Raw genomic sequence first — 123,819 nt, forward strand, 5'->3', positions numbered from 1 at the left:
ATATACCAGCTTTATAATAATATATTAGGTAATTGAATGTTTATTTTTTTAAATAGTATTTCTTTTTTTCCTTATAATATTACTATAATAGTGAAAAACACAAATGAAAGATGCAACTCAGCCGTAGTTAAGTGATTTTATATTTTTATGTATGAAAATAAAACATAGATACAACTAGATAGTATAGATATTCATATACTGCATCTATTAATATTATTTTAATATAATTTTATTGATGTGCTATTCTTTTTCGCGGTAATGAACACATTATTTCACCGTGAATCAATTTTGAATATATTTTAATAAAAATAAAATCGCAATATTTTTACAAAGTACCTACTGCGCTAACCATACAATATTAAGCAGTTCTAGAGTTATGCGAACATCGTCCTCATTTTTATTATTTATGTACATAAATGATATGACGCGTGTGCTGTGCGTGTGTTCAACAAGATTGATCCAGGCGTACGCTATTATTTATTATTTAACGTGTATGTCCGTCGCGGTTATCCGAAAACGGGTCTGTCGGGACCTCTCGAAAAGACAATATTTTAATATTGAATGTCGTGGTTTATTTCCAAGGCGTATGGGTAGTATTTTCAATGTCTCATTCTGTCCGACATTCCTAAGGTCTAGTCGTGACGTATTCATTATTATTATTATATAGTAGACGTTTGGTTTCAACGCCTGCACGCGTTACGACGAATCCTGCAAACGCCGCGACAGCCACGTGAACATCGTTTTTCATAATATTTTAATTTAATGTTTGAAAGCGTTATTTTTTCAAGCATCGTTTTTAAGTGACTCACCGTCAGCCTACTATTTTTTCTTCATATCAACGACAAGTCACGGCTTTGAGATTTTCAATTATATTATATGCTTGTTTTGAGCTTTGGTAAATCCTGAGAGTGGTGCGGATGATGTGGGTCACATGATACATCATTCTAAAAGATATACTTTGGGACGATGACGGAATTCACTTAATCAAAAGTTAGAGTGACTCTCGAGTTATCCGCTTACCCCTGTAATTCTTACTACAAAGTGTGACTTTTTTTTCTACGCGCACTCTTTATATTGATTGATGTACCATGAGGACATTTTTCCCATGTTGTACCGTTTTAGACGTTTTCAGAAATTTACTCTCCCGATCGATCCATAAACGTCAAATTAACCATTGTTTCTACAGAAACTCTAAAAAATAATATTTCCATTATTCATATTTGTTTTTATGCAGAATAAACTAGTACTACATAATATGGGTAGGTACATGCTAGAATTCACGTAAATACTCGAACGTAAGGATTGCGTGAAAAACAAATTGACGCAATCAGATTTTTCCACTCTACGAAAAAAAATGTATATACGCCATATTATACCCTACCAAAATTCTGTTCACATTTTATTATTATATGCTACCAGTGTAATATCCGTTATAAATGTTTGAAGTAGTATAATAACCGAAAAAACTAAGTTACGTGTAATATAATATTATGAGCGATATTATTGTGACATGCGTCTCCAGTTTTGATAACAGTTTCAGTTTCATGCCCTGCTCGTATATTACGTCTAGAACAAATTCGTAAAACGTTCGATGTCTAAATTATAATTAATAATAATAATGTGTTAGATTTCGTTCTGAAATAATAATGATAATTGATAATAATATATAATAATATTATATGAAGTCAGCGGCAGGACGATCGATTTAACCGTAATATTAAATGGAGCTCGAAAGTCTGGACGGTTTTCAATCGGAATTTATTATTTAATTGAATCATGTACCGCGTTACCACCACTCATAGTATATAATAATAATATATTGACGGAGTATTATTATAAGGCCAGGAAACGTTTTAATTCCAAATAATAATTGTTATAATTTGCATGTAAACAAGTAGTTTACCTGTATAAACAATAAACCATAAAACTACCATACACCAGCAATAAGTATTATTGTATTAATAATTGCGCCGATAGTGTAAATAATAATTTAAGCCCGTTTACTGATTGTGTTACAAACAGTATTATTATATTAATATGATGTAAATTAATTGTGCTGTACACACAATATTAAATTAATTATTTGGCGAAAAATCATTAATCCACGCCACAAAATTTCCTCGCTTATTTATTAATATCTCGTGTACATTATATTTTTATAAAGACAGTCGTCTCACTTATTAGCAGCTTATTATAATGTATTATACACAATGATTCACCAAGTCATGTTGCCACTGCTTTTTTTATCATTATTGGTTCGAATTCTGATTTGTAATATTTTCTAGAACACTTATAAAGTTAAAACTATGTTTTCAGATGTGTTGACATTTTAAACTATTTAAGGAGTGTACTGTGGCAATACAAACTTCTTTTAGATTCTGAGCAGAGCGATGAATGTATTGATTTTACAATAATATGTTTTTTTTTTTTGTGTCTGTCATCAAGGTTTGGGGCAGTTAAAGTGCTTCGATTTCCTTCAACAGCAACTTTTCTGGTAGAAAAGTGAAACTAGTTGGTGCATCCTGGGGGTAAGAATTTAAAATTCCCAATAGTATTCAAAAGCGATAGGAAAAACAAACAAAAAATTAAGGAAAAACGGGGAAAATAATTTTTTTTGAAAATGTTACGTCTAAATAAAAATTCGGACGAGTTGTGCCTTAGTTCCTTTATACATGCTAACTATAAAAATCCTGCATAATGGTTTTGCATCAAATAAATAATAGATGAAATATATAGTCTAAAATAATTTTTATAAAGACAACCTCACAGTTATATTCAATTATAAAATGTTAATAGAAACAACATGACCTACCTAATAATTATATTAATTATATAATAACTATCATTTTCTAATCATCATAATTCATATCCCCAGAAAAATGTTTAAACCTTTTACCGCGTATTACTATTTACTAAATCATATTAGTTCCTACCTACATCAAGTTTAATAATTCAGACACAACTATCTCTTAAAAAATTGTACTTTTAATCATCAGTATTTCATGCAAAAGAAAACCCATCTGATCCATAACGTACGAAACAAAATTGTGGTTCTCGTATTTTAAAAAATAGACACAGCAGAACACTCCTTTATAGTGGCATATAAGAAACCCATACTTTTGAAAATATTGTCCAAAAATTAGCATTTTAATAAATTCATTATTAAAGGAACAAAATATGAGCATGCTTGCTGAATCGCTCTGTACACTGCACTGCAGCCTTTGTAACAATTTATGGCGTTAGTTTAAATACGCATAATTACAATGATAAATATCGTGGCGCAGCTCGTTGGAAGTAACGTCGTCGGTAAAACACAAAATATATAATAATATGACCGTGTACATAGAATTTAGCGTTTCTCTTTAAGCATTGCGGTTGTGCACACAGTGCGCATACAAATGAGACGTCAGCTTATGATTATTATAATAATGTTTTATTATTATTTTTATGATTATAATTATTTTTTACATCGAAAATGTTTAATATCAAATCGTCCCGCATCGAGATGAACTAACTGTTCTTAATTCGCACGTAATATTATCGCAGTATTATTACAATAATATCATATACGACTAACGTAAACAATATATTTTGGTACACACCTGCAGGTGTCTACATGCGATTTATGCTTTCGACGACACATTTTGTAAACAATTTTGTCTGTGCGATGTAGCTTCAATTATTATTTTTTCTTATTTTTTGGTAGACAGCGACGAACACGGGATGTGCTGAAAACTTTGGTTCGAACAAATAACACGAGTAAGGATAGAAGCTTCAACAAACTTTAAGTTGTTTGTGTGGACTCAACAGCGATATTTGTTAAATATGGTGAATTTAATTTATCAAACTTTTATCTGAAAGTTCTAATTCAGATAATATTCTCTTAAGAAAATAAATTTCTTATCAACATATTTTACTTTCATACATTTTATATTTTACTCAGAAAATGAAATTTTCATCTAAAATTACAATTTAGTACTGACTTTAGATTGACGTTTTAAATTGTATGTGTTTCTACTCCTCTATACTTGGAAAATACCTATAAATAATTCAAAAAACCGTTCATACCAAGTCGTTTCAAAATCATCAGGCATTTTTAAATAGGTTTCGTTTAAACACTTGTAGGTAAATGTATATAAGCTTAGTAATTTAATAGTCGCATTGCCATCGAGTCGTGTGATACTGTGTGTTAACTTTATAAAATATAATATGCTACGAATTTCTCACCTTTTTAATTTCTTACAAAAGATATTTATTATTATTATTATTATTACATAACATGTGCACAAAATATAATAATTGTTTGTACAATGCATATGGCGAGCTATGATCATGATTGAATATGTGCACAATGTGATTGGTGCTATGAATTGTATGTATTCGTACATACTCAATACCTACAACAAATTCAAAAAATCGTTTACACTAAATTGTTTCAAAATATCAATAATTTTTAAAGGAGTTTCGTTTAATTATTGTACAAATTATATTAACGTTTGTAATGCGGTGTAAAATATAATCATACAATTATTGGAAAGTACTACTATGTATGAGTATATTTCTGTACAAATAAATGAAAGTTATATAAATATTTAATACGCGCATTGCTATCAAGCCGCGCGTGCGTATTAACTCATTATAATCTATTTAACTGATTTCTCACCTTTTCAACTGACTGCAAAAGATTAACAATAATTATTATCAAATAACATATGCACAAAACATAATAATTGTTTGTACACTGCGTACGAGACGAGCTTTCGTCATAATTGAATATAATATTATGTACACAGTGTTCCGTGCTAAACATGGTACCTAGTTATATGCATAGTATTATTAATATTTCACGTGTATCGTCTATGAGTATTATTGTAGTGCTACAGAAGCGGGGTGCACGTAGGTTATGTTATGTTTGCGTTTAAAATTTAATATGGTTTTCGTTTACGCATTACTATAGCAGCAGTATTATATGTACTCTATTATTACAGCGCTAACGTACTATATAAAAGCGGTCGAAAATAAGAGAGCCTGGATTTGATGGTTGTGCGATAAAAACGTCGAAACGACGCACGGCGCGTGTAATCGAATCGCATTAAATCTGCAGACGGAATGGCAACGTATACGCATAGTTTCCTTAGCCCCCCCTCCCCTCCCCCCCAATCCCCCACTCCCGGATTGTTGCGAGAAGCGATTATAAATGTTCTAAAACATACTATTATGCGCGAAAACCTTTATCATTATTGAACAGTCGGTCGGTCGTCTTTGAACTCGCCTCCAATTTTAACCCGAATGAACAAAAAACAAAAAATCAATGCTCTCTAGCTTTGATTCAACTCACACGGTGAAAATTAAACTATATTTTAAAATGTATTCAGTGGATTTGATCTCTCACACATTTTCTCACGCTAATAATGAATTTGAGTTTTGACATTTTTAGTTATGTATAAAAAAACCGTATTTTCAAATAATTACATATTTTTTCATGTCATTTTTATCCCGAGTGTCCTGCGGTGGTACAAATTAATTTTTTTATACGAGAACTAACCTTTTTTTTACCCTACCTAAATACTGTGTGTAGCGAATAAAAAAAAATGCTGATGAATGTATAAATATAAATTCGAAGAAATATTTTCTGAATTATAAACTTTATTAAACTAGGGTAATAATCCAAGGTTGTTATTTTAAAAGAAATGGGGGCTGTGATGGTTCAAAAATTATGCTAATTAATATTAATTAATTAGCATTTTATAATTTTCAAAATGTCCCAAGCACTAAATATTACATTTAGTTTATACTTTGCGTAAAATCATTATTAAGGATCATAATATTTGTCTTTCAGTTATTAGTTATATAACTCAGAAGCTACTAGTTAAAATGTCAATATACCTTATAGGTAGGTATATCAAAAATTAAAAAAAAAAAATCATCTGCTAGCAATACTTTATAGGAAAGAAGGAACGTTCTCTTTTTAAGAATAGAAATTTATACAACCATCAATCATCCTTAATTTGTATAACAATTTAAGTATTTGAAAATATCATGTATTTTGGTCTTAATTGAAAATGTTAAAAGTGTTCAAAATATTCTAAAAATCAAAATTTCGATTATTATTAATAAAAGATAAAGGGGAGGAGCGAAATGAAAATGCCTAAGAAAATTATTGGTGAATAAAGTCATCTCTATGTTATGAGTTATAGTTACGTCTTATGCAAGTCTTGTTAGGGTATAATGTAGTTTTTTACGAATCTCGGGTGCAAGTTAGGAAATGATACAGATCCATAATGTAATGGTTTTTATAGTTGATACAATGTTTATATGCAATTCAATTCAACAAAATACTTAGCTAACAAGTTATGTCAACAATTATTATTTTTATATAGTTATTGTTGGATATTTTAAATTACATCACAGCTGACCTATTGACTACTGAAAATATGAGATAGCTGGTACTTAACTCTAAACACAATGTGATAGTTATGATAAATAGTTATATATAGTTTACCGACTGCCACCGGGTCCTACACGATGACGGTTTGGGAAACCATTTAGGGTCGGAAAATGTTGTACATATGTGCAGGCCACATTCTTTGTAAACATCTTCGAGTTACCATATTATTAGCAAATCGGAAGGAGTAAGTGAGCTTTAGGAGCTAAGGCTTTCAAACAATTTATATTTAATAACAATAACCACCAATATTTTTGATAAATAATACGAATATATATTTATATATGTACCTAGTATGACTTTTATTGTTATGGGCGATTTAAACATCTCAAATTAGACTCTAGTTTATTAAAGTAACTATTTTTAAATTTATACTAGTTTACACAAAGAACAATTAATATTTATTAAATTATTAATTAATACTGAATATTTTATGCAAATATAATATGATTTATAGCTGATAGACGCCCAGTAGCTTACCTGTCAAATATGTTCAGTTTATTGGAAAAAATTTATATTAACTTCGCTTTAAAACTATAAAAATCCAAAACCAAAGCAAAATAAATGTGGATTATTCCAAAAAAAACTTTGTGTGGGGAAAATACGCATGTTTCTCCCTCCCTCGGGTACGCCACTGCAGACGTCCAAGCCCAATAATTGGGAACTGTAGTTTCATACGTATTATGGGCCTAGTAACAAGGTATCTGTTGGTATAAGGAGTTATCCTGCAGTCGGGCCAAACTGTTCCATGCCCTCCAGCTACTACACCATCGCCATACGCAGTGATCCTTTTCTTTCAGCACTGAATGATGACTTATTATTGGACCCACGCTTGTATATTTTATTTGTTTTTTGTTTACCCCGGACGTACCTATATAGGCATATCACATAGACAATTTACATATAACTGATACGTTATATATACATACTGACAAGCGTATCCGATACCGAACGCTTCGGTGCCCCGCCGCGATTATCGCTTATAAGTATATGTATATAGATCGGAGTAGTCGGTATAGATCGGCAATCGATAGATCGATTGTCGAAGGCAAACAGACAGATGTTGTATTGAGAAATCGCCCGCTGCCAGTCCGCTCCGCACAGCCAACCCGCCTGGTCAGGCAGCTCACCCGTCAAACACCGTTGCTGCACAAACGGATTTATCGCGCCCGACATGTAACCGTCGGTCGCACGAACATGGTGCTAATTATCATAGTGAGTACACAGATATACGCGGGTACAACTGGAACAATATTATTGTAATTTAAACACTATATACGAAGTGTAATTCTTTTAACAGTAAAACACGAATGATTGTAAGCATCACGAAGACCATTAATGTTTTTGGAAATATTATTTTTCCATTTAAAATTTGACGTCTTTATAAAACGATCTTTTTGAAAAAAAAAATATGTTTTTACCATTTTTTATCGTTAAGGTTTTCAAAATTTTTTTACATTTCTAATATTTTAATGACAACGTAAGTAGGTTTTTAATTTTAAGTACATACCTGCAAAGCCAAATACTGAATATTTTTCATAGAATATATCAATATTAAAAAAATATTAAACATAAAATTATTTTATAATGACTTCTATACGGTATGCAAAGCAAAAATTTTTTGAGATAATCGGTGCTTCGTGCTTACTGCTGTTAAAAGAATCCCCTATTGTTGTCCCTTGGTTTGTATATAGTATTATGGATACGTACCTACGATATAGTACCTACATATACCTACCGAGGATTTTGAACGATTAAGATTATGATGGTCATAAAATTAATATGCGATTAATAACGGGGATTATCTTACAATAATCTACATCTTGACTGTTTCAATAAATTCATAATTTAAAAAAATAATTAATTAATTATAATTGAACATATTATTACGCATTTATACATCATGATTTTAAAATAACTAATATTTAAATGCCATTTTAACTAAAATCAGTAGACATAAAATCTAAAGTTAAATTGTCATTTGGTTCTTGAGCTTTAATAGTACAATATTTATATTATTATTTTTTAATAAATGTTTATCTATATTAGGTAGATAGGTACTTATACTTGTTTAATAGTTATTAAGATACAAATCAAATAATCAATATATTATTGGAACTTATCATCATAATCATAAGAACATTAAGAACATTATGTTTTATCTTAAATATTCATTAAATATAAATAAAGTTTGAACTCATTGTCAATTTCGTTAAAATCAAAATAAATATATTCCTTTTTTCAATAATGTTTGTTTAAGTAGCAAACTCATTACAAACTTCTTTACCAGATAAAATACGTGTATATAATATTATGTCTAATAGTTTTATTCAAAAAATAAGTGATATTTAGGAAAAGAAAAAATCACTACATAAATAGTGGGGAAATCAATATGAGCAGGTGGTATAAGTATAAATCGGGGTAAATATTATTTTGGTGTCACACTACTTGTATGTCATACTAATATTATATTATATAAGAAACTGATGGGAACTCCTTAATTTTATAAGTATAAGAACCTAATTGAAGACGGTTTGACCGAAAAATGTCTACGATTTGAAAATTCAGGCCACTCTACTATAATTATTATATCATTACAATCATGAAAAATAAACATAAAAATAATAATATTTATTCTTCATGATTGTAAATTGTAATATACATATTATTATATTTTAATTAGGTATTTTAGTATTTTCACTATATTATTTACCAAAAAACTATCGGTACGAATATGGACTTATTCACTTCTACTTACCTGCCTAGTGGCCTAGATTAATCATCAAGTCAACAACTCAATATTACATTATTATAGTGATATGATTTTAATTTTATTAACAATAATTCATGCGTCAGCCACTGTTGTTTAGTTGCAAACCATGTATTATTATGTACTAACTACTAAGTACTTGGAATGTAAGCAAGTGGATATGTATATTATAATAATATAATATAATATAATATTAAACCACACATCACTAACATTACGATATTGTGTTATGTAGCTGCTGTACAATGTTCACTGCCTCGGAACGAATTAATTAAGTACGAAAATAGTTAACACTGTTTGTGCCCTCCGTCGGATTTTTTTCATTTTGCGGTTTTTTCTTGTTTTTATGATCGTTATTAAATCTTCCCGGCGGTATTCCAAGATCCGCTCATCCAAATTGCCACGGGCCAGGATGAGGATAAGCCACGGAACGACGCTGAAAATCGTTGAAATATAACAAATAACAGTAAATAGGTAGTCTGCAGGGAAACACACTGGTGTGTAGGTCCATATGGTCGTATGATGTATCTTTAGAAAACGGCATCACCTAAGTCTGATCATCGGGTGATGGTGGAAGGGAGTTTTTTTGGGGGGGAGGGAGACCACAATGTCATAAGCCCGTGATTATTGACAAAAGATCTGTAAAGTTGTGAATACGTACACATGTCGTACTTACCGAGGTCTATACTCGCGCTTGACTTAAAACTGCAGCTTACCAGTATTGGTTATATCCGTACGTATATAAGTCAAGATGGATGTGTTGGAAAATCTGAATTCGCATCTAGTCAGCCATGTAGATTGTCGACCAGTAGAGATCGGAGCACAATATATTATAAATTGTGCTTAAGTTTGACAAGGTAAATTACACGAAATTTAAATGCATTTATAAACCTATCAAAATTATAAAAAAATAACATTGTCGCCGAACTAATCAATATCCGTCGTTAGGCACGACCTTGACAGTGCACTCGAGTCTGATGAACCCTTCGACGCGGATGTACCCATCGCAGAAGGCCGCCGACCATTATTGTTGTACATTACATAGTCTAATATTGTGTAGAGTATGCATATATATATTATATAGGTATGTAAACTCGAATACAACCTCTGCGGGTAAACTTCCGTGACAAATTCGTTTTTGTTGTATTTTTGTCGATTTTTATTCGCTTGCCCCATTCTCCCACCCCCCTTCTCATCAATGACGAGATGGTCGGGATTTTTTTCCAATTTATATGTACATTGTTTTGTATACATAGTTTCCGGAAATGTCAACGGATTCTCATATTATATATTACCTATAGGTATGTAATAATAGTATGTACTATTATTAATGGTCGGAACTGAAATAATTCAAAACGATATATGTATTATAATATATGCTGTCGGAAACTTGCATCCTTCACGAACTACATAAACTTAACAACGATAATTAACGACAGTTAACTAACAAACAAAAAAACACGACAATCCCACTAGACGTCGTATATTATGTGTGTATTGTTATTATTCGGTCTTAATAGGAAAGTCAAAAACCACTAATGATAATCTGATCGGATACTTTCCAGTTTCCGTTACAAGTCAAAAATACACAAACATTAATCTTAATATATTCTTATGTGGGGAGTTCAAATCTTTTCGTTATTATGGTATTATAATTTAAACGCGCATAATATGTTTTGATTTGCCGAGTAAATCATGTATTATTATTCATTATTGTAATATGCCACCTAAACATAACCCAGCGTTAATGTACCGAGATATTTATGTAAATCGACAGTCCTTGCACGGATACGTATAATATTACATCGAACTGAAAGGGATGAGTTCAATAATATATATTGATTATACGATCAACTATTTGCCCGTTTAACGTACAATTATTTCGAATTCTGTACGTATAGTATGCATTATATTACAATACGATTGAGAGGGGGGGGAGGAAAATCCACGGAACGGAATTCAACTCACATATTATCACCCTTTGTGGCGAGAACCTTTCTGGAATAATTTGACACTGATAATTTGAAAACTATATTATAATTATATTAGTAATAGTTTATAGTAATTACGATCTGCTCCTTTATGAACTCGTGTACAGTATTATTGCATAGTTGTACACAATCTTGTCAATGCGTATCTATAATATTACTTATTAGTAAGTATTAGGACTTACTAATATGCTGTTATTATTTCATAGCATTTGTCTTCAGAATATTGTTCTAGCAAGAACCTCGGAAAATCATCTGTTTTTTGAGTTTCGACGATTTGATAGGTATCTATGTGAATAATGGCTGTGCTGGGCCGTAGCAAAAATAATATGGGCAACACGTGGTTATAGGTTTTTGTAGCCGATTCCATCTCAAAACATTATTATAATGATATGTGAAAATAATTTAAATAGTGATTTTTTTTAGAGGAAATGCGTTTCCTTGACACATTATTTTCGTATTAAACGGTTAGTGTTTGACTGTCTACCGTACCGTGTAATGTAGAATGCGTGTACATGTATATATACACGTGATCAGTCGTCGTAAGGTATTACGCGCGCGCGTTAAAACGCCGTGAAATTATTACCGCTTTTGATAAATTAGGTCGTGTCTTAATAGTATAATATAGTCATGTCGACGGCTGCACGGTTTCGTCGTTTATGATGGGCATCACAAACACTGCAATAGGTATCTATACCCGGAATTACCTGTATAATTATAATACATTGTGTATGTATCGTTATTGGGTGTATTTTAAAATATATAATAAATCCTATAGACAAGCCCAGATTAAGATTTTGAGGCCCCAGGACAGCATGGCCAATTTTTTTAATCTTCAATATAAAATTTCAAAAATGTTTCTATAATTTTTTATATTTATTTTCATAAAACATTAAATATAAGTATTCGATTAAAAATTTATTTCTAGCCTTTTCTAAAGCAAATTTCATAACATATTATATTTCTGTAGTGTCCGTCCGTCCATTAGCTGTTACTAGAACCTATCATAGTTACGATTGTTGATAGATATTGTTGATATTTATTTATTTGTTGTCCGGACTTAATGTATAATATACATTGTATATGAAATTATAATATTTATTGCGTTGTATTAAAATACTTTTAGAAATCAGGAATTTAGCACGCTCGCAGAGTAAGCTTCCTAACTTTTTTGTATCATATATCATTTAAATCTAAAAGTATCAAATGTTCTATGTTTATAATTTAAATTGTTTCTAAAAAACAAATATATTGTATTTATATTATTAATAAGGACCAAAGACGATTTATAGGTATTTTTTTTTTTAAGCACAATATTTAATAAGTCATAATATTATAAATGTATGGTAAAAAATTCGAGGCCTCTAAAAATATTATATCAATTTGTGATATTTTCTACCCTCTCTTATTCTTGCCTTCCCTATAATAGAGCGCTGCAGATTGGGTTAGGATATTACGCTTGCGGAAAAGTAGCTCGGAGAAAACCGATTAAATTTTTTACTGCTTTTGTTATGAAACTTTCGGAAAAGTCGAGTGTTAAATGACAGGTCGTGATGATAGTCATCTCGCGTCCTATTTTAAGAATCGCGGTTTCAATGAATGTCAGAGCACCATTTGTTTTCTTTCTGACCCACCCTCAACATAGCACATTTACGTTTAGCGGAATCAACCCTGTGTTGTAACTTTTAATATTAGAGTAATTCATCTATTTATTTATGTATTTATTAAAGATAAACGGGCTTGGTCCCAGGTTACAATTATGGTGTATTATGTTTACAAAATAGTACAAGATACATATTGTTAATGTGGAACATTAAAACAAGTGTAATAGATAGTAAAAAAACAAAATATAATCAGATAGTTTAGTTATAATAATTCTATAGAAGAAATGACAGATCCTCATTGGCTAACTTCATCATACGTTAATAGGCTCGTTTTTAAAGTAATTTGTAGGGCAATGGGGAATAAAGAAAGTATGTGTATTGTGGGTGAATCCAACAGGAACTTTAAAGTTAATTAGAGGAAGAAGGCCAGGCTAGTCGACAGAGCCTGTAAGAGCTTAATAGAAAAGCAGGATTCAGTGATCGGCGATGGTCAGCTAAAGAGGATAGGTTAAGAAGACGGAGAAGGGGAGTATAATCATGAGGGGTGCAATTTATATTCAAGGCGTGTTTCATAAAGCATAAGAATTTACGTTGAACCCGTTCAAGTTGTAGACAGGCATCAGCTGTTTGAAGATCACATATAACTGAACCATATTGAACGATGGGTCGTATCTGTTATCAAACGTTAAGCTAAGAACATAACCTGTGTCCCTATGTTGGCATTTTCACAATATTTTAGTTTTTACACTATTTATAATACCGTTTTTAAATTGTACAAGCTCATAATGAACATTTAATGTATTAAAATATCATAAAATAGCAAACTGCTGGTCCCTCTCCATTCTACGCCGAAAAGTAGGTGTAAAGCGATAGGTGTAGGTGCAGGGCGAGTTTCATTGAAACAATCTATATAAATTGAAATTGCCAATTTAATGTAATAACGACAAGTCGACTGAACAAAAAACATTCTACCGTCTACCGATTAATTTGATTTTAATAATAATTGCAAATGTTAGCCCTATGCAACCATCACTCTCGACAAGCCGTTCAACGATCGCATATAATTTGGTTAAATTGCATATTTACAATATTTTACCATCATGATATGAAGCGAAATCAAAACGTAACAATAATGTAATAATAAAATTGTTTTACATCTCCTCGTGTATATATATGTATATATGTATCAAAACATCGAGCGCATAAGCACTCGGAGTAATTGTATGATTTTTTTTTTGAAACTCGCGGTGAAGGCGGCCGGGCTGGGTTATCGTTTATTCAAACGCAATTTAAAACAATTTAATATTAATGGAGAAAAATACGTTTGGCTCATGAAATGGTCTTTTCCTTGCTGGCCTCCCGCCTCGGCCGTTCTCGGAAAAGTTAAGCTCCGCCATATAGTACACGCTGCCACCCGCCGGTATGTACCTATACCGCCGTACGTTCACGTATAATATATATTTTTAAACACTCGCCCAACTGCGTAAACCGACCAATAATAACATGTCGTTCTCCCGATTCGAAGTTTCGATACACATGTGTTTCGTAAAAAAATGGTCGTTCGTCGTAACAATAATATTGTGATGAATGCACAGGGTAGACAGAGGTTTCAAGCAGACTCGTCACTCTGTTTTTGTGTATTATAGGTATGCTCAGATTTACACGTGCACCTATTTTCAAACTAGCAAGTTTTTTTAATTGTCAAGTACGGTATTCCTTATAACGGATGTTCATAGTCCTTATAATTTCTACTTGCATAATTATGCGAATCGTTGATTGAATAAATTTGTTTTGAAAACGAAATCAGAACGAGTATACTATACAAAGCTGGACAAGTTAACAATTTATTTTGACTTAGTCAAGTTAAGTCAGTATACAAGAAAGAGTAAAAGTTTAAAGTTAATACACATTTTCTATATAATTCAAGCCTACTTTATTAATTTTATGTCAACTCAAAACTGTATAGTACATATACTGTTTAATGTTTATATAGTACTACATTGAAGTTTTTTGTCACTAAAATAAAAACAATTCTCACCAAACATTGCCGAAATACTTTATGGCATGAAAACGTAATTGATTGAAATGTAACAAAATAAAATAAATTAACTTATTCTTAAGATGAAAATTGCATTCGTTGGTTATAAAACAATTAAGTTAAATTAACGGAAACCCAAAAGTAACTATAACTAGGTACCTAGTTAAGCTAAACAGTTACAATAAAATTAACTTTTTTAACTGCTTAATGCCCGGCCTTGAATTACTATAGAGTTTCCAAGTTATTATTCTATTGTATGTTAATGCTCGCTAATTTATATTTCAAATTATCGTGAACAAAAATCGATTACCCAACAGGCGGTCGAACCGAATCTGTGTGTAACATAATATTATACACGTATTATACATGACGTATCTATATGTACATTGTATATATAGGTAATAATATATATAAAATAACACAATAACGAGATATTCTTATAATATTATGTACGGTACCTGCTACTACGGTGTAAAAACAACGAAAACAAATTAGTTACGCGCGCGAGAGTGTGTTTGGTCATTATTTTGAAGTATTATTTTTTTTTTCAATGTGTATGGATACCGGCCACTGGAAAATGTCCTAAAAAATAAAATATTGTCACGACAACTCGGCATCCTTATATCATGCGCGTGTTCACCGAACCGTTTCGATACACCTTCTAAGCCTATATCTACGGCATATACATTGTGATTACCAAAGCATACTCACCCCCTTTTTCTTCAATACTACATTTATTCAAAATCTAATTTTTGGAATTTTAAAATATATTTAACTTAAGAGTTTTCAACTTCTTGAGATTTTTCGTAGTACTTACTACTTACCTAAGAAAGTTTTCTGTGAAGATACAAACTTATGTTTTTCAAATGAAAACCCCCTTTTTTTATTGTAAATTTCTTAACGGATCATTTTTTTAAAAATGTATTAAAGTATCAGAATCATCATTCTAATGATATATAATTTAACTTTGTACTAAGGATAATATATACACGACAATCGGACAATGTGTTAGTAGGATACCATGGGCGCTATGGTGATTTGAAAATGAAATTGATCAATATTAATCTACTAACGTGAATAATTTGTAAAAACCGTCCAACTATATTTAATATTGTATCCAATATAGTCACATGTAATAAATATTTGTTAAGAACAATTTTTAAGAACCATTAATTATTATTCTTGGTATAAACATTTTAATAACCGGGAAATTGCTTGTTGAATTAATACCTACATCTAAATTAAGAGTATCAATAAAATGATCCACTAAATAATTTATATTAAAAACGGAGAATAAGATAGAGGATTCTCATTTGAAAAACAGAAGGTTGTATGGCTACAATGTTCTCTTTAAGTATTAGGCACATAATGTCTCAAAAATTAAAAAATTTGGTCTTCGTGTGTAGATAGTTAAAAATTCCAAGAACCAGTTGTATTTGCATTGTTAACGGAAAGAGAGGTGAGTATGTTTGGTACACTCTTTAATCATAATAAAATTGGTGCATAGAACAGTTTGATTTTAGCCATAGGTTTATAAAATTTTTAAAATGAATTTTATTTATTTATAAGATTTTGCCTAGATGAAATAATTACCACTATATTATGTACATAGATATGAATATTATCTAATATTATTATATATTGATATAGGGTTCGAATCATAATACTAATACAATCGCTCTGACCATGGCTAAAACGTCGTTACACAAACAAAAACATCAGACTATTATATTATTGTATTTATATTACATACCCACGTGAGCGCGTGCGAACGCATATTACATAAAAACAAAAAAACAGGACGAGTTCCGGTCTGGAGTTACTATTAAATTCGGTTTTATGCGCGATTGGTCGACGGCGTGCACGGGTTTCCGTATAAATGCTCGTGAAATATTGTTGTGCACATTAAGCACAGCAAATACGTTTGGTCGATTTCCTATAAATCAATGATTATAGTATAATATTATTATGTTTACACTGAATATACGGCTCTTTGATAAGCTATAAAAAATTAATAAATTTAGAACTGTAAAAACATGCTACACTTGACATCTAAACTCATCTTAACAATTGTTAATTATTATTTCGTGCAACAACTACTTTAAACACCAAGATTCACCGGTATGTCTAGGTACCAACGTGTATATTGTATATAGAAGTTGTCTCTTTCGTCGAGACAAGACTATCATATTTTCATAGTATCCACCCGGGCCTATTTATCTGTGTAATACAATAATAAGCTCTTAAACGTCGCACTGTGTGAGCAATACATAATTAATAATGGGTAGTTGTAGGTAGTGAAGTACAAAATTTTAATAAGTATGTGTGTTTAATGATTAATGTCACAGACTTTTAAGAGCACAATCCGCGACTGCAGCGTTCAGAGACCAGCGAGTATGACATTTTATAAGAATATTATCCCATTCGGTCGAACTTGTTAACTCGAACTTTTTAAACTCAAAATCGCCGATACCCGATACCTATAACATTTTCCCTGGCCCAATAATTTCCTATCATTGTATTATCCTTGGATAACTCGAACTTTTTGGCCAGTCCCTTCAATTTCGAGTTAAGAAAGTTTGACTGTACAATTATAATACACGCTTAAACACCACACTGCAAGCAATAAGAATCCATTGGTGAAATATTTTGTGTTTTCATTTCACACTTTTACCATCTTAAGGTTCTGTAGATTTACAAAAAATAAATGATTATTTTAATAACTTGTTACACAGCATATTTTTGGTAATACCTACTTAGATTTTCTATTTAGTGGTGATAAAGTAGCTAAGAATATTGAAGTCTTAGATCTAATGCTGAAATCTAATAATGAAAGGTTTCTTAAGTTTCATTTTTAAAAATTAATTTGAAATTAAATTGTGTATGTAGTGTGATAAAATGTAATTTTTCGTTTTGTCGATGATAATATGCATGTGTCTACAATAGTACAATATATTTAAATACATAATACACAAGGTGATTTTTTAAAGGTAAACACTGCTCTTTATCACGAAAAGTGTTTAATTTTTTAAGAATTCCCTTGTTTAGTCGAATTGTAATAAATCGTAGGTAATATCAGAACGGACAGTGTTATTTCACTAGTAATATACAAATAACATAATAATATAATAAATATAATGTTTAATTGTCTATTATTCGATCGATGTTTGTACGCGCATCATCGTTTGTTTGTATTCGTTCAAGTGTGACAGTGACATTATTATATAGATTATAGAAAAAATATTGGAGGACGACTTCGGTCGGGATAATGATAACGATGACGATGACTTTCACTGCTATATTTCTCATTTCCCTTCCGATTTCTGCTCTATTACCTATACTGTATATATTAATCTACATTTGATTAGCGCCGTTAAAATTGATCATCGTTTTTTTTTTTTATGTGTGTGTGCTTTGCTCGTCCTCCAAATTTCTCTGAATCCAGAGTAATTTATTTACAAGAATTTCTGTGTAAAGAGAACAAAACGTGTAATTCTCTCGTACTAAGCATTGGTGTTGAAGTCTCGCCCGTAAAACAATGCAATTTTCGGTAATATTCTTTTCGGCTTGTCTTTGAAACCAAAATTTATACTTCTACATTTCCAAAATTGAAATGTTGTTCCTGTTGGCTATTTGAAATATACTTGAATAGCAATATAGCTCGCTGTTTGGGTTTCAAGAGAATCAGTAGTAAAATTATGTAAATATTTATAATTGTACACATTTATTTCACATTCACCTATAATAACACAATATTGCATAGACGAACAATGAGGATTATAAACTATCGTAAAAAGCATACCTGCATTCTAATATAAATGTTTTAATAATGCAGGTATAACAGAAAATTTAAGGACGACCGCAGAAATATAAATCGGGGAGGGGGAGGGGCAAAGTGAAAAATCTCTGATAATACATCACACATTTTTTTTTTTTACAAGTGATGAAACAATTAATATTAACTATAATATCGATGGGGCATGCCCCCCCCCAGCGGGCGCCCTTGTTGTAGTTTTAATCTATTTATTAATATATTTCTAGCTAACATTAGTTTCAATTTATATTGAATGTTTATCATTGTCAATAATATAGTGTTATGATACGACAGCCTGATATTACAACCTAAAATCGTGAATAGGCATAAATAATGACATAATATTAATATTTAACATTTAAATATAAATATCTTTATTTATAATGTGATAATATTTTTTAATACATTATATGGTTTATTTTTACGATTCTCGATGTCACTTTGTGCTGTACGAGACTTTCATAATATAGTATCATCAAAAATACCACTGCTATAGCAGAAGAGTCCATTTTCAGTCGGGTTTTCAAGTACTACAAATTACAAGGTTATAGCAGTTTTATTATTGAAGTATGCCCTCCTTGGACTCACCACTCAACTATTTATAATTATACCTTTGGCAGACGATAGTACTTATTTATGAACGTCCACCAATGTGATAATATTATAATTATTCACTGTTTATTATTAATATAGGGTATGTGACTGCGATTTAGGAGAACATGTATCAAAAATCCATAGTTACCTATTATATATTATTATAATAATTTCTGTGGCATGCAGTTTTTATACAAAGATAGCCGTATGAATAGTATACTAGTTTAATAGTGTATATTATAAGGGATAGACGGTATAAAAGATTTGGCAACAGGTTTTTGACACACATTAGGCCCCAAAAAAAATGAGCTGAATATCTGTCATATGTCGTATGCAAAAGAAAACATCCCTTACCCTATCAAAAAGTGATTTCCGAATTTCCGAAAAATTGTTTTTTACATACATTCGTTATTTTTTCATATATCTCAAAAAACCCATCACCCCACTATTTTCCTTATTACTATGTTCTTGGATAAAAATTCAATAACGGGGCTGTTGTAACCAAAGGTTCTCCAATACCTATATATTATTATAAATGTTTAGACTTTGGACCATATGGTGTATTATGTATATAGTTATGCAGCCAAGGATTAAATATATTATATTATATATTATTTTAACACTTTTGTTCTTCATGCAAATGGAGGTACATTTAATTCTTTGTAGAACGATCCGAGGTTTAACTGTTATAATTAGTTAAGAATTAATATTTTTACGGTAATATTATATAGGTTTGCATTACAATAAGTCAAGTAAAAAAATATTAATTGATGCAAAGTACAAGTCTTTACATTTAGCATACTCGATTGATTACAATACATGTATTGATAGAACACAACAATGATCTGATTAAATTAATAATTATATTACTTTTTCCGTTTTCATTATAAATCGATTCATAAAGTATAAAAATATTGTACTTCAATTGTAAAAATATTATAATTTTGTCCCTAATTTATGAAAAATATTTTATCACGGCATTGCACATTATATTTTTAACATTTATACCTTCAGTTAAGAATATCGGACGATGAGAATATTAATTAAATTTTAATCGTCGTCGGATTCAGCTTAGGGAGGAATAATTGCAGAATATGTATGGAATCACCTGCAAAGGTTAACGTAGGCGGCGACCAATGGACGTATTTACAATATGTAGGTACGCGTAGAGTTCAAACCCTACAGATCCGTGACCGGAACTTACCATCCGGTCGATCAAGCTAGACAGGTCAAAGTCAAATATTTTATAATATACAAATAATATATTTTATTTGTAAATTATTCGTTTGACATGAAAATTGTTTTACATGGCGCTCATGTTTGCATCGAAACCACGTATAATACGCATATTAAATATTATATATTTCACCGAAATTCGTTGTATTATATATAGTATAAACTATAAATCATACAATAATATTATATTATCGTTATTCGTTGAAAATACGATATTTAAAATTTACATTGCTGGATGGTTTTCAAATGCGTCCATCTCATCAAGACTCGCTTTAAAACGTACACTTCATCCTGAAGTTAAGATAGTTAATTATACATTACCATTTACCACATAATATTTTATGGCATGCTGTCGTGCAGAATATGGTTTGGACGATATTTGTATACGTAATATATTATTGTTTTCATGTTTTTGATAAAATTATACGTGTATATTATTATCGGACAGTCGTCGTCGGTTTTCAGGTGTATTCCTATTTTAACAAAACTTTTTTCATCCACATCAAACCATATTAAGTATATTTCGAATTTCACAGTAATTAATAACATAAAATATGTACCCGTGTAATACAACAAATATTACAAAGCTGACTGTAAAATGGGACGTATGTTATGTCTTATGCGTAGAATGTTATTATTGGAATACTCCGTGTCTCCGTATTAGATGAGCATAAGAGATGACCATAATAATAATATTATTTGGAACACGTCGTAGTATATTTTAATAACATGCGAATTTAGTCCAATTATACAAATTTTTATTGCGTTTGGTATTTGCCTCCACTACAATAACTGTACAATATAACGTCTAGAGAAATACGTCTCATGATTATTATTATACCCTTTGATCGAATTTGTGTTATATAATACATGGTTTTGATTATTAAACGTATATTCTACCTATTTAATTATTAAATGTTTGACAGTATCGACGGCTGGAATTTCGGTCGATTTTAGCAAACGAAACAGTGCATTGAGATTTTAATAATTCAATTTGAGTATATTATGAAGTAAAACAGACGGATACGCAAGATAATAACATAATAATACACAATATTATTGCCCATGTACATCACGATATTATATTGCTCTTGCTCTGGCATTGCCTTCTTCCACTCACCCAGTCACCCGGCCAATAATCATACAGTTCATGTGAACGTGTTCTAGACATTCGCATCGGTGATGACAAATTAGTAGGTGGAAATGTAGAATGTAGATATAATAATGTTATAATATTATGTATCGAATTTATCGTCCCACTCAAATTTCCAGTGAAATCCATTCAATCGCACTCCTCGGTTTGGCTACAGTCCAGTAGGATTCCGGCAGCAGTGGCTCCATACGGCGGTAGCATTATTATATACATGCCTTTGTCGTATACAATTATATTCGTTAGATTAATATCCTAATGTTAGAAATTAATAATGTTATTATAATGTTATATCATTTTATAGCGCAATGTGTATACGTGTGGCATATAATATAATATTTTTTATAATATTATTATTAATAAAATGTTTTTTTGGTTGTAAATATACTACGTACGACTTCTGCAAACACAAATTTCACAGCCTGAGGTAAAGTGGCGTTTTCAAAAGAAATTTTTATGCTGCGAAAAATTCGTGGTTAACCGTGGTTCTGCTCGCCAGTCTCCGAACATGGTTTATGTAACCCTACACTGCATGATATTTTGTATTAAAAAAAAAAAAAAAAATTTTAAGAGAATTTGATGCTGAATTTGGGAAAAATGACTAAAAAAATTTATTTTAATTGTAATTCATCCATTTTTACAATTTAAGGGTTTGTAGCCAATCTGCAACAGTGTGCAATAGTGACATGATTTTTTTTTTTTAAATGTTTGATATGAAAACATTCATTATATTAACATGATGTACTTTATAAACTTATAGTTATTAGTTATTATAGCACAAAATAATTTATAATAATCAATACTATACAAAATAAAATTTATATCCAAGTACTGTTAAAATACAAAATTTATAAAACTACAAAAACAGTATACTATTCTAAAAACTTAAAATAAAATTTCACTTTTCATCAAATTCGTCATCACTTACGTTCCAATCTAGTGGTAACGTAAGGAGTTGTTGGATTTCTTCATCCTTCATTTTTGTTTCCTAGACGCACGCACACTGTATCCAAAAAGCTATAAACAGAAAAATGTAATTTACACAAAAGTAATTATATTTATTGGAATAATTATGGTTTTAATAAATAGTACTTACAATTATGATTTCAAATATATTTTTTTTTGAATCCAAGTCGGGTTTATACAGTTTGATAAAATATGATAAACACATCGGTACTAGACAACTGATAAGATATTGGGTAGTGAAAATAAAACATATGATAAATATTACTGTTACCATGGTTGTTATGATAATATTGATATCACTATACGACTTGGTATATTGACAAATGTCTACAATGCGCATTAATGAAAAAATATGAAATAAAGACAGTTATTTTCAGATAAAATCAGTATGTAACCAAATGGTTACACTATGCAGTGTAGGGTATTATGAACATAGGTAAATCCTAATTGTACCTGTATCTTTCGCTCCTAGTCCACTGTAGCCATCTCTGTAGCATAGTATACCAGCGAAGACTGTCTCCAGACGGATATCGCGGTGTTCATGAATACGGCTTTGTATCGTTTCAACGAAAATAATAGTCTTGTAGCTTCGGGGGATGAAATGAAAACTAAGTCGTAAATATTCGAGTGTTTGGTGTCTGTCGAGAGAAAATTTTAAAAATCCGTATAATTGAATACTCTTAGACATGAGAGGGTGTGAGCGAATATGTACCCTGTCTAATCCGTTTACATTTTAGCCTTTAAGTAGTAGTCTATTACATATTAGACATAACATTCCAAGTTTAATATTATATTAATTGTATGTAAAATGTTATCGTTAGTGATAGGTTAATATTTGTTCACAAACTATTAATATAACTCGAACATTAAGAAGTTTGAGACAAATGTTGAGTCAAAATGTTTGATCAATGTGTTCAAGTAAAACAGCATATCATTAACTTCTATGTGTAGAACTTATTAAACATATTTAAAAATATAACGAGGTCAATAGTTATTATATTTTATTACTAGCTGTATACCTTGACTTCGCCCGGGAAAAAATAAATATAGGTAAAATGTGTTTTGGTACGCATGCGGTGCTATATTGGCCTATCTCGGTTTTACTGTTTTAGTGTACCTCAGTTCACGGGAAAATCGTCATCGGTGCTGTATTTCACTTCGTGAACTAATTCGTCAGAAATGAGCAATACGCCTGTGGCACATAGAATCTTTTCGGACGTGTTTCAAACTACTTTTTAAACTTTCCTGATATATCTAAGGACAAACTCTGAAACTTTCGTCAACATTTATCTGGTAGTTTTTGAGTCTATAAGCTATATTCAAATAGCAAATATAATTAATTAAGTATTAATTATTTTCATTTCAAATCCCGTAGCATCGCATGGCAGTTCGGCTAGTCTATTCAGTTTTTTTTTTGTTTAAATTTTATTTCTGTAACCAATGACAATCCTATATAATATATATAACCAAAAACACGTGAATCATCTTATAGAAATCTATAAGGGTTGAAAAATGAAGTAAAGAACACTTCCCGAACCCCAAAGAATATGTGGGCTTAAATTATTGCCAATTGGATCAGTAGTTCAAAATCTATAAGTCCCATACAAATAGGTACATTAATTTGTTAAAAAAAAAATCTCCTGAAAACCTAAATTCGTGAGTGTTTATTTCCAGTCCTCAATGGACCGATGGAAAGGTCGTAAAATCTAGGTATAAAATGGTATGGAACGGTTGCTGGTTCAGACAGTGAAAAATGATTTACAAAGTAAAAAACATACAAAACAAAAATCGACGAGTCCATCAAATAAAACAAACATTTTTATAATTCTATACATTTATACAGTTACGTTTATAATATAATTATAATATAAATACGAGTAATACATACATAATACATGCATTTTTGCATTAATAATAAATCGTTTCAGTTTTTGGTCGAACCCTCTATAATCTGACGTACCTTCTTAATCGAATAACCCTTATGAGGTCGCGTGTGGGTCGGACCAGCGAGGTCCTACTGCATTTATAATATTGTTATCTTACGACCGCCCTTCTTATAAAGTATGCGCAGGTGTTGTTGATGTGCGCACGCGGCGCCCAACCAAAAATCGTATACTCCAGACCGCCACGCAACGACACCGACATGAAGGTTCAGACAGCGGAGGCGGACGACGACGAGACGACTAAGGCGAATACCACGACCACTGCGGCGCTGGCTACCTTGGCGTCGACAGGCCGCCGGTACGCAGACAGCAGTAAAAGCATGTCGTCCAGGGCCAACAATTACTACGGCGTGCAATATTATGCGCCACCCGTCGTCCATGGCACCGCCGCCGACGCCTTCACTCGCCAACTGCACATGCACTTACAGCAGCAACAGCAGCAGCAGAACCACCACCAGCGGCACGCGCTGCAGCAACCCGCAGCCGTGGCGGCGGCGGCGGCGGCGGCGTACCATCAACGCGGCGGCGACCGTCCGCCGTGGGAACAGACTGCCACAGTGGTACACGCTGACGGCGGACCTATACTGATGAACCCGTTGCAACTGCAGCCGACGGCCTACGACGACCCGTCCACGGTCCGGTATGCGCCCCCCAAACCACACAGGGCTCAGCCCGTGGCCAGGATCGTCAAGTACGGGGAACCGGCGGCGGCCGCGGTGGCGTACCAGCTCCCGTACCTGGCGGCAGAGGCGGACGACCGTGCGCTGTTGGACAACCTGCCGGCGCTCCAGTTCGCGCTCCAGCACGCCACTGGCAAGACGCCGCTGCAGCCACTGGTGTCGACGTCCGGTCACCAGCAGTACGCGGCCCTCCAGCAACCACCCAACCACCATTACCGTCACCACCCGGTCAAACAGACACCAGCTACCGCCATGCATCAGGTCTATCCACCACCACACCATCACCTTCATCGCCATCACCAGAGGCTGCTGCAGCCGTATCCCAGTCACCAAGCCCACCTGCAGCACCGGTACGCACCTTATGGTGCAGCGCAACCGGCCACCCGGTACACTCAAGTACCGTTCCTGTACAACCTGCCGGCACCACCAACCGCTCAGCGACACCTTTTGGCACCCACCGAGTATGATCTGGTGACCCGGTTCAACAGACTGCTCAAGCAGCGAGAGAGAGACGATCGACACCGAGCCCAGGAATCGGTACGGCGCCGGCGACCGGACGACGGTGACGTTAGCGGTGGTGCAGTCGTCGTCGACGATATCGAAGATGGAGAGGAAGAGGAGACAGCCACCCAGCCGGCGGTCAAGGCGAAAAAGGCCAAGAAGAAGAGAAAGAAGAAACCGGCAAAGGCAACCACCCCTGCACCGCCAGCGCCAGTCGAAGAAGAACTCGACGAGGAAGACAGCGACAGACGACCGCCGCCGCCGTCTCGACGACACAAGCAACTCGTGCGGCAGGACGACGAACGGGCCGACGATGAACAGTCCAACACCGAGGAACAGGAATCACAAAACGTGCACACTAGCGAAAAGGTACTAGTCATGTCAAATAATAATTATGAATTATTAGTTATTACATTTTTAATTTATAATTTACTATATTATACTGTCATATAATATACGAGCACTTATATTTTAATATATTTTTAGTAAGGTCCATCCTTTTTCTACCACTGTTCGTATTAAAAAACATTAGCCATCCTCAAACAAAGACTTACAATCAAAACTTTCTATTGAATTTTAAAACAAAACATATTTTTTAACGCATGTATAGATGTTACAGACGCTTGCCTATCGAATAAATTGAACTTTGTAATTATTCCAAAAATTCAAATTATTTTATTCTCCCTTTAAAAAAAAAAAAAATTATAAACCACCATTTAAATAGAGTCTTCCATTAATGTTTACTGTTATTTATCAAGTTTGAACAAACCTCATCACTAAGAAGCAGAGTTGTAGAAAACCACTACTATTTACTTAGTTTCATTTCTTTCGGTTTTTAAAACAAAGACAATAACTCCATATAATACACAGTGATCTGTGACCGTGGTCAAGCATATCACTCACCACGGTATGGCAATATCATATTAATAATAACCGCAAACCGCTAACCAGCCACAGTGTGTACATATACTACACAATATATAATAATATAATATCATAAATGTATTGTTTCAGTTGCCCGAAGGCACTATCGTTCAGGAAACCGAAGACGAACTGCAACAGACGTTGGATGAACCGGTGAGTCATTTTGTTATTTTGTTATTTTTATCGTTATAGTAAGATAAAATAATTTTTTATTATACCTTTGATCGCGTGGTATATAGTCTCTCTTAACCGCACCAGTCTGGTTGTGCTGCACGCTTTTAGTTCACAATTTCTAGATTTCTAAATTATTTATGAGTAACGCTGTAGTAATCTATTATGCGTGTGTATTATGGTCATGATATATTTATTAACATAACTTAGTCGATAATATAAAAATATTTATCATAAAATTATGATTCCCAATATAACAGTGGATCTGATAAGTTTTTTATAGAGGGGGGGGGAGGGAAGTCTTTATATCTCTAACCGGAGACAAATCGTCAGACTGTAAAAACGATTGTAAACATATTTTCCAGATTTTTGTTAGCATTCGTTTTTTTCTAGCCGTTATACGCACTGCATTATTCTCCTTTGAATCTCACTGAAAAATTCGAAAAATGTCACTTTTAAAAACGTTGGGCAATCTGCTGTGTTAAAATTTCAATCTTTTTTGAAGCATAAGCTTTGTAGTTATTTATGTCTATGAAAAAGTGTCAACAGAAAAAAAAACACTTCATAAAACCAAATAACTTTCCTTCGCTTTACTTGAGAGCATTTTATTATATAGGTACAGTATTTTACTTTTTCTTATTTGTCATAGTCGCCGTAATGTGGATAAGAGATTATGTTTCAAACAGCGTATATACGTTGTATACTTTGTTAAAGAGCTGTCAAATATATTTGTTATGAAGGAAATAGAAAATCTTTTTAGTTTTGAATTAGAGCAATGAAGCGAAGACGATATTGATATTAGTCTTACAATGATCGTGTATATTTTTTCTGTCAACGAATTTTCTAAATCGGTATCGCTTAGATTTGAAACTGTAATAATTCTATAGAGACACGAAATAATAATACATTGGCCTATATTATTAATTGTTAAGCATTGATGAACTAGAAAATCTAAAAATCTTCCAGACTCCAAAAAACCTAAAATATAAAGTGCATTACCACACATTTTTTTATAGGTTTTTTTAAAACAATGAATCAAATTGTTTAGAACGAAGAACCAAAAAAAGGTTTGGTCGATTTACCAATTTTTTCTTAACGTTATTATTCGTATGATTTTAATATTAATAATCATCGTAACAAATATGATAATATCATTAAGACAATGTGTGTTATGATATAATTATTAAATAATAAATATTTATTTGCCGTAAGTAAGGTCAGGCAGGGCCCTATTTAGCAATTTGCACACAGAGCCAAAAAAAAAAACTGCCCAATCATACAAAACAAAATGTATTTGTTTTACAAACAATTTTTATAATAAAATAACTTAAACGATAAAAAAAATTACAATTTCAAATTGTCTTCCTGAATTGTGAATGAGAAAATTATTTAACTACCTAGGTATACGAGATGTTTTCAGTTACAGCTACTGAATTTATATTGATAATTTGATATTACCTAAATGTTATAATATACAAATATAATATTAACTGTAGGAAATAGGTTATGTGGAGTTATGAGAGGATTACAAAAATTAAAATTTAAAAAAAAAATTAGCCCTACGGATCAACAATCCTCTGTTCCTATCCTTATGCCCTTAAACACTGCCCCTTGCCTATTGGATGCGGCCCACGAACACAGTGTTTATTGGGAAAATTTACTCCCACGAGTTCCATGCCAAAATCCTAGTTGTATATTATATATTTTATTACGTACACGCACAGACCTGCATACACGGCGTTATTACGGCAAGGACATTATGCGCAAAACGTTAACTCGTACATAACGCTTTTGGCAAACGACACTGGTTTTTTTATAATTTTCTTTCAATTAATATTAATAATAATATTCAATCACAGTATGGTTGGAGGTTGGTCAATGCAGGAGGGGTGGCATTTTCGGACAGACGATTGGCGACGGGAGGATCGAGGTATAGACTGCATTATAATATTTATTCATTTTTTTTTCAAATTTTTTTCTGCTTATGCTGGATGAGAAGGGTAGCAATTAAAAGTATAATACATCTCTCAAATATTTTTGTACACGATATTATTATAAGTATTCAATTTAAAACCGTGTACTTTAAGCAATATACAATATATACACAGCGTGTTTGTAAAATGGCAGTGAATAGATTTTTTTTCCAAGGGTCCCTGAATTATGTCCACCCGCGCATAGCAAATCCCCCCAATGGGCCACTGCTAATTGAGGCTGCCCATTATCGATGGTTTTAGGAGAATCCATTCCCGAAATGAAATTTTAAATCGTTCATTCTAAAACGAATTATTTCTTAATCCCGAGGACTGTGAAAGTCCCATAAAAAATATATATTAATATCAGAGAAGATTTTCGCGGTATAAAATAATGTGATCTTTGTTCACATGTTAAATACATAATAACATTTTCAATTTTGTTTTAACTGTTGAGCAATTTAAATTTAGGTATTCCAAAAACTCCGTAAAAAAATTTTTAAGCCGTTTTACTGTATACCTACCACAGACAGACAGTCACAAAAAATATTATGTAAATATATGTAAAAGAAAGTATAGGTAGGTAGTACATTTTTATTTTTCATCGGTGCATAGTTTTTTAAATATTTTATACGAATATGTATATTTTTAACTATTATTCATACACGTTACATATTATGTTATATACCACCGTAAATATTTCTTTCGCCAGCGATCCGTGTAGCGTAGCGTATACAATATGCATAACAGTTTCCACTGAAGTCCGTTACATTTTTAAACGAAACTTGTACTGTGTTTCGTGGAACACTAAAAGTGATGAATTTTTAAGCAATATATCGGACTTTCACCCTCGTATCACTATAGAATACTGGCGGTATGATATAATATATATTTATAAATACTATATTGGTACTAGGTAGAATTTCATCTGTATAATATTATTATACGAGTATATATATGATATAACGCTCAATAAACATTTGCCCAATTAATGATCTATAAAAATAAACGTAGTAACAATCAACTAAAGTGTCTAATGTGCACACTGCTGCAAAATTAATTAAGTACATATTTATACACTCGCTCCTTCATAATAAATATATAATATTTTTTTGACTATAAATCAAACGTTATTGCGCGATTTGAGTATAATATGATTATGGTACTATTGCTATAGACAAACAGGTGATGTCGTTAAAAACCGGATCACAATATTGTGATGTTATTAATGTATAGCTTAGTATCTAATTGGGTATACATTAATGTTTTAGAAAATAATTGTATTACTTACATAATTTGGAGCCATAATAAAACAAAATTGTTGAAAAAATTATATTTTCTACCATGTTGTATCGCTATAGTTTCTATCTTTTTCTCTTCTTTGATCAAAAATATATAATGGTAATTTCATATTATGTAATATTTTTTTAAGAACTCAAACTTATAAAAACAAAATGTTGAACGAGTATTTAATTAACTACACGTATTTAAACTTTAAAGTGTATACTATGACTATATTATGAGCATAGTGGGGTGGTACAAAAGTGCTCACAATATGTTGGTCTACTACAACTTGGATCTCATCAGAACTTTAAATACTTAAAACTAATTAACTAGCAACTCGTTAAATGTGTTATACATATAAACATTCTCAGGAAAATATTCCGCTTGATTTTTTTTGTTCTTGAAACTCAACAATATCACTCTTTTCTATTGTTGCTTTTGAGTAATATTTTTTACTTTTGATCCCCAAAATTACCAACTAGATACATTTTTTTTACCCAGAAAAATTTCTTAAGTCAATGATATAAAGTTTTTTACTTTCCAAAAGATGATATAACAAACGCCAAAAACAAAGCTCACATACACGCACGCACATCATTGTGTAACCAATATCCATTAATCATCCCCCTCAGATTCTAATGCTAAGTAAATGTAATAAAAATCATTGTACATCATTCGATGTCCCTAGATAACTTAAAAAATGATATTGATTGTCTGCATCATGTATTCTTCTTATAGTAAAATTATGAAATAAAGACAGAGAAGTATTCCATTGACGAGTGTGGTATAAAATACAACCAATTTTACCATATTGTACCATCCAACCACTTCTATATTCCACTGTGTTTCATATAAAAGCATGGTATGATTCGTTTTTTTTCGTGGCGTTTCGTCTGACATCTTTAATAATATTTCAATATAATATGTATTATATTATAGTATAATAAAATAGCTATATACATATTTTTTTCTGATAATAAATTAGTAAATAAAGAGGTGACACAGAAAGTACGTGAAAACTGTGGTTCTATATCTTTGCGACATTGCGTAAAGTGTTATTATACCTGTATATTATTTTAATGATATTTTTCCAAGTATAACTACAGTGCATTGACAGATATATATCCAAACAGACTATAGAGGATGAGGTGTGAGGTATTATATAGATAATAATAGATATTATAATATTATCTGTTTTTTATTTTTGGTTATAACACTTATAAGTTGTTTTTCCCAATCGATTGAAATTCTAATTGTATTAAGTTGTTTAGGTAATATAAGAACTTCAAGTGGAAAACTGATGTTGATGTTAATAGATACTCTCATATTAGTTAATGTAAATTAAAGAAACATAGCATATCTACGAAAATCAAAAATGTATTTTATATAATATTATGTATTCGTATACTAGGTTAGGTTAGGTTAGGTTTCGTATTAATCCTAAATGATCCAAACTTTGATCGAAAACATTATTTCATATCATACATACAAAAACTTTTTGTTACATACCCTAACCAATACTATAATTGCAACCTTCAAGACATTTGTCTGGATATATTTTTTCTAATTTCATTTCATATTTTTTTTCATATTTGTGACGCGGTGGAGCAGTCTCAACTCAGCGAACAGTTTGGTGGTGACTTAACATTCGAAGACGGCGGCGGCGAACGGGTAGAGTTCCAGTTGCACGGCATCGGAGGTCCTGAATCGTACAAATTTGGATTCGACACTGGCAAAGGGTATTTTTCAAACTATTTATTAATTATTTAAGCGATTGTATTTGATCAAAGTTCATGTCACAGACCTTTTTTTCAGCCATCGATTCTAAACGCTTCCCACATAAGTCATAAATATAATGCAATATTATAATATTATAATATATTTCATAATCCTGAGTTAAATTATACCTATATCCTATCTAGTAAGTAGCCTGTGTTTCGCGTGTATTTCGGTTTAATCAGTTAAACGTTTATGACAGAAAACAACAGCTCTTTGCGTTTTTTTCTCGTCTTTTGACCACACATATTATATTACACAGACGTGTTTCGACATTATAATCGTCATAAAGTCGTAATAATATATCTTTTGACAATACTGTTTCTGTGGAAGATTTTATAAGCTTCTAGAAAGTATTTTGGAAACAAGTAATAACACATTTCAATTAAACCATTAACGATTACGACATGTCCACATAATATGGTCTGCTCAGTGCTCAGTCCATATATAATGGTATTTATTACGATGCTGTGGGTGGGTATCTTAATGATGGACTAGTTTATAGTTAATAAATAATTTATGTACTTTTATGAATTTGGTTTGGTGGAGGAAGGCCAACCACATTAACACTAGAAAAATTGGTGGGCGGGTACTTATTTTAAATAATTTTCACGCCACCACTGATAGAAGTAGTAATTATTATAACTATGACGTCCAAAACAGGTCCAACAGACAGTTCAGGTATGAGGAAAGGGACAACGGAGGAAACGTCCACGGCCATTACGGATACCTGGACAACGACGGAAAAATGCAAGTGTACAACTACAGTTCACATCCAGAACTTGGGTATCGCGCACAAAAGGCCGAAACCTTGGAAGTGTGACAACAGTTGTAGACCAATATAATACTGTGATTATTATAATGAAGTATAATAATAATGTAATTGTTAATAAATTGTTTATAAATTAATATTGTAAGTATCATAGTGCGTAAAATACCAATTATATATAGTATTGTGTATGATATAATATTACAGACTAAGTTTGTTGTCCTTGTAATATGTGCCTATCAATAAACGATTCGTGTTGAAACACATGTATTATATATATTAATATATTAAATTATGTGTATAGGTATGGAAAATATGGAATATGTACGCATTATTTACCTACATAATAATAATATTAGAAAAATATTTACTTAGGCAAAAAAAATAAAATGTTATTAATTTATAATGCACTTAATGCACTTAATATGCTTTACAGACTACAACTGCAGTAATTGTTATACCACGTGACGTGACCTGGCCTAACCCGCATATATCGTGGTTACGTATTCCATTTGTTCAGCGAGACTGACAACACGGAAATCGATTAAAAACGGCTCGTGCGATCGCGTCATCTATCTACGGCAGTAGGCTTTCAATTATAAATATACCTGTATAATATACAGCTGCAGGTAGGTGTAGGTTATAAACACCGGGGTCTCCGTAGTCACGGTGAGTTGCGTCAGAACGTTTTGCATCGGTGCGCGATTGAAGATGCATTCGTGAGACGACGGACGCCACCGTTCGATCAGGTCTAAATTTCCGGCTATTTGGTTTTTTACTCTATCGTTTTCGTCGTGGTTTCCAACACAAACTCCTGATTTCCTCTGATTCCTGGAATCCGAAGTCTCCGACCGTTTACATAACGGATTTGCTGTGTGTATAATCTATTATTGTACACGAAAACATAGATTCAGAGGGAGGGAGCGAGTGAGAGTGAGAGTGTGTGGAGACAACGACTGTCGGTTTTTATGAGGATAAATAAATTGTAATAAAGCAAAAATAGAATAAACGAAAATCTAAAAAAATAAGAATAATAACCGTAAATATAAATACGATTTGTAGAGAGGTTGTTACTCCGTTTGGTGGTGCGCATACACTGGCGAAGGGACGATCTGGTTGTGCCGACCAGAAAATGATAGGCGGCTTCCTCAAAAGGTTGTTTTGTACATCCGATTTATCTTCTGCGACAACGACCTTTTTTTCCATACCTTTTCTTCGGCGGTATGTAAGAAAGCCACACGCCCTACGCTGCTCCGTTGCAAACATAGGTACTTGCCAATTTCTTAATCCCTGATCGTTTTATAAAATTAGACTATTTTGTCCGTGACAAAAATTTATTGGGGTCTGGAGATTTCCGATTTCTACGTGTGACAGACTGGTCGTTATTTATTTATTTGTTACATTTTTAAGAATTGTTATAATGATGTGTAAGCATATCATTACAAAATCGTCTTTATTGTAAATGAATTAAAATCAAAAAAAAAAGTAGAATCAACAAATAGGTACAACTGCTGTTATTATATTATATTATATTATACCCCAAAGCATCGTATCGTCGTATCGATGTGTTGTGTATTGTATAAATTAAATGCAGTATACGTACACTATGTATTCCGGTGTGGTATAAGTGTAAAACCAGTTGTACTAACATATTATAATATTAATATGTACCTATATGAATTTATTGTATATATTATACATTATACACAATATATTTACCCAGTAATTTTACGTTATTATCTGCATTAAGTAGATCAATTATGAAGAGGGTACCTTTTATTTTTTTCAAATAATTTTGTCGTACCTACTTCTTATTACTTAACGTCGTTGAGATAATTCTAAAAACAAACATTTAAAACGCTTTAGAAGAGTTTCTTTACTATTTTTTTTCACAATTCATCTATTCAAACACTTCAATCTCTAATGTATTTTATAATTAAACTCGTCTTGATGATAAAAATAAAAACCTTCGTAAAAAAAATCTTGTAATAAGTGTTAGTGTATTGAGTGCAAAATAGCCTGTAATATTATACTATATAATTATCTTATATTATTTTATACCATATATTATATACATACGACATACCTACAATTAATTAAAGACAAAATAACTAGATTGTAAGACTTGGCATATTTTTGTCAGTATAAAAAAGACGAACAATTGAAACGCTGATTCCTCTTTTTATCTTGGTTTTATTGTTGCTCACCAATAGCAATTGTCAAATGTTCTGCCTCACGCTATCTTATTCTGCTGCCTTTGCGACAGTAATAATACCGGTGACTCGACTCGGTAAGTTTTGAGTTTAACCGTCCATCATTGGGTATTCTGGTCGTTCAAAATTGATTCTGTAACCGGAAGTTGGAGGATTGTCGTGATGAGCTTCGAATTCTGTAGTGTTATTGCGGACCGTGTGGAACTCCGAAAACCTGGACCTCTACCTCTACGGTAGTATTTTGGGTTGGAAGAGAATCTATCAACATTTCGATGGATATCAGGTCAAAACTTATTATACTATACCTATACGTTATAGTTTTATTTTATTTTATTATAAGTGCAACGTCATTAATTATAGTACGACATTTTTTTCTGCAGCAAGAAAAATCAAATCCAAACATTTGGTAATAATATATTATTTGAAAACAATATTATTCAATGTGTTTATAGTTTAAAGTAGCGTTTGGGTTACCGTTTTAATTTATCCGCAACGGTTTGTATGATACTGCACCCTAGTGGAACTTGGAAGTCTATAACCAAATGGACGTCCTTGCGATAATAACTGCATCAGTCATATCTACACAAATTATGACAATATTGTACATAATATGGCATGTTCGTGACAAACTACTTGTATATTTTGTCCTCGGGCGTATGTACCTACCTATATCGCGTATATGTAAATAATTTATTATTAATTACTCGTGAAAAAATGTCGACCAAGACGAACGCGCTAGACACCATAATATGTAGGTACACGCGATAGATATGCATATCCTATGAATATCCCATTGTACTTACATCAGCATATCATTATATAATTATAGAAACCTATATACCATATATACACCACGTGCGTGTCCCCCCCCCCCGCCACTTCCACAACACAACGACTACACTATTACTTCCGACCGCATTCGGCGGCGGCATCGGCCCGTTTTATATGCGTTGTAGGTCCTGACCGGAATCTAAAAATGTTTTCAATTTGTTTTCATATCAATCACTAGTACAACACAATAACATTAATCACAATTATTATTTTAAGCGCGACGTGTGTTTCCGACAATGCGTATAAAACCGAAAGACCCACAGTACGACGATATTGTATTCGCAACACATCACCATCGTCACCATGCCATTATTGCTGAACAGCGCAGGAAGCTGCAGTACAACGACTATCGTGACGCTGTAGGTAGCCGTTCTGCTCACCGTCGGTCAAGTCCACGTGAGTATAAGCATTATATATTATCATTATTTATTTCATAAATAATTATATGCACCCCATACCTGTGCAATCGTCTATAATTTCACGTTCTTAGACAAAAATAGTGTTGTCAATTCGGGGGGAGGGGTCGGGGTCCCATCCTGTCCGACATACTTCTAGTTTAAACACTTGTTTAAGAAAATTCAAAATTGAATTTTCAACATTTATAAGTTAATATTGAAACATTTACAAAAATATAACAATAAACAAAAAAATTACTAACCATCAATTAAAAAGTATATGTCATATAAGTAATATCTTTCCCCCCACCCTCCCCAAAAGGATCATATTTTCCGATACCTCGTAAGAATATGAAATGTGTATTACTTCTTTTTCTAATGCATTATAATACAATAATATTATTAATATATATTAATATATTAATATTATGTTATCACAACCATAACACAGAGCCCCGCATAGGCTATTTATAGGTACATCGCTGTGGAGACACTCGAGTCAATTTTTCCAAAATAATTTATACATACAAATGTAATACAACTGAAGTGCTGAATCTCTTTTAGCTACACTTAATTTTTTTTTATCTTCGTATCAAATTACTGCATACTATTCGTATTGACAATAAATATGGTTTTTAATGTCTAAAATCTAAAAAACGAAATATGTAATTATAATAATATTGTTAATTGACTCTATAATTCGTGACTAGGAACAATCGTGAGAGTTTACTTTTTTCATTATTTTTATATTATAGATGTATGTATTACCGGCATATCCGTATAATATGTGCCCACAACACTTTATAAAAATATATATATATTTTGTTGAGTGTTGACTAGGGATATTCTTTTTTTCACCTCGTCCTTTGAACCTTTTATTTTTTACCAATCAACATTTTTCACGACAAATAACGTGCGTGTTATGTAAATTGTTCCACGTCCCATGGCAGTATACCTATATGTCCTATCTATACTGTGACAACAATATTCTTTCCGTGTTATTTTTTTCATTATAAACGCTTTATCCGAACGTGTCGAAAATTGCCTTCCACGCCCCCCTTACCAACCCTGTACAATATACTAGCAGCCAAAAGCCAGTTCTTGCAAAATGCAAACTTTTTCACTAATAAAAACATAGGAACAGAAATTTTATTTATAGGTACACTATCATAATATTGTCATCTTGTAGACTTACGTTAATAATCGTTAATAGCATCGCGTGAGATGCTATCAAGCATTACTTACGGGACTTAACGGTAAATGCGTGCAACTTATGTCTTTCAATAACTCAATTATAATACATAATAATTTTAATATAATATTCGGAAGTAATAGTTTATAGGCGAACTCATTTTTCTCAAATTCCAGATATGTTTTTTTGAAACCATATCCTATGTTTAATACTATAATAACATGTAAAAATGTCTGAAAGAATATATACAAAATAAAATACCTATTATAATGTAGGTATCAAATATTTTGTAATGCTCACGTGTAATTTAAACTGAAATATTTATTCACATATTGTATAATAAGTGCCCTAATAACTAATAATATAGAAGTATATATTAGAAATGTGCTTTGATCTATTTTACACACATATGCAAATATAGCCAATACCCTTTGGTCTTAAATATATTTTTAGTATCAATGTATAACTATAGCTTATTTATTTCTATAATTATCTACACAACGAGTTGCCATATCAATATAATATAGTAATAACTAATATTACTTAAGAACTTATAATGTACATACTATTTTTGAACTGATGCACTTATGCTTGTACGTAATTTAATCAAAACACTGTCCAGCCGACCATCGGCAGTTTTACATTTTAATGAACATTGGGATTTTTGCTTTATAAAAAACTACAAAAATAAGTAGTTACCTTTTGTTTTTAACACGCTGTTTAACACTATTTTACGTTTTTACGAATTTGATTCAACTCGTAAGACGTTAGGAAGTGATTGTGAATTAAGGCTTAGCTTTGATATAATATATATATATGCAGTATAATGAGATATCCGTGGTGGACCCAAGAGGTGTTAGCAATATGGAAAAAATACCTTCGTTTGTGCTTATTATATAAAATCTTTTTAAATAATATATTAAATTGTTATTTGTGATGTTAGCCAAATTTTAATCCCCCCCCCCCCCCCCCCCCCCCNAACTGCATTAACTAATTTCTGGATCCTCCGCTAATGTGTATAATAGTCTTGTTGATACCACCGCGGTATTGACACTTCAAGTCCGCGTGCGCAGTCGTGATGAAAACCAATCATAATAATATTCCACACAATAATGTCGTGTAGAACCTTAAGTGCAGGACGGCAGACCACTCGAGACGCCATGGGGAGTTTTTCGATATCGCTGAACAGTGCAACAACACGACTTCGGGCGACCGACCGGCGTCGGCGGTGGACGGAGATTATTCTACTTACGCGTCCGGCGGCAGCGGCGACAACGACGGTCGGTGGAACGGAGACGGTCGCCGAAACAACAATAACAATCGCGAGTTCAGCGTGAACCGACAGGACTTCAGCGGTAACCGTGGTAGCGGCGGCGGCAGTTACGACCGCGACCAGTCGTCGTGCGGCGAAGCCCGACCGCAACAATATTCGGTGAGTGTCAAAATAATATTATTTTATTATTTTCATATTATTTTCTTTTTTTACGACATAGTCGTGACTATTTAGAAAGACTTCTTACTGCGCTTAGGTGCTACAGTACTCGCGTGGTTTGTAGTATGCGCATTTTCCACACGTCCGAAAAATTAATGTGACGGAACGTACCTATACTCATTTAAATGGTTTCTCCGGCCGACGACGACGGCGTAGTGGACGGTACCTATATAATTACGAGTCAAATTCCGCTTTTCTTACAAACCAACGACTTGACGTCATAATATTGTAATAGCTAGTACCGTGTGTACCAATAATATATGAAATTACGACGTGCAGCTATGTGATTTGCGGTTTTATATTTAAAAATGTAATTTTAAAAACTCGTGTATTTCTACAACAGGCCTAAAAAGAGCTAACAGTAAAAAAAATATATAAGTCCCTCAACTATGTAAACACTACCTATCTCGTGCATTTTTGGTCATAGTAAGGCTATAATGTTCAGCCCAAAAGGGGAATTTTGTTTGAAAATATATTTTTATGACTCAACTTAAAAACTTTAAATGTGACTATACGGGACTATATTATATAGGACAGTACAAATATAAAATAAACACGATACAATAATATTATGCATATGAGAACAAATGAAAAAAATAATTTTTAAAAAATTTGAAATATTTATCATAATTTCTTATAACAATCAATCATAAGTTTTTTTTAAGTTTTGAAGATTTACTTTATTCTCTAACCTAACCTATAGATTGATCGGGCACTATATTTTACTATGTTTTCAGTTAATTTAGAAAGGCGTAACAGTGCAACTCCTAAATTTGTTATTTTCGTCTTATATATGAATTTCATCTTTATCTTTGATATATTTCCATTTGTAAGTGCAAAATTGTTCTATGAGTGTATAAAAAATATTATGATTTAAGAATTTCAATAGCTCGATTAAAATTTTTAAAAAAACCCGACGCACAAGCACACATAATGTTGTTAGTTTGTTACATTTCTGATAAATTATGAATCTTTTAGACTATGATTTTAAAAGTAACAAAGCTTAACAGGAACTGCTGAACATTAGAGTGCTATGTTAACTGTAAGATGAAGACAGCAAATGAGTGTTCAGTCCTAAAATTTGCATGATTTATATGATGAATTATTATATACACTATACAGAGTAATTCACCGAGCATGATCACCCCTTTTTTCTTCAATAATGCAGTTATTCAAAATCTGATGTTTGGAATTTTTAAATACACCCATTAAGACCATTAAAATCACATTAAAATTCTTGAAATTGTTTGTACTAATTAAAGAGTGTCTTGTGGTGAAATAAACTTCCATTTCCATAATCCCCTTTTTTACTGTAAATTATTTAGTGGTTAATATTATTCTAAATATTTTGAAGTAGGGACCTATCAAAATCAATATTCGAAAATTAGTTTTTGAGCTATTGAACTTTGTGAATATACTAAGGATAATACTACATAGTAAATATATGATATGCTTGGAATATATGCCGACCATGTTGATCTGAACATTATAATAATTAATAGGTATTCATCTATCAACATTTATAATTTGTAAAAATGATCCATGTATGATAAATAATAATCCAATATTAGATAATAATAAAAATAATAATAATATTAAATACCTGGCCAGTGGCCACGTTGACTTCATCAGTTATATATTCCCATCATATCATTATAATGCTTATGATGTCATATAGGTAGGTGCACTCGGTACAGTATTTCAGACGACAGCGATAATCCACGAACGTTGCGCAGTTGAGGCGTGGAACGGAAATTCGACACTATATACCTATTTATATATAAATGTATATATTATATGCATTAAAATACTATCATTTTATCTATGCATCGCATCATATACCTACTTACGAATTATGACTCGAAATCGGAAAATATATACATATTATTTCATATCGTATCATATAAAGTATATTTTCGTTGTTTACTCTTGCCCGGGTATTATAGGGTAACACGGGCAGTCGATCGAAAAACCACCGGCAAGGGAGTTACTCGAGTGTCGATTACGACTCGGGACAATCCAATTCCAACTATAACAGACAGTCGCTGCCGACGAGACGGTACCGCAGGGATGACAGCAATGATAAGAGGAAACGTCAGAAGGCGGCGGTGACGGGCAGCAATAACAGGCTTTTGGGGAACAATCGTTTCAGAAACGTGACTAAAGCCGGAGGAAACCAGCCGGGCAAAGGGACGTATCTCGACAAAATGGACGCCGTAAGAGTGCATAGCATAATAATATCATTAATACAACAGCTGAATCATTGTGTCCTAGGATGAAAAGAGGTTGTGGTTTATTTTATAGACTCGAAGTATTGTAGTCGAAATAATCGATAAGAGTTTTAAATCAGATGCGTCTCCAAATAATAAAATATATTATTGTCGAACGTCACTGAGTTTTAATGAAATATCATAACCGTAATAGTAATAATAATGGCAGATATATTGATATACTTTCAAATTATTTTATTGATCGCTACTCCACTTCACAAAATATCATATTATTATTCATTGTCGTCTATCGATACGTCATGATAATCAACACTTTCCCTAACGATGATATTACGATTACATGACTGATTCGAATTTTGCGTATGCTTCTTAGACATTTTTTAAACACTGCACAGTATCTCTACTCGTTTTTCGCATGTAAAAACTTAACATGATATTTCACTGTGTCATAAACTTTATTCATCTATTTGATATCTCTGAAACATGATTCTGTGTTGTCACTGTCTTACAAATGTACAACATACCGAATTTGAGTTAATGCATTGGTAAATACCCATAATTAATAACTGTTTTTTTTGTAAACCGAAGGTTGGTTTACAACTCTAATTCTCCACTCTGGTCGTTTGATCTCTTTTTCTTTAAGTTCTTTAAAGGTTTTGACTATTACATCACATTTAATTTGTCCAATATAAGAGCTTCGTGGATATCTGTATATACGTACTAATATATGTTAGATGTTTTTAATTATTATTATACTTACTATACTCAGTGTCATACGTTTTTGAAATTCAACCTTACGATATTTTTAAAATACTTACTTACCTATATAATATTATTTACTATACATATTATTTTTGTTTTAAACAATTGTAGCTGTTTTAACAAACGGATTTGTTACTGAGATAGTGGACCCCACTAAACATGTTTATGTGGTCATTATGATTAGGACTATTATATGTTATCCTCATACGCTAACAGAGATATTAATTGGTTCAGTACACTCAATTTTAAATTTATATATACCGTATATATTACATAATAATACGTAATAAATAATAATAAAGTAACAATATAATTAATTATAATACAGTATTCCGTAGATATGTTCTAACTTAAGTTGTGTATACTGTATATTCAAGCATCGACTATTATAATATAATAGCAGGAAATGTTTAGATCATGTGTGGATAGTGTTAGACGATTTTTTTCGTCAATCCAACCTGCAGAGAAGTACATTTGAGACGCACGGGTATTCATGGATTCTTATATGTATAATATATCTATGTGTGTATGTATTTTATATGTAGGTATGTATATACGCCAAATGTTATGCATCACTTCAGTTCCTTTCAGTTTGTCAAAAACCTCTTTTTTTCAACGCTCACTACCCTACTCAGCACAATATTTATAAGTTTCGTATATTCGAGCATTTGACATATTAATAGCGAACGGAATAACGGATACATTACAGCCCTTATTCTGTCATACATATTATGTATTATATTTATATGTGCTTATACATATAATATAGTGAAATATAAAACAATATACCTACCTACTGCTATAACTATATAGATAAATATATAGTATGATATAGTCACCCCGATTTGTACATAAATATTATAATAGGTAGGCATATTGCCTGATTTGTCTAGAATATGCTGAGTTAAGCAAAATCAAGTTAAATTTGAGATAATCTATGTGTTTTTAACGATAATATTTGGTTAGGTCCTAATAATTTTGTCCACATATACTTATTGAAAACAATACAATTTGAATTTGAATTTACAGTGCACAATACATTGCGTGTTCAATCAACTGGAAATGGTTAGTAATTTTTATTTTCAAAACAATTTGGTTAAATATCAAAAAGATTGTTTTTTAAAAATAATTTCAAAAAATTACCAACTATAGGTGTATGTACCTATAATGATATAGGCAGTGCTCGACTTGGAGTGGACGCAAGGGGACGGAATACCCCAACTAATTTTTCAGAAATGTTAACGTACCCCTACTATTATTCTTAAGGAGAACGCATGGGACGCATTTATCAAAATGCTAGAGATACCATCATAATTTGTCTTATCTATGAATTATTTCATAACCACGGATCTATAAATTAGTTAATATAAACTTATTATTACTAAACTATTTATTTATTTACTTTTATTATCATTTCGAGTTTAACATTATTTATAAATATAATATTATATTATTTACAATAGTTAGTAATTAGCCATTATATTTTTTTTTTATATATTAATCATTTATAAATATTTTTGATATGATTTAAATATGTGTATTAAAAAGGGTGTGGGGGAGAGCCCCTTCGACTCATAACGTTTATCAAGGGATGGGATGCTCTTTTTTAAAGTAAACAAAGCCCCCCCCCCACTTTAATTTTTCCAAGTCAAGCACTGCAGGATATAGCCATTATAGGTATACCTATATTGAATGTAAGATTGAAATTTTAAATCAATATTCTAATCTTATTTTAATCGTTCAATATTCATACTAAATAAAAAAAGTATTGTGATTTATTTCGTGTGGAAATCAAACGATTAATTTTATATTTATGACCGACAAAGCGTACCTATTATAAAAGAAAGTTTGTTGCTTTTAACACTCGAACGATTACAGTCCGTTATACTATCTACACTTATTATACAATACAGTAATTTAGAAATTATATTTATACTTGCCGGACAGCTGAACTCGAACTCTCGTCCGGACAAACATTCAATAGTGAATATCATGACAAATCAAATAAAAGACGTCGAACTGAAGGAATTCATACAGGATTCAATCGACGAATGCTTCGACACCCTCGAACTGGGTGAGTCTCTTATAACTTTGGAAACAGTTGTGGAATATAATATTATTAACATAAATTAATTCGTCGTCACCATTGATTTCATTACACAGACTCGCATAATAACAAATGCGAATTTTCAAAAAACTTCGCAGTGTGCATGGAGAATAAAGCTCAAAGGGTAAATATTTTAAAACGATTACGGTTTATATATAGTTTAAAATTTAAATATAGTTCATCCGGTATTCTTTATATATATATATACGACATGCCTACTTTATTTTATGTCACTGTAGAATTGCGACGATTGGGATGAAAACTTGTCAGCGAACAAAATCAACTCTGCTGGCGTGCAAGACGGAACTAACCAGCAAGACAAAAGAAAAGGATATTAAAAAAGTTTCTACGTAGAATAAATATTAATTCGATTGATTAAGTTATTTCAACTATTTATTAAACGTTTAAAAGTCGACATTATTCTGTATTGTTTTGTATATAATATTATATGTCATAGCAAAACGAATTTCCTCCAAAGCCGAACGATTGGCGGGCTGCATAGTCGCGACTCTCCCACTTTCCGAAAGCCTCACTAGCCGGTGCAGGGTGAGTAGCGTACTTTATATGCAAATAATGCGCATAATGAAATATTTTCAAGTAATACCTTATCATATTCGTAATTTTTATCAAAAACTATATTATACGTGTGCATACACAATCATAATATTCCTTACACATGACTTAAATGTAACTATAATGTGTAAGTTCACGATAATATTCATATGTTATACGCTACGCAAATGTATTACATTTTCACTCGGTAAAGGTAAATGTACAACTGTACCACCTATTGTGCGGTTAAGCCTATAGTTGTTATTGTACTGTCAAAACTTACATAATCGGATAAAAAGTTATTCCCGAGTACCTACCAGTTACAAGATTTATAAAGATATTAATGTATAAATTAAGTTAGTAATACAATTATAGAAAATATAATAATCGATAGTGGCATATTATGATATCGGTACAAATGGATTTAATGGTTCAAACATCCTCCAAAATGTTTTCAAACAATATTTTCATCTACCTGCAGCTATGTAAAATACAGTTTTACAATTTTGAATATTTTTAAAACATTATTTTTTATAAACTACTTGACTATATCGATGTTGGCGCATTCCACACAATTACATATAACCATATAGGTAATTATTTATAATAATCCTCATACAGTGTATCTGTGTATATCCACATCCTTGCCGTATGCGTCGGTGTTATGCATTATTTCATTATTTATTTCGCAGTTTTCGTTGCGTTTTGAGTTTGATGGTTTAATATTTCTTGGAACAAATTAAAATAATATAATACACGTGTAGCGTTTATACTGCAAGTCTATATAGTCATTACTCTGTACCATATACCCACGAAACAGCTAGATTTAACTATTTAAGTATTAAAACAGTATTTCAGTACCATATTAGTTAGTAAAATGCATGTATTAAGATCGTTAAACTCAAGCTATAATTAAAAATTGAGGTATGAATATTCTAAATGATTCAATAATTTCGGGTGATATTTAAATATCATATTTGATATTATATGGCCGGAGGAAATGTATTTTAGGTTTCCCAATAATTTTTTTTTCATATTTATTTTCCGTTGACCGTTGTGTGGAGATAATATAATACATTATTAATAATAATAATAAATTAGTCCTTATACACCCAAAATAATACCAATAATACTAAAATAAATTGCACATTCGCACTCTTACACCTATATAATATGACGTATAAATATATATTATGTATACTTTTGAAGTAAATGGTAAAATCTGTATTATCTGCATTTACATAGTATTTATTATATGTATATAATATATACTTATTACTTAATGATATTATGTATATAGCCGTATAGGTGCAATGAAGAGATATTAGTTACTAAATACTTCAAATTATGTGTTACTGCTATAGTGCCATCTATATTTAGTTTCTACCTTATTATAAGTCCTCTATGGCACCTATACATTATTCGATGTAAAGTCTAAGCCCGGTGAGGTCAATTTCGGTGTGGAGTCGCCTTATTCGTTTTTGATGATATTAATCACATTAATTAGATCCGGCCCGGTAATACTTTTTACAGCCTGACACGATCTGGCCCTGTAGTATTTTTAGAAAGCCCGGCCCAATAAAATTTTTTAGAAAACCGGCACGATCCAACAATATTTTTAGAGCTTCTTCATAATAAAGGTAGCAAGTTAATTTCATCATATATCATATTTTGTACATGTCTATAATTCATATTCGATAGCATAATATTATATTTTTTTTTTATTTATAATTTTGGTCCTGCTAGAATTTCCTAATTTTTCATATAAACCTGGCCCGGCCAGTAACTTATGTCTAAAAAGTGGTCCGGCCCCATAACTTTTATAATAATAGAGGTCCGGCCCAGCCTTGCATTTTATAGAATGTAGTCCGGCCCAAAGCCCGTCCGGGCCGGGCCAACTTTGGGCCGGTCTGTGTAAACCCGGCCAGTGTAGGTTTTTAAATTACTTAGATGTTATAATGTATTATGGTGATATGTGTATTTGATGCACATAAAGTTGGAAATTGGAGAATATTTTCACACAATATAATCTTTATTCTTTAGAGGGTAGGTAGATATACGCTATCTCCCGATCATTGAGCATTAAGTAGGTACCTTCCTAGATAGGTAGTACCTATGAAAGTAGTTGTTAACTAGCTAGTCATCATGATCATGATTCATGAGTACAAGAAATTTTCCCTTTACGTTTACGTGTATATGCACCTGCACCCCCTGCGATTTCATGTGCCATCATGGGGAGGCCCCTTTTTCGGACAGTAGTTTATCAAACATTATTACCTACAACTTTGTGAAAAAATAATGAAATAAAACAATTGGCAATAAACTGTTTTAACATATTACATTAATCGAATAAAAATGAATATAGTCTTATAATACATATATAATTATTATTATTATGATAGTAAAATATCCATTCACCAATACATCGAAAGTTAAGATTTTCTAATACAATAGTTGAATAAAAATTAATATAATCTTATAAAACCTATTTAATAATAATTTTGATAAAAATATATACACATAAGTACCTAACTGATCTTTCATAATGCTTATAATATAATATATTATTATTTATTATATATTAGAAAAGATGGAAACGATAAGGTATAACATATTGCCATATTGGTATTACTCTATACTACAATACCATACTATACTCGGGGCTGGACAGTATCTTAGATACAATTGTATCTTGTATCGGGCATTTAAATACTTCATTGACTTGTATCTAGTATCTTTTTATGATTAAGATACATTCAAAAAATATGTTTCATATTTCATTTATATAACAATTTTCCTAATTTCTCAATAAGTAATAATATGTTAGATAGTAATACATTAGATTTAAGTAACTTTGGTGTCTGGCGATAATATTATATCAGCGATAAGACTTAGTTGATCATCGGTCGCCGACTGATGACTGTCAGTTCATATTCTCTGTCTTGTGTGTATTATGCATCTGTGCAGTGTTTGTGTAGACTGACAAAGTGACGAAAAAATTATATTTTGTGCATTGTTTTAATGTTATTTTATATTTATATTTGTAAATATTAATTTAATATCTAAATCTATATAATACAAGCCTAACCTCTTCAGCAGCTGTTGAACGACTATTTTCTTTTGCTGAGCGTATTCATTCTCCATGCAGATGTAGTATGTCAGATGATACTTTCAAAAAATTAGTGTCTTTAAAAGTTAACTAAGAATTTATTACAAAACATGGGATATAAATAATATAATTAAATATTTATATAAATCACCTACATTTAAACATTTAATAAATAATAAGTAAACATTGCTAGTTTATAATCATATTTATTTTTTTATAACGTTTTCTTATTGTGTACGTAATTTTTTTTATAGACTGAAAATCTTTTAACCTAATATTTCGTTTGTCTATTATTAATATTATTATTTTAAGCGTTTATAATGTTATTTGAAATTGTATTGTTAATGATCAATTCATACTGTATTATTATACATTTATAACCTATAATATAATATAAATTATATATGATAAAATTGTATCCAAGGTAAATTAAGAAATTAATAAAAATAAATAAGTATATTAAATATCTTATATCTTACAGGTATCTCAGATACATGTATCTTGTATCTAGTATCTTTAAAAATATTATAGTATCTTGTATCTTGTATTTAGATACTTTTTTTGAGGTATCTTGCCCAGCCCTGACTATACTGAATTGCCTGTACAGTCTATAGGACACATCACTAACCGATACTATATAGTATAGTATAGTGATACTGATTCGGTAAAAAACGACAAAGTTATAAGTTATAATAACTAATAAGTAATATAGTATTATTATATTATTATTTTTTATATTATGGTACCTACATAATACTAGGTAACAACAATATTACAGACCGAGTGCCTTATCGAACTCATACCAAATAACTGTCGTAGATGGGATATATATAAACTAAAATATACGTAAAATCCTACAACCTATTGAGTATTGGGTATAATAAAAGTTTAAAATGTATGACTTTGCTAGCGGTGGGTGGAGATAACTGCTTATAGATATAAACTGCAACTTCCACACATTTTGTGTCAATCCAAAGCATCAGTTACATTTCGACGTGAATTCGTGTTACAATACCGACATTTTTTGTAAAAATGGAAGTTATCAAGTCCAACAAAGGTGGGAACAAAATTTGTTAGAGAGGATATACATATATTATGAAACATCAAGGACGTAAAAGATTAACCTGGAGATGTACAAAAAAAAGTTCATTGAAATGTTGCGGAACAATGCACACACACTTAGAGATTGGACATCCTCAAATCGGAAAAGTCAATAGTAATATAGCTGATAAATACGAGGTGAGTAATTTTTTTTAATTCTACTCAAATATAATATAAAATGTGATTAGAAATACATATTTTAAGTACAAATCTAAGTCTATAATATAAAAATCTGGGAACTCGCTCTACTGCGTAGTATTTAGTACTTCCCTCCTTAGCCAAAAGGCAGTAGGTGGCAATGTGATAGTTTTGAGAAAAATGACTTTTTTTTCTAACAACATTCTTAAAAGTTTCAATTATATATTTGCTTTAACTGTTTTAAAACCTATCCTGATTCAAATTCGCATAGTTGGCGCAAAGTTACAATCGCTAGACCTAATATCACCTAGACCTCTTAGCTGCAAGCTGCCGTATCAATTGTTGAAGCACTAAAAAAATCTTTAACTGACTTAAGAACTGATGAAGATAACTATTCAACATTATTTGACAAAGTTTTGGACATTTGTAGTTTACAAAAAATAGAGATACCAAATGTTAAATGAAGAATAGTGTCTAATCATATTGACAACAACCATACTCAACATTTTAGCTCTGATAAAAAACTGAAATGAAATGTTTTGTGTAGGTACTACACAATTTTAGATGACCTTTTAAACGGATTAAAATAACGTTTTAGTCAGGAAACACTTTTACTATAATAAGTACAATTGAACGTTTATTACAATTTAACCAACATAAACATGACTTAACTTTACTTTCCGATAGGCTTAAATGACAGTGAACTTCAAGCAGAACTCTGCAGGTTGTTAAAACTGTTACAAGAATTCAAAATTAGTAAAACTAGCAAGAATATTTGTCAGTAGTTGAATAATCTGCCTACTAATAATTTATGTAATAGTTTTCAAAATACTAACTCTTTTTGTAACAATGCCAGCTAAAAGTTGCTCTTATGAGAGATCTTTTTCAAAATTAAGTCTGGTAAAAACAAAGCTGAGAAGTTGTATGACGCAAGATCGATTGGAGTCAATGATGTTAGTATTTGTTGAACAGGAATTGGCATCTGAATTAGATCCAGAAGACATAATTGTAGAGTTCAAACATCTTAATAATATACAACGACCACTAGAACTTTAATTATTTTAAAATGTTGTAACTAACATATTATATTATACAATATTATATTTATTATTTATATTTTATACATTTTTTTTTCTTTTTTTTCTTTAGTTTTATTACACAATCTGTAAATATATTATTTTTACAATAAGCGTAAGTGTTGTAATAGATTAATAAAAAGGGACTGATGACTTGAGCGAAGAATCCATCCAGTGATGGGACTTCTTGATATTTTATACATGATTTGATTTTAATTGTTTACCTACAGACATCCATTACCTATACGCAATCTGAAATAGGGTCATAGAGATATTTTTTTTTCATATTAGTTATAAAATGACAAATTTTAAAATCACAAAAATTGTTCAAAAAGGGGTAGGCTAAGAGGCTTTAGTCAAGTTGCATCCTCTGCGACCTGCGTCAAAGGTCTAGACACGCCTATGTGTATAAGTATACTTTTAATGTATTTAGTGCTCATCAATTTAGAAAAAGTTGGCGATGTCGTTAGAAAGATTCGTGTAGGTAATGCGAGAATTCATACTTTTGCAGCTGAAACTTCGGAGGTAATTTAATACTTTAATATCGTAATAATAGGTAGGTACCTATTCATTTTTACAATTAGGTAGGTATTTATATTATTTATAATATTTTCAAATAAATATAATATATATTTATATGTATATAGATTATAGGTATACTTTTAAAATAATAATTACATTCATAACAGGTATATCGTATATAATATATTAATATGAAATAAATACCACAACGGCCCCTGAGCCTAAACAACAAAATCGTATACGCCAAATTGACTATACCAAAACGGCAAAAAAAACGGCTACGCCGATATATTCTAGACCGATAATTTAAATGTATGATTTAATTAAACAATCCAGAAAATCCTATCACTCCTCAAATTCAAATAGAAATATTCAAATATAGGTACCAACAACTACTGTGCTGTTGCACAATGTTGTTAGTTGCCACTTACCTGCTATGCCTACGATATATTTAAGGTAGAGTCTCAACGTCTGTAATCTTTATGGCACTTATCTAAAATAGTGCCGAATGGTTATCAGCTACGAAATTGTTATCACATTTATAATTTTTTTCTTTTATCGCAATGTACCTACATTAATAAATCATTATTTTGTTCATTAGTCGTTACTCAGTTTCCTTCATTACAATACTATATTTAATTCTGCGTATAACTCTTTGAACTTTGAACTTTTAAAGGTAAAAATAATAAATAATACATTTAAAAAAAAATCAGCATGATTATCATGGGTTAACCATATTCAACAGATAACCACAAAACATATTATATATTATTATTGTTGTAGTTTCATTACATTTCTTATTGATATATTATACAAATCAATTGTACGTTGTAATATTTTTACAGATTATTACCGAACACTGCGTGAACAATAGAAAACTGTCAAAGTTATACGAAGATGTCGAATCCAGGAATTCTTTTTGGTGAGGAGAATACATCTATTATTTTACATTAAATGGCCCTTATCCTTTGATGAAAGTAAATAAGTTTTATATTTGAAGTAAAATGGTGATGTTTGGATACAGTGATGCTGCCAAATATTCAAATATGAGATACTACAAGTGCTTAAGATTATAAAATATCAATTATTTTAATACTGTATGACACTATACTAAAAATGGTAGAATTAAAAATATATTTTTATCGATAATTATATCCCTATACAATAACTTTTTACTAAGTGCCCTTCTTTTTTAAGTCTACTATACTTCTGATATTTCCTACTGTCTGATTTTAATGGCTCTTTGTTTTCTCATTAACAATGTACTGAGGTGTTATTGTTTATACTTTACTTACTTTATAGGCAACTGCTGTCTGTTAGATTGATGCTTGATATAAATTGCATACCTGTATCCCTAACATGCACGCTCAAAGTATATTTGTAAGTGAAAGTCAAACTTATTTTTACTGTAATACATTTGAATCTATACAGCTTTCCAGATATCAATTCCCATTTGGTATAACAGTGTTTCAAATCTTATTTTTGCAGGAACAATAATTTTTTATGTAAGTATACCATTGATGTAATTTATTTTCAGATGAAACCATGTTGATGCGTAACAAAGATCAAGATAAGGATATTGTGACGATTGTTGATGAGTGTGATAGATGTACCAAAGTTGGATTTTTACCTGAAGTAGAAGCTTCTTATTTGGGGCTCTTGATTCATGTTATGGATCTTACTTCACTCAATTCCACAGACAATCAGAAAACTATTGAAACTCTTGTAAACAAGGTATTAAGTAATAACTTAAAATATTATTTTAGGTATATCAACTACAAAAACTAATTGAAATACTATAAATTATTGTATTGTTTACAATACAATATTGTCTAAATGCTATTTCAAATAATCATGATTTAAGTAATAGGGGGAAATACATAAACCACAAAATATATTATTTATACCTATAATATACAATCAAATCTAAAGTAACTTCTAGATGCAGGTGTTTCTGAAATTAAACTAATCTGAATTCATATAAATAATAATATTCTGTACCAGATTACTAAATCGATTTTTCCTTAATTCAAAAATGATTGTTAAAGTTTACTGGTAACATTTGATTTGACTGTTTAAGGTTATACTAAAAATATGGTTTTGTGGAGATTTCTGTTACATTAGCAGATAAGGAAATTATTATTGCTTTGGTAAAGTTCTGTTTATGTTGATTTAAATTACTTATATTGAAGTTAAAAAAACATTTTTAGGCTCTAACTTTTACCAAAGAAATGTTAAAAGCTGATATTGAAAGTATGGCATCCAATCATTCTTGTGAAATTTATAATTACTTCACTACCAGTACATTGACTCCTCAAACAGTTTGTGTATCTTCTGTACGTGTAGCTGATGCTGTACAAAGCATAAATTGTCAAAATGAGCACATAGATATTGCTTCCGGTAAGTACACATGAAATAAAATATTTTTACATTATGATTTCTAATAATAAATATGCTTAGTTGCAGGAGGATTTCCTATGGGCCAAGTGCCATTGAGTAGTCGAATAACAGAAGTGGAATATGCAATTTCACAAGGAGCAGCAGAAATAGATATTGTAATTGATCGTGGTCTAGCAAACGCTGGCGATTTTAATAGACTATATCATGATTTGCGTTCCATCAAAAGTGTGTGTGTTAATGGTGATGTTACATTGAAAACGATTCTGTCTGTTACTGAATTGGATTCTTATCACACTGTGTATAAAATGGCTATGACAGCTATGATGGCTGGATCAGACTTTATTAAAACATCTACTGGTATGAATCATAAATATATAATAAAATACAATTATATAAGCTAGCCATCTTTTACTAAATTTCTAAGCTCTTCACAGAAAGTCACTGTACATTTGTTTTCTCTCTATACTACACTTATATCATTAGTTTTCATATTATTAAAATTAAAGATTTGTAACATGAATATTATTCCAGGGCATTTTAAAGTTTATTGATGTTTAAATTTGAAAGTGAGTTATAAACATTTTGAAATTTTAATATTTTAGGTTCTTACAGTATATTTATAACTCACTTAAAAATTTAAATATCAATATAAGCTTATTAAGTGCTTTGGATGATATTCTTTGATTTAAGTTTAGTAAAAGATTAATTTATTCTAATTTTTAAATTGAGAACAAATGATTGGTTATGGTAAATGTAAATTTGATATAGTGTGTGGGACGTGTGGATAAAGATAAAACAAATAGAGCTCTGACACCCTTTAAATTTTTACTTTTCTTATTTATCAGTATTTTTGTTTATCTTTGGTTTGACTCTAGATACAGACTGATAATTTTATTAATTGGTATACAAAGATTAAACAAACAAAATTGTATTTCATCCTTCACTATATAGTATATACAGTATGTTTGATAATGACACACAGTAGTGTCAAACTCATATATTGCTTCATTTCTTAAATAGGGGTTCATATCAAATTGAAGTTAGTGAGTGGGAATAACAATTTTAGATTTGTCTCCACAATTTTTTTTAGAATTTAGCACCACAAATAACAGAATGTTTCTTATAGATTTTTGGGATTTTTTTTAAACATTGTTATGGTTACTATTGTTTTTTTGTTCCTGATATTAATATGATGATGATGTTATGCAGGAAAAGAAGCTGAGAATGCCACACTGTCTCATGGAGTAATTATGTGTCAAGCAATTAAAAAATATCATGATGTGACAGGTTATAAGGTACAACATTTATGTCTAATTATCAAATTTTCAGTAGCAAATTGTAAGAATTTCTTTAAAGTTTAAAACTTTTGTTAAACTGTGTATTTAGGTTGGTATTAAACCGGCTGGAGGAATCAAATTTAATGAACAGGCATTGAGTTGGCTTATATTGGTAAAGAACCAATTGGGAAATGATTGGTTGAAAGCAAGTTTATTCCGTATTGGTGCATCTAGTCTACTAGAAGATGTTGTCAAAAGATTAAGTATTGTCTTGAAAAAATTGCAGACAAACTATTAAAAATATTAACTCAACTATAATTGTTTTATATTTAAATTTTATGTTCATTCTGTGGCAAAAATTGTATGATAATAAAGAATAAACATAATGTATGAATACACTAGAAGTTTATTATATATAACCAATGATGGTACTGAGAACATTAATTGATTTGACAAGTTAAATTCACATTTATATTTAACAAATGTTAAGAGAACACTACACCCGCATGTGCTGTCTCCGTCTTACAAACATACAACCTATCAAAAACTGTTTTACACTAAATAGAACCACTCAAACTGTAGTCCAAGCTAAGCAACCAATTTTTCACATTGTAAACAAGAGAACATTTACTGTGCAACATCGTTTTTATTTTTCAATATCACAAATACAAGAAAAGTTGTTGAAGTTTGAAATAATTAATTTATAAATAAGCAATAAGAACTTTTCTTTTATTTGTGATATCGAAAATATAAAAACGATGTTGCACAGTAAATGTTCTCTTGTTTACAGTGTGAAAATTTGGTTGCTTAGTTTGGACTACAGCTTGAGGGGTTTTATTTTGCGCAAAACAATTTTTGATATGTTGTACGTTTGTAAGACGGAGACAACACATGCGGGTGTAGTGTCCTCTTAAGTATACCTAAAACATATAAAATATAAAATACATACTTGTATTCAGTGGCTTACCCAGATTTTTCAATGATGGGGGGAGGGCTAAACTAAGGAAATCAGAATTTGATATCTGTTACCTTATACTTGGTCGTTATTACTATATCACGTAACCGTAAAAACCTCTACAAATAATATTAATAATATATTAAATGTTTCTATTAAACCGTTTTCCGAAATATCATGGTTTGTACTTTGCCTTCTATTACATAAGATTTATGTAGTAAATTACTGAAGCCACCTTAGCCCTCCTGGGTATCCCACTGCTTGTATTGTTGTCCTAATGTTTAGTTTTTTTAATAAATAAGTGGTTTTATGTGATAAATCCTAATAATTATCAATTTCTTACAAGTTAATTTTTGATCTCTCCATATGATCAAATTTAATATCTAAATGAATGTTTTAAAGTCGCTCAAACTTTTTTAAGCCATCTACAATGTTTGGGTTCTCTAAAACTATTGCTTTAGAACACTCAAATTTTGATTAAACCATTATAATGACTTCTGACATAAATGCTTTATTCAGGATTACTTTGGTATAAGTTTTAATTTTCTGTACTGCTTTGAATTGAAGTTGAAAAAGGTAACAAAATTATAATTCTTTGGTTTCTATTACGGACATTGATATCCAAGTTCTTCCCTAGTAAGCCTAGTTTGAACCAAAAATTTACAATACTAAATATGAAAAACAAAATAAATATTTAATGAAGAATGAATTACCTAAAGGTACCTACTTTTTTTTTCAATCTCCCTTCTTCCAGGGACTGTACTATAAAACTAATTTTGTTCAATAGTGTTTGTAACCAATTCATTTTCTGTCATGTACTGTTCAGAATAATATATTCATTTTTTTTTAATTTCAGCAATATATTTTGTTCTCATTTGAATCATAACTATGACATTTTATCAAGTAGATACTTAATATCTAGGTATGGGATTGCAAAATTATACTAACCCATAAAATAATAGAATCTCAAAACCTATATTGATTGCATTAGAACAAAAAGTAAATTAATATAAATTTCCTTATAACTGCCTTGTCCTATTTTCACCAATGGTGGCAATTGTTCCCACCCATGCATATTTAAACTGACTATGATACTGCTTTAAGTATTTTTTTTCTCCCTGTTCATTTGACGGATGACTCCAGGTACAATTTTGATGCACATTGGTGATGACCAGCACTAGTTACTCGTTGAGTTTAACGTCATGCAATTTTTAATTCAGACAAGAATTCTTTTTTCCGTTCATTACCTTCCTTGTGGAAGTGAAAATCAAGGATTGGAACTCGAAGTATTGTAGGTGAACATTTATTTTCTAATTCTATATGTGCTTAGCAGTAATTACCTATATGCAAATTAATCGAAAATAGAACACAGAAATGTTAAATGATTGCATTAAATATTAATTATTAATTGTTATAAATATTATGCCTTGTTATCGTCGAAATGGAACAACATTACACTCATCATAAATTATAAATATTTATCTATGAATATATCATTGTTCTATGCTACGATGGTCATGCGCTATCAAACTGTGATATTGTGATAACATTGGTAAGGCAAGGCCTAAAGCAGTTTTAGCCATAAGCATTTAACAGTATACTATACTTAGTCACTTGTAGATTTAATTATAGACGACCGGAGTCAACTTAAGATCGAATTCTGTAGTTTTCGAAAACTAGACATCTCAAGTTATTCATAATCTTCATTTCTTATCTTTCCGTTCGTGATGTAAAAATATTGTGATCTGTTTGGTATTGAATAGTCTCAGGTAAACGTGGAGCTAGCAACTAAACATCATCATAATTCATAACCCTGGTCTGTTTCGACAGATTAATACAATAACTTCAAATCTTTACATTTTCAGTAAACGCGGCAAAAAAAATATTATAAGACAATTTGGTAACTCTTTAAAATATACTCCTTCCACTCAAACGTTTTGGGTGAATACAGAAGATTCATTATTGTCAAATATAGTGTCATAGCTGCCATACCAAACTGCTCGGTAAGTATAGAATATTTTATACTGGTTTTATATGTCTAATAAAATGGAAAAAAAATACTAAACACAATTTATATGTAACGTCTTTAATACCCACTACATGTTAGTGGTGGGACAAAATATGGAGAGTGGACAGTGGGAGCTATAACACGGAAGTTTTAATAAATTAATGGATTGACTCAGGTGTAATTGCCGTCAATATTGTTCATCTTGACGATATTGCATTCTATTTGTTGAAATGAATTGGTAGGTACTTATCTAACCAAGTAGATAAATGGTGAAATATATAAAAGATAAGAATTCATTCTGATTTCACCTACATTTTCCACTTAAACTTAAACCTATTTATCAAAGACAAATGTGATAAGTACCTCATACCTATATAACTACATAGTACATATACTTGCCTATTAACGTATTATAAGATATCAAAATCTGGGAACATGCAACCCCTTAACTTTCTTAACCAGTAATAATTAACTGATAACTACTCTAAACTTAATATTATTATGATAGACTATAAATCAAATTCAATATCTATAAAAATTTAGTAAATTTAGTTTTTAAATAAGTTTTTTTTAGCAACAAGCTTCAGACAGATAAACCCGAGGATAAACCTATCTCGGAAGATATTGAGTACTTTAAATAATTATAAGTTACAAATAAGCGAGTTTTAAAGTACATAAATGCATAATATTCCCAAATAATATATTTTATATTTGTGAGTTGGATTTTTTTTTTTAATTTTAAATATAGAAACCTCTTTACTTATCAATTAATTATCTAGTGTATTTGAGTCAAAATTAATACCTATTACTCTATGATATTATATTGAATGTAGTACCTACCTAGACCAAATCAAGTTAATCATGTTAACCTTATGTATTTAATTACTAATTTGCATTTAAGTGATTAACCTCAATTAACTTTACTTCATTGGATTATTTTGTTTTTCGAGTTTTCGACGTGTAACTAGTAATGTACATATTATATCAGGCAATGTATGGAATATTTAGGGGAATATTTCAATGATCGATAATATTTGATATGTGTTCATTTTGATATTTTATGTATTAAGCATCATTATGATTTATGAATATCATACATTCATACTGTTTCAATAGCTCACTACTTAATTTCACTATTTAGTGAGTTTACTGTATCTAGGCTTAACATTTTTGCCTTGTTATTATTCTGGTTAATTTATGTATACAACTAATTTAAAATGCTTATATTTCAAAATAATATCAAATAGAATATCGAACGAGATATCAAATTTGTTAAAAAATTATATCATGTAGTAAAATAGGATACAAATTATGATAGTTATGAAATAAGTAATTATAAGAAAATCTGGGATAAAATCTCTAAAAATAAAAAAAATCTAGTTGATTAGAACATTAGGTTCATCAGTATATTTTAGATTTTGCTGGTAGTGGAATCAAAAGATGTGTCCTTCCTCTTTTTTACAAAATAAAAGAACCAACATAAGTTCTTGTATATTTTATTATTATTATATTAATATTTTATCAAGTTTTAGAAAATCAAAAAAAAAATGGTTAAGTTAGGTAAACCAAATGTATCCCAATTTATTATAATTTATTGTACAGTAAAACTTCAATGTAACGGTCACTGAAGGGATCAAAAATAATGACCACTATTTATACCTACAAAGGTGATTGATAGAAGTGCAATACTTCCAGATGACTGCTATACAGAGTGCATAAAAAAAAACAAATATATACACAATACTATGCACATACCGAAAAATGTATTTATGACAAGAGTTATTTACTTTTTCTTATGTATGTACAACTTAAAATTTAAAAGTTGTGTATACCTATTATAAACATGTACAATTGCAAATTTTTTTATTCCAAATTTATTTGTGAGAGTACCCTCACTCACATATTTTTCATAATATTCTAACAGTCTCATTTTTTCTGCTACAATTAGTTGTTTTTGTTTGGGCATCATCATAACCATGGACTTCAAACCGTTTTCAACTGACACTGACAACTAATGTAACATAATAAAGTACATATACACTGCATGTTCATTGCATCATTTTAAAAGTTCAAATAGATAACTATAAACTGCCATAAGTAATTTGAGCAAACCATACATGTGTACATAATTTCTATTATTTTATCTTATAATTTTGCCGCTATTTAGAGTGCCCGCTATATAGAGGTATTAATGTATTTTTCCCATAACACTTGATTGGACCACAAAAAAATGACCGTCTTTTAAAGGTGACTGTTACGGAAGTTTTACTGTGTATAATAATATATTAGTGATTTGTTTGTGTTTAAAAACTAGAAAATGTTATGGAAACTACTTAATTATCATTGTTAGTCAATGACAATGTTAATTAATTTGAACTGTTCATAAAAAATATCTGCCTCAGAGCATTCCTTGTGAATTTAAAAGGGTAAAGAATAAATACTAATTAATACTTATGTTCAATTTATTATAAATGTATTTAAAATCAATAAAATTAAAAAATTAACATTTCCTTGCAAAGTAATTATTTTTGAACAATAGTGTCTTTTCTTATTGCTATAATGAAGTCTTATTATTGATGCTCTTATTAACAAAAATAATTTATAATAATAATCTTCTTGCTTTTAACTGTTGTCTTAATTAAAACATAATTATAGTATTACTGTGTTGGTGAATTTTTTATAACTACTATGAGTTATAACCATTAGATTAGATTATTATATTTCTATAATTTAGTATGACAATAATTCAATTAAGGCAAAATTAAGTATGTTATATATGGCCCATAAATACATTATTGTATACCTAATTATATATTTATATAATTTATATAAAATTAAAAGTTATGATTACAAAAATTATTGAAAAAACTATTGTTAATTATACTTAAATTCAAGGTTTTTACAAGATCAAAGTTTCTTATAGACAGTGGAGTCATTTCAGATTTCAGCGGAGGAATTTTGACCAGCTCAAATAAGTAACTTAAAAAAACAGCTAGCAAGCACATTTTTACTTACATTTATTTGAAATTACCATTCCCATCTCAAATATTATATAGGTAATTTAGGTGTTTTGTTTATTAACTGACTACGCAATTTACAAAAATGTAATAGCAGCTGATATTTTATAAAAGCAATTGATTGCCAAGGCTAACCAGATGTAATATAAAAAGTGTTATCTAATATTTTAAAATTCAACGTATTTAAAACAATATTTATACGTTAATTGTAGTTTTGGTTTTTAAAAACTGAAGTATTGTGGAAAAAAACCATACCACAATACTAGATATTCTTCCTCCACAAAGAAAATCTATAAATCGTTAATATGATTTAATTATTAAGTACGTAAACATGACACAACGAAAACCTTCCGAAAAATCGGTTAGAAACAAAAAATGTCATAGGTATCCAGAAAACATAAAACATTATGTTTATAGGAACTTTTATGCGAACGATGTAATTATGTTTAAAAATGCAGTGATGGTGTCGATAACACAAATACTTGAGAAACATTTTAACAATTTAATGCTCAAGTCTTGAATCTTGACGGTTTCGAGTGATTATACGGAGTACAGACGGTAACGAAAACTCGAATCACATGGGAAAAAATTAGGTGTGGGACGTTCTGTATGACTGCATTTGCCATGTTAATCTACTTTTAACAATAATTAATAACTGTAATTTATCGCTTGTATTATTCTTATTTTATGATATGGCTCAACGACAACGAAATAATATTGTAATATTGGTGTCTTGTGTGTTATTGGTTTGCCGAAAGCATTTTGCTAAAACGAAATATAGACCTTCCATTCAGCAAACATCAGGATATATTTGAACCTTTATACGATGACATATGTTATAGTACTATCGCATTCGGACTGTTCCTTTCAATCGATTGTTTTGCGTGCTGTGTCACTCGGTTACGACAATTATGTGACTAGCATATGTCATTACCCAAATCCCATATTCCAAGTGTGGCATTCAAACATTAATAAACGATATTAAATACAAAAATAATTACTGAATACATAAAATTGTCTGTATTTTTTAATAATATTGAATATTGCATATTGCATGACAAGGGCGGGAAGTGCGAGCTATTTCGCGCGAGCCTGTAATTATCTTCCCTCCAAAATCATATATATCGACAATAATACTACCTACAATCTACATAACAAACTGTTCTTGCCGTTCTTGCCATTTAAATTCGCTAAACTGTTTCATATAGAACATCACGAGAGTAACACGCACCCACAAGCCAGTATTTGATGACTGATGCGACTGATTAAGCAATACGCATCAACATGTTCATCAATCAGATTTGGACACTAACTTATCCGACGCGTTAAAAAACATATTTACTGTGACGAAATCGGGTCGTTTCCAACGATTCAACTTGCATCGAAAATTAAACACTCGGTGCAGGCGTGACAGCATATATGTTTTTAGTTTGATATTCCCAGATAATGTTTTAAGTACCTACACTCTCCATCTCTTATTAAAACCTTGTTAAGCCGGCAACTCAAGTGTGTTTTTTTCATTATATAACCCTCCATGAAATAGGTAGGTAGTTTAATTTGGTTCCGTACTCCCCAGTCATTCGTAGCTCATATAGATAGCGGTTTTTTTTTATCTGAGTGATTGCTTTTTATTTTCATACAATTGATCACTTGACCGCAAGTCGTAACTATAGGTAAAACTATATTATTGTCGATTATTCAGCTTCTCCGGTTACAATATTACTATTATTCATGTTTCCTATTTGTTATGACAAAATGGAGAAATTCAATCATTAAAATAAAATTTGTCTATAGAACAACAATTAATGTTAAACATAATGTCATAATTATAACTAAAAATATATGTGTATATTCCGACGATAATATGGATGTAATATCTCTTTTTATTCCTGGTATCAGACGGTGGATAACTCATTTCTCACGTAGGTATGTGTTATTATTTTATTAATAATGAAACATTGTATAAATCATAATAAATTATGATTATAATTTTATTTCTAACACTGTTATTCTTTATATTATATTATGCATTATCGACAAGTGCAGACATCTGCCCCCGCAAAGAATAACAACGATTATAATATGCATATAAAATACTAAAATATATTATCAATGTGATAGAGTTTATAATAAAACCGACGTCCCTATTCATTTAACACAAAACATTTTTTTGTGAATGATTCTTTCCTGTTACGCGGGAAAAATAAGAACGGAAAGCATTGACCGTCGTTTTCATTTCAACTCTCTTAAATGTCAATGCTCACACGATTTGAAACCTGCAAACAAAATCGGTTTGACATTTTTGAAGACACTTTTGTCTGATAGGAGTGTTCGATTTCAGAAATTGATAAACCATACCTACGTTTTTTAAAAGAAAACCAGACCAAAACGACCCCCTCCTAGTCCCCGACCAACCGAGTACTTGCGAGTGCGCTTCTTTTACGGGAAGGGGCGAGGTAAATCCATCAGAGATTATATTAATGCGATTCTTATATTATTTTATATAAATAAATAATAACATTATAACTTAAAAAATATATAACGTGCGCTCTCGGTGGCGCCAAACCGAACAATATATACTGATTGTACGGTCGTCACTCGTCTGGCATACCTTAATAAAAATACGACCGTGTGTTAGTGTTTAAGTATTTACTGTACGTAAGTACACTACAACACGACGATTGCTTTGTGTCGACATAACAATATAATGGTTCCCAAACTGGTCAAATCTGATACTTTGTACACACAATATGTACTATATATGTCTAATAATATTATGATCATTTCGATTTGTTTATGTGTGTGTGATGCAAACAAACGGCTATATAGACGCACTAAAAACGATAAACTATTATTTTATTATTATATTAACATAACTCATTTAATACCATTGATTGTATACACAAAATGCTATGGTTAATCGATGGTAATACGTATAATGTTATGACTTTGTCTTGACGATCGTCGTTTATCCACGATACACCCCTTAGTGGAAGGCTGTTTTTTTAAGAGAACAGACCTGGGCCTTTTTTATGTTATAATATTCTAGTCACACCTCGCGGTGTCCGACTACGATTTCATGTTATAATTATAAGATCTGCAGTGTCCGCTGTGCAGTCTTGAAAAATTCATCGAAATAACTCCGACGGTTCATTTAGTTTTTTGAGTTGGTACTTATTACCAAAGCGTCTATTATTTTCAGTTTTAACTACGAATCTAATAATATTTTCCCAGAATAAATTAAATGCAAATAATTACATATTTTATTGTGTGATAACACCAGCAACGGCTTTGTACAAATCGATAACGGGATGAAATTATCATCATAATAGTACTATGATAAACTAATGTATAATGTCTATAGATATAGATATACGATTATAATTAATTAATATGTTTCTAATAACTATACTATGCGTCATCCAGCAGTGGTATTATAATAAAATAATCTATAAAAAAAAAAATAAATAATTGACGGACTATATGGTAAAAGCCTCTCCGGGTCCGAACACCGCTCCGCTGACGATACGTCGTGTGTACGGTGCACCTCACCTGCACCTGTACGAGTACGACGACGACCGCGTCGTATGTCTAGCAGCGACGCTCCGCGTGCGTCCGTACCATTTGAGTTCGGTTCACCGCCGCATCGACACGGTCGTTGTCGTATTACAGCGTTGTAATAATAAAATATTATATTGTTATCCTGTAACAAAACAAAAACTCAACAACGATTATAATATTATACTATTCCATCTATACTCACATCAATCATATCGTTATACGCCGTTATTGTTGTTATTTTAGACCAATGGCGGACTCCAGATGCTGTTTCGGGTGTTCTAACGTGCGCAAGGGTGCGTGGGTGATATCAATTTTCGACATGGTGAGTAACGAGAAATATTATTTATAACATTATTAGTTGCTTCTTATACCTACCCTGTTTTACCATTTTCATACCAGAAACATTTTTTCTATTTTATGTTTGTTGGAGCAGGGGTAGTTTATTATATTTTTCTGACATTAAGTGACACACACCGTTCATCAGTCAGCAGCTATTTAGTCGATGCCCATAGGCTATAAAGTATTCGATTCTTAATTTCAAATCACATTAAGTGTACATATTTTGAATATATATGAAATGCCGGTCGTAAACTACTAACGTAGTATATCGGTAAAAGGACACACGTGGTCCTGCCAATAAATAACTGCGTCTAATGGTTAATGTCAACCGCGTTGACGATGGATACTTTTCGGGTTATTTAAAGTTGCAGCCAACAATATTTTATTTTTTTGCTGCATCTGAAATTTCACGAAATTGCGCATATGCTGCCGCGACTGACAACACGATTTAACACCCTAATTTAAACATCGACTAATGCCTAAAGAATCGAATGGAAATAATAAGTGTTTAGGACGTGACGTCAGTGACGTGCCTCAGTAGCTTTTTTTAGGCAATCACCTCAAAAAATAAATGGTAGGGTGGGTACCGAGCAATGAATTTAATACGTTAAAAAGTTTTGAATAATAATATGTATACTATTAATTTTTAAAAAAAATGTAGACTAAAAGGTGTGGGTGGGTGGACAAATGGTGTAGTTTGCCTCGGGTCTGAAAATTGTTTAGCACGCCACTGCGTGACGTTGTATATTTAGGGTGTGCACTACGATTAGAAGTATTTCGTTTTCGACCATAAATTAAATTTAGACTGCAGCACCTCCCGCATTGGTCGCAACAATGATTTTTTAGGGGTTATTCTGTACCTAATCCTCGTATAAAGATTATATACTTTGACGTACAAACTTTTTATAATACCTCTCGAATTTCTGGTTTCTACCAAAGTTATCCATACCGTTTAAATTTTTTCTTTGGCTTAAGTTATATTTTATTGAAGCATTTTCCATAATCGGCTCAACGATTTATCAACGGATTTATCATTGTGAATAATCGTGTATCTCCAAAGTATATAGGTATTCGTTAGAAAATATATTGTGATCTATATACTTTAGGTATGTTATATCAAGTATCAAGTATTTAAGTATAAGTTGATCGTTACACACTCGTCGATCTATTTCATAATATAATCACTTAAATATAATATATACTATTTTGCATTTCTCAGTCTTTTGTCATGGTCAAACCAAATGATTGTTTTATTAAAACATCTGAATAAGCCATTCGATTTTCAGGGCCGCTGGTCTTATTACACATACATAACCTAACCCTATAGAGAAAATAATGTTTACTCATTAGTTCTCTGCTTGGTGAGACCTAATCATTAGATAGGTCCGGTTTAACATTACACTGCAGCACTCAATATTAAAATTTAATATCACTCACGTGAACGACGTGTAATTAGGTATGTCACAAGTCGCGTGTACCGTGTATGCCACTTGTAAATAATTTTTTTGTCTATCGTATATCTGTGTGTATTGTGTATTTTTAATATAAAATTCGTTTTCATTAATTGTACTCTCACAAGACGTTGAGTGTATAGAATGTACCTACTTAATCCTTATAATAATAATATGTAGAATATGTTTAATGGCAGTTTACGGTTTTAGCGACTTCAATTATAACTTCTGGATTATTTGTTTAGTCGGTAAAATAGTTCTCGAGTAAAATCTGAAAATCTAAGGCCAAAGTATTAAACATTTTAATATGTTCTCAGTATTACAATATAACCGTTCACCAGTTGTACAAAGTTGTTGGTCCGTCAATTTGTCTTTGTTTGGCCACGTTTCATCAAATAATATTATATCGTTATGGACTATTCAAAACCCTTTTGTTGTCACACAATAACGTTTTCTATCTGCTGACCTCGAAATGTGCTGCAGTCGCATAATCGTCACTAAATTCAAATTAATCGTGTTTCATAAGTATTTTTAATAATAAAAAAAAATTACAATCGTACCTTTATCTTTGTTAGTAATAAAATATTTTATTGTTAAAAACTGTATAAATTCCAAATGTTCATCAAAGTGAAAATAATATTCATCCCACAACGGTAAAAAATTAGTACATATATATTATCATTTGACTATTAGATACTACATTTTATATGAAATATCTATCTGCGGTGTTTTAACAAGAAATTTAGATATGTGTTTATTTTATTTTAAATTAATAAAATTCTAATCTTTTTGTCACGTTATACGTCATAAAAAATAAAACGTTTTTGTGAAATCGTTATATATTATTTTAAAATGTCGAATCTAAGAGATGAAATCATATAATCCAACATTTCTTTCAAGTGGTGTTATGTTTATACATTATAATTGTGTCATAATGTTAATAATACGTCTTTGCTCATCATTATACTGCAGTGTTATCTTAGTAACTATATAGTTGTTGTATAGGTACTAAGTAGTTGCTTTAATTATATTTTAAAAAAAATCAATTGAATCGTGTATTTTAATAGCATTAAGCCGAATTAACAGTTTATCCGAGTGTTTTTTTTATCGTAAAAACTATATCATGTGTCACGTTTAGATAATATTTAAACAAAATATATAAATCTACGGTAAAACTCATTTTATATCACCGTATATTATAACCACTTATACATATCGCATTAGCTTTATAAAAATATATTATGCCTTTGTATGAAGCTTGTTTATGACTAATGTGTGTGTTTTTGTTTGTTTAGTTAATTTGTATAATACTCACGGTGCGAGCTATTACTACGCTAAACATCACCCCATATTCGCATTCATCATACCATGTAAAAGCGTATTCTTCGTATGGTAAGTGTGCATTATTTGTTTATTTTCAATAAAAATATCTAATGTTTTAATGGTAAATTGTGATTGTGGTGTTAAAGACTAAAAGTCCACGTGTTGTATACTTGTATCCGTCTTTGACATATACAACATACCTAATTACAAGTTCAGCAGCTCCAATTTCGTGTTATTAATTTTAATACTAGGGTGAGTTGACATATTATGAAACTTAAAGGTAACAAGAACATTACCGGTTTTTCGGTAGTTAAATTTTAAAACGAGGATTGAGTTTAGATATTATAACACGATTTAAAAATGCTCATAGGTATTAATAGTATTAACACGTTTACCATTAAAATATTACTACAAATAAACAAAATGTATTGAAACTTTTAGTTATTATATTTCACATCTAGAATAATTAATAGACATCTTTTTGAATCACACTTGCATATTTTTTTATATTTAAAAATAAAAAATAAAATTATCATAATAGTATAAATAAACAAATAAACTGTTATTATATTTACATTTGAATAATGATAATTGATAAGTAATATAATCATTATTCATTTGTTTAGAAATAGTAACAATGGTGTATAAATATTTCAAATACCTATTTGCATTGATACTTTATCTAAATAAAAATTATACTCTTAAATTATTTTAAATGTATTATTTTCTTTGTTTCGTAGATGATGGATCATCTATCTCCAGCGACCATCGGGTTCAACCATTGGAAAAAGATTTCAACCTATTTAGTCAACTATTTATTATTTTTCTATTTTTCTATGTCAATTTGAACCTAAAGAAGGCCACTTTTATAGTAAGTTGAATATATATTTTAAATATTTCTAAGTGTAACGTAACTTTTCACAGTTATTAAATTTCAAGCTTTATATTGATTAAAGTATACTGTACCTTGACTCTTGAGTTGTAGATAGATGTCTAACAACTAAATAATAGGTAACAGTTTTTAGGTAGTGGAACAGTTTATGATATGCTCAACAAGTGTTTGGCTCAATATGACATCTACAAAATATATTATGAATAATGGTTCATTAACCTCATAATGCATTATACCTATTGTATATATTTTACATATTTGCACAAAACAATATAATACTTGAGATATAGAATCACAAATATACCTGTCTGTTGATATTTTTGATAAGTATCTCTATAAGTGTATTAAAATCATATTGTTCTTGTCTTACACATATTGCTATATGTATAAATGGTTTCCAAGAGTTGGAAACCTGAGGTCTTGATGGATAATACCTTACACTTATGATTTATAAAAAAAATAACATAATCCATAACAAGAACATTGTTGTGCTTATTATCTTTGTTGATGTGAATCAATTATTTCTTAATAATTTCCTTGATAAACAATATTGTGCTGTATTCAATATATTATTTTCTATAATGTTTTCATCTGCGGTCTCTTGTATAAAATTAAAGTGTCAAATATCAATAACCACCTATTTATCTATTAAATATAAAAGAAACATTTCTTGATATCAAATAGCCTGCTGACATACTCAATTGTTAATTTTTCTGACTATATAGATATATGCCGTATAATTTCTGCAATTTGTTAATGCGTATGTGGTAATAATAACATATAATATATACAATCAATATTTATCATATTAAAATTTTTTCATAATAGTTTGTGTAAACGATAAAAAAACATTGATCATTATAGATCACATACCTTACTTCTACTAATCTTTGTACTAACCATTTATACCGTTATTACAATATCAGTATACAGTATATATAATATATACCTTTATATTATTTATTTGTTTATCAATTAATATTTAATACCATACAATTTTTGTGACAGTAAGAAATAGAACATAAAATTATTACAAGTAGTTTTTTTTTCTTAACAATTAAAAAGAAGAATAGGAAATAAATATATTTTAATCAAGAATTTCATAGCTAAAAAAAAGAAAAAGAGTCCAAATTGGCTTGTAACATACAACGATAGAGAGCTTGGTTTATTTAAAATTAGAATGGCACTCAGAGATAATGTAGAATTTAACAGAGCGACATTACTTAGGTAATTTGATAATTTAGTTAGTTATCTAATATTGATTAAATGCTGCAATAAGTACCAACTTGGCTTGATTTTGTCATAAATTGTGCTTTCTTACATTATTATTTTTATAGGAATTTTAATATCTACTGTTTAATATTTATTAAGATTAAAAACAATTTTTTTAATGTAACAAGTTCCTGGAAAAACATGTTATTAAAAATTAACATAAATCTGTCAAACCTGAAACCAATGTATCATTTTGCACATATTTTAAAATATAATACCATTATCGAAATTAATGAACTATCAGTTCTAAATATAATTGATATAATTATGTGTATACCTACGCATAGATGTTTCAATAATAACTAATCAAAAATTTAAAAAATATTTGAAAAATCTACTTTTATTAATATGATCTTAGTTGCATTAATTATATTATGTATTATTATGATTAAAGTATAACTGTTATAAAAGTTAACAGATTATAATATGCTATTGTTCTTAATGTATATTGAACGAATTAATTTTTTTGTTAATATACAATATATTGTACCTAAGTTAAGAATTGTACTCGACGGTGTCCAGTTTTGTCGTATGGCAATCAGGCAATACCTGTATCAGTTTTTCTCCCCTATCGAGTGAACTATCTGTATGCCTGCCTTATAGTAATGCTATGCTCCTGTTTAAAAGTCAGCCGCCGAGTACAGTTTGACAGTTCTTAACTGAATAGAGTATAGACAATATTTAAATGAAAAATTAATCATGTCTAATTGTATATGTATTTATTTTCAGCGTAACGCTCAAAGTATCAGTCAGTGGTTGGTGATTAACTCAATATTTTTTGTTTTCTTTGTTCTCTTTATTGGTTTTACTACAGTCAAAAATGCATCACCTGATATAATTCCTATTGGAATTCCTGTAAGCAGTATGTATCAAATGTTTACTTATATAATATTAAAATAAACTGTTAAAATTAATAATATTTTCTATTATTCAACATTGTTATTTTTTAATAGTTGTTGTAGTGTACCAGATTTATGTGGTGAAATGTTTCCATGATGATGAACTTAATGCTATAACTCCACCTACATTGCATACCACACCATATGTAACCATAACCAGTCAAACCCTTCAGACCCCAGTCTATCCTGTTCAAGGTGGACCTTATGTTATTCAACAAGTCCATCAGCCCATTACACAAGCTCCTTATCCTCAGCAAACGTACCAGTATCAGCCACAACAGCAAACTTCTTCTCAGTCCCACGTGACTATGCCTGTGCCAAGCCAACAAAGCCTTCAGGAATATTGTAACCCACCGCCGTATTCACCAAGTTATAATACACAAGAAGGCCCTTCCGTGAAACAATAATTATACACTAAAATTATTCAATTCATTATCTTATACAATTAATCCAAAACTTTTTTATTATGATATGTACATTTCTGACTATCTTGTATGTGTTATGTGTTGAAAAGTACAAATTGTTTATTGTATACAATATTATTATTTACTACTTATTTTATATTTAATGAACCATGTGAAGTACTATGTGTTAATCATTTTAGCATTGAATACTTATTTACATTAATCTCATTCATTGCTTAAAAAGGATAAAAAGTGTGCATTGAGCTTAGATTTAATTAGTTCAGATTTTTGTGAATTTAAATGTGATTTTTAAAGTATCAACAAAAAAACATACACATCTTATGTGTACTATATTGCAGTAGTTATGTATTTAAAGTTAATTTGTTTTATTTTATTTATTAATTAATCAAAACAATCTAAGACTGTATTATTTTCTAAAATATGTTCATCTTGGATGTTTGTACTATGTTTAAATTAATTATTCATATTTTGTATAAGACTGTCTAAGAACAAAGTTATAATTTTTTTTTTTATGTAATCAATAAAAAAACATTGATATTTTATGAGCTATTTTTTAAATTAATTACTGTTGTGTAAGAAAGTACAATGTATAGCCACTAACTAATTTAAAAAAAAATCATGATTAGAGTTTGTTAAGATTATATTTTGATGGTTAAACACAGATAGGTTAAGTGCACATTTTTAAATTTTTCAGGAACGACATATTTTAAAATGTTAAGAGAGTATAAAATTCAATATTTAATTTAGTTTTGTACAAAATAAGTTTTAAAAATAATTCAACTTCTTGTGAAAAAAATACAAATTAGTTTAATATATCAACCATAAAAATTAAATAATGCATCATTTTATACATTTAGTACTTTGGTAACTTTAATAATATGATGTGTTAAATCTGAAATGATCAATAATGGTTGATAACTGAAACTCACAAATGTGATAAGTAGTGTTCGGGACCTCTTGCATAAGTATGTTTTTTTGTAGTGGTCGTAGTCTATTCTAAGTGAGTTATAAATGTGTCTTATGAAATTACGAAATTAAATACTAAGTTTGAATTTGTATATTTTTGCATATTTCGTCATATTTTAAGAAAACCGCATATTTGAACAATTTTTAAACATATTTAGGCATATTTCACATTTTTATATTTTTATAAACATAAAATTGTCGGGAAAAATCATAATTGGATGGTCGTAGTCTTTCGTACTAACACGTACGTCTGTTTACGATGAAAGTCTCTTTATCGCTTAATAATCAACCTTTTTATCGACAATATTGACAATTGTATAGTTGTGGTAAAATCTAATGAATCCTAGGTTGATACAGATAGAGATGAGTAACCTGTGTAAAAATTATTTTTATTATATTAAGTACCTACCTAATTTTTAAATTTGTATTTTTATAATATTAATTTATAATACATAGGTATACCTTATGCGTTTTTTAAAAATAAAATAAAAATTAGCTGCATATTTTAAAGCATATTTTGACGATTTGGACTGCATATTTTGATAATTTTAAGTGCAATAAGTCCCGAACCCTAGTGATAAGACTAAGATGTATACAACATTTAGCAATGGCGTAATATTATGTAACAATAATTTTTCATATAATGTATGCCTCATAAGAGCACAAAAATATAAGTTCGATCAATCGTTTTTTTAAATTTAAAATTCCAAAAAAACATTGATTCGTTGAATTTGTAAATATTCAGTATAGGTAACATATTATACACATGTAATAATAACTAAAAATAAACTTCATAGTTAATAAAACCATGTATAAACATACATAGCGAATTAATATTTATTAAATTTAATTGTTCAGTTTTAAATAATATTATAGATGTTAATCGTCAGTTAATAATAGAGTTATTTTGCACAGCACTACTATAATAAAACCTGATTTTAATGTATCTACTTAGTTATAATTCCTTATTAGTGATCAGTAGATATGACAATATTATGTTTGTAATGTATGAAGATTAATTTCCTACATGTTTGAAAATATTTTAAAACTTAAATGATATAAGACATAATGCGTAGAATCTAGATTTATAAAATAGATACCTACTTAATTGTAATTATCAAGAAGCAACAAGTATTTATAAGATTTGTATGAAGTGCAAAATATCAATATAAATATTGTAATAACAAGTATACAAATTAAGATCTTTATAATAAAATATGCACTACTTTGGGTACATAGTTTAATCTTGTAAATGCCAATTAAGAACATTTTTTAAATTTATTAGCTTTTCTATTATATGCTATAGATATTAGTTCATAAATTATACAAACCCATAAAACATTCACTCCAATATTTATTTTATAATACGCTTAAGTAAGCTAAAGCTAAAGCATTCATAGAGGTACTAGGTACCTACCAACTGTGGAACAAATAATATTCATCCGTTTTAATGCAAAATGTTTTCGCCAGAAAGGTAGGTACTTATTAGATGTGTTCTCTTAATTTAGTAACACGGATACTATCGAGTACGACATGTTCATCACCTGTAAATTATCAAGATAATAGTAAATTACAATAAACCTAAGCTTCTCTTATTGGCCACGAGTCCGAAGTATATTGTATATATTTGATTGTATTACCCCGGTGAACATTTCCAGATTTACGATGGAATTTGGCGACACTTTCATCACTCGCTTGTGAGCAGAGTTCATGATCATAGCCATCAACAGAGTGTTTTTAAATTTCAAATCCATCTCCGTCCAATTGCTGCTGTACAGTCCAAAATTCACCGTGGATTTCTAGACAGTATATACAATATACACGAACGCGATAAATAAAACTGACAAAATGTTTGATTGATGAAATGGAGTTTTGTTTTACCCCATCTTCAATGTGGTTGAACCCGTAACAATAAATATACAGTTCAATGGTGAGCGAAGCTAGTCCGCAGACAAATTTCAAAAATGGCGCTGATACGATCGAATAACCACTGAGATACGTCTGGACAAAAAATAAAATCGAATTATGTTTTAGAAATGATTATAACAATGTACTATTGATATCTTCGTCATCGCGTTTCACTAATATTTGTGTCCCCGACGGGCCAACCTAACCAAACGCAGAGACGTGTCACTCACCAGCAAAGTGAGAAATATCAGAGTGATTATTGAATACATTCCATTGGCTATTTGAACCAGAACCATAGGACGAACGACATCGAAAAATTCATCGTACTGTCTACAAGTAAAGTAGAAAATCACATTTTCAGGTAGAGCTTAAGTATTTATACTATTACCATAGATTTTATGATAGACTATATACCTATTATAATAAATCAATGCTTTTACTATATCTAAAAACATTTATTGTACCTAAACTATATTCTATTCTATATTTCTATCGTAGGTATATAGGTAGGTACTCGGTACTCACTCGATTATATTTTGATTGTCAAGAATGTGACTTGTCAAATCGTCATAGTTGACATCCGATATCGATACGTCGCTTATCGTGCCTGCAAGATCGAAAATGCTCATAGAATAGGTATGTAAGTAGGTATAACCAGTATAGGCACCAAACCTATTTACCGTTATTCGGTTTCTACAATCTAAAGTTTGAACAATCGGGGACACACTTCAATACTTGTATTTGTATATTACTTATAAGAAACATTATCTTTAATGTCATCAGACCTTATCTAATTTATTATTTATTAGGTAGGTACCTTAAAAAAGTAAAAATATGAATTCTTAATGTAATTATGGAAAATAAACCTGCTGTCTATATTTATGAAAAAATTGTGATATACCTATCTTATGTATTAAATGTTCGCGTCTTAATGCATTATTTGCCTACTAATACATCTATTTAATCAATCGGAAAAACCGTCAACATTTTCAAATACCACTAGTTAAACGATTATTATTATCATTACGTGTATTATTTTTTAATTTCCGTTTGGTAAGAATTTTGGTCGAATAATTGTTGCACTTACCCGCGATGGCCAACTGTTGGCCAGCCGATGATTTGGCGGCCGCCCGGTGACGGCCGAGGGTCTCGTAACCAGTAGACATGGTGCAGAACAGGGCCTCCAACACAAAACACATGGTGACCAGGTAACAGTCGAACGACGTCCAGCAAAACACGTTGACCGTCAGTATGATGGACTCGATGACGTACACCGTCGCCCAGATGGAGGGCGTGTCGTCGTACTCGGACGCCATGAACCACGGCATTACCACCCACACGATCAGAGTGCCGAAGCTGAGCCGGACGAAAGTCCGGAGTATTGTGGATAGCCTGGCCCGGCACAGGCGTAGCTTGGACTGGTCGCGGTTACCGCAACCGGTGAACGCGTACCGGGCTGCATTCAGCGTGGCGCTCATCCGGTCCGCGTTGGCTGCTACCATGTAGCCCTTGAGCAGGCACATTAGCCCATTGATGATCATCACCCCTACGTTGGCGAACATCTGTAGATCATGTCTGGCCAGGTACAGTCGGCACACTTGCATCGACTGCAGCCCGAGCGTGAGACACACGACTACAATCGCAGTCGTCCGGCACAGGCGAGCGTTCAGGCCGAACTCGTCGGGGCGCAGCAGCTGGTAAACCCCGATAATCTTGAACAGCTCCACGTCGAGGATCGTACCGCCTTCAGTATCGTTCTTCGGAGGATTATCCATCTCTCCGCCCTCTGCCTTTTCTGCAGGATTCCCCGTTACCCCATTGCTGTCGTAGTCGACTCTCTCGGGATTTTCCATCACCTTCTCGTCGACGTGGGGGGTCGATTTCGTTGGACCGCGCTGAACCTCTCAGACGATGGTTATTCCTGTCGTGAAGTCGAATGTGTGAATGGTTTATTAAGAGGTCGTCGTTACAGCCGTCTTGGTCTTACTAACGCTTAACATACCAAAATTAACGTACTCAGTAGATCCAATTGCGTGTGTTGTTACTTGTTAGCTAAAATATCATAGTAAGTCGACTTATAATCAAACTTAAATAGGTAAGAACAATTTTTATTTTTAAGCAACTATTACGAGTGTGTAAAATATTAAAATATTAAAATTCTCATTACTTGTATAAAAATAAAAACATGGTAAAAAACCAACAAGAGAACACAGATAATGTGCTTACATTTTAGTTCGGTAATAGGTCAATCCACTATGACTGTATCATTATTAAATCATTTAAATCTAACAACACAAAATGGGAACTGTTGAACCCAATTTTACTATGTTGTAAGACAGAGAAAACATAATGTTATGCGGGTGTAAATAGCAAGATTCATATTTCCAAAGCTGTAGATTTTTAACCTCCCCAACACACACACACATATTAAAGATTGTTACATAAATTATTTTATTTTATTTTTATCATTATTAATAATTTTGTTTCTATGATTGTTTTTGAATGTGTTCATAAACTCAATGTTTTACATTGTTTAAGTTCAAATTTGATTGATAAAACACAAAACAAATGGTTATAGCTACTCCTTGTATACTAAATATTTACATTCAAAAAAATTATTTTGTATTAAAGCCTTGGTTACAACTTATAATAATAGTATAATATGAATTAGAATTAAGGCAGGTAAGTTAATTTAATTTTGTGTAATTATAATAGTTATGACTTATGAACAACTCACCGTCGATTGGTAGATTCTCACGAAGAGCTTCAACTCACGGACTAATATAAATGATAAAATATTGAAATACGAATATCCACCTACTATAAATATGAATAAATTGGCAGGAGTTTTTAAATACTAAATTTGGAATCCTATTTTCAACTTCAACTGTAGGTTCCTTTAACATATGCAAATAAAATATGGTCACGGAGTTGAATAAATAATAAATAAAAATAAAAATAGTATACAATTATTAAAAAATGTAATGAGATATAAATGGAATTGTTTTTTATTATTAACAATATTCTTAATATTGGTCTTTACTGATGAAAGTTGTATTATTATATTAGATTGATCATAAGCACTGTTGTGGTGTTTTGTATTTGTTGGCACATTTGTATTTACGTTCAAATATTATTTCTGTATACCATAAAAGTATAAACTATACCATATACATTATTATTTAATATAAAAAATTATTTTTTCCCCTCTAGTCTCTACTAATTTTTAGCTAGATCACTTAGTTAGATTTTTTAAAGTAATTTTCTTGAACATTTTGAAAAAAAGTACTTAAGTGTCCCGGAACCCTGAAGTGATCTTGTACGACTTACTCATAGAAAATTTCTAGATTTGCCACCTGTAAAATAAAATGATTTGCGCCACTGCCACTAATAGCTCTTAAAATATCATATTATATTCACCCAGGATAATACTAATTTTAAGTTTAAATTATAACGTTTTATCATATTATTTACATAATATTATAAATTATATGATATATATGAGAACTACATGAGAAAAACATTTGAAATATATGTATGCCTTTTGCATAGACCTATATTTATTAATCTTCCAAATCTATATATTTATAGATATTACGAATAAAATAGGTACTTAAACTTGTATACTTCATAGTGGAAAATGTCTTTTAAAGTAGAAACTGGACCACATATCCCGTTGCTCATAATCTTTGTTTTCGTATAGTTAGATACCTACATTGATCAGTGAATTCAAATTAAACACGTCCATATTAAAGTATGGAATTTAGTCAAACCGAGTTTTTAATTATTTTCTTGTAGAAAAATTAAACTTACATATTATTATTTCAATACTATAAGACGAGTATTCAGATGTTCGTAGATTCCGATGTCTATTATTGTCTAGTGAGTATAATATTATAGTTTAGTAATATTGTCTTGAGACCACGCACGGTTATATTCACTGGTAAGACTTTAAGAGAATAGTGTGCAATGGGCGGGCGAGACTTTATGTAGGTACCTTTGTGAAGTATTAGCAGCGTGTCGTAGGTTCCCTAGTCCTTACCGACGAGTTTAACTGACGCGTTTATATCTATTATTTATTGTTAACTTATACCTTTCCGCTACGACCGAGGTAAAAAATTATGGTCTAGAACTATAGTTCAGAGAATTTTATCCGATTTCGAACGGTAACCTTCGTTGGTTTTACTACATTTGCTCTAGTTCGTTTATTCATTCATACATAATATATAATATGGGACATGGGTACTTTTGTATAATTCATATGTTCGGTCGCGGCCAGTCTCACACAGTGCCTGCTCAGTGGTCGAAGTGGAGAAGGATACCTCCACTTTTATAATTTACATTATCCATCTCTCCCCTCGTTTTGTCGAAAATAATACATAATATCAGTGGCGCCCTTTCAGTTTTCAATAGAGGGGGGCAAAGGATTTGACCGGTCCGAATGAATAAAAAAACCGCTTTCTCAAGCACATATCTACTTACGTTTTTATCAAATTACCATTCTCACTTTACTTATTTCATAATTTTTATATTTTTTACTCCAATTGTTACGCTCCTTATATAGTAACATAATTTGCAAATATATGGTAACAAATATTTTATAAAAACAATTTTATATTCATAAACCAATTAAAACTATAAACAATTTTAACAATTTTTATTAATTAAGAAAAATATTATTAATTTATTAAAGAACATCTTATTTTTTCATTTTTGAAAATATATCGACCATACCTATCATCTAAATAATTTTACCTGATACATCAGTTTCCACTGCAATAACCAGTAAATCACTCAGCCGTTCATTTTCCATTGTTTTCCGTAGATGAGGCGTTTTAACTAATTTTAGAGGAGAGCAAAAGCGTTCATTGGATGCAGTAGTAACAGGCTAAGTCATAAGAATATTTATAATTTTAAGAGTTTCTCGAAAAGCATTTGGAAGTTGATTTAAAATTTTTGAAATTGAATAAAGGTCATGAGTTCCATCATCTCTGTCTTTGTTAGCATGATTTATTAATTAAATAATTTATTATTTTTTTGCACTACAGTTTTTAGCCGCACTGCCCATTTTTTTTATGACATGTATTGTACATATCAAAAGAATTATGTGAACATGTGTCACAAAAAAAAAATTTAATGTAGGTAGAATGAATGGTTACTGAACTAAATATTAACAAAACACAGAATAGGTTACTGTTGTCTGTGATACACGACTGTCGCATGTTAATTGAAGTCTGAGATCAAATATCAATGATAAATAAGAGTGCCAATCGATTTTTGCTCATAGAAATATTTAGTTATTTTTAGGATTATGATATTAATTATTATTATTATTGTGCATACGCATTCCTTTTCCTTATTAGTGCCTTACAAACGCACACACACACATACACGTCCCAGCATGCGTCTAAATATAAATATATTCCAACTATCCATTATTAATTAAAAATGTTTCATTCTGGGTCAATAATTTCTTAGTACACATTACAGTATTACACAGTATAATTTTTTCTGAATATATTATAAAAATGGGCATGTTATTGCTCTAATAAAGAATAATAATGGTTAAATGGCAACAGACACCGACCCATTGGGCTGATTTTAAAATCAGACCGGGGCAAATGCCCACCTTGCCCCTCTCCCCCCAATGACGCCACTGCATAATATTATTATAATTTATAACTATATACAAAAATTATCGATTTATGTTGGTGTTTAAAAAAAGAAAATTGTTATTTAAATTAGTTTTAAAATTATGTAATGAACAATAATTATGTTTATTAATATTATAAATATGTTGGCTTTTTTGATAAGAAACAAATATCCATAGGTACCTATTGTTACTCATTTGTTCATTTAAATTGGGCGATATAGGGACGGTGTTGGTGAGTTGCGGCCCGATCCCTAAATAACGTACGAATTGCGGCCCGTGTTTATGAAACAGACGTGCGAGTTGCGGCCCGTGTTTATAAAACAGACGTACGAGTTGCGGCCACATTTTACATTTTATTGGTTGGGAAAAAACTTAAAACTTAATGATTTGACGAAATCAAACTGCTCTATTTCTTTTTGTGCTACCTAGCTTTGTCATCTGTTGTCTTATAAATGCTTCTTTTTCACATATTTTCTTCGTTTTAATTCAATTGCTTCTACATTTGATATACGTTTCTGATTGAATTTCTACTAACACATCAATAAAATTATAGATGTTAGGATGACTAGAGTAGAACGATGAATTTAGGTGTGAATGAAAACTTTCACAGCCGTTAGTGGTACGGTTACAGCTAGCAGAGAACTGTGAAAATAAATAAATTTCCCGGGCCGCAATTAACTTATTGATAAAATATGACCGGGCCGCAATTCACCGGTCTTCAACACGTAAATGACATGTCAGGCCGCAACTCACCTATAGCAGATAGGGCAACTATAGATCAAATAAATCTGAACGTAATTTCTTACAATTGTATGGTCATAATAAGATAATGTATTACATTATCACCGGTCGGTTGTAAAGTTAAATTTATAATTAAAAAAGTGTAGCTTTTTTATTTTTCGAAATGAATCTTCTTTGGGCACAGTAGGACAAGTTGGATTCATGGGTTGAGCTGTTGCGACCAAAAAGTGTTACGGGCGTGGCTTACTCGACACTCAGAGTTCTATGGTAATAATTAATAAATAATAATCTAATTGTTTCTTCTTTTTATAAAATATTTGTATATATTTATTTTTGTATTGTATTGTCAGTATTATTTTTATTATCAACTTAAAATTGTTGTTTATATGTATACTTTTTACTGTTTTTCACTCTTTTCATTTAAATAGATTTAAGTTTTCAAATATAAAAACAATAAAAAATGTCATTGGGTTCATCCCGTATGAATCAATAAAATAAATAAATAATAATAAATTCATTTCAATAGACAATTTGAATAATGCATACATACAATTAAAGTTTCACACACAAGTTTCCTAACCCTACAGTAACCCTACAGTAACCCAACAATCCCAAAAAACCCCTGGCTAATAACCACGCAGTTGATGCCATAAACAATAAATTTAAAAAAAAAAATTAAAGTTTATATCAAATTTCATAATTATTTGATATTATGTTATATTTTAAGACATTTAAAGACACATATTATCCATTTAAATATTTCATTTGTTTATATATGTGATTGAATTAAAATTATTAAATATAAAAAATAAACAAAAGTAATTTAAAATACTAATACTTGTGTACAATTTTTATTTTGTTTGTTATTATTTTACACTGCTAAAATCTAAGCATACTAATTTGATTCATTTTTGTACTTGGGATTTTTTTCCAACTTTTGTGTGAATAGACTATGAAAACAACCGAACAATGGATATTAATTTGATATTAACTTATCAAAGATAATGAACACATTGATAGTTGATATCTTTGGTAGAATTCGGCCAAATTTCAGTAAACCCAATTATGTCTTTCATCTAGACTATTAAACTTATCCATTTTTAAGTGTTAAATTATAATTATGACTTAAAAACCATTAATTTTATACTATAAAATAAAAGCTTTTACACATCTCTAATCTTAACTTAAGTCTTTTTTAGTTATTAGTTTTTTTTATTGAAAATGAAAATGTTAGTATAAAAAAAACTCCTATATAGCCCTGCTTATGAAAATAGATGTATTTGATGGTCCAATATGTAGATACTCATTTTAAATATGTAAAATTAATTATCAATTAAAAATTTGTCAAACTTAGAAGTAATTTATCTTGATTTGATCAGTTTTTAATAATGCCAATTATTATGAAATGTTGTTTGTTAAAACATTTGTTAAACGTTCGGCAGTCTAACATATTCAAGGTATCTTTCAAGGAGCATTATTACTTTTAATTATAATTATTGATTTTTCTTAGTTGTGTAAGTTTAAACAAAAATGTAATTATATAAAACAAATTCGGGTATGCTGAACATTATTAAGCCTATTAAAACACTTCATCAGACATTTTTCATTTATTCTACCAACTTCGAGGGATTACTAAAATAGTTAATATCCATCGTTACACTGAATCTACTGTAAAAACAAAATAATGTAAGTAATATTCAAGCAGTAGAAAACTCTAGTAGAATATCATATATTATACTCAATTATAATGTTGTGTTAGAAATTAATCATTAATTTATGCTTTTAAGATTACAAAGGCATGTAGCAAGGACCGACGTAACTTCGCGCCGACTATTCTGTGGTTTTTTCCGATTGCTAATGCCTTCCGGGAGGTGAGAAAATAAATGTTGTATGTTGGCAAAAAGCTGAGAAAATTTGCCAGAAAACTAATATGGTCCATTAATTTCCGCAATTTTTTACGATGGTGTACCGACCGATGGAATATGCACCCGGCGTGTATTCATCGCGACGTATAGCTGGCGCAGTTTTTTTATATTATGTATTTATGCATTATGTAGTTTAAATAAAATTTAATGTGAGATATTACAAATTAATTATTATATACTACGCCGTATTATGGTGTTACTATTTGCCTGGTTCACCTAACTAGACCTCTAAAACGGCTACAACATATTTGCGCAAATTTTCCTTTTTTGACCCGACTAATTACCTACACCACGATTGCGCAAACAATTTGCAACACGATTGCGCCCCGATCCCTTTTTATACCTGTTAAAATCACAACACCATTGCGCACCAAATGATATGTGTATATAATATAAATAATAATTTATATGCAACATAAAATAATGTATACATACAATACATACTTTCTATAACTTGTATATTATACATATTAGTATATTACATGCACTCAAACTATAAATTCATAAAATGCACTTTTTCAAAAAGAAAATATATAGTATTATAAATTATATTAAAGTCAATATACTCAATATTATTTGTTTGTTGATATTATATACATATACAAAATTGAACGACCAAGTATTGGTATTCATATTTATTTTTATAATTTTATCTGATTGGTTAGGTTACTAATAGGTTACTTGGTGTAAAGCAATAAATTAAGATAATAAAGATAAAATTGTCTTAATAAGCGATATCGTCATATCGGTGTTGGATGTTGGTATTTATGTTTCATTCGCAATTTGTATCGCGTATAAAGTGAACGTATGTTGTGTAACGTGTATAGTGTCAAATAGTGTGTCAATTATTAAAATGGATCTAAAAATTCCAAAAAAATTAAAAACAGAAAAAGGTAAGCCGTGCATCTTAGTTGATGGATATAAATACAGGGAATTCAATGTACTGAAAAAATGTGGAAGTATCCGATACCGTTGTACTAATAAAAACTGTTCTACTAGTCTGCTTGTTAATAATGATGTTACAATTATAGGTAGGTAGTTATTAGTATGCTTAAATCAATTTCAAAACTATTTGAAAAAATAATTCACACTAGACTTCTGTTCTATTTAAATGCCATAGACCTCATACCAAAATTCCAATTCGGGTTTAGATCTAATCATTCTACGGTTCAACAATTATTTAGAATAACTGAACATATCAATACCGCATTTGAAAAACATTGTCATACCGGAGCTGTTTTTATAGATATATCAAAAGCATTTGACAAAGTTTGGTACGAGGGCCTGCTGTTTAAACTAAAATCCATAAATACTCCATCTTACTTGTTCAATATTATAAACTCATTTCTACTTAACAGGCAGTTTGCTGTTAAAATAAATGATAACACCTCTGATCTTATGCCTATATCTGCTGGTGTACCTCAGGGCTCTAAGCTTGGTCCCATACTTTTCAACATCTACGTATATGATATCCCTCAGTCACCTCGTACGAACATCGCCCTCTTTGCAGATGATACTACAATTTTCACCGAATCACGTAACATAGAAGCAGTAGCCACAAATCTACAAGTACATCTTAATACAATATCGTTCAAATCAATTATTTTTATTATTAATTAATTTATAATTTATTAATCCTGAAATATTTTGTTTAAGAAAATAAATAATTATTGCAATAAATCAGAGTTAGATAATATGTTATGTGAGTACCTATGTGTAAAAAATAATTTAGTGTAATAATAACTGCAAGCCTGGGCTAGTTAATGAAAATTTTTAACTGAGTTAAGTTAAGTCGATATGAAACATTTCAAAAAGTTTTAAGTTAATAGTTCTCCTAATTTTATTTTTAATTCAGTTAAGTTAAAATTTATTTGGAAACTAACAACTAACTTATTATTTTTTTATGTACATAAATAGCCCGTTTTCTGGTTTTACAATAATAAAAAGTAAATTTTGATGTAATACGTGACATCATCAATAATAATAATTTTTACCATATTTGATTATTTTATATTTTATAAACAAACTACGCTACTAGGACTTGATTAAAAGTAACTCATTATTTAATAAATATTTTGCAATAAAAATCAGTTAAGTTAAAAATGTTAAGATATTGAAAATTATGTTTAAAAAAAGCTGGTACGTGGAGGTTGCTCTGCTGTACATTAGGTTACAATTGGGTCACTGTAATAAATGGTGTTAAGTTTGAATTCAACGATAAAAAATCATTATATACGAAAAACGATTCTGAGCGAAGACGGTCTGTCAGTCTATAATATTAATTAATAATTTAGTATATTCGATGATTATTTTAATTAAAGTAATTTATTTTACTAGGTAGTAAGTATTAGTACTACACGCAGTAGATTAAATTCATTAAAAAAAAAGTACATTTGAAAAGTCATTGTGTGTATAAAATATAATAATATACTTTAAAAGTTACAAATACCCCCGAATAATATTTTTAATTTACAACAAAATAACATAAATCATTCTTCTTGGCAATTGAATCTTTAATTTAGTTCATATTTGAACATAAAAAATCTGTGATAATATTTTTTTGTTTTTTTAATAACAGGATAACCTACTTGCTTGGAACTTTGTTTTGAATTTTCAACCCTAATCTACAAAAGTTGAATATTTCAAAAATCTTAAAAATTATAAAATTATTTGTACATTTCAAATGATGTGAATTTTGTTAAAATTTAAACTTTAAATGCTCATTACAAAAATCGTACCTACGGGTCTTAAATATTTTTTAACTAATATTGTATATTATATCTATCAGGAGAATTTTATTGCATTTTCAAGCTTTTTTGCCCAACAAATACAATTTTATTAACATTTTATTAGCCTCCTGAAAAAAAACAACTAAATAAACTAAAAAAATTCAAATTGTTTGTAAACAGTAAAATTGTATTAAGTATATGAATTGAAAATATAAACAAACTGTGTGAATTTCAAATATCTTCAATTATTGGTTTTTCCATTATAAAAAAATAAGTAAAAATCACTATATGAGAAATGGAGTGAATATCCAATGTTGTCAAAATTTCAACTTCAAATGCTTATAAAAATTTAGTTTGACTTTCCGGTAGAATTTTTTTTTTGGTAAAGGCAGACAAACTTATAAGGAATCTTGTATTAAGTTTTAAAAACTTAGATATAAAACGAAACATTTTTATGAATTTCTAACTCAAAATATTTTGCACATTTTCGCGACTTTTACTTATTTTGTCAAAATTCAAACGCTTATAAAAATTTGTTGTTAAAATTGTATGGTTTATAGAAAACACCGTTATAAATATTCAGTAAAAATGTCATGTATATCTATGGTATTTTTTTTTTTTTGAAAATAATTTATTTATTGAAACAGATTAAATTACTGAATATCAAGGTACTCATTGGCTGACTTGCAGTGTAGTCTGACAATTCACAATAACAGGTATTGACCGCCGTATTGTATATGTATAATTATTTCAAAATAATATATTATTTAATTAATTGTTTTAAATAATTTTTAAATATATATTATCCGGAGCAGTTTTTGATGATCATGATCATTATATAGCGTATGTACACCGTATATATAAATAGATGGTAAGTGCACAAAGATTTAGCAAAAAAAATTAAAAGTACCCCTAGTTCAACAAAAATAAAACCACATGTAATTTTATATGTGAAAGAGTAAAAAAAAAGACATGTACATTGGAACAAAAGTCAACTATAGCAATAAGAGATGTCTTTTTTTTTTAATTAAACAAAAAGACAAAAAGGTTATATTTTACTATTTTTAAATTTATATTAAGCACCAGACCCACTTATAAACAATTGTACAGATGAGCGACATCCACTTCCCCTCTTTGTTTAAAAAAGCACAAAGTTCTACATATTTTCTTACATAAATTGAGACTATAATAAATATAAAGTTGGATTAGGATTTACATTATAAAATCGATGATTATATAGCTCCACTTAGAGTCTAAAATATAATCATTATCATCAAGAATATATTATTTACATACAACCGAAATAGTCATATAAAATCTGTTTAAAAATATATCTTGGTTCACATATTTCAATGACGAATTACATCATACTATTTTATTAAAAGAAAGGTAACCTGAAAGTGATACCATCTGTAATCTAAGTATTCAAAAAAAAAAATACAGATATTTAAGTCTTTAAAACGTATTCAAAAAAATCCTTGATTGATTGAAAGATTAGTTTGCTACTTTATAAACTACAGGTCCCTTCCGTCAGTTGCTTGTTCATTACTTTAACTTAGTAATGTAGATACTATCGTATAAGACATGTTCATCACCTGAAATGTTTAGAGCAATAAGTTATGTTAAATTAATCATTATTGTTAAAAAACTGAACAAACAAGAAGCGTCCTAGCCGTTATCGTAGACATGTGCAATATGCATACAAAATGTACAAATAAAATAAACAACTGAAATTTATTTAATTTATACCCGGGCGAACATTTCCAGATTTACGATGGAATTTGGTGACAATTTCATCACTTGCTTGTGAGCAGAGTTCATGGACATGGCCAACAACACAGTCTTTTTAAATTTTAAATCCTTCTCTGTCCAATCACAGCAGTACAACCCGAAATTTACAGTGGATCTCTAGACAGTAAGTATATGTATAATAAATGAATTACATATTTGATAGATTCAGTTTTTTACTTTACCCCGACTTCTATGTGGTTGAATCCGTAACAAAAGATGAACAGTTCAATGATGACCGAGGCCAGGCCGCAAAAAAATTTCAAAATCGCCGGGGATATAATTGAATCACCATTAAGATACGACTGTGGACACATAATTAAATTCAAAATAAGTTTTTTAAATCGCATTGTCGTTTATAATTGATAATGTACACTTACAATTGAGATGAGAAAAATCAATGTGATTACGGAGTACGAACCATCAGCAATTTGAAGCAAGACCACAGGTTGGACGACATCGAAAAATGTTTCGTACTTCCTATTAGTATTACAGAGAATGGAAACAAATTGAATGCATTATTTTATACAATAGAAGGATTGCAACCATTCTAAAGCACATGTTTTAAAACTAAAAAATTGTATTAATATTAATGTGGTTTAAAGTTTATTTGGATTAATTACCAATCAAACATAATAAACCGATCAATCTGTGCATGTTTAAGTATAATAATTAATAGTATTGTGTATTTTATCAAAAATATATATTATAGTTTGTATTTTACTTAATATTGAAATAAGTCGTTAATAAAACTTGTATACCTACTCGACTATCTTTTGATTGTCCTTAATGTGGTTAATCAAATCATCATAATGGTCCGGGAATTTTAGTGGTACGTCGCTTTGAATGTCTGCAATACAGGTAAACAGGTAAAGTGCATATCGTATTAATATCATGCATATTATAGCATTAACACGGGTCACGGGATGTATTTATCAGCTGAAAAACTGGGACGGCAAAGAGGCGATTCGTCAACACTGAAGAGAAATGTTTTCAGGTAAACATGTGACTTGATAATCATCTATGACCCGTTGACATATTATTAAGCATGATTTATACGTCATGTACTCATCATGTGAAACAACTAATTTGTACATGTTATTATAATGGAACAAAATGTAAGGTCCATTAAACTATTATTCTTAGTTATAGACTGGTTCAAATCGTAAGTTTACAATGAGCTTTAAACCGTGATATCTGTTATTGTAGTAGTCTGGCGACTACAGGTGTCATTGAAAGGAACAGGATGAGGTGTACTCATCGAAATGAATGCGGAGGCCGTTGAATGTTGTATAACTGTATGATTTATTCCAATTCAAACACTTTGACGTTAACTGATGAAATATTACGCTATATTAAAATATTTGATTCAGAAGTATTTTAGAAAATAATCGGTTTGACTCGAACATTTTCTTAGTCTAAATAATTCTATGTTCAAAATTATAAGTTCAAAATAATAGAACTGACTGGTGTGAAGGGGCTCTGCCTCATCAGGTCAATTCATATCTGAATATGAGATGTTCGGGACTCTTCTACTCGTATATAGGCCCAACCTCTACTTATCCTAGCCCCTTCGATTTGAGTATCTCTTTCACGGATGCTTCTTCCGTCTGTAATCTTCTCGGAAAAGCCTACGGCCAATGCTTCGATAATAGTACGCACCCTGTGTAATTGCATTTTTGATTATCTACTGAGCATTGTGTTATTAAATAGTAGTGCTGGCCAACGATGTCGATAATTCGATACGATATCGATATTGTGGGTATTTTCCGAATAATTTCGATATCGTTATTTAAAAATAATTATCGAAAATATCGCGATATCGGCTCAAACAATAAAGTTGACGGACATTCACTTTTATTCCTTTTATCAATAATAAATTATAGCATATTGCGATATATTTCAAAGAAATAGTTCAACACACTAAACAATTTAATCTAAATTCAGTGCCGGTTGTTAACTCACGGTGAGACCTCGTAATGATTTTATTTCGTTATTAATTAATAATTTTATAATTATACTTGCTGATCCGGCAATGCTTTGCTATTGCTCGATTACAGTACATTTATATATGTTTAGGAATATGTGAAAAGTTTGATATGAATTATATCAGATATTTAATTTGATTAATTTTTTTAGTATAATTTTATATATAAGTGTGGAATATATTTGTTTCGTTATGATGTATGATTTTTATTTTTTTGTCAATTATATCAATTTTTCTTAAGCATTAAATATTTCTGGATACACCACTTTAAGTGTCTCGCTTCTATAGAGCCAGCACAAATAGATTTTGTTTGCATGTGAAACATGACAGAGCTACGTACAATAAACTAAATTATATAAAATGTAACTTGTTGTATAATAATTGTGTAAAAATTTAAATCGATATCGGTATTTTTCCGATATCGCGATTATTAAAAATATATCGCTGGCCAACACTATTAAATAGTATTATTATAACTGCATTTATTAAATATTATATAATATATTTTATTTTATATAATTGTTAAACCAATGACTTTTTATTTGTAGAAGACTGTAGAATAATCACGTAATCTCAAGGACTGTTCTTTTGACTTTTCCTCCCGTGGTTTAAGTACTTTAATCATCATTCTTCACCTTTATACCTTATTAATTAGACCCGCTCCCCTTGGATACTTATTTATTATTGTACCTGGACTAACCTTTTGATTACACGGTTATACAGGAATGTACTGTTGATTATATTATAATAAGGTTTAAACGGGACGCCAGTCCATATCGTTATAATTATATACGCGTGTTCGTGTCCAACGAAAATGGGGATGGAACGGAACGGGTTATATTGTGCGTTTTTAATCCTGTTATTTCAATGTTATTTTATTATACTGAATGTAAGTAAAAGAAAAGAAACATTTACGCGAAATAAATACAAAAGAATAAATGCATTGTTTTATATCAAAATATTGAAACCAAAAGTAGTAGACAAACACGAGTCATGCAGTATGCTTACTGTGGATGTAGCACAGTATAATATATTACTGGATTACCTAACGGCAAACAGTATTGTCTCTAAGATATCTTCAAATATTAAAACAATATTAATCAACGTTTGGGAATGGTATTTAGAGTTGAGTATTTTTTTTTCAAATGAAATTTTCGTGGTCACCCTTTAGCCAAGTCTGCAAAAATTATATTGGTATGCTGTTGATATCAGAAACACTCACCCGAATCTTTACTACGGTAGTCTAAGAATGGTTGAACGGCGTGTGGATACAGGCGGTGCACTCGGCCGACATTCTCGTAGCCGTAGCTCATAGTGCGGAACACGGCCTCAAACACGAAACACATGGTGACCAGGTAGCAATCAAACGACGTCCAGCAGAACACATTCACGGTGAATATGATGGACTCGACTACGTACACTACAGCCCAGACGATGGGCTTGTCGTCGTACTCGGACGTCAAGAACCACGGTATGATCAACCACACAAATAGAGTGCCGAAGCTGAGCCCGACGAACGTGCGGAGTATAGTGGACAACCTGGCCCGGCACTGGCGCATAAGGGACGGGTAGCGGCCACCGCAACTGGTGAAAGAGTACCGAGCCACCTCTAGCGTGGTGCATATCCTATCGGCATGGGTCGCCAACGTGTATCCCTTGAACAGGCACATTAATCCGTAAACGACCAGTACGCCCATGTTGGCGAACATCGGGATGTCGTACCTTGCCAGGTACAGCCGGCACACCTGTATCGACTGCAACCCCAGTGTCAGGCCCACGATTATCTTCACTGCCATCCGGCACAGGCCACTGTCCAAACCGCACTCGACCGGGTGCAGCAGCTGGTACACGCCAATCGCTTTGAACAGATCTACATCCACGATCGTGCCACTGTCCTTGCAGTTGTAGTCCCCTTCATCACTTGATATCTCCTGATTTTTTGTTGCCTCGTCACCGCCGTTGTCGGTTGGTGCTGCCGATGAAGCTATTTTCGAACGTCTCCTGTGGACAGGTAAGATCCGTCACCTCAGAACAGCGTTTATTGGGTTTCCACGTTTCATCTCAAACCGTTATGTAAAAAAATAATCACCAAGAACCATTCCGGTGCATGATGGGACTTAAAGGTTTACCCGAATTCAATAGATTAGGTACTATATTGGACGATCTGGATATTATGCTTAATTTGAGTTCAATGATAGTTATTTGTAACCATACGAAAAACGATATTTGCATAAAGGATATTTTATAATATTTATATGAGTAAAATTGTAAGATGGTAGGTTGGTTATCACTTATCACCTATAATATTGCCATAAACTTACATCTTATTATAAGAAAATGTTTGACGCATAAATCATAAAATATAAGTAAATATAAATAAATTAATACATTTTATAAATCTAAACAATTTGAGAATGCCATTGTGTAGAGGAAATGCATATTATTTCAGTATCAACAGATTGCTAAATAGTAAAATGGTTAGCCAACGTTAAAAAGAAAACTTACATTTTATGTTCTACTGTCTAAATGTGTCTTGTTCGAGTTTATAGTCTCAGCTGCTTACCTGTCTGCCGAATGAACTTAACGAGAATGATAATAATAATGTGTGCTCAATACGCAATTCTACAATTTTCTATTGACTGCAAACATAACCCTCCCTGTCCTTATGGCAACTATGGAATTATTTTATTGCATTATATTCCAATGTGCAGTACTGCGGGGCGTACATAATATAACATATTTAGGGGTAGTACACATTTTATAAATATATGTAGAGCATTAGGCTACATATGATATGGTCTAAAAGTTAGTACCTATATGGAGTGATTTACAAATCATGCTTAGTCCCACTCCCTGTAGTATAATAAATACTACAACTATGTCCAAAATGACTTTTTTCTTTATATTTTTGTAAAACCATTTTTAGAGAATATTATTTTCCTTAGTATGAACATCATAATAACTGACTAGCTATAGAGTATACTTGGAGTTTTTAATTAGGAGTACTCGTATGTTGTATCAAAGTTATCTCCACTTAAGAATTTATGGTAAAATGGAGAGGTAGTGGCTCTCGTTTGAAAAAACTGAAGGTTAGTTTGTATATTGTGACGTGTGTATTCATTTATTTACTCAAAAAGCCATAATATTATACATCTCAGCATATTGTAGTAGGCACGCGAGACAGTTATTAATATTATATACTCAGGTATATTTTTAATCCCTGGTGCGATTTTAATACTTAATAGTTTTTTCAACACGCGATATTTGTTTAATAAAACATGATTTATTACCTTACATTCAGTTGTAATACTATATTATAATGTATGTATTTGTGTGTGTTAGTGATTTGTTTTTATTTTTTTATTCGATGGTTGACGATTATATTACTATTACTATGCTGTTGATCGATGTTATTGACAAAGTGTTGTTTTGTATTCTATAATATAAGTAAATAGAGTGTAATAAAAAGTATCCTGGTTAATAAAAATATTATTTGTCGTAAGATTAATGATTATTTAGTTCAAGGTACAAATGTACAATTTGTTGTAAGTAGAAAGGAACCATTGCTGAATAAATGTCTTAATTTATTTGAATATGCAATCTATTAGCTACATTTTAGCTAAAAAGATTTTAAATATGTTAGTTTTAACTTGTATTTTGATAAATACCATTTCTAAATGTGACGTTTTTCTAAGGAGAGCGATTGTTCCGGTCGTCCTCTTGATCAAATTGAACATGTTTTTTAATTTTTGTGATATCAATGTTACCGAGTGGATTACACATTTAATCTATACTTTATTCAAAATAAGATCATTACCCTCGGCGGCCGAGTTGTGCTCATGTGTGTGGCTTTGTTCCATTGCACTGGTCTCGAGCGTTCACTTGGTAGAGGATATGTCTTACGATACGTCTAACCGCCGCCTGACGATATCTGGTAAATGTTTCGCTCGGTCAGAAAACTTGAAAATGTAATACAGGGTTTCTCGTAATTTCTTGTTAGTGGAAAATAAAAAAAAAAGTTGAGAATAAGTCCACAATAGTTTTCTATGAGCATTTGAATGGAGAATTATAATAGGAATCGTAAAAATCACGAAAATTTGCTTACTAGTTTGAGCTAGAAATTTGAAAAAAAAAATTTTTTTATCTAATATTATAATATTTGATACTAGATTTCTTATAAACTTTTTCTTACTTCATCAAAAAAAAATTTCAACCAGAAAGTCAAAATAAATTTTTATAAATATTTGAAGTTGAAATTTTTTCGACATTATAGATATTCACTCGATTTCTCATGAAGGGATTTTCTTATTCTGTTATAATTTAAAAGCGAATAACTGTATATACTTAAAATGTTGACCATAATATGTATATTTTATCAATTCATTCACTTCATACAAATTTTTAAATATTTTGACTCGATTATTTATATTTAAAACCAGTGTTGTGCTTAGATAATTTTTTTTGTATTTAGATATAGATAAGATATATGAACTCAAAATATATCTAGATAGAGATAGATAATGATAAATTAAAATATATCTAGATATAGATAAAATCATTTTTATCTAGATGAAAATGAGATGATTTTTTATAAATGATAACATGATTTTGTTCAATTTTATTTTCATATTAGGTTTGTAGAAAATATGAATACAATTATGAGTTATGAGTTAAAACTAACATAACAGCACTTTTAACTATAACAGAAAGCTACATCTATGTATAATCTTGACCATTTCCAATGAAACATGAGATACCACTCGTGATATTTATGACTTCTGTGAGGATCAAATGGGCCAGATAGACCAAATGTGGGTTACGATCTCTCCCATTTAACTACATTTTGTTGAATTTGACAATATAAAAAAGAAATATTGATCACTTTTTTAAACAAATTTCCTAAAAGAATGATAGTTCTAGATTTTGACACAAAACAAGTATAAATAAAAAGTTGTACAAATGTTATTAATTTTAGTTTGAAGGATATATTTAATGTATATGTGGTCACATAATAAGTATAAATGTTTCACTAGTACAAATAAAACAAATTTTACTACAATATCTTTGTTTGAACTAAAAATAACAGCAATTGTTTATTAGTATAATATATTTTAAACGTTCTGAATGAACACACTTTACGAAAAATTAAGGTACATTTACAAAATACGTGATAGGCCACTGCTGGTCACGGCACTGGGCGGACTAACGACACGACGGGGGCCCTGGGCGCACTATCAATACGACGGGGGAGGGGGCCTTGTCGGACGATGTGTCGACCGATGCAATGCCGGAATTACTCCGACTATTGCACCATAGGGTAGGTGTACCGATCGATGCAATGCCAGAATAACTCCGACTATTGCAACATTTGACCGATCCACAAACCGTCCGAGAAGGTGTGGGGAGTTCGTCTTTCCTAATCGCGCAAGTCTGCCCGGGTGGGTCTTGCTACGAGTTCGGAAAGACGAAGAATGATACAAATGGTCGTGTCGTTAGGCCTTTTATACCTGGTTCATCGGCGATTACACCGGGTCGGTCCCGTGTTCTGTGACAGAATTTAAGAGCCTAAACCGGGAGAATCAGTGATTACACCGGACCGGTCTCGTGTTCTGTGACAGAAAGCGCGAAACCCCCATAGTGAAATCGCCGATGAACGCACAAATAGAATAAATATAATAACATGCATTAAATAGTATACAAAAATAAAATAAATAATATTATTATAATGAGGGTCATGCATATAAACAATTATAATAATATTTTAATGAGGATGATATATATAAAAACAAATTAGATTTCAACATGCATAATATAAGTTGCATAACAATTATAATAATATTTTTAAAAATGATAATTAAACGCGGTCTTATCGCGCACAGCGCAAACAATCTTAATACAATTTTTATAATGGTTTTCTATTGCCGGAAGGGCAGAAATCATGGTTGTGCCGCAAACCACTATTTAAATGTCTCACTTGGGCCAGATCCAGACAACAAATCAAGACGTTAATTTAAAAAAAATATAAATTGAAAGTATTATAACCTTTGGTCATTAGAGTATCCAGAATTGTAATTAAGATGCATCAAAAAAAATAAAAATGTATTATCATCACTCAAAAACTACTCAATATTAAATAAAATCAATATTTTTTTATGATTAATAACTAACTCCAGATTTCCTAGTATGTCGTGCAGAACACAATTATTACATTCTTAAACTAATACAGTTTTTTAACAGTATAGAAATAATGAATAAACTATGAAAAGCTTAAAGTTATTTAATCATTGTATACATTTTGTTCAAGCATCAACTAAAAATATAGTTTAAATGTAAAAAACCATGTTATTAAAACATGTTAATTCAATTTGAATTAAACCAATAAACATAAATCTAATATTCAACTCATTGTTTGATTATTCGTGTTCCATACTAGGCATTTTATGATCTTGAATTTAGTAATACGGAAACTATTGAGTATGACATGTTCATCACCTGAAATTTATCATGGTTATATATAATAATATATTTTATTAATATTGAATTTATTTCTAACGCAAAATTATATGAATAATGAATTTAATAAAAATTTCCGATTTTTCATTTTTTTTTTTTTGGTATATTGTGTATTTTATGTAACATACAAATATGGTATTCAAATATTATATTAAAAAAATCAGATAAATATTAAAATACTAACCCTAGCAAACATTTCCAAACCAACAGCGGAATTAGGTGAAACTTTCATCGCTCGTTTATGGGAAGAATTCATCTTCATAGCCAACAACATAGTCTTTTTAAATGTCAAATCCATTTCAGTCCAATTGCTATTGTATAATCCAAAATTCAGTATAGATTTCTGTGAGTAGCACGGAATTACAGAAATTAAACAATAGACATCAACATTTTTGGGAAGAAAAAATCGAGAAAAAATAAAATTATCTTACCGCAGTTTCAATGTGGTTGAATCCGTAACAAAAAATAAAGAGTTCAATAGTAAGTGATATTAACCCACAAACAAATTTAAAAAACGGAGCTGATAGAACTGGAACACCTATGAGATACATCTGTATAGTAAAAAAAGAAAACTAAGCTATATTATCTTCTTTTTACATTCAACTACTAACAATGGCTAAATAAATAATAAGGTACTACGTACACAAACCGTTTTCACATAAAATATTGTTAACTATTATTTATGAAATGTATTAATCATAATAATTTCATTAATTAAAGAAAAAAAATGTATTTTAAGTTAAATGTGTTAAGTCTTTGTGTATAGACAGTAGTCACATATAGCCTTCCTTGTAACGATACAGAGCGAATCGCAGCCTCAACCATTCTCTATGTTATAAGTCAGACTGAAGAGTAATTAAAACAACCATTAAAAACATATTTTAAAAAAAAAATTACCATTCAAATAAATATTGAAGATAGCAGGATTATGTTTTGTAACTAATAATAAGTATAATAATCGTCTACAGTAGAGTTTCGATACTTCGAATCTTGAGGGGAATGGAAATAAATTCGATTTTCGTATTTTTCTTTTTATATACCTCTCTGAAATACAACTCACAAACACTTTGAGAGACAAGATAACAATTTGAGTTATCGAAACTCCACTGTATATTATATAAAACTAGGACCTAATCCAATGGTTCTGTGTGTTCTACGGAGTGTCGGTATCAGAATTCGCCAAAAAATTGTATATTTATATTTTACATGTTGAAAAATATAAATGCACGACTTTATTATGGCATTTTGACGTGAAGATAAATTCACAGATAAAAAAAAAACAATTGTGAAGATAGTTTCAGCTATTTACATACAGGTTTATAATTGTTACTTTTTCAAAAATTAATTGACCGTTTTTAAGAGTGTCGCCCACAGGCACCAATAGGAGGAGAAGAACCCCTATATAATAAGGGCTTATTTCCTTAATTTTTTTTAAGGTTTTTAAGTATTATTATAGTAAAGTTTATGATGCAAAATTTGCTTTCGTATTTTTAAGATTAAGTTATTCGTAAATGAACAGATTTCATTTGTCGTGGTAACATAGGTTTGAAAATGTGTTAGGTACGTTTTAAAAAAAATAAAATTTGTTCTCTATATACATTATTTTGTTGTTACTTCATACTTGTTGATTTAAAGCCACACTTAGAGTATTAATAGTTCTTATTGCTTTTCAAAAGTTATGTGGTGTATAATGTAAATTTTATATTATAAATATAAGTTTTAACTTTGACAGCTATAATAAGTACCTAGTCAAGTAGATGAAATAGTACATTAAAAAAAATGTTTGGTAAGTTTTATTTTCTGTCAATATTGTAATTAAGTACACAGTAAACGGTATACCTATATGTTGTGTTAAAAAAATGTATAAGCGTTAGTTACTTGCATCATTGCTTCATTCAGTAAGTATGGCTTCACCCCCTCCCTCCCTAAAAAAAAAAATAATCTAAAATGCTACTTGCTCCTGCGGTGTCAACATTTTTAAGGGTCTAAATTAGAGTGTTGAAAAAAGGTTGAGAAGCAATGTTCTAGTAACTAGGTGTTTGCATCATTTTGTGTAAGAAAACGCTTACCAGTGCGGTGAGGAATATTAAAGATATTACTGAATATGAACCGTTGGCAATCTGAACTAAGACAACTGGCCAAACGACTTCAAAAAATACGTCAAACACCCTAAAAATATAAAAATGTAAATTAATTTAAGTAAATAAATGCTGAGTAGTTGGCTAGTAGCTCTGATATATAGACAGTAACTGGTTTAGTGTGTACTTCGTTATTGATTAATAGTTACTGTGTAAAGGTTCTGTTTAATTTACTTAAAGACAAAGGATACTGAGTGAAGATGGCGTTCCTTTATTTCTAAAAGATTGTTTTATAGTTTATTAATATAAATATTGGCAATCTATTCTTCTTTTATTAACTATACAATATTGTCATTTAATTTTTGTCAAGAAAAATAGCAAATATTATAATTTTATATAACATATAATTGTCACATATAATAATTTATAATTCATTGGTTTGATGTGGAGTGGTGTCTACATTTAGTTGCGAACGCTCTGAGTGTAAGCACCAGCTGGTGTTACTATTTCCCGGATGGGTGACCACCCCTGATTGGATTTTTAGTAACAAATCCTTGCCACAAGCACACTTGTTCCCACCCAACCGTACCATCCCCCACAGGAAAAACGTTAAAAAAATTTAAAAAAATTATAATTTAATACAGACATAAGTGCCTTAGATAGGTTCTAGGTATAAAGACTTATAATTATATCATAATTTTAGTATGTACTTTTAACCGTATGTTTACTTGATTAATTTTTGATTGTCCTGTATGTGACCGATCAAATCGACGTAATGATTTGATTCCATATCATCAAATTTGATTCGACGAACACCTGCACATTTTCAAGATACTTTACGATTATAAATATATCATACATTATTAGGATAATGGGTGTAGAATATGAGATCAAGTACGAAATACTGATTAATTTTAGGTAGTTATATGTAAGTTACTTAAATTGTACACGATATTATATTGTACACTGTAATATCTAAGGTTAGTATAGTAATTTTTCAAAAACAAATTTGGTAACAAAAATGTTAAAAAATATAAATATTATGGTCGAAATCACGCGCCATGCCTATCAAATCCGACTCAATAAGAATTGTGACCATGTGTGCTATAGTCTCATGGCGATCGAGTCGACAGACGGTGATGGTTGAGTATTTCTTTGTAATTGATTGCTAATTGTTAAATTACTAACAATTAGTTTTAATAGAAGACTAGGAAGCTCTTTTCACCAATTTTATTAAGACAATTATACTTAAAGTACTTCTTTAAGTTCGGCAATTTTTGTCAATGAAAATATCAAAATAACTTGTTTGTCGTTTTTAAACAGGAGGGATAATATTCGGGCTAACCCCCACACCTTTCGGTCGAGTTTGAGATGTGCAGTTGAATCGTACCACAACTTTAAAATATAATATAAACTACAACAATAAAGGCTCAAATAATAACAAACAGTTATTTTATAGCAGTATAAGATACCCGTGCGGGACGTGTTCGGTTGCGATGATTCTCTGCGTCGTCGACTGCCGAGCGTGCAGTAGCCGGCTGACATGGTGTGGAACTGAGCGTTGAGCACGAAACACATGGTGACCAGGTAACAGTCAAACAGCGACCATATGAACACATTGACTATGCACACGAACACCTCGGTGAAGTAGATGAGCGCCCAGAAGGGACGCGAGTTGTACACGGTCAACGGGACGGGGAACTGCATGTTGTGGATGGTGGTGCGGTACCGGGTGACGGTGCCGTCCAGGTTGGTGACACCCGTGTACTCGTCGACGAAAAACGGCAACGCGATCCACACGACCAGCGTGCCATAGCTGAGCGCGACGAACGTGCGAAGCAATGCGGAGAGCGTGGCCCGGCACCGGCGCAGCTTGGACGGGTCACGGTGCCCGCAGCCGGTGAACGCGTAACCGGCCGCGTCCAGCACCAACCACAGACGGTCCGCGTTGGTCACCAGCACGTAACCCTTGAACGAGCACATCATGCCGTATATGATGACGGCGGCCATGTACGCGAACCGCTGCAAGTCGTTGAGCGCGTAGTACAGACAGGGCACCTGGAACGAGTGCAACGCGAACGACAGGCCGAGAGCCGTCATCAGCAGGCGCCTGAACCGGACGCTGTAACCGCCACGGTCGGCCGGGCACAGCAGCTGGTACAGCCCGATGGTCTTGAACAGCATCACGTCCACTGCCGTCGCTGACGACGACCGCATGACGGACAGGCAACGGCGACGGAAACGCTTCTTGTCTATATTATATTATTATACTATGCACTACAGGTGAATTATCCGCGGCGTTACCGGTTGTACAGTTTTGAAAGAAATTGCAACACCTATTTAATTTAACTGACTTTATTTATGTGTTTAATAATTTATTATCTATTTGCTTTTATTTTTTTTAATGAGGTACTTTGTTTTAGTACATTCGAAAATAAATTGTTTTTTTCATACAAAACCCACTCGTCTTATCCGTATATATTATTTTTTAAGTAGTCAACACAAATTTGTTATCCTACGTTTTCTAATTTTTATAAACCATATATTTTACACTGATTATAATATTGATATGATCGGTAATCAAAGGCATTATGATTTACAAAATGATTAGCTACCTAACCTTACCACCAAACATGCACACAACCATTTTCTCTTTAAAAATGAATTTATTCAAAGTCTGATTTTGAAAATTTCAAACATACCTACTTAAATACTTACAACTTTTTAAAACTACTTCAGGAGTATCCTGTATCAATACACACTTTTGTTTTTAAAATGTGAACAATTATTTAACCGTTTAAATATTTGTACTTCGTACTAAGAATAATAGTCATTCTAGTATTTATTATACACCCGGACAACAATAATTGATGTTGTTGGATTAATATTAATCACTTACATTTTCAAATCCCCATAACACCCGTGTTTAACCTTATCTAACCTCACCTACTATTATAGAAAAATTATCCTTTGTAGGTACATAAAGTTAAATAGCAAAAAGTATTCATGAAAGTGTTGATTCTATACGTCAAATTTCTCAGAAAAATGATGCACTTAATAATTTACTGTAAGCAAGTGGGGGAGGGGGGGGGGGCTTTCATTTACAAAATAGAATTTTGTATCTTCACGAGAAGTATAAAAAAAATCTCAAGAATTTGAATTATGGTCTTTAAGTGTGTTTAAAAATACAAAAATCCGATTTTGAAGAGCTGCATTAAGTATTGAAAAAAGGGGAGTGTGCCAATTTATTAAAAAACTGTGGATTTGCTTATGTGTCATTTAAATATAACTCGTCTTATAATATGTATCTACTATATTAGCCGACTTTTTGTTATAATCCATCATCTATACTTAGCGTATACTTTTTATTTCTGACAAAAATTCTCAGATGTTTTTTTATTAAAATCGGTCGAGTATTTTTTTATAATAAAAGCCTCGCCCATAGGTTCATTTTATCTCTTATTTAGTATAGCTGTTTCTCAACTTTACATTTATATTGTATAGATTTATTAACCTAAATGACAAAATTTAATACAATAAATAATTACTATAGGTACTATCGTTGATTATAAATACTAGTATTTATAACCAATGGTACTATATTCAATCATAATAATTATTTTATCATCTGTAATAAATGCCTTTGTATAAACAGTCAAATTTTCGATTTTCGTGAGCCAAAACAAAATGTTTGTGTGACTGTGTAAGCCACCCTATAACGACCTATATTGGTTGAAAAACCAAGATACAAACTATATTCCCGTCCATTGATATTACTTTTATTGAAAACGGTCCAGTAGTTTTTGAGTCTATAAATGATGAACAAACAAACAAACATTCATATATTTATACTTTAAAAGATTATATAGGTAACATAGATAAAAACTGCCCATATTTTATCTTATGCGTATTATGTTGATAATTATTGTACGACTTCTGTAGTTAAAATTGTTAAATAATGTTATTATTTAGTAATAATAAAAATGTATCCTATACTTACCTAAACACTCACTCAAATAATGTTCAGAACCAAGGACAAACTTAAGTACTCTAAATTGAATATACAATTTTATTAAGACTGCGATTTTTTTTCGAGTTGTTTGAATAATCATGTGTTTGAATAATTGCTATAACTTGTATTAGGAATACATTTATACTATTTTCCAATTACAATATTGTTTGAATGACAAATTTACTTTAGGTTTTCAATATATAACCATATATGTATATATATTATAAATATTTACTTTAGGTAATGCAAAAGTATACTTAAAATTATTTATCCGTAATTTCATAATTGTTATCCTTATTTAGATAAATGTAGCTATACCTTTATGAAATTGTCTTTATCTTGTATAGATTATACTCCTGTTACCTGTTCTCAACACTTATAATCAACAATGCCGACCCTGCATCTTTATAGGTGTGGGCGAAGTACAGTTATAGTAAAGCCAGATCTCGGGAGTACGCGAGTATTCGAAGGGCTTGAAAAATTATTTTTCTAACGCCCACATGATACCACTTAGAATTTAAATTGTTTCTTATTTCGTCATTGGTTTTTTGGTAAGCATAGAGATAACACATTTTAGAGAACTTTTAAAAATGGTTTTTTTAAGACTCACTTTGAACGCATGTTCGATATTAAACAAGTATTAAAATAATCATCATAAAAAAGCATTAACTTTTGGTTTTATACCTGTTAGGTAGGTTAAATAGTACGAGAATTTTGTGAGATTTATTATATATTTTATATCTTTGGAGTACAACTTTAAATTTTAACCTTTGAAGACAGTAGTTGTGACTATTATAATTCTTAGTTACCTAGGTATAAAAATATTTAATGTATTCAATTAATTTGTTTATTATCATAAATTACCATCGTATATTACAATATGGTGTGAATATGATCATTGATTATGTAAATTTACCTTAGAACAAAATATGCTGTTGTCGAGTCATTGGACGACATCGACTGAGAACTTCTAATGACCACTGTGTGAGCAACGATAGCCGACTGAAGGTTTAGGTCATTATATAATGATCATACATACATATAGAAAATTAATTTTTGAAATATGACATGATCTATTATTAAACAAACTAAATTATTAATACAAACATAAAAGTTTGAATAAGAGGAGAGGACTGAGGAGTGGACTGGCAGAGGACATTCCATGAACTTTTACTGTACTGTGCCCTTACTACTCCGGTTCTTTAAACTATTAAAATTGCTGCTTATAAATTATTTATAATCAATTATTAGTTTAACATTTGAGGGTTTTTTTTTATTTACAATATTTTATTTTATATATTTTTCAATGTAGTATAAAAAGATATTATTATAAAAAAAATTAATTTGATTTCTCATTATATGCTTTGTGAGGTCACCATTAAAATAAATTCTTATGAAAAATAAATCAAACTGTTGAAAAACTATAAGTATAAGATATTTTTAGACCAATGTTTAATCGGCTTTACACTAAAATAAAAGTTTTAAACTAATAATATTATTAACGGAACCGAAAATATTGAGATTTCAATAATCATACATAGGTGTTACTTCATAAAATGAATTAATGATTAATTTTCTTTTGTGCACAGTATCAACTTGAATAACTGAATTACAAATAATTGAATCATTTGAATAAATATCTTTGATTTTTAGTACAATTTTATACAATGATTTACATAGGTAATACTTCATATCATTAGAAAATCATAATATTTATATTCTAGAATAATTTGAATACAAACTGATGCTAAAAATGTCCTTAATACCGATATTATTGTAATCTACTTTTAAACAAACTGAACTCATTAGTAATTACAAAACTTGTCATCTGAAATAATAAATTCATAATGTTAGATATAGCTAAAATATAAACGATTTGAAAGATAAAAATATTGAACTTGATATTATTCTTAGTAACCTAACACAATTGTTTTAATAATGTCTTATTCTTTATAGGTATAATATTATATTGTACTGATTAACTAAATAAAGTAAATATTAGGCGTATCGCGTATTTTGGATACGCGTACTGCACTGCAGTACAGTATTTAATAAATGTACATTGCATATTCCTATATCTATACCCGTTTATAAAATTTTTAAACGTAAAATGGGGTGGACAACGTATCTAGGATATCGACAGTTAAAATTAAATGCTAAAATACTATTATTGTTAATTACTCATTGTAACTATATACATAGTTCATAATATTATTACTTTTGTAACATGATTATACATTAGTATTACAATATAATAGAACCTAGATATATTTATGGGCATTATATTATATTTTCTGGTATTAATTTAATATGCAATGGTAATGTGGTATCGACTCCATAAAGCCAATATTATTATAATATAGACCTGTTATTTTGACTTTTTGAAAAATTATCAAATGTTTTAATGTTTTATATTACTACAAATGTTATTATTATATTAACCCAATGGCGATAGTCGAGAATAATTTTAAAAAAACATTGCTATTGGGAATACTCAATCTATTGTAGATATTTAACAAATTGCCAGACATCGATCTATACGTACTTAAAACAACTTTTATGAGGTTAGTGTGGAATGGTAATCATACACATCAAGTGCCTTGAAAATTGAATGTTGTGAGACATTACCGAGTTTTCGAAAGAAACGAAATACTATTATCGAGTTTTATATTATTTAACATTGTTTGCTCTAAATATAAATATTATAATATCCGTTAATGATTTGACGCCATAGCACCCCCGATCTATACCCTACCTAAATGCACACTAAAGGAATAATATATTATTATTATGGTATACAACCGTGAAAATTTGAAATTAAATGCAGCAGGGGTCGTTGTGCTTTAAATGAAACGGACGATGATTGTGGAAAATAAATACATTTTCAATACGACGAAACGGATTCAATCATCATGGGTGTACAGCAGTCTGGCAATGACTTTGGACCTCTTCTGCCTGGGTGGCCAACTTGAGTACGTCTGAAAAGGCTGCAATTGCATCACTGCAGGTTGCATTTGCGATACAGGATACTGCACAGTGTTCGGGTCACCGGTCCTCACCGTTGTTCGCTGGTGGAAGTATGACAGAGGATGACTTTCGGCTTCCTCAGATTGCTGCTGTTACTGCTGTTGCTGCTGCTGCTGTCGTTGGCGTTGATAATGACGATGGCGGTCCCGTTGCTGCTGGTAGTCTACCTCGGCAGACGAGGACGTGATCGACGACGACAACGACTTATCTAAGTATGGTTTTGTGTGCCTCATCGTTTTCGTCTTTGGGTCCATCAGCACCACGTGGTGATGGTGATGGTGCACCGTCTTGATCCGACGGGGCATGAAAATAACGACTCTGAGGACAAGAATAACCAGGCGTGAACAACACTCTTAATAATTATAATATTATAGCATCACGCTATAACCCACAATTAGGTGATTTTTCTATTATTCTATCCTGGAGTGTAGGTGAATGCATGGGGTAGGGTATCCGGTGAGATAATATTAAGCTTTAAATTATTGCATGAAAAATTCATTTGCAGTTTGCTCAGTGTTATGTATTAGTATTATAATACTTGCATTGATATTTCATGTCATAACTAAGTTATGATAACTTCAATGCCCGCTTAAAGTCTTTTTTTCTTTATTTATTATTTGTAAAATATTTCAGCACATCAAGTGCTATTTCAAGTACATTTACAATTACAATATTTAGCTTTAAGGCTAACACTTATGCGTTAAATTGTCTAATCGTAGTATGATTAATGTACTTAAGATGAAAACAGCTATTGGGCTAAAAACTCTAAATATAAGTTCATTCAATTTTGTATTAAATATAAGTAAAAACTAAAATATCGGGGTCTAGTGTGACTCGTTGGTAGGCCTCAGTCACTAACGTATTCTGAAAAATCAGCCGGCGTCGCTAGTTCTCAGTTGGCTGACCACCCAAGTTTATAGTGACGAATCTTAGGCCACACATTCACGTGTTCTTCAACCAACCATAACCCCCCACCAAAGTGATAATGGCTATATCTGCCGTGGATTAAGATTAAAAAAAACTACAATATTATTCACAATTTCAATAGTTTTAAAGTGCTTAGAAAATATACAACTAATGTTTTTTTACAATAATCTTTTTATAAAAATCATACTAACACAATTATTCCTAACTAACCTATTATTGTGTTATAGATATATTTAAAATATTATGTAGTGGCTATATAATATATATTTAATATTAATATATTACTAACCATTTTATCTACTCTAATTAGATGCACTCTCCTCAACCACAGCTTTTGTCTTTTAAGAAGACGTTACTATTGTACCTAATTTTTATAAATGTATGTAATTATTAATGCGTTAAAGCTTTATAACAAAACTATACAAAATGTTATTTTATTATTAAAGATGCACCACTAAATATCGTACAGGGAGGGTAGATGAATTAAGTTTTCAGTAATTTTTGTTCCCAGATATTTACTGTTCACTACGGGATTTAAACATTTTTTTATCAGTAACCAAGTAGGAAGGGTACACATCAGCTGCTGCAATGCTATTTATTTAAGTTATCAGTTTCAACATCATTTGTAAAGAAAATTGTACTTCGTCTTTAAGCCCTTCAACGGCCAAAGCCATTATTAGTTCTCATTTAATATAATATTTAACTATGGTGTAATACGTTATACAGATTTTTCCATAATCCCTTACCCAACCTACCATTGAATTGACATTAAATCAATTACTACTTTAATTGATGTTAAGCTTTTAAAACTGTAAATACAGTTTTACACGAAGAATATTTTCTTATAAATTTCATTACAATTACCATTATTTTAACATTACATCGATTTTTATTTTATTTTATGTAAAACCGTTACAGCTGTTAAAACATTTTTCTGCGCATAATATTTGTTCCCATTATATTTTTAAAATATGAGGTCGTAGTGTGCATGAATAAAATTACGAACTAATACATTAGTAACAATAAATAAAAACAAGCTTTCGTAACACAACATACAGCCAATATTATTTTCACCCTTAGCTTATTTTGAATTCATAAAGTAGCTACATCATATTATACCAACTTGTGAGCGTCCTATACGGCTATGCTTCTATTATTTTAGTATTATTTATAGAGTAGATGACATTTTTATTTCAGAACATAATTTTTCAATAGTAGTAGAATTGCTAAGTAGGTAACCCATACACTGTATATTGTAATTTCAATTTTAATTCATAACTCGTGTCTCGTCGTTTACATTAAAATGTATCAATAGATCACTTTTTGTAGAGATTTGGCACACCTGTCCGACAAAGTATTATGTAACAAAATGTTTATTAAACTTCTAACGTAACGCGGTCACGTGTCATTGAAATGCAATCAAGCGATTCTCTATTATTCAATCGAATAGCTTAAAATGTCTAGTAGGTACACCAGAACTCGTCACACAAGAGTACATAATTCGTTTTTATTTTAATACTTGTGTCGGATTATTGAACAAATAATAGATATTAATGGCTAGTAAAAAAAGAAATAATAATAATAATAAACATGCTAACCTTATTATTCAACTAAATGTTAATGTCATAACACTAACCATTCGCATATTAAACACTTATGTACTTGTGCCTGACACATAAGTACTATATTACTATTAAAGCAACAAATAAATGTATTAATTTAGTTAATTATACTAACGTAGATATTTAATTTCGTGTATTATAAACTGCGGAATTTTCAATATTTTTCTCCAACGTAAAAGTATTTAAAAAAATATCTTTAGTGAACCTTTAATTCGTTATATATAAAGCACTGCAATCACTTTATTTACATAATATGATTCTATAGTGAACTTTTAACTATTTTAAAACGAAACATCTTTGAACCATACAATATAAAATCAATATCGCTAATGTTTTACGTAAACATGTACCTAGTATAATGAGGGCTTAAAGTGGGAAAGAATTTCAGAGGTCCCCCTTCATCTCCCCCACTTAAAACCCCTGAGTATAATAAATAAAGTAATATAGAAATAGGTAATAAGTTTGTTAGTCTTGCGGGGGAGACATCCTTCCTTGTATATTATATGCTAATGATTACAACATCAATACCTGTAAACCTAGTGTAATTTTTGAATTTACATAATAATGTCCATTATATGATTGGTATTCAGATCCACATAATTATATATCTTTAGTTTCTAAAAAAATATTACGATTTAACTAGCGTTAAGATTTGCATAGCAGACACAGTTATATAAAACAGCATAACAAATCACACTTTAAACCCATTGATGCGATATAGATACATAAGCTTTAAAAAAAAAACAAATATATTTTTGGTTTTAATTTATCGTAATCGGTTTTTGCAAAACATTATATAATTTATTAGATTTTCAATAAACATGGGAAGTACCTAACATTTACCTACACAATTGCTAGACATACGTTAAAATGTTCATGATTCTGCTGTGGTTCAACAGTATTTACACCGATTTTGCAGTATTTTGCAGTAATTATTATTATGTGCCTATCAATGGTCGGTCGATGTCTACTTGAATAAATAGATGATTCAAATAGTTTTGCTACGAATTCTCATATACTTGTATCGTGTTAAATACATCAACCAATGACACCATTAGTCGCATACACAACTAAGTTTACAACTCATAATAGTCAAAAGAGTCAATTTTATTTCATTGATACTTGTTAAAAAAAAAAATTATCTCTCATTAAACTTACTACTTTTTATTTTGTATTATCTACAGAGTACTAAATACATAAATATACAAATAGGTACTGAAAATCAATAATAATTTATATATATTTTTTAACTGATTATAAATTGATTTAATTTATATCAGTGATGTAAATTATATGCACTAAGTAACTGTAAGAATACGGATGCATCAAGAATAGGTACAATATAGTATTATAAATTACAAATTTCTAAAAATGCAACAAAACTATACGAATTAAATTAAAAATATCAGTGACTAAAATGAAAAATATTGTATTAAATCTAGTTATGATTACGTTAATCATCATTATTCTTTTTTTATGAATAATGTTTCACTAAAAAAATTATTTTGTTTTTAAACTTTGAAGATCATAAATAAAATCAAGTAAATAAGTTATATTTTTACAATAACAATTTAAAACTCAGTTGTCTTTGGAAAATTATTGGAATTAAAATGTAGAAAGGTAAAATCACAGGTTTCTAAATAATTCCAAAAAAATTATAAATTACTAGCCGATCCCGTGCACTTTGTTGCCCGTTTAAAATTCCAACTCTCTATGAGACTCGATGGTGATGCGAGCAGTGTATTATGCCTACCTGCTGTGGATACGGACCAGGCTTGATGAGTACTTTATATAAATAATAAATTTTATTTTTATTTTTATTGTGGATACGCCGAAGAGCAGCTATTAGTGCAACTCAGCCACCTTGGTAGGCAATGTGCGAAAATTCAATTGTATATTTGTATGCATGCTTATACCTGATCTGCTCGATGAACCACTGCAAGCAACCAATAAACAAAAAAAAAAATACCAACTTCTACTAAATATATTTATATTTCTCCTATAACCAATACCAACCGTATATAAACAAATATTTCCTTTGTAAATCTTAAAATCCCTGTTTGAGCGACTCCCCGGGTAGGACCTATCGGGTCCAATTTTGAATCTAAACCATCCAGGGCATCACCCAAACGCATACAACAAAATTCATTTAAATCGGTTCAGCCGTTTAGGAGGAGTTCAGTGAGATACAAACGCACAGTAGAATTATTATATATATAAAGATAAAATATGAACAAACAAGAAAATATGTAAAAAACGTTATTATCAGCTTCATGCTTAGAGCATTAAAATATACAAAATGCATTCTGCGTACCTATTCATATTATTATGCAGAAGTTAAATTCAACAAAAATTGATCTATCTTTATATCTCCCATGAAATCGTAAAAGAAAATATATAGATTAATGGCCGCAGTCTTAGTCATAACAAGTATTTTAAAAATATTATCAATAATTTGACTAACCGTTTACATAATTTAATATTCTTTTTTAAGTTTAATTTTAATTTTTTTTTTTACTACACAATTTTTAAAATAATTATTTATGATAAGTGCAAATGCTGTACGATGAATGTTAGTTTTATTGTGATTTTTGGGTGGGTGAACAGACTTTTCATTGAAAATACTACGGCGTGGGCTAATTTTAAAATTAAAATTATTGATTTGAATAAACCTTAAATAACTTTTTACTATATTTCTTAAAAAACACCAATTTGTACAATATAATTTGAATTTAAAAATACTTAAAACTAACTTTTTTTTTCATTAAATATTATTAATATTGTTACCATTGATCATTCAGCATTCTGATTAAATTATGCACGTGGCACGTCATCTAATATAATAATATAATAATACAAATATTAACATTAAAAGTCCTTAAATTACCAAATAACCAAACGTATACTCTGTATGAACATACTGGTGATTTCCAATTGAAAGAGTTTTTACACAGTAACCACATATGGTATACGCGTTGGTATACTTAAAGAATATGCCTAAGTTATTAATACGTATTAAGATTTAAAAATAATGATACAATAACAATATTGTGTGTAAAAATATAGTAAAACAATTATTGAAACATTATTTGAACATGTGTTTAATATAAAAACATTTGAGCATAATTAATTATCGTTATGGAATTATTAACTATTGTGAACCTTTTCAACTATGATACCAACGTGTTTTCCAAAAAAGTAAAGTAAATAAAATAGTACTTATCAAGTAGGTTTTTACTTTTCAGATGCATAACTACTGTCGAACACCAGAGATTACAGATATGAATTCAATATTATCTTTATTATGTATAATATTATTTACATTATTCATGGATACAAACATCCAAATAATTGTATTATTAAATGTTGAACCATTAGTTCTTGTAGTATAACTTACCTTTTATCTTCGCATTCGACCAAATGAGTCAAATGTTGTACGACGATCACGATCTGCCAACATAAAAAAAAACACAGTCATAATAACACATGCAGACGTGTTGCAGTCTGCTGCAGTTGTATACGCGTGTGATGGACATCACGTCGTTGCGAATCGTGAAAAATGTAAAACTAAACATAGGAATTATTTTGTAAAAAGAAAAGAAAATAAACCCCATTCGTAAACTTACGACAGCCAAAAATTGCACGGTCTCTGGACGGCGCGCCATGTTGACGTGACGACTATTGGAGATCTATATGACTGGCCACAGCACGCATTTGCCGGACTTCGAATGGTTATTACTCAGGTAACTTATTAAAAACCACTTTGATTTGTGTTTAACCATCGCTCCCGCACGGAGGGTGTCACGGACCACTAACCGTAGAAATCTAACACCACCACCTTCCCGCTACAATTGCTGCAGCGCACTGTCGTCGGACAGTTATTTTTTTCTTCATTCATTCTTGCTCATTTCACTAGTCACACTTTATTAAATACAGTATGTATATATGTATCCTTATTTCTTTGTGTCACGTACTATGCGTATAGTGACCATATACCGGACATGTTACGTATTTGGACTTTTCAATGTACTTATATACCTGTAATAACATATAATTGTACATTTCCGTCACAAGTACCTATATATCTACTTCCAAAAAAAAAAAAAAAAAACTTAAACTCAAAACTTTCTTTTCGTATGCGTATAAATGTATTGTTATTGCATTGTTAATTTTAATTCAAGATCGTGATGATCGATTTCGATTTTATAATTATTGCTGTTATATTTCAATAAATATTTATCAAATTTGACAACTCGTACTTATAAGTGTGTATTTGCAGTTATGGAGTATTATTTTATAGTTTATAAAACACACAGAACAGATAGTGTAAATAGAACAGTGTAATTAAAATAATATTATTTTCTTGTGAAAAGCATAAGTACGACATAGAACACACATGGATGCAAGTAGTGTTGCGCACAACATGCCCCGGTGCTTCCCTGCCACAAGAAATAATGTTCGTGTAATTCTGTACAGTGTATATTTCGCGAATTCTCCTGATACAACAGTGTATTAATAGTGAAAAATTTGAAAAAAAATGTCTCTACTACACATTTAAAACATGTTTACGATAAAATGCTGCCAGTTTACAATATATTTTTATTTATACTGTCCCGATACGGTCTTGTAATTATAAAATGGGTGGATTAGACGATTTTCAAGTTTTTAAATCATAGTTCGTGACTTCTGAAATGTTTGAAACTTTTCAATAGTCTTTGTAAAATATAATATTAAGCCTATAGTTATTACTTTGTATGAATATTTAATAAATGCATGATACGATGACAAAATATAGATATAAAAAATACTAACTGAAAATGCATTTATTTTAAATCAATAAATCATTAGGTTTGTCCTTGTATACCCACCTGGTTACTATATATATATATTATATTCCACTATATATACGTATAATGTATTTAAATGAATACCTACTTAATAGAAGTGGGTAATTTAATTATTTAAATATTTACAAAAATAAATTTTCCCTGAAAATTGGAAACCTCAGAAATTTTAAACTTTTGACCATTATTATGTATAGGAACTAATATTATATCACATCAATTGAGCGATGATAAAATAATTTTAAATTTTTTAAAATTAAATGCAACATTTTAAAAATGAAGCCGGACCTCAAATATCTTTATAAACTATTTATGTTTATTCTTAAAACGATGAAACCTAGTTTTTCATAATACAATTTAACAATCCTTAACAATTTTTTTTTAATTACTTTATTGTTTAAAAACTTTTACCTTTGTAATGTATGATTTTAACATGATTTTTGAAAAAAAAGAATAAGTTTGAAGTTTTTTAAATATACACCACCCAAATCTGAAATAATGCAATGGTAAGAGCAATGAAAAATAACGTGCCTGACATAACTTTGGACCCAAAGTATGTAGGTTAGAAAACACACGATAGTGAAATAAAAAAACATATTATAAAATTTAATTTTCAAAAGGCGAATCATTGAGCTAGTTATTATAATAACCATTATGCGAATATGCCTAACCGACAACCGCAGATACTTGAAATTTTCACTGAATGTTCCTATTAGTATTGTCTTTGCATGATGAAAATTTAAAGGTTCGTTAACTGCTTTATACGTTTCATATATGTATATATATATATGTTTCAATATTTGTCAAAATATTTTCTTTTTGCTATACCAATGATTGTTTATAGTATTTTTAGAGCAGACTAGTTATAATATAGACATGTAAAATCCATATGTAATATAAATAGGAGTGAGCATGATTAGTAAATCACTTGATATATTACCGTATATAATTATTTGGCTCAGTTTGATTTACTTATATAATTTGAATTAAAATGTATGTCAGACATAATATTATCAGCAATAGTATAACAGCTATATCAAAATATGGTTTAAACTGGAATGGTGGTCGGCTTTGCAGTGTTCAAATATTGTTCATATTTTATCTTACAATATTATTTAAATATCGTTACAATGAATTGTCGTCTATATAACAAAACAATTATAGTTCAATATTATAACACTGTATTACCTGTTACATTTAACTACATAATAGTCAGAACACAGTCGAAAATGAAATCCAAAACCTCAAACAAAATAATGTAGCTTTGTGATAAAATATTGTATAATTATTGTAATGAAAACTTATGAGGTAACAAATCAAATGAATAAGGCAAAATACATATTGTCAAAAACTAGTTTTGTTTTAATTGAATTTTTAATAGTACTTTTTTAACCCTCATGTCCACACTATAAACTTTCTACCAGAAATCTAACTTGAACATTAGAACATTTTTTGTACAATAAAAAGTGCCTTCAAAAGTTCAGACACACAAAAAATTATAGGAAAAAAACACACGTCATTATTGTAAAACCAATACTTACATTTATTGCTCCGTTCGGAATCTAAAAAATGAAGTGTATATTTACAAAAATTAACACTATAAGACTATAATAAAAAGACCCAGGCCAATAATTGTTTAGCGTTCGTGTTATCCTATACACCCCGATTACCTCGCCACTCGCCAGAGGACGATTTTCATTTTGAGATACGATTATATGTACATAAGCTCGTAAGCAGTTTATTTGCTCTCAAAAGAATAAATATTTTTGTTAAGTCCAAATGTACAATATACACAATAATAATATATAATATAGCTCTACTAGTATTACAAAGACAAACCATCCACAGGTTATTACCCAACTCTTACTTAGTTTTTAATCGTTTCATAATATAAAGGCATAAATGGGAATTCAAACATTATACATGGTTTTTCAGTCTTTTATAAAAACTAGGTTTCATTTCTATACTGATATTTTTATGACAACGTAAAAATTAAATTAAGACGGCGCAATGAGTAGGCAATTTAGAACCATTTCTTAAAATGTGTCTGTTTATCAGGGGACTTAAGCAGCTATATAGTGTTATAACTTATAAGTATAATTTCCCACTGGGATTACAAAAGAAATAAATAAATTATTATTTTCCCTATGGTATTTTATGTAATAATTTATTTACTTATCACTAATAAATAAATAATAAAAATAACTATTTTGTTAGAAATGAATATTTTAAGATTTAGAACAACTTTGTAAGCTTTTTAAGCTTTTTTCCATGATCTATTGATTTTATATAGTTAGTAAATTGCTCGTGTAACAAATAAATTGTAACTAAATCTGAATTTGATAACTTTTTTGTATAGATTATATGAAAATATGAAAGTATTTTAACTACAAGGATATTTATGAAGCATTTAACGTAAATAGGTTTGATTTACAATTAAAACTAACTAAATACAGCTACTTACAAGTGGTGTGATTGAAAACAATTAAAATGTTTAGTTATTTTTAATTTGATAACAGAATGATGTACAAGTGGTGCTACGTATGTGTACGATACACTTGATTGGTCTAATAGTGAAATTTTATTTACTTATAAATTATTAACTATTTTAGTGTTTTTTTTTTTAAATTTGAAGAGAAAACTTTTGTTTTACAGTTTATTTATTATTTTGTTGCAGTTGCTTAATGAAAGTATATGATCAAACAATCTAAATTTACATAAGACTCATTGAGAACGCTAACCCCTATTTTAGATTTTGAGATAAATGTATTTATTTTACTTTGTGTTTACTTATATATATATACATCTGAAAACACTATTTACATTATTTATATTTATATTTCCAAGTTTGAGAATTTAGTTGAAAGTAGCAAATTGGATCTTGTAGGAGTCTCTAAGAAATCAAAAAAAGACTCCTTTTCTCCACTTTAATAACGAATTCATCCAAATTCTGACTTTTGGAATTTTTCAAGTACCTACATGTATAGGTTGTAAGAATCATATTTTCTAATTTTAAGATTCATTTTACTATTTAAAGATTATCCTGTGGTGGTAAAACTATTTTTTTTTCGAATTATAACGATTATATTATAATAAACAAATTATTTTTCTACTACCCTAACCGATAAGGAAGCTATAAAATGATATTAACAAATTTTATAAATTACAAAATTCTTCCAAGTATAACGAAATGAACGAACTACGCAATTCAATATTGTAAGTTAAATTATTATTGAGTATTATTTTTATTAGTACAGTCATAAATATTAATAGCTTAGAAATTACTCGTTCCATCAACATGTTCCACAAAATCATAAGAATATTGAAATAAAGAAGTTTGTACCCAAGGACACTCCTTAAATTGGAAAAATATTTTATTTTATTTTATTTTAAATATATAACATATTTTTAAAAATATGTTATATATTTAAAAATATAGCTATTCAGAGTTTTTAAAAACTCTACAAACTAGAGTTAAAGGAATGCATTATTAAAGGATAAAATGGGGGGGGGGGTGTGAAAATACTTAATGAATCACTCTGCATATATTACGAGCATTATATTATAACTAATTTAGCAAAACAGTTAATACTTGGTACAACAGTACAAGACGAACAGATAAATTTAACATCATGTGCGATCAACATAATTACACCTATGAAATTAGTAATAAATTGGAGTGAGTCAAATATTTTTCATCAAGTAAGCATGATGTATTAAATGTGCGAATAAACACAGTTAATCCATTTCTAAAATTACCAACAGCAGTACTTGGTTAACATAATACCTAGATATATTATGTAAATTTATATTAAACACATACAAGAGATCCGTTATTTACGATATTCGACTAAAAAAAATAAACAATATGACAAGTCGATAGCGGTCAATCAACCTCCTCTTCCAATATTATCACTAATTACACATAAATAAACAATAGAGATCAAAATAATTTTTTAAATGTTACTCATTTAAAATCTGATTGTGTTCAGACTTCAAAAACAGAAATCATAATTAGTAATAAAGGTATTTATAAATAAATAGGAAATTGTGTAGGTATGAGGTAATGATTGTAATAATTTAAGTGCCTATGTTAAAAACATGACGTAGACTTCTGCTTATTCCAATTGCTATGCATTTTGATATTTAGTATTTTCCAGTTTAACATCAATAAATTAACATAATACTTCCATCTCTCCACCTCTATTATAGTTTTCGACGTAACATTAAAAATAAAAAACAATAAATGTTTAACTAATCGTTATTCTTCAGTAAATATGCAATAATAATATTTATTGTCTAATTAGTATTGACAGTAAAAAAAAAAACGATTATATTCGTGACCTTTTAAAAATAAATCAAAGGAACAAGGTAAAAAAATATGTACACTTTCACTTCACAATATATTATAGTAGCAAAAACAAATAACTCAAAATGAACTGACTCTAATATATTATTCATCTTCACTAATTGCTAATCAAGTATTATTAATATCATTATTACTATAATTATTATTAAAATAATGTCTCAATTTACGCATTAAATATTACACACAAATAAATTATATACATATTTGGCATTAATTACTATATGATAATTAATAATTATTAATTAGGCATATAAGTATATATTTTCGGGAATTAAAAAAAAATACATAACATAATTAATTATTAAAAGCATCTATTTTTCTGCATTATGTATGTATAGTTATTAACTTAAATCATACTGATAATTTTAAAATACAACAAGATTTAATAAAAAAAACAAGGAAAATCAGAAATTGTTAACAAATTATTTGAATAGATATGTAATTCATGAAAAAACATGATTTTTGATGTTTAAAAAAAGTACAAAGAACATCTGAATTTGAAATCTGTAATTAATTCAAAAATGAAACAATACTCGGCAATAATATTACATCATAAAATTGTTATACGTACGGATTTTGACCATGAACTACAAAACGAATAATTTTAAATTGATAAAATAAATAGTTACTCGTTCACAAAAAAATATGCAATCAGCTTCTCTGCCGTAAGTTTCCATAAACATATGCTTGGTGTCTAATCAAGTGCAGGTTGACATTGAATTGTTAAGAAACATTCTTCGTAGTCATGCTACTGAAATCGAAATCAAAAAAAACATTTAAGTATCAAACAATACTCTCCGTTAAAACGATATATTTTGTTTAATACTTTCGATCCATAGTCAGATTTTACGCTCCATCACGTATTTTCATTTCTGTATAATTGTATGTTTTACACAATATTTGCTAATTATATATATTATGAACTAGTATACATGGCCATGGCCCATGGAGCCATTAACTTTGTTTGTGGTAAAATTTAATTCTCAGTGCATTAAAAATTAAAACAATGTACTTGAGGTATTCTTATTAAGGCTTTAGAATTTAAGATGGTACAAACTTAAGAAAACCAAATTAATATTTTCATCTTGGTTACGTTAATGTATTGATTATTTATAAAACATTTAAATACGACTTAAAATCATTTTAAAATATTCAAAGATGTAGTCGAGAAGAGTTAATCCGTTGCATATATTTCTTGGTTTATTGATGAGAGTAAAATGTATTCATTTAATATTTAAAGATAAAATGATTTGTCATAATCACATTGTAGTAATATAATTGTATAATAGAATAAAACGGTAAAGTATAGTTCGTAAAAATAAGCCTCAAATAAATAATAATTTACTTTAATAAATATTATATAGGCTATAAGGATAAGATAAGATTACCTCCACATCACACGCATATTATTGCGTTTGGACTTAAACCATAATATATGATACATTATACCCTATACACATATAGTCAAGTAATAAATAGCTTAATTTTTACAGTTACGCGTTATGAAGATGATAAGTTATTTAAATTAATGTCATCTTATAATAGTATAATGCTATGCTTTTGTATTTTTATTTTTGGATATTTATATTTATTGTTTTTTTTTCTTATATATATAATGGTTTAGGTAAGAAAACCAAACAAGAGAAGAAAATTGACGGTCATAGTGTTATACGTACAAAATAACATAAACCTAAACTAAACCCTTACAGATTGAATATATTTACAGTAATAGTGGTTAATACATTTTTTTATTTAATGATCTGCTATAATAATAAATGTATGAATAGAGAAAATGGTGTTAAAATGTTATTTAAAAACAAAATGTGCGCTATGTGCAGGAATGCGAGACCTACATATTTATGTTGTTTTCAGGAATTAGTCACACAATACAGAAAATTAAAAAAGTAAAAATAAAAAAAAGCCAAGATGGAAGTGTAAAAAACCAGTTAGGTTTTATCTGAAAAATGTGAGATGAAGATGTACATCGATGTGTATTAATATAGTATTTTATAATAATACATAGTGAAGTCGAAGCAATGTATGGAAAAAAACAGTAAAAAAAATAATAGTTATTGCGAGCATAGGGTTATATGATAGAAATCCGAGAACAATTCGTAATTATAACATAATAATATCATCACAGACATAATATATAATATTCATTATATATAGGTATGTATAATCAAGTACAGTATATAAGTGTGAAGAGTGCAAATATAGATCGTCAGGAAAGTTTTCAATGAATTCCAGTGATTGACAGTATGGTCGACTGTTAATTTCTCACTTTCTTTTCTCGATATAATAATTAAAACTATTATAGTAATATACATATACTGCAGGTATAGGTACAATAAAATACATTATATTTCGGTCGACGTACGTACAATTGTCGTTCAAAGGCCGCGCGTATTTGGATTGTACATTGTATTATAATATAGTAATAACAAGACATGTATTAATAATAAAATGGTTACAAAATCATACTAGCAGTTTAATGCAATATATAATTATATTATCCCGGTGTATCGTAGTTAGGTATAATAGCCAATAGGTAGTTATATAAATCCACTCGAATATCTTACTATGCGGAACAATTATTTGATTCGAAAATAATAAATATTAATCATTCGCTATACTACAGACAGAACGATGACGTTATACGGACAAAACAATATTAGTATACCTATTATAAATACAATTGGTTATTATTATTATTATTATCAGTATATACCGTGAATTAGATATTATTTCGGTGTTTGACCTGTCGCGTAGGTAAGTCATATCATTATATTAGGCAACCTGTAAGATTTCTCGACGGACAAAAAATTGGTAAATAATAATATACACGCGCATTAATCATTTGAATGTAAATCCACTCGCTGTAGGCCGTAGAAAATGATATCGAATACATACACCTGGAACCGCCGTCGCACGCAACACTGATGACGATCCTGGTGTATTATTATAATCGCGTATATATTATACCGGGTGATCCATTTGACGCGAGACACTTGTTATTTTTAGAGAACACATTGAAAATATTTCTTTTATAACATTTTTAGTTTTTTTTTTAAGTTTTTACTCCTGTGAATAATAACGCAATACCTAGATTTTTAATTTCATATTCCTAATATATTTTGTGTAATTCGATTTATAAAAATCAAATTTTGGATAAGTTAGTAGCTTATATTACTTATATTACATATTATTATGAAGTATCTATTTAAAGTCAATGCGAGCGGAGTTCCCCAATTTTTTGCTCCTATGCCACTCCACATTACTCATCAAAGCTTTAAAGTTAAAATATTCTTTAGGTACTCATAAGTTACCTATTAATGGCTACTATACATACTATATATAAAGTACCTATATTTATACTACTCATAAGCCACTCGTCCAGAGTACAATTTGTATTGATTGATGTAATCCATAAAATATTCTGCGTTGAATAATGAATTAAAAATTCATGCTGTCGTGAAAAAATTCAAAAATTATAATTAAAAATTTCAACAATAAAGAAAAAAAAGTTTGTAGGAAAATGTTGTTTATTGTAATTTGTAATGATTAAAAATAATGTAATAATAATGTTTTCAATAATTTTCATAGTTTTGGAAATAATGAGTACGTCTCACATTAAATGGATCACCCGATATATTGCTGCTTTTGTATAGTGGGCATATAGGCACACACTGAAAGCATAAATACATATTATACACCTATAGATATATTTTATTCATTGTAACATCTCGGTGACTTTAAGTAAACCGAGACGACGCCGTACCATACGTATAATACATATTATACACCTTTGGAGGCATATAATAGTACGAGTACCTACCACCTGTATACTCGCAGTGTAATAATATTATACACGGGCCGCGGTGAATGGCAAACGTCGAAAAAATACGCGCATTTACTGTAAACTTTTTAAACACAAATACTTGTTAATGCGTTATTATTATTATTATTATTATTATTATTGATGTCGACGTATTGTGTTTTTGAAAATAATGTAGCTGTTATTGGAATAATATAATATTTCCCGCATTAATATTATACTTCGGAGTCCAAGGCCTAAAGACAATAGTTAAATAATATATTATATTATATTATTATTATTGTATAAAATATAATATACACTTCCCATGCAGTGGCGTAGACATGATTTTCGAATGATGGGAAGAAGACGAGATCATTGTGAAAAAATATTTCTAGGCAAAATAGCTATTATTTCGTTGAGGTAGGTACTTGTATTGGACAAGAAACTATTTTACATTTATCCATACAGATGAGTATTAGCGTATAAATTGTGATTTTTTAAAGACTAATGAATAAATTATTAAACTAATTAGGTAGGTAGGTAAACTTATTACCTTGGTATTTTTTATAATTGCCGTTTTGTCTTTTGTTATAAAAATTGAGGGGGGTGGATAAATCCCACCAAGTAAATAACTTGACTTCACTCGTTACCGCATTTATTGCATAATGTACCTAATATTAAATTGTTGAACCTAAATTAAAATTCAAGTTTTAGTTTTTAACATTGTAATTACTATTTACAGCATTTGATTTGCGAACATTACGTGTTAATAAACGGTGTAAAAATAAAAGAACCACGACAGCGTCACATATCCACATACCAATTGGCAATTTTCCAAAACATTAAATAATTTTTAAACAAAACTATTTATCAATCATAATTCATAATGTATAACATGCATAATTTATATACATTGTTTAAAATGTGTGTATGTTAAAATAAATATGGTAAAAGAAATGGCAAAATAAATAGTGATTCATCATTCAATTTTATTATTTTTTTATAGTTTGTATAGAAAATGTTTGTTAATTAATTCTGTTAAAAAAATTATTTATATTAATACTACAAAAATAAAATTATTTATAAATATCTGAAATAATGTACAGTTTTGAGGGGTTTATATTTCCCTCATATGGTACTTATTTTTCTTGCACGTTTAAAACACAAATTAAAATAGTTTTCAACTAATTATCATGATAATATTTTGATAAGCTATATTTACAACCAAGAACCTGTTGTACCGATATTACGTGAAAACTGTTGTACCTAAATATCACACTGGAAGATTATTTACCCTGCGTTCCTGTTGACGGGTTAAGGTTAAGTAACGTTTGAAAACTTTCCTACCCACTTATTATATTTTTCTATCAAAACGCCTACATACTGTCTAACCTAACTTATCTACTGCCGTGCTGGTAACGCAGTCGTACCGGGGTGTTAACTATTATCATACTAGATGATATATAAGATTTGTAGATACGCGTAATACTGCAGGTTGTCATAGGTACAGGTGTTATTATGTGTTTCAAATGTTATAAAAAAAATGTTATTTTGTTTTATTAATATAATCAACAGCATATTCGCCATTCTCGCTATCAAGAAAACTAGTTTTTAATATTTTTTTTGTTGAGTACAACCATAAGCGAAAATAAAAACATGTACTTGCATTTTAGTATTCTAAACGAGTTAATAGTATTTAAAAAAGTAGCACTTGCTCAAATTCAAAACAAGCTATAATATATGGTAAAATTAAAATTAAAAAGAGTTATATAAATCCAACATCGTTAATAATGATTAATACCTATACAAATATGTATTGTATCATATTTTTAGTGTGATTTAATAAAAATCGTATATTAATCGCATCGACTCAAGAAGTAATATTTTGGTAGCTGCACACTTAAACGTATCTTATATTGTATGCATGGTTGAAAAATGTGTGCGATTTCGATACACTTTTAATTATTATCAAACATAACATATTTTATGTTATCGAAACCTGTTTTCTATTCGACTATACATACGTTAGATTAAAATCCAACAAATAAAACACATTCATATTCCCTTCTCTTAACTTCGTTAAATTAAAATAATAATAAAAAAAAAATTGTACCCATAAAGAAACGCAAGTTTCCTTTCCTTTCGCTTGTCAGGTCTTCCGTATCTTTCGCACGATGTTAATTGGCAATGTTGTATGATTTATTTTTCTATCGGGATCTTTCTTTTTTTCACCCTCAACTTTGGCAGTGACTTTAACGAAGCGTATGATAAAGTGATAGCCAACATATAATATTATTATAGAAAGAAAGTATTCTCTCAAAAAAAAAAACAATGAAAACGTAAATGCACATTATCATCATAGATATTGTTCTCTACAATATCGATGCATCATAATAAATGTAAATATATAAACGAGTACCCATTGGGTAAGGTAAAATATAGAATCTATAGTATATTAGATTAGTAGTGGTCAGAAATCTAAAGTATATAGATATGCGTTGCATATTAACTGCAATCGTCTAGAATTTCAGAGGATTCTCATTCTATAAGTTCCAACCCTGTATCTATTATTTCTATTTGGCCTGCAGTGAAAGAAATATCTGAAAAAATAGTATACAGCCATACAGAACACCACCGATCGTGTATTTAATTTTGAAGTAAACACAAATATTAAATCACAAACCTCACTACTGTTCGTATATACAATATAATAATCATAATAATAATATGTATAACCTGCCTGCACCCATAATATAAAGAACGATATTTTAGTTATTATTGTGAAAATTTATAATATTCAACTGTGGCTTTTGAATATTTCGCTCATATTTTTTCACAGGCAATTTCGACCATTTACGCTCTCGGAACGCGTCAGACTGAGCAGAACATTATACTATTATAAACATTGCACAGGATACACCGCCAAGCCATTATGGCACACTACATTATACAGCTTTGTTTATATATAGGCATTTCTTATTGTCTTAGTTTTGTTCAACACAATAATAATTAATATTATTCACTTCCAGATGTTTAACATGGTTGACCAATCTCATTATATGGTTAATCCGGGGGCATTCCCCTTAAATTTTACATTGATGCAAAACAGTTCACAGTATTAAACACGATTTTAGCAATGATTTTACGTTTTTTGCAGTCAGTCGTATCTACGTCCTCTACGCTTAATAATATATAGATATCTGAAGATTCACAAACCGGTGTGCATCATTCATCAGAAGTGTTCAAAACACTGTAGCAGTGTCATATTATGTATTATAAATAAATAGATATGTATTATGTATATAATGTACATTACATAGCTGACGTTGTTTTATTAAGATTTATAATTCTTAGAATAAAATAACACAATATTATTATTATTGTGCAAGCAATCAAAACGGACTAGAATTTTTATTTTTGTGTAAATAATTTTCCATGAAAGCGTTACATTTTTCCATTTTAATTACAAATTACAAAGACCTATTTACATAATATAGGTTAATATATATTATAGGTATGAATACTGAAGAGTACGTTCTATATAGGTTTAGAAAATAATCCGTGTACGTCGGACAATAAACAATAAAAACGCATACACATTAATGATAGAAATAGGCACATGCGTTTATGGAAGGTCTTATTTGCAATTAGCAGTGTACATATACTGCATTATATGCATATCAATTAATTATAAATTAAATTAATCCAGATTTATACTACGATTTGAGATATAAACAATTGAAAAAAATACCGCGCACGCATTTTAAATTTCACAAGCAATAATATATCATTTCACGCGATCATATTATGACAAGCGAATAACGTTTCGCTTTTTAAACGTTATTAGAGCGAATTGGTCTGCAGATACAACAATGATAAACACGAATATGCCATTATTCGTAACGAACGCTTCGAGCGTTTTAAAAACAACTATAATGTATCTATACGAATAACTCATCGCTTGAGATTACTTATTAAAATTAGTTAATGATCTACATAAGAAAATAAAAAAGCAAAAAAGTATAACAATGTGAAAAACAATTAAACATACCAACTAAATTATTATTATAGAATGCAATGAATATAAACATTCAATTCAAAATATATAATATCTATCAGTCGCGAATCGCGATCATAGAACTCCTACGTAGGTATTTTGTTTCAGCCAGTAAGTGCTTACTCTACTGCAAGGTGTCTCATCAAGTTTTTCCCCTTGATGCACACCCACGACCGACCATCCTACATACTGCTGTAATGTATAATTTTAATTTATAACCATCTATAATATAATATGCTACAGCTCGAACTTTAAAACGTAAGTAGCTGCTGTGAGAGTGCTTAATGGATATTAATAATTAAACTTTTGAAATATTTACATAAATTGATGGTCGTTTTACAATGTTTGTGCAAGACTGTAAAACGAAAAAGACCATTCTATTTTATTTTTATATTTTATTTGGTAAATGTGAGAAAAATATATTTAAGACTACCTATCGTGAGTCTTATTTTACTATAGCACAACCATTATTTTCAAAAATATTTATCAGACAGAAATGTATTAATCAATTATTAAAAAATTCACAACGAGATGGTCTTTATGAGCTAATCTGATTTATAAATATTAATAATAATAAGTAATAATAATCTGTATAGTTTTAAAGCTTTAGTGGATCTAAAATGTATATGTTTAATATATTTTTTTTTTTTATCGATTATTTGAAGAATAGTCAATTTTTTTGGTAAATTG

General features: G+C 30.1%; 8 protein-coding genes across 10 annotated transcripts; 4 read left to right on the plus strand and 4 right to left on the minus strand.

Annotated features, from left to right (window-relative positions):
- Positions 1–7,547: 7,547 nt before the first annotated feature.
- LOC111031839 lies at positions 7,548–32,866 on the plus strand. Its single transcript, XM_022311948.1, has 5 exons — positions 7,548–7,660; positions 24,668–26,098; positions 26,744–26,806; positions 31,690–31,817; positions 32,518–32,866. Exons 1-5 carry the CDS (start codon positions 7,643–7,645, stop codon positions 32,675–32,677), a joined length of 1,800 nt encoding a protein of 599 aa, XP_022167640.1. The 5' UTR covers positions 7,548–7,642; the 3' UTR covers positions 32,678–32,866.
- Positions 32,867–38,399: 5,533 nt separating this feature from the next.
- On the plus strand, positions 38,400–44,266 carry LOC111031832 (general odorant-binding protein 71). Its single transcript, XM_022311939.1, has 6 exons — positions 38,400–38,686; positions 40,693–40,962; positions 42,769–42,804; positions 43,687–43,813; positions 43,903–43,970; positions 44,086–44,266. Exons 2-6 carry the CDS (start codon positions 40,954–40,956, stop codon positions 44,182–44,184), a joined length of 339 nt encoding a protein of 112 aa, XP_022167631.1. The 5' UTR covers positions 38,400–38,686; positions 40,693–40,953; the 3' UTR covers positions 44,185–44,266.
- A 6,613-nt stretch (positions 44,267–50,879) lies between these two features.
- On the plus strand, positions 50,880–54,405 carry LOC111031824 (deoxyribose-phosphate aldolase). 2 transcript variants are annotated; one of them, XM_022311925.1, is made up of 7 exons: positions 50,880–51,020; positions 51,190–51,266; positions 51,882–52,078; positions 52,555–52,744; positions 52,805–53,101; positions 53,954–54,039; positions 54,131–54,404. In XM_022311925.1, the coding sequence occupies exons 2-7, from the start codon at positions 51,242–51,244 to the stop codon at positions 54,317–54,319; spliced, it is 984 nt and encodes a 327-aa protein (XP_022167617.1). In that variant the 5' UTR covers positions 50,880–51,020; positions 51,190–51,241; the 3' UTR covers positions 54,320–54,404. The 2 variants fall into 2 exon arrangements, with proteins under 2 accessions (XP_022167617.1, XP_022167619.1); XM_022311927.1 differs by lacking the exon at positions 50,880–51,020 and adding an exon at positions 51,647–51,724 and having other exon boundaries at positions 54,131–54,405.
- A 2,132-nt stretch (positions 54,406–56,537) lies between these two features.
- LOC111031803 lies at positions 56,538–70,275 on the plus strand. 2 transcript variants are annotated; one of them, XM_022311904.1, is made up of 7 exons: positions 56,538–56,745; positions 56,842–56,979; positions 63,806–63,884; positions 66,648–66,744; positions 67,416–67,546; positions 69,569–69,701; positions 69,793–70,275. In XM_022311904.1, the coding sequence occupies exons 3-7, from the start codon at positions 63,810–63,812 to the stop codon at positions 70,143–70,145; spliced, it is 789 nt and encodes a 262-aa protein (XP_022167596.1). In that variant the 5' UTR covers positions 56,538–56,745; positions 56,842–56,979; positions 63,806–63,809; the 3' UTR covers positions 70,146–70,275. The 2 variants fall into 2 exon arrangements, with proteins under 2 accessions (XP_022167596.1, XP_022167595.1); XM_022311903.1 differs by lacking the exons at positions 56,538–56,745; positions 56,842–56,979 and adding an exon at positions 61,794–61,927.
- Positions 70,276–71,603: 1,328 nt separating this feature from the next.
- LOC111031840 (odorant receptor 22c-like) lies at positions 71,604–75,072 on the minus strand. The gene is made up of 6 exons (XM_022311949.1): positions 74,125–75,072; positions 73,563–73,644; positions 73,268–73,367; positions 73,011–73,130; positions 72,770–72,928; positions 71,604–72,673 (listed from the first exon to the last, which is right to left on the minus strand). The coding sequence occupies exons 1-6, from the start codon at positions 74,888–74,890 to the stop codon at positions 72,629–72,631; spliced, it is 1,272 nt and encodes a 423-aa protein (XP_022167641.1). The 5' UTR covers positions 74,891–75,072; the 3' UTR covers positions 71,604–72,628.
- Positions 75,073–84,906: 9,834 nt separating this feature from the next.
- Positions 84,907–89,969, minus strand: LOC111031779. Its single transcript, XM_022311865.1, has 7 exons — positions 89,950–89,969; positions 89,083–89,861; positions 86,639–86,723; positions 86,254–86,353; positions 86,059–86,178; positions 85,835–85,993; positions 84,907–85,680 (listed from the first exon to the last, which is right to left on the minus strand). The coding sequence occupies exons 1-7, from the start codon at positions 89,967–89,969 to the stop codon at positions 85,636–85,638; spliced, it is 1,308 nt and encodes a 435-aa protein (XP_022167557.1). The 3' UTR covers positions 84,907–85,635.
- A 4,256-nt stretch (positions 89,970–94,225) lies between these two features.
- LOC111031819 lies at positions 94,226–98,750 on the minus strand. Its single transcript, XM_022311923.1, has 6 exons — positions 97,924–98,750; positions 97,180–97,267; positions 96,443–96,542; positions 94,805–94,924; positions 94,558–94,716; positions 94,226–94,352 (listed from the first exon to the last, which is right to left on the minus strand). Exons 1-6 carry the CDS (start codon positions 98,666–98,668, stop codon positions 94,299–94,301), a joined length of 1,266 nt encoding a protein of 421 aa, XP_022167615.1. The 5' UTR covers positions 98,669–98,750; the 3' UTR covers positions 94,226–94,298.
- A 3,929-nt stretch (positions 98,751–102,679) lies between these two features.
- LOC111031807 (forkhead box protein P2-like) lies at positions 102,680–109,867 on the minus strand. The gene is given in 3 exon segments (XM_022311908.1): positions 102,680–103,808; positions 109,437–109,489; positions 109,666–109,867. Coding segments are annotated over 3 exon segments (534 nt in total). The 5' UTR covers positions 109,705–109,867; the 3' UTR covers positions 102,680–103,366.
- Positions 109,868–123,819: the final 13,952 nt, after the last annotated feature.

This window comes from Myzus persicae, unplaced genomic scaffold (genome assembly GCF_001856785.1).
Source record: "Myzus persicae strain clone G006 unplaced genomic scaffold, MPER_G0061.0, whole genome shotgun sequence".
In the NCBI taxonomy this organism is placed as follows: Eukaryota; Metazoa; Arthropoda; class Insecta; order Hemiptera; family Aphididae; genus Myzus; species Myzus persicae.

What these genes read in the sequence shown, in the direction of transcription:
- LOC111031839 (XM_022311948.1), top strand. An exon ending in AACAGACGTTGGATGAACCG is followed by an intron (nt 26,807 to 31,689) that starts GTGAGTCATTTT and finishes GCGGTGGAGCAG; the next exon opens with TCTCAACTCAGCGAACAGTT. An exon ending in GGATTCGACACTGGCAAAGG is followed by an intron (nt 31,818 to 32,517) that starts GTATTTTTCAAA and finishes CGTCCAAAACAG; the next exon opens with GTCCAACAGACAGTTCAGGT.
- LOC111031832 (XM_022311939.1), top strand. An exon ending in TGTTCAATCAACTGGAAATG is followed by an intron (nt 42,805 to 43,686) that starts GTTAGTAATTTT and finishes CTTGCCGGACAG; the next exon opens with CTGAACTCGAACTCTCGTCC. An exon ending in TGGAGAATAAAGCTCAAAGG is followed by an intron (nt 43,971 to 44,085) that starts GTAAATATTTTA and finishes ATGTCACTGTAG; the next exon opens with AATTGCGACGATTGGGATGA.
- LOC111031824 (XM_022311925.1), top strand. Translation starts at nt 51,242, where the DNA reads ATGTCGAATCCAGGAATTCTTTTTG. An exon ending in GAATCCAGGAATTCTTTTTG is followed by an intron (nt 51,267 to 51,881) that starts GTGAGGAGAATA and finishes ATTTATTTTCAG; the next exon opens with ATGAAACCATGTTGATGCGT. An exon ending in TTGAAACTCTTGTAAACAAG is followed by an intron (nt 52,079 to 52,554) that starts GTATTAAGTAAT and finishes AAACATTTTTAG; the next exon opens with GCTCTAACTTTTACCAAAGA.
- LOC111031803 (XM_022311903.1), top strand. Translation starts at nt 61,866, where the DNA reads ATGGATGTAATATCTCTTTTTATTCCTGGTATCAGACGGTGGATAACT. An exon ending in ATAACTCATTTCTCACGTAG is followed by an intron (nt 61,928 to 63,805) that starts GTATGTGTTATT and finishes TTGTTATTTTAG; the next exon opens with ACCAATGGCGGACTCCAGAT. An exon ending in TGATATCAATTTTCGACATG is followed by an intron (nt 63,885 to 66,647) that starts GTGAGTAACGAG and finishes TTGTTTGTTTAG; the next exon opens with TTAATTTGTATAATACTCAC.
- LOC111031840 (XM_022311949.1), bottom strand. Translation starts at nt 74,890, where the DNA reads ATGGAAAATCCCGAGAGAGTCGACTACGACAGCAATGGGGTAACGGGG. An exon ending in CCAACAGTTGGCCATCGCGG is followed by an intron (nt 73,645 to 74,124) that starts GTAAGTGCAACA and finishes TCGATCTTGCAG; the next exon opens with GCACGATAAGCGACGTATCG. An exon ending in TGATATTTCTCACTTTGCTG is followed by an intron (nt 73,131 to 73,267) that starts GTGAGTGACACG and finishes TTTTTTGTCCAG; the next exon opens with ACGTATCTCAGTGGTTATTC.
- LOC111031779 (XM_022311865.1), bottom strand. Translation starts at nt 89,969, where the DNA reads ATGCACCGGAATGGTTCTTG. An exon ending in CTACCGTAGTAAAGATTCGG is followed by an intron (nt 86,724 to 89,082) that starts GTGAGTGTTTCT and finishes CCTGTATTGCAG; the next exon opens with ACATTCAAAGCGACGTACCA. An exon ending in TGATTTTTCTCATCTCAATT is followed by an intron (nt 86,179 to 86,253) that starts GTAAGTGTACAT and finishes ATGTGTCCACAG; the next exon opens with TCGTATCTTAATGGTGATTC.
- LOC111031819 (XM_022311923.1), bottom strand. Translation starts at nt 98,668, where the DNA reads ATGCGGTCGTCGTCAGCGACGGCAGTGGACGTGATGCTGTTCAAGACC. An exon ending in TCAACCACATTGAAACTGCG is followed by an intron (nt 94,717 to 94,804) that starts GTAAGATAATTT and finishes TGCTACTCACAG; the next exon opens with AAATCTATACTGAATTTTGG. An exon ending in GTTTGGAAATGTTTGCTAGG is followed by an intron (nt 94,353 to 94,557) that starts GTTAGTATTTTA and finishes GATAAATTTCAG; the next exon opens with GTGATGAACATGTCATACTC.